Source organism: Brachyhypopomus gauderio, unplaced genomic scaffold (assembly GCF_052324685.1).
Source record: "Brachyhypopomus gauderio isolate BG-103 unplaced genomic scaffold, BGAUD_0.2 sc93, whole genome shotgun sequence".
Taxonomy (NCBI): Eukaryota; Metazoa; Chordata; class Actinopteri; order Gymnotiformes; family Hypopomidae; genus Brachyhypopomus; species Brachyhypopomus gauderio.
Window position 1 is genome coordinate 240,682 of NW_027506914.1, and position 117,014 is coordinate 357,695.

Genomic DNA, 117,014 nt, shown 5'->3' on the forward strand with positions numbered 1-117,014 from the left:
ATTATTCATTTTATTGGATTTTTTTAACAGGAGTATTCTACATTAAATTGGAACAGGCATAGTAAATGTATTAAACACTGCACAATAAAATTATCAACAGTGCAGTATGTTGTAAGAAAATATTTTATAACTATGAAACCAACATTTAGTAATAACCATTTAATAACCATTTAGAGAGGTTAACAGGCTTTTTAGATTCTATAAAATCCTGCACCACATTTGATTGCTGTTGCTATGTTTTCTTTAAATTCACAGTATTGCACAAAGTGTGCAGTAGGAAATGTGATTGTGTGTGTACATGCACTAACAAGTGGATAACAAATGGTGTGGCTTTGCATGCGTTCTATGCAAGTGTGATCAAAGTGCACTACAATCTTAAAGTTCTCTCTTTCTGAAAGTAGTAGGTGCCTGTGTCACTGCCCAGTTAGTCACTGCAGCACTTGTGGTACAGAAAGTGGATCTTCATCTTCAGTAGTTCCATCTAGACAAATAAAAAACGAGAATGTCATAATAGCTGAGCAGAAATACGAAATTAATTTAAGACCTGGTTTTGAGCCTGCCAAATTCCAAGATACTGTGCACTCATTTAAAATTATTAAATTGGCATAATTAAAAAATCTAGTTTAGGACCAGCTTCTGCTAGTACCTGGTGTCAAGTGATTTTTTAAAAGCAGGATAGTAATGCAAGTTCTCTCATCTAATACTGAAATAAGATTGAGCTTTCTCTTCTGTTCATAGCTTAAATTGGCATGTACAGATTGATTCTAGCCCTTGTTACTTTTGTGAAAATTACTGACAAAACTGATTGCACATCTTGCATGTAGCAATATGAATGTTCATCATTCATCATCAAACCTGCTTAATCCATCAGTCACAGGAAGGCTGGAGCCTATCCCAGCCATCATCGGGCAGAAGGCAAAATACACCCTGGAATGGCCGCCAATCCATTACAGGGCGGACAGTCACACAGACATATTCACACACTCACAACTAGGGGCAATTTCATTCTCCAATTCACCTGAACATACCATCTTTGGACTGTGGGAGGAAACCCACACAGAGCACATACATGCTCCACACAGAAAGACCTGGATCACCCCAGCCAGGAATGCAATACGAATATAATCATTCTTTAAAGACATTGTAATTAAATGGATCAAATGATGTACAGTGGAATATCATACATACAACAGATAGTATATGGTTTTGAACATGTTTAATTACCGCAAAACATGATTAATGTATTTTAAATATAACGGTAGATAGATAGATAGATAGATAGATAGATAGATAGATAGATAGATAGATAGATAGATAGCAATCATGATAATTAGCTAACTAGCAATCATGATAGATGTCTACTTAGGTCATTATTTTAAAGCGAACACAGAGCATATCTTACGTATAATTCAAACTTAACAAAACAATATGTCTGGTACAGCAGATACAACGAACACAGATCAATACTTACACACTAATAAAGTTCCATACACCTGATGCTTCCTCGTAAGTTTTAAAATGATTAAGTACACACTGCATTTCTTCATTGCTTTTCACAAAGACAGTAATATCATTGGCATAAGCAGTAATTTTAACAATCCTATCACCGACTTTAACCCCTTTTATTTCATCGTCATTTTCAATTTTTTTTTATTAAAGGGCTGATTGCTAGAATATAAAGAGCCGCACTGAGGGGACACCCTTGCTTCATAAGTTCTAGAGACATAATCTAATGCTTTTTTTTCATCCAAAGCTACAATAAAAAAACTTTCATTACTTTCATACAGTGCCTCTCTGAGTGTGCAGAGGTTGTCCCATAACAGTTGCCCTTTTATGGCACATGTCTGTTCTTTGATAATCACTGAATCCAAAACCTTACTTAATCTGTTCATTAAAATTTTAGCAAAAATCTTATAATCCATATTCGTCATAGTGAGATGTCTATAATTATTTAATAGCCGCACGTCACCCTTTTTATATAATAAGGATAGAACACCATCATAAAAAGTGTCATGCATACACCCTTTTTTTATACCTTCATTATACACCCGTTGTAACGTGGCTCGCGCCACAGAGCGAGGGGATGGACACAAACGCTGAGAAGAGCAAGATTTATTGCAGGACATACCATAATCGTCGTCATAGTAACAGGCAGGGGTCGCAACGGGAGAGCCATCAAGGTTAGACAGATACAAGGGCATTACGAACAGAGAGTACACGAACCAAGGCAGGGCAACACAAAACAGAGAACATCCAAACAATCAAAATACCAGAACATCCAAACATCCAAAACTACCGACCAGGGACAAGGGACACTCAGGGATTATATATACACAGAACACCAAACATGGATCAGGTGCAAACAATGACGACAGGGGCGTGGTAACAAACGAGGAATCAGAGACAACGAGCTGGGCGGGATAAACAGGCAGGGAATAACAAAACCAGGAGGAACAGAGACGTTGGAGTGACAGCGGGGAGAGGGGGCGTAGCCATACGTGACACCCATGTTAAAATTTCACACAATTCCCCCTCACACACCTGATAAAACTCAGATGGCAAACCATCTTTACCAGGAGCTCTTTTTTTTACTTAAACCTGTAATTGTGGCCCTTACCTCACATACCATGATATCACTTGCGAAATGATCATAAGAATCTTATAACGCTGCACGCGGAGCGGAGCGAGAGGACGGACACAATTGCTTAGAAGAGCGAGATTTATTAAAGGGCATACCATCATCGTCGTCGCTAAACCAGTCCGGGTTCATAATAAGAGGGCAGTCCGAAAAGCAGGCATATATAGGCATGACGAAAGGGAAACACGATAACCAGACAATGAATCAAAACAGGAAGATGCTATGGGTAAACACAGCAAACAAACATCCAAAACAACCGACGAGGGACAAGGGACACTCAGGGACTTAAATACACAGGACTGAAACAAGGAACAGGTGGGAATGATAACACAGGGGCGTGGTAACAAACGAGGAATCACTGAGACAACGAGCAGGGCGGGATAAACAGGCAAGGAGCACAGACATGAGGGAACCCGGAGTGACAGCTAAGGGAGGGGGCGAGGCCATACGTGACAAATCTGAATGTTTATCAGTTAGAAAACTAGCCATGCTTTCGTTATCTATATCAATACTTTTATACATATTCTCGCATACTGCTTTAATGATTTCATTTATTTCATTCATGTCATTAACAACTATACCATCATTATTTAAAATACTACTACTAAGAGTTTTATGTTTTTTATCAACAAGCTCTGCCACATGCTGCGGATTTAAATCAACATCAAGGTCCATTCCAAGCTGCACTTTCAGATTCACTAATGAGTCATTATTATATTTATCAATAACTTTCTTATGTGTCTTCAATTCCATTATCTCAAGATCACTTAGTTGTTTATTATTTTTCAATGCTATAAACTTAATTATACTATTTTTATATTCATTATTAATGTCTTTGTTTATTTCTAAACTTTTAATTTTACACAACGCCCTGCTACGTTTCTTTAAGACTTCCCACAAGGTGAGTGGTTCCACAAATTCACTCATTGATGTGATTTTCAATAAGTCACCTTTAAGATCCTCAACCACAGATGTAGATTGTAAAATTCTAGTGTTTAATTTCCAATATGACTTCGTTAAAGAACCACTTAAGTGAACCTTACACATGACTGCTAAGTAATCAGAATCCACAAGCATTTTAGTACAATAAAATTTAACATCTAAATTATTACTAATATAAATTCGATCTATTCTGGATTTAAATTTAGAATCACTCCGAGTAAAGTCAGAGCCATTAGTGAATAACACCCTATAGGTGTCTTGCATGTTACCCTGGATCATTATTTGTTTTAACACTTTGCCTGCTAGTCCTAGTTAAAGGAAAAACATCGTTTCTATCCGTTACTGTATTAGAATCTCCACAAACAATAACATAAAACCCTACCGTCAATAATACTTTTATTTTATGAAATAAAGCTACCTTTCTTACTTTATCCTGTGCTGTATAAACATTAATCATTCTTATTTTATGATTATTTAAAATTACATCAGCGAACATTAATCTCCCAGGAATACATTCACGTACTTTGATTATATTAACTCTTTGATTTAATTTTCCCAAGTTAATTTAATTTTCCTCCTTTCCCAAGACCTTTACCACCCTTTCTTTTTTTTTTTTTTATTGAAGAAAAATATCAGATACAAAAACAATACACAATATACTCAACCATACATAACATTACAAAATTATTATATCACCACATATCATCACTTGTACAGCAAATTATTATTATTTTATAGCAACAGGGAATTCCACAATGTAGGGTTTTTAAATATAATATTTAAAGATATTGTCCTTTTTAAGTAACATATAATATTTTTAAAAACTTGCTTACCTGGTACAAATTGCTGATCGATCGTCATGCGAGTTCCAGTGTTCCACAATTGATATTTAGTGACACAAACAATGAACCAATAAAATTCATGAAATGTAACGGGTACAGATTGATCAAAAAGTCCATATGCCACAGATTTTAAATTAATATCAATTTTTAGACCAATGTCCTTCATGTCCCACACTTCACAAGATCGATAACATTCCATCAAAAAATGATCTAAAGTTTCTTCTTCATTACAGTTTAACATTGGACATTGTACAGTTTTAACAAAACAACTCCATCGAACTACAGCTCTAACAGGTAATTAGCAATTACCAGGCATTATCTCTCATCTTTTCTTCTCTTCCAATACTTGATTTTTTTTATTGAGCTTTTATCTTTTATATCTGTCACTGCATTAAAATCACCACATTTAATTATATGAAAAATGAAAATAGTAATGTTCTAACTTTATTAAATATTTTTATTTTCCCTGTTCTATCTTGTGGTGCATATATATTAATAATTCTTATTTTTTTATTTGCTAAATAAAAGTCAATATACATGATTCGTCCGGGGACGGGTTCTCTTATTTTAATAATATTGATCTTCTTAGTATAAAAGAATTAACCAATCCCATCAGCAGTGTTCTGACCTATTGATAAAAAACATTTCCCGATTTCCCATGATTCATATATATTATTGATATCATTAAGTGTTTTTAATCTGGTTTCTTGAACACATAATATATCAAAATTTTGCTGTAATAAAATATTTATCTTTATCCTTCTATTTTTGTCAGATTGTATACCTCTTAAATTACACGAGGCAACAGTAAGATAAGATGATGTTAACATGATAATTATTTTGTAAAAATTTGTTTTATATCAATTTGAATTTAATAAGAGTCTAGACATTTTCTTCATAACTAACGTTATGCTGGGATTAGAGCTTGCTGTTCTTGAGTCTGAGTTGTCTGTAGTTCTGAAGTGATGATCTCTTCAGAAGTTGAGAGCGGCGCTGAGTCAGTGCTAGGGACTCCGGGGTCACTTACTGCAGGTTGTTCAATAGTCAGGACAGATTCCCTCGGGTCTCTCCTTCGCTCACCGTCGCTGCCTCCGCTCTCCGTAAGTAGACGTGTGGCTTCCTGCAAATCCGTTTCTTCTTCTTGGTTCCCTGGGAAGGTGTTAACATCGGGCTGCTCCTTCGTCCTCTGCGCTTTCACCCGGTTACTGAAGGAACTGGGGCAGGTGAAATAGTTATGGCCCTTTAAGCCACACAGGTTGCACAGTTCTTCGTTTGTACAGTCTTTTCCCCGGTGGCCAAAGTTGCCACATTTCCAGCAACGCTGGAGTTCACAGTCCTTCACCTGGTGGTCTGCAGAGTGACAGATGTAACATCCTTGAGACTGACCTTGGTAAGATACCTTCCCATTATAGGGTCCAAGGGAGATGGAATTAGGGATATGGCACAGAGCTCCATTGGATGACATGTCAGGTTTCACTTTATAGTGTCGAACTCCGTACCACATTCCAAACTGATCTACAAGTTTGAAAACTGGTTGCAGGATAACACAATATCTTCTGAGATATTGCTCCACATCGGCATCAGCGACTCTCCCGGTCCAGAATTTGATGTAAATGGTTTTGATGTCTTGTGGAGCTGAAGTTTGTAACTCCCAGTCCTTCCAAAAATGGCCACTATTAAAAATTTGAGCAAACATGCTCAAACCTCTTTCAGTGAAAAACATAACTTCAAACATTTTGTTATTAGGGAGAGCAATGAAGGAGTAAATGTCTTTCACCGAGAGCTACTGACTAGACAGCAAGTTCGATCCGATTTCAGTGCGGCTGGGCGTTTCACCTGGACCAGTGTATTTAATTTTGGCCCAGTGTTTCCCCACTGCGTGAGGTGAAGCCGCCATTGCGGCTGTATTGTCACACCAAGCTTAAAGTCTTTAAGGTGTACGACAGCTTATATATAAAGCGTAGTTAGCAGTACAAAATGGCTTCAAGACCAAACAAGACAACACGATTACCACCCTTCCCTCTTCCAGACATCGCCAAACGCTTCTTTAACTACTCACAGAAAAGTGAAACTAAAGCTGCAACAACCAGTGCGCCTCTGTTATACTTCTCTACAGGACCTGCTTGAAGACACTGGAGCACTGGAGGAGGCGGAGCTAAATGCCACGTTCCTCCAAAGCCTCCAGCACCACATTTAGACCAACTGGAACAAGGACTCCACGCTAAGTCACAAAAAGTACAATTTTACAATTTGAGATAGTTTAGGCAAGCACAACAAGCAGCAAATAAAAGGGAAAAGAGAAAGCAAAGAAAGACAGCAACAGTTTAAGAGCAACAAATGCGGGCCTAGAAATCTTACTGTTACTACTACTGCTAATAACAAGAATAAGAAGACTTGGCATAGAAGTACACTATATTGCCAAAAGTATTCGCTCACCCATCCAAATGATCAGGATGAGGTATTTCAATCACTTCCTTGGCCACAGGGGTATAAAATTAAGCACCTTTGCATGCAGACTGTTTTTACAAAGCATTTGTGAAATAATGGGTTGCTCAATGAATCCAGCATGAAACGGTGATAGGATGCCACCTGTGCAACAAATCCAGTCTTGAAATGTCCTTGCTCCAAAATATTCCACAGTCAACTGTCAGCTGTATTATAAGAAAATTGAAGTGTTTGGGAACGACAGCAACTCAGCCACTAAGTAGTAGGCCAGGTAAACTGATGGCGCAGGTTCAGCGGATGCTGAAGCACATTGTGTAAAGAGGACATCCAAAATTCATGTGGCCTTCAGATTAACTCAAGAACAGTGTGCAGAGAGCTTCATGGAATGGGGTTCCATGGCCGAGCAGCTGCATCCAAGCTATATATCACCAAGTGCAATGCAAAGCATCAGATGCAGTGGTGTAAAGCACTCCACCTCTGTACTCTAGAGCAGTCGAGGCGTGTTCTCTGGAGTGACAAATCACGTTTCTCTATCACGTTTCTGAAAATTTGATGGACCAGGCCTTCTCCTCCAACATCAGTATGTGACCTCACAAGTGCGCTTCTGGAAGAATGATCAAAATCTCCATGAACACACTCCTAAACCTTGTGCACAGCCTTCCCAGAAGAGTTGAAGCTGTTCTAGATGCAAAGAGTGGACCAACGTCAAATTGAACCCTATGGATTAGGAATGAGATGTCACTTAAGCTCATATGTGAGTCAAGGAAGGTGAGTGAATACTTTTGACAATATAGTGTAGATCCTCAGCACTGGGAACTAGAGTTTCAAACATCTACGTTAGAGGAGTCCTGCTGTAAAATGGAGAAATATGCACTCTTTCTTTAAAATGAGAAGTCTGAAACCTGTTCCTCAGGGCAACCTGAACACAGCTCAGGAATTTTTTTTTAATAATAATAAATATTATTATTGTTAGAGGGCTTGAAAAGCCCACTATTGTTATCCCACTGCTTCTTCTTATTATAGAGCTTGAAAAGTCTTATTTTGTTATGCCTCATACTTCTTCTTATTATAGGGCTTGTGCTATTTTTTTTTTTTTTTTTTTTTTTGAGTTGACAGGATTTGTAATTGTTTATGAATTTAAACATTCTAAAAGCCCCATAGAAATTAATGGCAAAATTTTCAGAATTAAAAATTATATTTGCCAGTTAGTGTGCTGTCGTGAAAAATGATCAAAAATCTCCTGGATAAACTGCTGTAAAATCCTTAAACATTTACCTAGAAGCTCCATTTAAATTTTACATAGGAGATAAACTTGTCCTTTCCGGCGGTCCTAAATATCTAAATCATTTGAATAATTACTTTTTAAGTTATGACCATTTGTTTGGCCCTATGCACCACAAATTGCCCCATGGGCTCTCATGTAAACTTATCAAAATCAAAGTTAGGCTTTTTCTCAATTTGCCTCAGTGTTTTAACTTGTCATAAATCAGACAATACATACATACATCTCTCTCATACACACTCCACACAGACACACACATACCTACATCTCTCTCATACCCACGCCACGTACACAGACAGATACATAGCAAAGGAGGTGGTCATACACAATACACCTTCATACACACAACATATGCATCATATATGCCATAAACATACACACCACATACAGTCCCATGAACCATAACCAGACAAGACTCTACACACATTGCACTCTAATCCTGTCACAACAGGTAGCTCCCCCCACACACCCACACACATACATCTGTCTCTTACCCATTCCACACACACACACACCACAGAGACACATACATACATATATCTCTCTCATACCCACAGCACACATACATACAGCACACTGTGCACCTTCATACACATCACACTATACACACTATTCACCTTCATGAACTACACGCATCTGGGCTTTAGAAAGTCCTAGAGAGTCAGTAGCACCTAGTGTAGCAGGCCCGGTTTGCACAGCCGTAGCCAGCGAGCCCTCAGCTCCGATATTAGAGCCCTCGCAGCAGGGAGAATGGGTGACGTCTCGGCAGCATAGCTGGAGGGCTGAGCACCGTTAGACTCAGGTTCCTGTGTCAAACAGGTTTGCCCCACTCAGTAATACACTGACTGAGCTGGTTATTGGAGACTCACAACTCTGACACGTGAATGTAGCAAATCCTTTAGAGACACCAGCGGCCATAGTCAAATGTATCCCGGGGGCTAGAGCACCTTACATCAGGGCTAATTTGAAGGTGCTGGCTAGACGTAAATATTCCAAGATAGTTATACTCATCGGCACCAATGATGTGGGATTGAGACAGTCTGAGATCACTAAGGATAACGTTAAAGAGGTGTGTGAGTTAGCGTGGACGATGTCACATGCCGTAATATGCTCTGGTCCCATTCCAGTTCGGCGTGGTGCCGAGACCTACAGCAGGTTATGGGCGCTACACTGCTTGATGTCTAAATGGTGCTCAGGAATCAAAGTGGGTTATATACATAATTGGACATGTTTTGAGGGCAGGCCTGGCCTTTTGAAGCGAGACAGCATCCTTGGGAAGGTGCTGCTTTCATTTCCAGTAGCATATCTGCTAGGCTTAATAGTGGTAGTGTAGGAGTAGTTAATGGGGATTGACAAACCAGAGCTGAGGCCAGGCAACAGACACACAGGCTAAGCTGACTGTCTGCGAGCTGCAGGCAGATGTCGCTTAACTATGTCACACCGAATTGAAACTGTGTCTGTTCTAGTGTTGTGTCGTTCGCGAATGATTCGTTCAAATGAACGAATCATTTGAGTGAACGAACTGAATCGAATTACTTCCTCAGCTGATTCGTTCCTTTTTCAGTTCAGTAGTTGAGCTCAGCAGCGACCGTGCAGGCCAGCAGGGGAACTGCTGTGTGGCCTGTGAATTACCGAATCACCCGCGAATCTGGAGGCGGAGACATTCATTGTGAGGGAACTGCACATGCTCAGTGATTCGTTCACTGTACTGATGGATCTCGTTCACTCTGATTCGTTCACTGAACTGAGAGGTCTCGTTAACTCTCTGATTCGTTCACTGAACTGAGAGCTCTCATTCACTCTCTGATTCGTTCACTGAACTGAGGACTCTCATTCATTCTCTGATTCGTTCACTGAACTGAGAGGTCTCGTTCACTCTCTGATTCGTTCACTGTACTGTGGGCTCTCATTCATTCTCTGATTCGTTCACTGAACATACTGTCACCCAGAGAACTGTTGCTAAGGATGTGATTTACGTTTGCACTGCCATTCACTCACATTTTCTTTTTGATTGCACATTTAAGTTGATATTTTCTTCTGAATGTACAGTTTTTATCTTAATGTTGCTCTTAATTTAATATTTATTTTGCACTCAGTTGTAGGTTAGTTCATACTTATTTTTTTGTATTAAGTTACAGTGATCCTGCGCCACTTCACCCTTCAGCTTTTGCGAATTCACTCTTTCACGGGTTTTTATAAGATATTAATGTGACGCGCGGCTGGGCAGCGATGAGACACGAATCCTTGGCGGCGATCCACGTCACTTTTATTTTAATACAAATAAACGCTTAAAGCGCACATAAAACATGAAACACACACGGAGACGTGCAACTGTAGACAACGACGAGCACAGGACATTGCGCGTGCGCACATTAAATAGACAAACCACATTAGCCCCATGTGATTACGAGACGAGTCACAGGTGAGACGGATTATCACATGACATAACCATAACCACGTAGGTCCACAGACACAGACGATGCACGTGGACAACGTAAACACACGCCCAAAAAGGAGGGGCCGGAGTCCTCAATGTGACAATTTATGGGTAAAAATAATTTGCAGGTCTTCACTTTTTCGCCGGTTGTCTGCGGAATTCGATCGGCAGACAAAAAATATATTTTATCATTTTTTACATGACAAAATCCCAAAATGTATAAAAATATATTATAAGTATTAATTCTTACAATTAACAAGGAATGTTATAAATAATAAAATAGTACGAATTACAGTAAATAGTGCATATTTACTCTCAGAAACGAGAACCAGCATCGCTTGCCTGAGACTCTACTCGCCTACATGAGATTGTATACAACACGACTGCTCGCTGGACAAGCACACATGCACAGAACAGTGTGGGAATGGTTATTAAGTGAATGGGAAAGGTTTATGTAAAGGTGTGGGGAGGGTTTATAAAGCCTTATTATAGTGTATAAAAACTTAAATAAATATACCATTTCTACTTCGTGGATTGCAGGTAGTTCTGGAATCTCCAGAATGTGATAAATTTACCGGGAGTGCAGTATGCTGTGCTTTTCTGAGACCTGGCTGTGTACTGACTGTCCGTACTCTAATGTGTCCATGCCCGGCTTTCAGATCGTGAGGGCCGACATGAAAAATGGTGCCATCCGCAACATCTTACTGTTAAGGAGAGTCATTGTTGCTCAAATGCTGAACTTTTAGCGATCAGTTCACGTCCGTACTACCTGCCGAGGGAATTCACCGCCATCATCTTTGTTACTGTTTACATTCCACCAACTGCGGACACGGAGGTAGCGTGTGACATTATACTCTCATGTATTACGAGACTTCAGACTCTGTATCCAAATGCTCTTCAATCATGACTTCAATCACGTCACACTCTCCACCACCTTACCAAAGTTTTACCAGTTTGTTAAGTGTGCAACAAGGGAGAATAAAGTCCTGGATCCTGGATAAAGTCCTGGATCTTCTGTATGCAAATGTAAAAAATGCATACAACTCATCTGCACTTCCCCCACTTGGTAGGTCCGATCACAACTTGGTCCTGCTGACCCCCACATACCGACCAGTGGTCTTAAGACAGCCTGTGACAGTGAAGACCATCAGGAGGTGGACTCCAGAGGCAGAGGAGGCTGGAAGGCCAACTACAGCAGAACAATGCCAAGGAAGTCTGGTCAGGAATGAAGATGATCATGGGCTTCAGTTCACAACAACAAGCTGCTGGGGGTAGTCTGGACACGGCCAATGAGCTAAATGCTTTCTTCAATAGATTTAGCACACCCATCATCAGCAGCACCCTGTTCACACCCTTGTCACCTTAACATCTTTCTCATTCCTTTTCACACCCCACCACTTCACAGCCATTGTCTGCAGATACATATCCACCTCCACCTTTGGAGGTGACCGCCTACCAGGTGAAGAGGCAGTTGAAGAAGCTGAAGCCAGGAAAAGCTGCAGGCCCTCATGGAATTGTTCCAAGAGTCCTGAAGGTCTGTGCCTCTCAGCTGTGTGAGATCCTCCAGCAGGTGTTGGGGAAATCATCATGTCTGGTTCCTGTTGCAAAAAAAGTCTCAGACTTCCACTCTCAATGACTACAGACCAGTGGCTCTCACATCTCATGTCATGAAGGTCCTTGAAAGACTTGTTCTGACACATCTCAGACCTCAGGTTGGAGTGTATCATGCTGTGATCAGGCTCACTATCATCTTGACCAGGCCAACACATCTGTGAGAGCCGCCTTTTTGACTTTTTCGTCTCAAGTGCTTTTAAGATATCTAAAATGACGTCACTGGATTCGTCATTTTATGAGTCACACATCCGTAATTCTTATTCAAGATATCTCGAACGTAATTATGACTAGTCAAAATTACATTTTTAGATATCTGAATTAAAGAAGTGCGTGCATTACGCCCCTTTTGCGATGTCGCCGAGTCGTCGAAACTGCTGCCTGCGGAATTTTGGGTGGGTAAAATGGCGTTAGCTGTTCTTGAAAAAATTGACAGAAAATGCCACAATCTTGAAAGAGCTCAACGGTATGGATTATGCGGCACTAAAAATAGTGTTAAAAATGCGAGAATGCGAGTTCGACTGTCCTGACATCGCATACAGACCACTGATTAGCTAGAGTGACCAGATGTCCTCTTTTTCCCGGACATGTCCTACTTTTGAGACCTAAATAAATGTCCGGGGGGAATTTCAAAATCGTCCAGGGTTTTGTTCGACTGACTCAATCATAATACATGTACAGTGCATTGTGATTAGAATTGCCACTCCGTTCCATTCCACTTAATTCCAGGTTTTTCTGTATCGCAAATTAGTCACGTATTTCTCCTCAAATCTATCTACTTTATATTGTGTGTGTGTGTGTGAAGAAGAAAGTGTGGGCCTGTCAGTCTACCCCCGAGTGTTTACAAGCGAAAGCACGTGTGTCCGCCGGTTCTACGGCAATGCCGAAACTAAAGTGAACGTTTACGGAGGAGTTAAAGAAAAAAATTCCTGTGCTTCCGCCAGGGTCGTGAACCAAATGAGGCAGAGTGCTTGATGTGTACGGCAGGTACTATGTTGTTTTGTGGTGTTCAATAAATGCAATTTTTACACAGACACCATGTCATTTGTGTCATATCAAACACAGATACACCGATGACCCCGGCAAAAAAGGTGTCCTCCTTTTCAGAAACCCAAATCTGGTCACCCTAGATTAGCAAATACAAAGAGTGCCAAGTTTGGCGCCAAAATGCTACGTAAATCTGGGACGTATTGACTAGACAAAATGATTATTGAAGATATCTACAAACACATTCCGACTAGTCAGAATAATTATTCAAGATAACAGGAATAAAAAAAAAACATCTAGATAAAAAATATTCAAGATATCTGCAATTTATTTGTATACATTTTTAAATGACTTTTGACTAGACCAGGGGTGGCCAACCCGTCATAGACCAAGAGCCACTTTTCTTACTGTGTTACGGCAAAGAGCCACATCGTACATGGGCGAGTGTAATCTGTTGAGCCGGGGGGGGTGTGGCGAGTGTGAATTATTAGCTGTGAAGACAGTCAAATGCGTGTTTTCCACTACGCCAGTTTTAAAAGTATTAGCGGCTCGCTAGGCTTGTAAACTAACCACGAAAATGTAGCAGTGTGTCGCCCCGTTTGTGCAGTTGAGCCTGCGGACCGGCTGGGGAGCCGCATGAAACCAGGCAAAGAGCCGCATGCGGCTCGCGAGCCGCGGGTTGGCCACCCCTGGACTAGTCAAAAATACAGTTCTGGATATCTCTAACTTTGTTATGCCTAGTCATTACTTACTTTCAAGATATCTGATATTTAATTTGCACTAGTCAAATCTTAGTTTAAGATATCTAAAAATATGTTTAAGATATCTTAAATAATGAGTATGTTTAAGATATCTTTAATTAGAATAATGAGTCAGAACAAAAAACGAGATATCTGTAATTGACTTTTTGACTAGTCATAATTTAATTGACTAGTCAGTAATTAATTGCAGATATCTTGAACTTGAGCCTCCATACAAATCAACGGTGAATATGACGTAATTTAGTCAGAATGTAATTGGAGATATCTCAAATTGACATTTTGCCTAGTTAAAATATAATTGGAGATATCTTAGATTAAATATACAGATATCTGTAATGTAGTTACAGATATCTCGAATGTAAGTGGGGTGAAGCCCATTTTATGTTAAAACGGCCTTCGATACATACAGGACAGAAATACAGTGTGAGTCAGGCCTTATGTGACATCACAAACGACAGAACTACAGTGTGTCAGGCCTTATGTGACATCAAAAACGGGACAGAACTACAGTGCGTCAGGCCTTATGTGACATCACAAACGGGACAGAACTACAGTGTGAGTCAGGCCTTATGTGACATCACAAACAGGACAGAACTACAGTGTGAGTCAGGCCTTACGTGACATCACAAACGGGACAGAACTACAGTGTGAGTCAGGCATTATGTGACATGACAAACGGGACAAAACTACAGTGTGAGTTAGGCCTTATGTGACATGACAAACGGGACAAAACTACAGTGTGAGTCAGGCCTTATGTGACATCACAAACGGGAAAAAACTACAGTGTGAGTCAGGCCTTATATGACATCACAAACAGGACATAACTACATTATATATATATATATATATATGTGTGTGTGTGTGTGTGTGTGTGTGTGTGTGTGGGTATTACGTGAAGGGACCTTTCTGGACTTTAATAGCACAAAAAACATTTATTGTTTGAAGTTACAGACCTATGTATGTTTTATTTAACTGCAGTAAATTTACAAAAAATTATTATTATTAAAATTATAATAATTATTATTATTGTTTGTATTAAATGCAAAAATTGTATTTGATGTCTGGAAATTTATTTATTTGAGTGGTAGTTAAGGAGGCTTATATTTTATGTTGGTAGAATTAAAAGAAATTAGTTCTGACAACTTAAATTTGAGTGACTAAACTTTGAATTTATTTAGTTGTGTTTATTAAAAAAACTAAGTATGTTCAACTTAATTTCCAGCCCTCCGTCAACTCAAAATATTTAAGTTAACTCAACATATTGATTTTAGTTATACTGTGATAATTTATTTAAGTGTATTTAAGTGACTTAGATGGGTTACATACTACAGCAAGTTAATTCAACTCAAAAAGATCCATGCAAACATTTGCCTTAATTTTTTTAAGTAATTTTAACACTTCATTTTTTACAGTGTAGGCAGGACAGTATCTCCGCCAGAGACCGTATCTCCGCCCCGACATTCGTTAGGATACGCCCACCAGTAACCTATAGACACTTGACGTTTTACAAAATAAACAAAGGTAAAAGGTTTTAATACTGCTGTCGAGAGTTTTGCTGTTGAGAGTTTTGCTGTTGAGCGCCTTCACGTTTGAGCGTCTGGTATTAGATGTCAACCAACATCTAGGTCAATCACCTTATCGCCACACCCCTTTAAATAACACTTAATAACTTCTATAAAATCTGTTTATCATAGAGAAAAACACTGGGAGAGATACTAACGCAATGGGGTCTTATAGAATTGACAAAATATAATTGCTCAAAAGACTTATTTTACGTGTAATAAAAATTCAAAGTTTCTCATCCGGCCCGTTCACTTACATGGGAATGGGCGGGGTTAAAAGTTGTACTGCAGCCAGCCACTAGAGGGCAGCTGACACACGGAGGCTTCACTTTTCACTCGTGTCGTCCAGTCCACTTATATATACGGTCTCTGTTATGAACGTATGTAGAACTGTATTTTAAACACTAATTTGTCATTGTATGGTTTGGTAATGATACATATTGTGATGAGGTCAGAAGAACCTGTCTCATCCCCATTACTGCAAATACTCTATGATGTGTTTAATTAATGTTATCACATGTTTTATGAATCATGTTGTGTGCTGGGAAATGTATACTTACCTGTGTTGGAAATGCAAGGGAGTGCGGGCGCCTGTGTTGTGTATGTGTTATTATTTGTCATATGTGTGTTTTTATGTTAAAGCCATTTTATTGCATACCCCTATGAACGCACCCCAGTCGGTAATTGGTTTGGTCCAATTAAGCAGATGGTGGGGTTATGGGTATATAGGGACAGAGTGCAGTGAGAAGAGAGGATTGGTTTTGTAGAGGTTGGTTTGGTTTCCTGAGTGTGTCCGTACTGGCTGCAGTAAGTCAGTGAGAAAGAGGTTGCTTTAACGTGCTATGGTGCAGTTTAAAAATCTGATGATAACCTCAAGATTTTAACATTCGTTTGTTTTCTTTTTGTGTACAAGTTTTTCATTTCTTTTTGTCCATGGGTGCTGTGAATAAACTTACCCTTTGGGATTAGAAACATATCCTTCAAGCTTGTCTAAATCTCTCTGCATCCAGTGATGGCTTAGTTACCTTGAAAAAGTAATCCGATTACTGACTACTGATTACTCCTTTTAAAAGTAACTTAGTTACGTTACTGATTACTTGATTTTAAAAGTAACTACGTTAGATTACAAGTTACTTTAGTAGTTACATTCAGCAGCAAAATTAATTTTTCCAATACTCACTTTATTGGAAGTGCATTTTTAACAGTAACAATGTATTGAAGCAGGTTCGGTAACTGAGGCAGAAACTGCTTAACAGATAACAGGAGGGAAACTTTATTGATAACGCACCCCTGGCGCGCGCAGGCCCCGCCCCCCCAGTGTTACTTAAAAGGCTAATTCGCTAGTTGCACGGGATGTCGTGTTACTACTTCCGGTTTTTCGAGGGTGCGCTTGAATAGTTCCGCTCCGGCACACAGGACAGACGCGCAGAAGCGAAGATGGCTGTGTTTTACACTAGGTGCCTCCAAGATCTACCAAAGATTACCATCACCGATGTGCATCGGATAGTCCAAGCGGCCAGCTCAACCCCGAGGAGCAAAAGGGAAAAAGGATATAAGATTATACATATCCAGTTACATCGACAACTATGAAGGTATGTCACACCATTACACAGCTAGCTAGGCAGCCTAGTTAGTTACACACCCACCCTGTGATTTAGCTGAGCTTATTGTCTAACTAGGACTCTAACGACGGTTGTATCCAGTGTCAGATGTTTTAATGACATTCAGTGTAACTTTTATGTATATTGTAAATGATGTCCTGTTTAAATGCCCACAGTTTCAAACAGAGATTCGCAGAGGTGGGGACTCGAGTCACATGACTTGGACTCGAGTCAGACTCGAGTCATTAATATTAAGACTTTTGACTTGACTTGAAAAAATATTCAGAGACTTAGACTTGACTTGGACTTTTACACCAATAACTTGGGACTTGAATTGGACTTGAACCTGTTTACTTGCAAAGACTTCATTTTTTTACCCCAAATCTAAATTTTAAAACGCATATTAATATTTATAAAGTGCGCCCCATTAATTTCATTTCCGTCCTTCTGATGCAGACCTCCCCCCTCGACCAGTCCTCTGCTTTTCCACACTCTGTACGTGTGTGTGTGTGCATGAGCTGCAGCACAACCAATCAAATGGGGGGTTGGCGAACATACATTTTTACCGGGCGGGGTGTAAAATGGACACAAATTAAGTATTATATCGCGATCGATCGATCGCCAGTGGTTGGTGCCAGAGCGAACTAGTAACTCATTGAATCATAGATGTGGATCAGAGGTAAATAAACTAGATTTTTTTCCGGCGTGAGAAATCGGATGTGTGGCGTGAGAGCGTGTGAAGACGGTCAAATGCGTGTGTCTCACGCTCAATGCGTGAGAGTTGGCAACCCTGGGTTCTGTATCTGAACTCGGGGAAGAGAGCCTCTCTCTGTCACCATCATAATATCCAGTTCTATCTCAGCATGGATTGTGTATTTGAAGACATCTACGTCGAGAAAAAAATATATTGACAAAAGTGGAGCGAGTTTTCAGCTATGGGGACATCATTCATCGTGCACAAATGACATACAGACTTTTGGCCAGAAATGCAATGCAGAATAGTTTACTGAAATGTCTAAAGTTGCAGATTCCTGTTAATTGTTCAGTTCTTATATTTGTTTGTCTTGTGTCACTCACACATGTTCTCCAAGAAACCAGATAAGAGAAGAGAGGGAAAATGCTGTTATGGTTCGTTGTATTGTACTGTGAAAATATCAGCACTTTTTATTTGAACGTGGAGTTCTACTTATGACTTTTTCACATAATATTTATTTCTGGAAAATTGAATATTTTTGCAGCTAAGTTTAACAAATTGAACTGTGCAATAAAGAGGTGTAATTTTAATTTTTTTATACTTCGTGTTTTCAGTTGCACGTTTTATCAAGATTTGAGGAGAATACAGATTTAAAACGCATGTCTATTATTTACATTTAAAATATACCTGCAACATTGGTTAAAAAAAAAAAAAGACTCGAAAGGACTTGAAATTCCAAGTTTCAGACTTGGGACTTGACTTGACTGTTGCCTGTCTTGACTCGAGACTTGACTTGACTTGAGTGTCTTTGCTTGAGACTTGACTCGGGACTTGAGGTATAAAGACTTGGACTTACTTGAGACTTGCAAAACACTGACTTGGTCCCACCTCTGGAGATTCGTCAGGGAGAGTGAGCATCAGGGCTACCTGTTACAGGTCGATGAGGAAGAGTGAAAAACCTCACGACCTCAGAGTAGGGAGGAAAAACAGTGTTTGTTGGTTCACAGCCTCAGTTGTTATTTACTGTATATTTAGTATAATACATGCAGGGTCCAAATATCTTAATGACTTGGCAGTGGTAAGTATTTTGTACCCTGCGCCTGTTCCTTTGTTTTACTAACACTGTTTTACTAACACAGTTCAGTGATTCACTAACTTTAAAATATTTGAAGAAAATTGAGACAAGGGATATGATAAAAGGTAGATAAGTTTATCGTTATTTCTTATATTGCAGCAAGAGGGAGTAAACTTATATTGCTTATACTCTTGGTGATACAATTGATAACCTGCCGTGATTAAGCCCAGGGGTGTCCCGACTTGTGTGTAAAGGTCTGGGTTGGAAGCAGGTATTTGCTACATAATGAGCAGCAAAAAACATATAATTAAACAAGTGTAATCAGTTGTTTAAGCATCTATTGTTATATATTTGGCTGGAATAAAAACCTGCAGCCACACCATTCCTTTGCATATAAAATTGGACACCACTCATTTAGCCTGAGATTTTGACTGGTTTTTTTTTTTATGTTTAGATTGTCTTTGAAGACCGTGTACCGGTGGACATTGCAGTGGCCGAGTGCTCCTGTGTGGCTGGGACAGCACTCTGCAACCACAATGTTGCACTACTGTTTCAGACTGCACACTACTCCACACTGAACCTGGCTGCTGTACCCCCAGTCCTAAGCTGCACAGAAACAGAACAACGCTGGCACAAGCCAAGAACCATGGTGAGTATGTGTTCCCAACCATACCAAAGTTAAATTATTTCTTCAACAAGCTACATTATGAGCTGATGTACTATGTCACATCAACAAACATTTAAAGTAGTGTGATCATTCTTTTATGTAATTAATAGGGTGTGAAACCAGGCAGAGTAAGTGACATGGTATTTTTGTCCTCCAAGCTAGAGGTCTGCACTCCCGCGGTAATCCCGCGGGTCCCGCGGGACCCGACAGAATATCTTGCGGCGCGGGACAGAATTTAATTGTTATTGGCGGGAGCGGGAGTTGAATTAGTCCAGGCGATGCGGGAGCGGGACCACATATACATGTAGAAAAATCCCGCAAATTAATAGTCTAGAAAATTATAATAATAACAACGCAATGATTTCCATGCATAAGGAACAGGACGAAAACAACTAATCATTCAGTAAGTAAGCAATAAACTAATTCAAAATATTGGCTAAGCAACTGATCACGTGAACATGAAGTGTGCGTCATTTTGTCATTTTGATACAGAAATGGCAGAGACTGTAGACCAGGGGTCGGCAACCTTTGAGACATGGAGTGCCAACTTTAACATGTCCAGTCAATGAGTGCCACTATGGCGGCGAATTTAAATTGTTGACCGAGGAGGGGGGGAGGTGTAAATCGACACAAAAAGTATTATATCGCGATCGATCGCCAAGTTTAAACGCCTCCGCCGTTCGTGCGAGGTGTGCGTGCGGAGTCGCGCGCTACGGTCACTCGCGAAAGTATAATCCATTAATATAATAATTTATATTAAATTATATATATTTTTGCTGATGCTGGTCCAGCGTGCCAGTGACTATGCCTCGGTGTGCCAATGGTGGCACGCGTGCCATAGGTTGCCGACCCCTGCTGTAGACGGTCAACCAGTTTCAGCTGTGGAAAATTCTATTAAAACAGGCGAATACACCACAATTAAGCCAACTACAGGAAAGTCTGATGTATGGAAGTCATGTCATATTCCATTGTAATTAATGGAGATGGAAATCGGCTTGTTGTGATACATGTCAGAAAGTGTTGGTGTACGTCACCTAACGGGATGTGTTTGGACTGTGATAAGAAATGGGACAGCGCGATCCATCGCTATATTGCTGTTTTAATAAATACATAAGAAAATTTCAAGTACTAAATCTAATTAATTCAATTCATATTAGGATTGCGGGCGGGGGCGACAGAAATGTGTATGTGGTGGGCGGGTGCGGGATTAAAACAAGCGATTTTTTGGCCGGTGCGGGCGGGAGCGGGATTAAAACAAGCAGGTGCGGGCGGGAGCGGGATTAAAACAAGTGATTTTTTGGCGGGAGCGGGCGGGAGCGGGTCTAAAACAAGCGGGAGCGGGCGGGAGCGGGATTAAAAAAGCAGTCCCGCGCAGACCTCTACTCCAAGCCGAAGCAGTTTACAGTTGCTGATGGTGTAAGGTAAAATTAATTTTCCTATGTATGCTTTGCTTACTGTATAACCTTTGTTGTATGAGTGTACAAAGTCCTTACGGTGGAATTCGATTTTTCAAAGGAGTAAACGTTACAAGGCAGTGCGAGGGGAGCTGCCAGATCCAGATGTCCTCAAAGTTGATGAGCAGTACAAGGACTTCACTGCAGACATTGCTCCACTCATCACCACCATGGCCATAAGTGCTGACGTCCCGCTGGTTGATTCAGCTTTTGGGAAAGTCCAGGCGGGTAGTCCCATATCCTACCAGCATCCAGTACCAGTGAGTCGGGTTGTAGTACACCATCCAGATGCCCCTCTGCCACCACCTCTACCTGTAGACGGCTATAGGCTTGAGCCTACTAACTGCCAGTTCGTGTGCAGTCACCAACAACACCTCCATCTGCAGTCACTTGTCACTACATTTGACATGGCAAGGAAGATAGAGGTTGCCATCAGAGAGCAGAGCAACTCTGTGGAGTGGCACAGAGTCAGGGGGCCAAGAATAACTTCCTCCCGATTCAGGGAAATATGCCATGTTAGAGGTCAGAGTTCTGCAGAAATCCTGTCACAAAGGATTCGAAAGGGAGTGAATCAAACTGCTGCAATGAAGAGGGGATTGGCACTGGAACCGGTTGCCATACAGGAGTACTGCAGAATAAAAAACACCAATTACTGGCCTTGTGGGTTTGTCATCCACCCTGATGCCCTCTGGTTAGGGGCTTCTCCTGATGGTCTGGTGTTTGACCCGACTGAGAGCCCACCCTTTGGACTGGTGGAAATTAAATGCCCCAATGCAAAAAGCTATGTGGACTGTAGCTACCTGAAAATGCAGAGTGGCACACTGAAATTGAAGCAGACTCACAGTTACTACTGGCAGGTACAAGGCCAGCTCCTACTTACAGGTATGGAGTGGTGTGATTTTGTTGTATTTGCAGAGGATGATATTCTCATTCAGCGCATATACAGAGACTGTGAAGTGGCTAAAACCATTAGAGAGAAGGGAGATTTTTAATTTTTTTATTTTTACATGTCAGTGTAATGACTTCTCATCACGTTTGGCAGTTATCTATTTAAAATGCAGTAAATTTATGAACTAATGATATTTTAATGATTGATTCTTAATAAATCTTAAATGTGTTGACATTGAGTCCTTTTCTTTATGCTACCATGCTTTCCCATATGTGTAAAACAATGCCGAAACCAGACTGAGCAGAATCTTATACAGAGAGACAGAAGAACTACAAGATGTAAATATAGAACTGCCCTATATTTGTAGAGCTGATAAAATAAATTAAGGTGGCATTAAAGTTGTACTCATTTAGTGTATAATAAAAAAAAAGATGTAATACAGAAACTGAATAATGGTTGTTTAACACTAGAATGACTAAAGAATACTTGGTTGACTTGGTTGTTTCCAAGCATGAAATATGCATATATAAACTGCCATAACCCTCACTGAAATAATGAAATTGAATTGAGCTCTCTTCTTTTCTGTATATCTCTACTAAATTGGTAAGTTACAGTGTTACTAGTAGTAAGTACTAGTGTTACAGAGAGAAAAGGAAGAGACTGAGATGTTACACTAACAACAATCAATAATGTAGTGTATACAGTGTGGATGTCTATATGTAACTATAACGTGTGTGTGTTTGTGTGTGTGTGTATATATATATATATGAGACAGAGAAAGGGAGTGAAAGAGAGATGTTATACTAGGGGGCTTTCTGAATGTACCACAGAGTTGCTGCCTGAGTGTTTCTCTATGAATTAACATAATAAAGGCTGACTTATGGCTCTCTTAATTACTGGGAAGAAAGAGGGGTGATGTCCTCAGGATCTTGAAATTTCAGTCATTCTAGTGTTAATCAATTATGGTCAAGGAGTTATTATAACATTCATAAAAAAAACTATTTACAAGCACCAAATAAGCAAACATTATATAAAAAAACAATAACAATGTATATATATAACAATATACAAAACTATATAACTATAATAAGTATATAACTATATATATATATATATATATATATATATATATATATAACTATAATATAATAAGGCCAGTCTTCTCTCTTTAACCCTGAATGCACTCATTATTTCCAACTAGCTCGCTATCTCTTCGTGTTGATATTAATACTAAAACCACGGAAGTGCTCAGACCGGAACTTCTCATGCACACCCTCAAATGCCGGAAACAGAATGGACGCCATCTTGTGCACGGAGCCAATTTAGTATTAATTTGGCCCAATTCAGAAATACATGAATGAGGATTATGATAATGCTCATTCATGTATTTCTGAGGGCCAAATAAATACTAAATAGTGCGTTATTGTATATAAAGTGGGCATAAAATAATATTAATCAACGATATTGTTGATAATTATTTTATGCCCACTATAAAATTAAATTTTGGAGATTTCTTTCTCTAGGTTATATTTGACAGCACTAGGCAGGTTATCATTTTTTCCCGTTTGTTGTCGTAAATCGGTTACGTGATTGGTTTAGCGCGGTCACGCGGTGTCTTTTGACGTCAAAATCGTCATTCAGCGCGAGGAAAATAGTTCTTCAGAAAACGTCTCGGTTCAAACAAAGTACAGGATTCTGTGACGCGAAACTTTTTTGGTAAGTGCAATATAACTTGATCATTTTTATCAGCGGGCATGTAGTTCGGAGATCGCGGAGCGGATCAGAACGAAAATGGGGTTCACCTTACGGCCTATCTGGGCCCTTCCATATATGTAATGCTGCAGCCCGGAGCCCCGGTGGGCGTGGGTAAAGGGCGTATCATGTGTCAATCATTTTCGAATGCAGCCAATCAGATACTAGACTTTCGTTGTCAATCAATTTTTATTAAGCCAATTATCAGCCAGAGTTAGCTGTCAATCATTTTTTAATGCAGCCAATCATCTTAACAGATCTGCCAAAAGAAGGCGGAAACTGCACGGAGAAGCTCTTTAAACAGAAGTATATGCCGCTCTTACACAAAAGTAGCTGAATAAAAACATTAGAAGAGCCATGACTTTAGACATTTTTAAATCAAAGTTTAAAATACTTCTCACTTATTTTTCTGGAACGGCACTTTAATGTTTTTTTCCCTTTATTGCACGTATTGCATCATTTACATCATACATATATGTGGCGAGTGTAAATTGTTAGCGGAGGGGAGGTGTAAATGGACACAAATTAAGTATTATATCGCGATCGATCGCAAAGTATAAACGCCTCCGCCGAGCAGAGTGTTGAGGAGCGATTTCGATTGGAGGATCGTGCTCTATTTTTTATTATTAATTTTTAACTGATGCTGGTCCAGCGTGTCGCGTGCCACTGATTATGCCTCGGCGTGCCAACGGTGGCCCGCGTGCCATAGGTTTCCGACCCCTGCTGTAGAGCCTTTGAATATTATAACCATTGTCGAAATTAAGCTCAGATGTGACCAGTAATGTAGCGCAAGTAAAAGAAGAACACGATCACACAGTCTCATTGAAAATGTAGGAGTTAATGAATAAAGTGCTCCAACGCAAAACCCGTGAAATAATCCAAATAAAGTTTGAAGACCAGTATTGTTTTGAAGGCCTACCTTATGACTCCCTATTCAGATCCTGCACCTGGACCACAGTCCCGCTACAATCAGGCCCACAGCAAAACCAGGGCAAGAATTTAAATGACCCTATGAATCCTCGAGGCCAGGTTCCAGTGCCTGAAGGAGGTCAGAGTTACCCCTGATAGGGTGTGCCACATAATAAAGGCATATGTGGTATTACACAACATTGCAACCATCCAGGAAGAGCGACAGCCTACCATCTCTGACATGCCCACAGACGAGGAACCTTACATGCACGTGGGTGACAACAGAGATGGTGGAGTTGTCAGAGACTCCATCCGCAATCACTGCTTTCCACATTAAATCATGCACCACCACCCACCCCACCATCCACCCTGTAACCTTTTAATATACATTACAGTCAAATTCACTGTTATGTTTCATTATTTCATTTTTCCTGTAAATAAATATATTTTATATTTTAAGAATAAGATATAGTTATGTACAGCCATACCTTTGTACAATATTCTTATACTTCATTTTTATCTGATGCCATGTGTGTTTCACACCACTCAGATTAGACCTGGAATTAGTAAGTGTTCAATAAAAAATATTTAAAAACTCAATACAGTATTATAAAGTTGGAGAAAATAATAATATAATCGCACCCTTCTGCTAAATATAAAAATATCATTTTCACTCACGCATTAACTCTGTTGGCAATTTTTTGACATGCTGACTGCCTTTCTCTAGCAGCTACCGCAGTATTACATTTACGTTTAATAATATCTAAATATTCTGCATACGCAGTCATTAATACTTCAAGCTACAGTGGTGTGAAATACGATGTTCGGCTGATTTTCGCGTTTAAGTCCATGATAAATCCTATTTATCTGCGTTCCATTAAGAAGGCCTTTCATAGTTACGCATGAACGCGCTTCTGTCTGGGTCAACCTACTCAGAGTTGAGCGACCCTGATTACTTTAACTCTGAACCGCCGTTTTGGAACCGAAAACTCTGAGTATGTCAGATCGGGGTAAGACAACTCCGAGTTCAGGGTTAAGTTTAGAGTTTGTTAACCCCGCTTCTTGGAATCGGATGTGTGGCGTGTAAGCGTGTGAAGACAGTCAAATGCGTGTGTCTTACGCTCAATGCGTGAGAGTTTGCAACCTTATATATATTTTGCTGATGCTGGTCCAGCGTGTTGCATGCCAGTGATTATGCCTCGGCGTGCCAACGGTGGCACGCGTGCCATAGGTTGCCGACCCCTGTTACAGAGCATCCAAGACACCTTATGGAGATAAGGATAATTTAGGGATATTGTCACTGGCAGTTCTAGGGGTGGGGGCACAGGGGCATTGACCCCATCTGACGTCAGATTGACCCCCTGAAGTTTCCCTGTCCTGTCACTCACTTGTTCTTTGGCCGTGTAGTGATATATTGATTGATTATGAATAAATTATAAGTGGCACCACCCTGAAATTTCAGGAAAATATGTATTTGATAACTGGAATAGATGAAATGATATAATATCAGTCTCATCCAAAGGTGAAGCTCAGAGTCTGCGCAGTGATCCAATACCACTGGTTGAAATATATTTACCACTTTGGTAAATTACCAATATATTTACCAGTAGTTGGTTTAATGCTATGGGGATTGTACCATTGGCCTGCTTGTTTTCTGAATGAAACAATCTTCTTAGATATATGTTTGTTTTAAATCCATCAAAATCCTGTTCCATGATCATGATGACATATTTATGTGAGCCATTCCTTCAGGGTATATGAACTGATTCATATACATATTCACATACTGTACATATTCATATACATATTCACATACATATTCATATACTGTTCACGGACATTGTTGTAGATTGTCTGAATTATATTACTCTGTCTTTCTAGACTATATTTTACGTAACTTTGTTTTAATGTATTTTCCCAAATTTATGTTGTAAAATTAGACACAAGATGGCAGTACAACTATGGTTTACTTAAAATAGGGCCCTTCGTTACATTAAAAATATTTATAAGATGATTGAAAATAAACAGCGATAAGGATCAACGATATGCGTTAGACATATTAGACATTTTAGAATTCATAGCAATGTATATCGTACATACCATATATTTTGGTAAGAAAAATATTATTTGTCTCAATGTAGAAACTACTCACATTTTCAGAACATCAGCATATGCACCGTGAATGAGCTTTTTATTATATATTTTGGCAAACTTGATATTAAATGAATAAAACGTAATGATAGATGATGACAATTTGATAACAACAAAAACATTAATAATATAATAAGCACTATATTTTAGGGTTATATTATTATTATTTAAATATAATTATAAAATATTGTTATGATATAATAATAATGGTGTTAGAGAATGTCTTCCTAAAAAGTTTTTACAAAAAAGTTGTGAAGTTGTGAGCTTTTACACTTTAAATCTTAACTTTTTCTTCAAGCTTAAAAAAAACCCCAAGCGGTGTCGGGTGTATTGGGGAGCAGAGCCAATCAAGTGGTGGTCTTCTCTAAGAGCCGCCTGTGTAGTGTGGGTGAGAGGTAGAGTTGGGACGCGCCCCGCACTCATGACCAATATCACGAAGCGCTGACCTGCGGCGGATTACTGGCTTACTTCAATGTTAAACGGCTGCTGATAAAGTGAACGATGTGGCACAAACTAGGAGTATTCTTCATCGGCGTTTCATGGACAGTCATTTATGTCACGGCGATTCAAAGGAAAGACCTTTTCCCATATGGGACACTTAACGGAGATTTGCGTCTTCAAGACGGAGACGATGAGACCTCCAAAGTGATGACTCTGAGAAAGCCCATGTACTTCTATGAGACGTCTTTCAGTAACCTATATGTGAGTTTACCAAATGTCTTTTTGTCATTTATGAGATACACAGGCATATATTTTCGTACTTCATAAAACGTGACAACATAAACAAACGGTTAGCAGCTCTATGTACGAAATCAAACGAAACTACGACGATGTGCTTCTCGCTTCAATGTAACGTACCGTTTCCCGGAAAAGTTTTGCACCACTTCACGCTTAACATATTTTGGTCAGTGGGACAGTCATTCATTTGGGAGGGTCCATGATTCAGGAAGTCTGTGTTCTCTGTCGGGTCTAAAAGTCTTCATTCAGCGTTGCAGAGTGGTACAACAGTCTAATTTACAAAAATACACGTGGGGCATTTTCAATACTTCCCAGTTTTGAAACACAACACTGTTACAGTGTCCAAAACACATTAGCACTGTCCTGGATGGCTGTGACCCCAGTTTAAACTAAATCACATCCCTGTTGACGTTTAACCTGTGCATATCCTCCCATTATAGGTGGCCACAAACGGAATCATCTCCACTCAGGATCTGCCCATGGAGAAGCAGTATGTTGATGATGGCTTCCCCACCGAATTCCCTGTCATCGCTCCCTTCCTTGCTGACATTGACACCAGTAATGGAAGAGGAGCCGTCTACTATGGTCAGACGGAGTCTCCTGGGGTGCTGAACCGGGTGGCAGCGGAGGTCCAGAGGGGCTTTCCCTCCACTCTTTTCACCCCCACCCATGCGGTCATCGCCACCTGGGAGAACGTAGCCGCCTATGAGGAGCGCAGCTCTGAGTTGTCAAGCCGGGTAAGAATTCTCTGGGAGCGGTGACCTTTGACCGTCAAGCCCTGTGTCTCCTGTGTTCCCTAGAGACAAAGGTTATCAGGACCGCACATCAGCTGACCTCCTCACCTCAACCTCTCTGTGTTTTGCTGGAATTGTAAGCCCACAGGGCACCTGTGCACACAGTGCTGCTCCTCGCAACTTCTGATCCATCCCAGAAGCTCTCTTGCCTCTAATTGCCCTATGCAGTTCACAGGAAAGAGTGGTGAGAAAGAGCAGGAACTTGTTGCTGTTGGCAACTAAAGGTTATGAGGTTTCTTCTTTCCCGATATGAGAAAGAAAGAATGACACGATGTTTAAGTGTGTGAATATTGTATAATATTCAGATAGGGGGTTTATTTTTTAAAGTTTAAGAGTCTTAAGTAATGGAAAAAATCGTGCCATTTTATTAAAATTAATTCCGTTTTCATGCTGTACATTCTGAGCTCTTTGGCCAAAGTCAGTTTAGTTTCAGGTCCACATGTTGAGGTCTGTGGCTTCTGGCCAGGAGGCCCAGTGTTTAAATGGATTGATTTCAGCTCCAGCTGATGAGGAAAAACATGTCATGCAGCATATCGAGTGTTGCCGGTTTATTCCAGAGAGCTGGAATGAATGAGCGATTGTGTTGTTCATGCCTGTGGTGTGTGTTTGGCTCCCTCCCACAAGCAATGGGGAAAGACAGCTGCACAGAGCGTTAGATGAAATCTTTTGTTATTTATTGGTTAAGCCAGCAGTGTGACTGTGGTCCTCGTGAGGATATACTCAAATTTATGTCCACAGCGCACATGTCATTATGAGCCCTGCTAGACTCCGGACAGCACATAAACTGAACCTGAGTAAATACTCACAGACATGTGGGTCTTGCTGGTTTGGGAGATTCTCACACAGCCTACATTGCCCTGAGATATGCAGTAATGGCTTGTAATCTATCAGATCTGAGGGCAACTTTGTCTTTGCAAGGAGCCAGATAAGAAACTCATAGATAATTACATTGACAAACAGGCAAACATTTGAGTCTACATGGGAAAAGATGATCTTGTCTCTTCGCTGGCTAGCTTTGAAGTGCAAACAGGTGAGAGCACTAACCCTGAGGTATAGTTACAGGTGAGAGAAATAACCCTGAGGTATAGTTACAGGTGAGCGCACTAACCCCGAGGTATAGTTACAGGTGAGCGCACTAACCCTGAGGTATAGTTACAGGCTTGGCCGCCCTGCTGTTCTGTGCTCACTCAGACTTGTTTACTATCATTGACAGTGTTTGTTTACCAGGCTCCAATTGATCACAGCTGAAGTACCTTGAGCTGTGGGGGATGTTGGAAAAAAAGCACATCCAGCAGATCATTCGGCATGTTTCTGTTTGCCCAAGCTTTCATGTGGCCTTAATATGTGTGGGTGGGGGGGTTGGTTTTGGATGGTCCCTCATGTTTTCCTATGGGACTGAATCAGTTTTATCATGGCTGTGGTCTCCAGACCCCAGAGGTCTGTCTGTCAGCTGCCACGGTGAAGATGGATGGGGTCGTCTGTGCAGAGGTACACCTTGAGCAATTAAGCTATGGACGTCCGGATCAAGTCCAGCATGTCGTCCGTCATCCCGATACAGTCCCACGAGCGCTGATGCCGTTACAAGCTGACAGACCAAGCCTGCCTCAGCCTTGCCACAAGTGGGAGCCTAATTATTTACAATAACATCTTTAAACAATCTTGTTTATGGGTGTGTTCCTGCAGTGCTCGGAGGCAGTGTGGTCTTGTAATTAGGAGTTTGAGTTGGGGGTAGGGGGTGATGTGGGGGGGAGTGAGGGGATGGGGTGGAATTAGACAGCCTGGGGTTCTCTCCAAGCCAGATGCAGTGTTGTCACTCTTTGATGGGGGTTGCAGGAGGCGTTGTTTTGTGATGGTGGTGATGGAGGCGATAGTTCCATGGCAGCTTGGATTACTGGAAGGAATTTCACCCAGACCCCCATGCATGTGAGACATGGAGCAGGCAGGGTGTGTGGGGGGTAAAGGAGATGTTGGACGTCATTTTAATATCTATGTTGAGACATTTTGCTATCAATTTTGCTGGCAGTCCAGCGGAGGTAGTGGGTGGTCTTGAAACACTGTTTGGGGCCACAGTTCACAATGACCTCTCTCTGATCTTAGACGTTGCAGCATTTAACGGCATGGACTAGGGAATGAAACAGTAACAGACAACAGTAAGCCAGACATCATAGAACAAGACATCCAGGTTTACAGCACTACAGATAGTGGCTTCAGTGGTCTACCAAGCCATTGTTAAGAGGGTGTGTAACGAAAGAAAAGAATGGGTGAACCCGGGATAGTTGTGGTGGGGGGTACACTGGGTGACATACTACACCATATTAAATCTATGGTGCAACTGTAAACATGTATGAATCGGCAAATAAAGATAAATTCATAGTACAAGGTAGCATCAAGAGATTTATGGGACACCTTTAAACAAGTAACAAATGAAAACACTTGCAAAACACTAGGTAATGACATTGACTCTTGTAGTTTAGTAGTAGTCTGACTCAATGGTATCTTGAATTCTGGCCTATCCGTACTATTATCTAGGATGAATTCTGTGATCAGATGCAAAGCATTTTGTAAGTCTGGATAAGAGCGTCTGCTAAATGCCGTAAATTTAAATGTAAATGTAAGGAAAAGAAACACAGACAACTGGCAACTGTTTGAGGCTCATTGAAATGTTTGTTTGTACTATTCATTAGAGTAGAGAAGTGTAAACCATGCGAGTGCTGAATGACTTTTGTTCCTCAAGCAAACACACGCCGCCCTCCGGAACAGATAAGGCAGTAACAGCTTACATTTGAATAATGAATTGATGCCTATCACCCCACACCCCTCCTCTCTCTTTTCTGTAGGTTAACACATTCCAGGCAGTGGTGGCTTACGATGAGGCCAACACCTACGCCCTGTTTCTCTACCCTGAAGACGGCCTGCAGTTCTTCGGGACACGGCCCAAAGAGACATTCAACGTGGAGATTGAGCTGCCAGCTCGGGTCGGCTTCACCAGGGGGGAGATTCCCTACTTCATCTTTGCCCGGGCAGAAGGACCTCACTACAGTGTCACCAGCAGCGAGCAGACTGTGAAGAACCTGTACCAGTAAGCACCTCCATCTGTTCATTTACAAAATGATTTGCAAATTGCACATTGTCTAACTCTAAATTACTTCCAAATAATGTACATTTTTAATATGCATAACAGCTTATACAACAAATCAAGTTCAGAGTTTCCACATTCTCACTTCACTTGTTTTGTTCTGTGCCCTCAGGAGAGGCAATAGTGGAGTGCCAGGGCTTTGGCTCTTCCACATTGGAAGTGCGTACTCCTTTGAGAACGTAAATCCAGCCAAAGCTGGAAGCCAGTTGCCCACAGCTCTCCCTATGAAGCAACTGGAGCAATTCCGCACCACCCCCGTGTACTCAGATGAGTACTCTGAAACCGACGATCCCTTTGAAGACTTGCACGACTACAATATCGATCCAGACTTTGAGAATCCCACTGTGTTTACAGAATCAGAACAGGCTGCTCCCCCATTGGGTGGTGTCGACCAGACCAGCCCAGACTCCCCTCCTCTGCACCCTTATAACGGCGATATCACTCTTACTTCTAACACCCAGACACATGACACTGCTTCGGTAGCAGCTGCTCCTGGGCCATACCCTGCGCCCGAACTCCAAAAGCTGCCGCCAGAGGTGGTGATGGAAGCCCAGCCCCCCATTCCGGAGTATACGCTGGAGGTGTACCCCGCCCATCCAGAGGGTGGTGTTCCCCACGCCCCTAACGCCCATGTGGTTAACGTGGAAGAAGATGTTAACTTTGAGTCTGGAGGTGAGACATCCAGTCCTGGAAAGTCTTCTTCACTCTTTCCTGCTTCTCGGCCTCTTGTTCCTGCTGCCCCTCTGAATTCCAAATGTCCTTCACCACTCCCCCTGTCTGTCCCTTCACCACTCCCCCTGTCTGTCCTTTCACCACTCCCTCTATCTCTCCCTTCACCACTCCCCCTGTCTCTCCCTTCACCACTCCCCCTCTCTTTCCTTCATTCAAATACACCTCAAAGAGAAAGGAAAACATTCTTTCTCGCACTCAAGGCCAGTGCAATGAGTGCCTGAGTTGCCTTCAGGTGTTCAGCCTTAGTAGAACCGGTAATTGAAACAATTCATCCTCTCATGCATGTTCCAGCTTTATTATTACGTTCAAGACTGGGCTGAGAGTGTGTCATTATCTCCACTTCACCAGGTTATGGGGTTGGTGCTTTTTGCATTTTTGAGTGAAAGCAGGATCTCCAAGCCCAGACTGACCAGTGCCCAGTCTGCAGGGCAAAAGATGTGCAGGTGTACAGTATGACATGAGCCTCATATTTGGGAGCTGCCAGCACTCCTCTCTCCTGGATGAAGATGCCCTCTCTGTCTGCTGCTCTGTCGTGCTTTTTTCTGTTAATGTTCAGATAACATTTACACTGGAGCTTTTACAACTTACACTCAGTGCTCCAAGAGAAAAATGACTGACCTTGATATGTGTTCTTTTTGACCCAAACCCTGATGCATATACATGTTTAAGTTTGATATTGAGTGCTCTCGCTCTCTGTCTCTGCATCTCCTTCTCTCTCTTGTTCTATCTTGCAGTTTTCCAGTACTCGTCTGAAAATAAGGAAACCTGTAGTCGTTTTCAGCAGTACTGCAGCCAGAGTGCGTACTGCACTGACTACCCATCAGGCTATTGCTGTCACTGTCTCTCCGGTTTCTACGGCAATGGCCGCCACTGCCTGCCAAACGGTAAGCTTGGGTAAAAGGTTATGCGAACGGCTCAGTGTAGCGTCAACGTCCAAAATGTTCCATCACTGCATTTTTCATGAGTGAAATATAGATGTAATTACTGTACAGGTTCAAACATATTGCCTCGTGTGTATTTCCACAATGTACACGCTGTTGTCTGGATGGATGCACTTTGGACAGTCATACCTGCTTAGACAAGGGCATTTCGTCTCCAGTTACTTCCTGTCACTTCCACTATTGCTTCAGATCTGAACACAAAGCCGTTACATCAAAGGCTAGTTTGTTTTGGGCAGATCATCCACGCATGTGTCAAACAAATATACACATGTACAGCTGTCAATATGTGAGTGTTTGTTTTTTATTATGATCCAAATGAATGTTGTCGATGTCCAAATGAATTGATTCTGTTTTAAGAGCTTAAATGAAGCGTGCTTGTGAATCAGTCCTCAGGCAGAGCTTGAATAACATCCTCCTAAACACAATGGCATCAACATGCTTCCAAGAGGCTTGTCTACACCTGAGGATTATATATAAACAGCCCAGTTTTGACAGTGGACTTAAACCCCATTTAGAAGCTCCATTCTGAGGTTTAGGCTGCACTGAATGATGTTTCTGCAGGGGAGAGAGCACTGCAGGTTGAGCCTTCCATGGCTGTGGAATATGTGCATGTGTGTGTGTGTTTGTATGTGAGAGTACAGTAGAGGCTTTGTGTGAAAAGAACTGAGGGGAGTAACAGAGAAAAGGCTACAGCACATTAATGTCACCAAACACAGTCCTGCTGCTCCCTCTGGGATTTATACGGGTTTAGGATTAAAAAGAAAAAGTTTTGGAATTATTTTCAATCATCCAGCTGAATTCCCTTATTTTACCTATTGGCATGAGCTGTTGGGCACTTGGAGTTAAATCCCAATGAACATTTTTCTTTGTGAACTTGAAGGAAATCCTCAATGATGAATCAGCACTTTTGCCCATTCAGTCAAAAAAGAAAAGGCGGACGAATGTTGTACCTGCTCACCAAAGCTAAATTCAATAATCAACTAATTAAACCTTTTTTTTGTTTTTGTCTGTGTTTTCAGGTGCTCCCCAGCGCGTGAACGGAAAGGTCAGCGGAACTGTGTCTGTTGGCTTGAGCCCGGTGAGGCTGAACAACATTGACCTCCATGCTTATGTGGTGGTGGGCGATGGTCGCGCGTATACAGCCGTCAGCGAGGTTCCGGAGCCCCTGGGCTGGGCCCTGATGCCCGTCGCCCCCATCGGTGGCCTGTTCGGCTGGCTGTTTGCCCTGAAGCTCCCCGACAGCCATAACGGCTTCAATATCACCGGTGAGGCAGCCATGCTGATGCTCCCAGCCGTTTTTCCTGTGCTGTGTTTGTTTAACATATGCCCTCCTGCTGGGGCTCGCTTAAAGTCCAGAGCATTTTTCTCGTAGTAATATAAACTCACAGCCTCACAGCTGGGGTCTCTCTAGAGCTTTTTTGCTGGGTTGATATTAAAGACCCAAGCAATATGTACTCCACCCTCTGCTTAATTTAAGTCAGGTGCTCCATGCCTGTGTGTTTTCAGTATGTGTGAAAAAAAGACTGGCTCTAACTACCACTGAGGTTTCCATCAAGCAACATTACATAGGTCATAACCCTCATCTGGGCTTGATTATGCAACATAAAAATTTGTTTGTACCAATATGAGAGTGTACTTTACGACTCAGAGAAAGAGAGTACTGCCCAGGCAAGCAGAGAAGCAACCAGTCAGGTTGAAAATTATTCCTCTCTCTCTCTCTCTCTCTCTCTCTCTCTCTCTCTCTCTCTCTCTCTCTCTCTCTCTCTCACACCCTCCCCCCCGTCCCTTTCTCTTTCAGGTGCTGAGTTTACTCGTCACGTTGACATAGTCTTTTACCCTGGTAATCAGCATCTAAGCTTTGTCCAGACTGCCAAGGGATTGGACAGCCAGAACTACCTAATAGTGGACACTCATCTGGAGGGCAGTGTGCCGTTCATGCCCCCAGGGGCCACCGTTCAGATGGAGCCGTATAAGGAGACGTATCAGTACTACCCTTCACGTAAGAGCCCACACTCATGCACACAGAGCTTCCCAAATAGACCCTCAAACACCTGCAGATGTTGTCCTGAAGACTCTGGGTGGCTTTGTGTGTCTCTCTTTCTCTTAAAAACATTTTTGTGATTTTTGTTTCAGTCTGTTAAAGTGTAGCATGTAATGTTTTTGTTTGTTTGTTTGTTTTGGTTTAAGTTCAGTAAGAATATGCAAAGGAGTGGTCAGTGTCTCAGTAATGAAGCTATTAGCAAGGCTGAGCAATGCAGGCTTACAAGGAGTAACATACATTTTAATAAGGCATGATTTGAAAACAGCCCAAACAGAGAGTTCTTCACTCTGTTTAATCAGTTTACTGCCTCAGAGCTCACTGAAGGCCGTTTGAATCATGAGATAAAAGTTGTCTCCTGCTTCTTGGAGCTTGTTTGCTGGGGGTCATGGGAGCAGAGATGGTTCTAGCTGTAAGAAGCACAGGCCTTTTGCCTTCCTTTCAGAGGAAGTGGAGTCAGATATGGGCCTCCAACATAAACTGTTTTTCACACCAGCTGCACAGCTTGAGGATGTCGGAGCTTCACCCTCTTCTGGCAATTAGGGTCCGGAGGTCAAGCAAAGGAAGTGATTTTGACTTAGGCTCACGAGCCAGTTGTGGTGAATCCTCCCTCTTGTGTGCTTCTGCAGTGATCACGTCTAGCTCGGTGAGGGAATTCACCGTGGTGACGGCTGAAAGTGGAACAGAGACCTTTACCCTCCAGGTCCGTCAGAACATCACGTACAAGGACTGTGGTCACGGACCACGCACCAGCCCCGAGACCCTGCAGCTGACCGTGGAGCGAATCTTCGTCATGTACATCAAGGAGGAACGCATCCTCAGATATGCCATAACCAACAAGATTGGCCATGTTGGAGGTCGGTTCAAGTTACTCTTCTTATCACCACTGTGTGGGGATTGTGGTCATTGTGTTTCCAAAATCTTGGTATTATTGGTTGATTAATGTACATTTGTTATATTATACTCACATTCTAATTATTCTAGTTATATTTTGCTCATACGTTCAGTCAAACTCTCTCCTTGCTGGACAACAACATTAAATGAGAAGAAACCTTGGTAAGCAACCTGTGGTTGTTCAGCTCAAACGAGACCTCCTCCAGCCTCACCTCCAAATCTGGGGTGTTTGCTTTATTAACTTGTTGACAGAAGAGACTGGGAGGAATTGGTCTCTAGATGGGGGCAGGGACAAAAGTTTCTCACCCTCTCCTGTCCCACGATCTGGATCAAACTGCTTGTTTCTACTGGATCCCAGGATTCCTAACCATTCTATTTTATGACTCGCTATTACTTGAATTGTTTTGTGAGTTCTTTGCTAGTTTTATGTGTCTTATCGTGGTATTGTGAATATCTCTTTTGGCCTGGATCTGAGGTTGGTTTGGATGTGTTGGGATGTGTTGAGAGGGAACTATCGCTGCCTGAATGGAATCTGTGTGCAACACATTACTTCTGTGTGAAGACTCGTGCTCATAACAAATCACTGGATTCAGGAAGTTCACCCTGTTGTGAATCCAGCCTGCTGTCCTAGATGCAGACATCCTTGTTAAAGTGCTTTACTCCATGGAGTTTTGTGTGGACCGTACCTCCTCTGATTTTAACTTTCTGAGCTGCATGTTGAAACGCTCAAGTGTGCTTGGGCTCAGAAAGAGATCTACATCTCTCTCGCTACCATTACAAAAGCAGGAAGGACCAACCCATCTCACACTTGGTCTTCACACTTCACACAGGCCAAGTGAGCACAGATGTTCTACCCTAGACGTTATACCCTAGACGTTATACCCTAGATGTTCTACCCTAGGTGTTCTACCCTAGATGTTCTACCCTAGACGTTCTACCCTAGACGTTCTGCCCTAGACGTTATACCCTAGATGTTCTACCCTAGACGTTCTACCCTAGACGTTCTGCCCTAGACGTTATACCCTAGACGTTCTACCCTAGACGTTCTACCCTAGACGTTATGCCCTAGACGTTATGCCCGAGACGTTATACCCTAGACGTTATACCCTAGACGTTATGCCCTAGACGTTATGCCCTATACGTTATGCCCTATACGTTATACCCTAGATGTTCTACCCTAGATGTTCTACCCTAGACGTTCTACCCTAGACGTTATACCCTAGACGTTATACCCTAGATGTTATACCCTAGACCAATCAATCAATCAATCAAATTTTATTTATATAGCGCTTTTTACAACAGTTGTTGTCACAAAGCAGCTTTACAAGTGCCGAGTCCTAGCCCCCAGTGAGCAAGCCAAAGGCGACAGTGGCAAGGAAAAACTCCCTAGTTTTTTGCATGAGGAAGAAACCTTGAGAGGAACCAAGACTCAGGGGGGGAACCCATCCTCCTCTGGCCGACACCGGTCACCATGACAACAACAATAATATAGACAGAATGTAGACAGAATGTAAAAGATGCAATAATGTCCATTTAGACCGAAAAATATGTAATAATGTCCATCATGGTGTAGGCATCCGGTCAGGCAGGAGGTGGCCGGCCAGGATGGATCGCTTGTCTCTCCTCATCTCATTATTCCTCAAGCAGGCGGGCAGCCATGTGGAGAAATGAAACAGGGAAAATTAGCTCTGTATGAGGACATATACAGGACAGGTAAAATTATAAACATTTCTGGAGTGTGGCAGCAACTCCGGCACTAAGTTAAATTATTACAGCCTAGCTAAAAAAAAGGCAGAACCAGAAGGTAACATAGGCTTGGGGGCATTCTGAGACAATGGCATCCGTCCACTGCACTGTCAACAAACTTGAGTGACCACGAGCAGTGACAGGATGACAGCACCAGCACCCCAGTCTACCATAAAACCCTTCGTCTATGAACCCCTGGATCTGTACCTTTATCTAAGGGGGATATTAATTATCAAACGCTAGACTAAATAAGTGGGTTTTCAACCTAGATTTAAAGATTGTGACTGTGTCAGAGTCCCGGACACATTTAGGAATATTATTCCAAAGCTGGGGGGCCTTATAAGAAAAGGCTCTTCCCCCTGCTGTTACCTTGTTAATTTGTGGAACTAATAACAGACCAGCACCCTGTGATCTTAGTTGACGTGGGGGTTCATAATAGGAAATAAGTTCCTGGAGGTATTCAGGAGCAAGCCCGTGTAGTGCTTTATATGCTAATAATAGAATTTTAAAATCAATACGAAATTTAACTGGGAGCCAATGCAGGGCTGATAGGACTGGTCTAATATGCTGAAATTTTCTAGTTCTGGTCAGAACTCTAGCTGCGGCATTTTGAACTACTTGAAGTTTATTTAGATTCCTATTTGAACATCCTGACAGTAGTGAATTGCAGTAGTCTAGTCTAGAGCTAACAAAGGCGTGCACCAATTTTTCTGCATCATCCTGTGATAATGCATTTCTTAATTTGGCAATGTTGCGGAGATGTAGAAAAGCTATCCTAGTAGTATGATCTATATATTTATCAAATATATATAGACGTTCTACCCTAGATGTTCTACCCTAGATGTTATACCCTAGACGTTCTACCCTAGACGTTCTACCCTATACGTTATACCCTAGACGTTATACCCTAGATGTTCTACCCTAGACGTTCTACCCTAGATGTTCTACCCTAGATGTTCTACCCTAGACGTTATACCCTAGACGTTCTACCCTAGACGTTATACCCTAGATGTTATACCCTAGATGTTCTACCCTAGACGTTATACCCTAGACGTTATACCCTAGATGTTCTACCCTAGACGTTATACCCTAGACGTTATGCCCTTACACATTTTATGTCACTGACTGGTGTAAGCAGTAGGGGGAGATTCTTCCACAGCAGATGGTGATGTTACATGGCTGAGGTATTTGGCACTTGCTTCCACACACATTGCTTTCTCGCATTCTTTTGCTAATATGATCGGGAGTCATGCAGAATGAACAGTGACACTGTTCTCCTGTTGTCCTGGGGTCATGTGGGGTGGTGGTCCGGCTGGGGGTGGGGGGTAGTTTCAGCACGGGACAGGAAGAGCCTCTCCACCAGCTGGGAGACTCTTCTAGTGTGAGTGCTGTAGATGTGAGTGTGTTGTTATTATGGTGCTCCAGAAACACTATCCCTCAGTGACCGATTTACACACCAGGGGGGGTTGGGGGAATAGCTGCAAAGTGATGTAATGTGAACAGGGAGATACTAGCAAGTGTCTAAGCCAGGACTTTGTGCCCTGGAGACACGGGTCTTCGCTCCTTCACCGTCCTCTTCCTCTGTTGGAACACATAGCTCACTCTGCTCTGCCTTTCCAGACCAGGTACCGTGCACATGACTCAGCGCTGACTGCTGCGTTTGTCATTCAGCGTGTGCTCACACATTCACTTCTGCTCCTGCTCTTTGTTCTCCTCCAGATTGCCTTCTCAGCCTCTGCTGTGTGTGGCCGTCTGCGTGCAGCTCTTACAACATAGAGGTCATGGTGTTGCTGGGAGACCTGAGGGTGCTGGGGGCAGTGTTCACATGAAGACATTGCTCATGGGAAAATGCTTCCTAATTAGTCACGCCCAAACAAGCGTGGTCCCCATCCTCCGTAAGCTTAAACTCATCAGGCATGGAAAGACATTTCCAAGTAAAGCAATGTGTTAGTGTTTGTGGAAGGGTCTCCCCACCTGGCGTATGAGTCCCTCCTCCCTCCCTCTATCTCACGGAGAGCCTCCTGCCGTTCCACCCTGTTGCTCCGTCACGTCCCTTTAATTAACGGCCAGTTAAAAAGAACCAGTGCCACCCCCCTCCTCATTCTGAACGGCTCTTCCTTTAGTGTCTGTCTCTGTCTCTCTTTTTATCTCTCTATCTCTCTCTCTCCCTCTCTTTTATCTCTCCCCCTCTTATCCCCCTTCTCTCTCTCCACTTTTCTCCCTCCCCTGTGGAGCTGCTTTGAAAGGGGGACTGTCTCTGTCTCTCACTTCAAACAAAAGTCTTCCTGTGTGCCTTTGATAATTGACCAAATTGGTCCTTGGCCTCAGGTGCGGAAACCTAACCAGTTTTATGCCACGGAGGCGTTTAGCTGGGCAAAAGGGAAGTCACTGCTTCGACCCACAATGCCGCGTGTCGGGCCTGGCCACACTTTGAGGGTGCACTTACGTCAGAATGCTGTTATGCTTTCGGTGTTTGGTTGTGTTCTGTGGTAGATGCTGTGTCCCAAAGCATATGTGGGGGTCTTCTGCGCTCTAAAGTGTTGCTCTTTCCAGGTCAACTGACCTTGAGGAGTCACAGAAGGACGGGATCACAAACTTGTGGCTTGGGAAGTGGAGTGTGAAAGTGTGGAGTGTGACCATCCCTTGATTATAGGATGGTCACACATTGTTGTTTAGGCAGGAAAAACCTTTATCTTTAGCTTCGCCATTTCCTTTTTAAAGCACAATTTCCTTTGTTGCCTCTCTGAAACCATTAGACATTTCCTAAATGAAGCCCTTACGGACTGGTGTTTACTCTGATGGTCTAGTTAATATTTAAACCTTTTTTTCCTAAACTGTCTACAGCTAACCTGCTGGACCCGGAGCGAGTTAATCCCTGCTACTCGGGGAACCACGACTGTGACACTACCGCACAGTGTCTGCCCGGTGCAGGTCAGATCTACACCTGTCAGTGTGCCACTGGCTACACAGGGGATGGGCGTAACTGCTATGGTAAGGGAGAGTTTTGATTGAGTATATTCTGTCTATCTGTTTCTGGTGTCCTATACATGCAGTTCCTGTGTGAGCGAGTCAGGCCTTGACACTGTGGAGTGTCTGGAGAGTTCTTCTCATGCTTCTTATAAGCCTCAGTTCAGAGGGCTCCATCTGCATTGTGTTAAGATCACTCTCCATTTAACAGAAAATTCATTACCACTGCTAAACTGTCGGTTTGAATGTTAAACACTACAGTGGCAATGAAACATGCTGTGGGGTGGGATGGGGGGGGGTCTAAATAAACCTTTACTGGTGTGTTATTTGTCTCTCTTCATGGGGGAGGAAGAGGAGGGTATCTCTGTAGCTGTGATCCCCTGGGAGTGCCACATTGGATTCGTTTGTTTGAAGCTGCCCAAGAGCTGAAGCTTCACACCTCCCCTCTAAATAGCATCGGACACAGATGTCGGCATCTCCTCTTCCGCCCCCTCTCTCAGCCCCGCCCCCTCTCTCAGCCCCGCCCTCTCTTTGAACCCCACCTTCAGGCATCAACTCGTTCTCTTTTCTCATGATTACTGAGGGTGGAGTTCCAGCTTCAGCACATTCTCTGTGTGGATGTTTGTGTGTTAGAAGGGAGTAGCCTCCCACTACCAACGCCACAGGTTGGGTTGACCGGGAACAAGAGACAGACAGGAAGGGGTCCTCACTCCCCCTGCTATTAACAGTCATCAAAACCAGGCCTTGTGCGGAGTCTCCAGTTTTTTCCCATAGGAACGGACTCCTCTGCTGGCCTCCTGTCATCACAAACAGCATGATTGCAAGCTGTGTATCTCCCCACCCCGGGACACACAGGCTGAGCTTATAGCCCAGCAGCCCTAACCATTGCAATCCTAACAGCTTTTAACATACCCGCTGTCCAGAAAAATGAATGATGGTATTAGAGCAAAACTAATCTTCCTCCTTTTGCAAAAGGTTAAGTGTAAGTTATGGTTGTATTAGTGTGTTTAAACACAGTTTCCTCTTTTCTGCTTCATGTATGAGCATAAGTTACAGCTCCCTTTCTATGATTGAGTAAACACAGTCCTCTCTGCTTTCTCTCTGTCTCTATCAATCTCTCACTCTCTTCTAGACGTGGATGAGTGTGCCGGGGCACCAAGCTCCTGTGGACCCCACTCAGAGTGTGTGAACCTGGCGGGAAGTCACAGCTGCAGGTGCCAGAGTGGCTTCCAGTTTGGGTACGATGGCCGTACCTGTACAGGTAACCCTCCAGTCTTCTGCCAGTCCTCCACAGTAGTCTCATTAGCGCATGGCCATCGTCCTCCACAGGCTCGTGAGGGTAAGAAAGCATTCTGAGATGAGACAAGGCAGTTTCTCAGTTTACGCTCTGGTTCTCAAACATCAGTTTTTTTTTTACATCATTTTACACAAGGATTAAAAAGAGATTGTTTGGACCACGTCATCTCTGCTGGCTTCACCCTTTGGGATTTTTGGGAAAAACTTTGCTAATTTTTTTGTTGCTGTTGCTATTTTGCCTTTTTTTGGTCTGTTCCTCGAAATCTTGTCTTCAGCGCTGTTGTTGGTACACTAATGAAAGAGCGATTACGGTCCCTGTAAGTCCGGAGGCCCTGTGGGTTTTAAATGTGTGACTGTGTAAACTCTTTGAGAATTGAGTCATTGAATGGATCCCTAATAAGGGGTAGTGCATGTGTCGGCATGCGTGAAATTCAAGCTTGAGCAGAATTTTTCACAGTGCTCAGTGTTTATTGAAGCATACACACACGCGCGCACACACACACACATACACTTTGACTGGACCAAAGTCATTTGCAGAATGAAGGTCTGTAGGTGAGAGGGTCTGTAGGTGAGAGGGTCTGTGGTGGAGGGTCTGTGGTGGAGGGTCTGTGGTGGAGGGTCTGTGGTGGAGCCCGAGGCAAGGGCACCAGAGAAGAGGGGAGGGGACTTCAAACAATGGCCCAATGTCCAGGCCAAGGGAATGTGCGTAGGAGACCCTGAGGAACATGAAACAGTGAGAGGATGGTTAACTCTTCTTATGCTTGTCTCTAGTCCCACATGAATAAAGGGCTTCTAAGTCATGGCTCCGCCCACATTCTGTCTAATGCCCCCCCCCCCTCCAGTACACGGCATTGAAGGGGGGGGGGCGGGGTTTGGGGGCTTTTGACTGTGCGTGGGGTGTTGGGGCTGGCGTGCTGACCGTGCTGTGTGTTCTGGGGACGCAGATATTGACGAGTGCAGGAACCAGCCGTGCCACCATCAGGCCTCCTGCTCCAACACACCGGGCTCCTTCCACTGCCTCTGCCAGCCGGGGTCCCATGGAGATGGCTTCCAGTGCCACACAGAGCATGGTTGGTGTTTACCTAGTTTTAAGTTTAAAAAAGTATAACAATTTTAGGAAATAATATAAGACCGTAAGCTACATGCTAAAAACTTTAGAAGAAGCCATTTTGAAACCATACATTAGTTCATATTTTTGTGTCCATTTGCACTGTCTAGTTGAAAAGTTAAACAACACATTTCAGGGCAAGTGCATTTGATATAAATTCAAATTAGCAGAAGAGCAGTTGCTAAGATAAACAGTCACTGTACCAAGAGATGCCATGCTTTACTATTAGCAGTATTATTAGCACCAGTGTGGGGGAGGGGCAAACAGGACTGGGGTCTGAACCCCTTCAGTTTAGTCGTCCACCGCAGAGGTACATTGAAAGGAATAATAACATAAATGCCTCCACCCTGCCTCTGGGCCCCAGAATCCTTCATCTCATTATCTCTTCATTTCCACCTGTCTTTTACATTTGTAGTTTGTTCACTTTGAGATTTGTCCTCTCTTTTCTCCTTATGTGGTTCAGAGCGTCCCAGGACTCAGTGTGAGCAGCACAGGGACAGTTTGAGGACTGGAGAGGACGGCTTGCCCCTCGTAGGAGCCTTCATCCCTCAGTGTGATGAGGAGGGTCATTACAGGCCTCTGCAGTGCCACGGCTCCACAGGACACTGCTGGTGTGTGGACAGTAGGGGGCAGGAGAGAGCAGGCACCCGCACCCCACCTGGTACCTCACCTACCAACTGTGAAGCTCCAGGTAAACAGGCTGGCAAACCACAAGTAATGCGATTTGAAGCTTTGAGTTTGTAGTAAACAGGAATCAACACTTTTCCCTGTGAATTTGCTTATTAAAAGGCGAGTAATAGGATTACTGAAGGATAGATTTGCTGTTTCAGTTTCAGTTATTCTACTCTATTATGTATAATTATGCATGCGACATTTCTGCTTGGTGATGAAGAACATCAGACGTTTACCTTTCGTCTGAAAATTTTTACTAGGCAGAAACACAACCCAGCAAAGCAGTTGTTTAAATATTTGAAAGTCCAGATTAATCTCCTTCTGTTAACAGTACTGACAATTTAGTCTTTATGTATTATGCACAGTTTACTGCATGTAAACAAGGTCTTAAGGAAAAATGTAGGAGTACAACTTCCTGTCTTCTTCCAGATGTGGCCAACAGAATGGATTTGCCGAGCTGTAAAATAATTTGAAATATTTTTGTGGTTGGTAGAACATCTGAGGACATGGCTGACCACACTCAGAGATTTGTGTTTTTTCTGAAAGGAGAGTTACAGAGATTGTAAATCTTTAAAGGACAGAAGGTAGTGAACATGGAGTCATTCTACATGCTCACCTCTCATACCTGCTGGACTGGTCAGATCATCTCCTACAGGAGAGCAGCTCTCTGCCTCCGCACCGTCGTTTGGCAAGGCCAACAAAACTGAAGTTCCTGACCAGTTTACTTTTGAGTTCTCTGTACCCCTGACACTATACACCCTGGAGTCAAGGAACACAGCTGGTTTACAACTCAAATTAAAGCAAGGTTATTTTATTCCAGTAAATCACTGTTACTTTTATCATTTTACAAAATATCAAATTGTTTCTCAGAAATGACTCATGCCTGCCTACATTGTTTTTGAACCTGTCAAGGACGATGTGAATCTAATATTGTCACTTTTCTCTCCCCTTTTACCCTGTCAGAGCGTCCCAGGACTCAGTGTGAGCAGCACAGGGACAGTTTGAGGACTGGAGAGGACGGCTTGCCCCGCGTAGGAGCCTTCATCCCTCAGTGTGATGAGGAGGGTCACTACAGGCCTCTGCAGTGCCACAGCTCCACAGGACACTGCTGGTGTGTGGACAGTAGGGGGCAGGAGAGAGCAGGCACCCGCACCCCACCTGGTACCTCACCTACCAACTGTGAAGCTCCAGGTAAACAGGCTGCATAGCAATAGAAGCTAATATGAGTGCTTTAACTATATCTTGTGACTCCCAAAACCTGACAGTAGGTCTGCATCTCTGTATCTTTCTGATTAGTGCTGGGTGGTATACCGGTTCGCACCGAAAACCGGTGTTTATTTTTGTTATCATAAGAATTTTTCATATACCAGCCACACCAGTTTAAATAACCTTCACGTGTCTGGAACGCAGCACGCTCGTTAATTGTTTCTCAAGGGACGCTTTTTATTACTGCACAGCTAAGCACACATGGAACAAAGCACAAATCTAGCTTGCTGAAAACGAGGGACATTCTGAACCACAAATTCCACCAAACATTGAAGTAAAAGATGATGCCACAAAGGAACTTTTGCCAAAGAAAGGAGCCGTGTCTGTTGTCAGGAAGTACATAGGGTTTTAAAGGTCGGACGTGGACCAAACATTCACTTACTGCAAAAGTTGTTGCAGCTGGTGGTAACAAGAGCAATCTGCTGCACAACCCATAAAGCTGCTTATACTTGACCCGTCGCGACTGGCATGAGGGTCCGCGTGGTAAAAATAACACAATAGTGGGGGCTCCGCTGTGGCGTCGCAAACTCGTGCACCTCTCGATGTCTAAATACCTCTTATTTGTTATTAACAAACTGGTGTGTAATTTATAATATTACGTGCAGCTGTTTCACATAAGTTGTACAAACCTACAGTTTTGATGTTGACTTCTATTTTTTTGTCTTTATCTTTTTATCTTTGCATTCTGTGTGTTGACATAACCATGGCAACAAAGACACATATATGTTGGGCAGATGTTGAGTTCAAATATCATATCAAATATCAAATGCAATCCTGGAAATATTAAAAACTGCTCAGATCTACAAATATAGTTCATGGGTCTATCAGAGAGTTTGAAACTGTGCTATCATATCTTACTCTCTCTGTGTTTCGACCTGTATCTCTCTATCAGAGCGTCCCAGGACTCAGTGTGAGCAGCACAGGGACAGTTTGAGGACTGGAGAGGACGGCTTGCCCCGCGTAGGAGCCTTCATCCCTCAGTGTGATGAGGAGGGTCATTACAGGCCTCTGCAGTGCCACGGCTCCACAGGACACTGCTGGTGTGTGGACAGTAGGGGGCAGGAGAGAGCAGGCACCCGCACCCCACCTGGTACCTCACCTACCAACTGTGAAGCACCAGGTAAACAGGCTGGCAAACCACAAGTAATGCGATTTGAAGCTTTGAGTTTGTAGTAAACAGGAATCAACACTTTTCCCTGTGAATTTGCTTATTAAAAGGCGAGCAATAGGATTACTGAAGGATAGATTTGCTGTTTCAGTTTCAGTTATTCTAATCTAATCAGTTATTCTAATTGATTATCTATGGCCCCCTGGATGATATTTAGTTACTACTAGAACCGGCCTGCAGGCCACAGCCGCCCGATGGTGTTTTGCACGCACAAACACTACATTTCCCACAATGCAACGGTAGCCCACGAAGTCACTGCAGCGCACACAAGCAGCGAGGGTCTGCGCAGCGAAAATGACGTAATCGCAGTGGCTCCGCCCATGGGCGAGGGCGTCGCACGCTGTCTATTCGCGAGGTCGTGCACCTCTTGAATTTTGTAACTGTGCGCACCAGTTAAACTTAATTAAGTTAAATATTTATACATATAGTCTAAATGATTTGAAATAATTCGCTTTTTTATTCACATTATTTAATGGTTGTTTATTTTCAAAACGCCCAATCTTAACGTATTCACGTTCTCTAATGTTTCGCCCGGAATTACAAGAGGCTTGTATTTGTTAACGTAATACAAGAGAAGTGTTCAGTCAGATAGCTGTTTGTTGTGAAACAAAGTCGTTACAATTTCAAGCATTTTCAAGTACTTTAGCCTGAATTCCAGCACTTTTCAAACCTTTATTACTTTATTCATTTAATGTACAGGACATGTTTTCTTTGAAGGAAGTTTGTTTTTATCTGTTTGCTTGTTGAAAAATGTTTTCACTTGAAATTACTGACAGATCCATAAGAAAATATTGCTTTATTCATTTAAGCATTAAATAATATACACTTTGTTAGGTCTTGGTTCAATAGGCTATGTGCAATCATTTCAATATGTCTTAATAAACATTGAACCAGTCCGGCCCTCGGCTTGTAGCAAATTTGGTTTTTTGGCCCTCTGTGTATTTGACTTTGACGTCCCTGTTCTAATCTATTATGTATAATTGTGCATGGGACATTTCTGCTTGGTGATGAAGAACATCAGACGTTTACCTTTCGTCTGAAATTTTTTACTAGGCAGAAACACCACCCAGCAAAGCAGTTGTTTAAATATTTGAAAGTCCAGATTAATCTCCTTCTGTTAACAGTACTGACAATTTAGTCTTTATGTATTATGCACAGTTTACTGCATGTAAACAAGGTCTTAAGGAAAAATGTAGGAGTACAACTTCCTGTCTCCTTCCAGATGTGGCCAACAGAATGGATTTGCCAAACTGTAAAATAATTTGAAAAATTTTTTGTGGTTGGTAGAACATCTGAGGACATGGCTGACCACACTCAGAGATTTGTGTTTTTTTCTGAAAGGAGAGTTACAGAGATTGTAAATCTTTAAAGGACAGAAGGTAGTGAACATGGAGTCATTCTACATGCTCACCTCTCATACCTGCTGGACTGGTCAGATCATCTCCTACAGGAGAGCAGCTCTCTGCCTCCGCACCGTCGTTTGGCAAGGCCAACAAAACTGAAGTTCCTGACCAGTTTACTTTTGAGTTCTCTGTACCCCTGACACTATACACCCTGGAGTCAAGGAACACAGTTGGTTTACAACTCAAATTAAAGCAAGGTTATTTTATTCCAGTAAATCACTGTTACTTTTATCATTTTACAAAATATCAAATTGTTTCTCAGAAATGACTCATGCCTGCCTACATTGTTTGTGAACCTGTCAAGGACGATGTGAATCTAATATGGTCACTTTTCTCTCCCCTTTTACCCTATCAGAGCGTCCCAGGACTCAGTGTGAGCAGCACAGGGACAGTTTGAGGACTGGAGAGGACGGCTTGCCCCGCGTAGGAGCCTTCATCCCTCAGTGTGATGAGGAGGGTCATTACAGGCCTCTGCAGTGCCACGGCTCCACAGGACACTGCTGGTGTGTGGACAGTAGGGGGCAGGAGAGAGCAGGCACCCGCACCCCACCTGGTACCTCACCTACCAACTGTGAAGCTCCAGGTAATCAGGCTGTTTAAGCACAAATAATGCGATTTGAAGCTTTGAGTTTTTGTACTAAACAGGAATCAACACTTTTGATACATCTGCATAGCAATATAAGCTAATACGATACCTACGAATTATTGTGCCTAATGGTAGAATTATATGTACGTGCGATGTTGCAAAGACGTGTCAGCCAGGAGTGCAGTGCAGTGCTTCTGGACTGGCAAACTGACAAACACCGGGGGGTGTGCTCCAACTATGGGGGGATCACACTCCTCAACCTCCCCGGTAAGGTCTATGCAGGGGTTCTGGAGAAGAGAGTGCGGCCCATAGTAGAATCTCAGTTACAAGAGGAATGTGGGTTATAATCTCTCTTCACTGGAGAGATTATATCTCTCGGCCGTCCTGGAAACACCTCGGTGTCCCCAGAAGAGCTAGAAGAGGTGGCTGGGGAGAGGGAAACCTGGGCCTCTTTGATTAGGCTACTGCCCCTGCGACCCGGATCCGGATAAGTGGATGAGAATGGATGGATGGATCAGAATGTAATGAGGGGCTTGAAAAAGATGCTGAGAGCAAGCCGTAGTTTGAATACACAAATACATTTTATTTAACTAGCATGTTGAGTTAGTTTGAATAGAGATTGGCCCATACTGGGACATACTGGGATTAAGACCAGGTTTTACAGTAGGGTTTAATAACAGCAAGTTTAAATGATTTGGTGGTGTTGCCTAGGCTCAGAGAAGATATTATACAATTTTAGTGGGCAAAGGTTCAATATTACTATGCAGTAGTTCTTTTATTTCTAGTAGATCATGATCCCTAGGTAGACTTGATACAGTTTTAAATAGGAATCTTGGGTTGTTTTTTGTTTTTCTATTATGCGAGAAGATTTTGCCGTATGAAGGGTGTTGTTATATTTGTTGTGTTTGGAAAATGTTTGTAATGCCAGTAGATCACTTTGAGGTCATTCTGTCTTTTACTCTATTGTACCAGTACCTCTTCTAGACACACACAACCTTTCTTAACCTCTACAGCGTTTGTCAATATTGGGCTTTTGGAGGAGAAAAGACTGCTTGGTTATCAGTTTTATTTTCATATTACTGCCATTACCATTCATACAGACCCTGAAGGCAAGTCTTACAGTTCCTAAATATCTCCTCCTTCAAGCCTTACAGTTAAATATCTGCTGCTTGCAAGCAGTCCTGCTTTGGATCCTAAACACAAGTAATGTTTCTTTTACATTCATCTGTTTTAGCTAAAAGAAATGACTAATTTTTGACAACAAGCACATAATTTTCATGACTGTCTATGTCAATGCAAAGTTCTGCGTTGTTAAGCAATATAGCCTGAAGATGGTCTACTTGCTCCAGGTTAGGTGTTCTGCCAACAAAATCCTCAGTTGTTTGCTGCAAATTATACCAGTACTTATGTTTTGCTGGATTGTTTTACTTGATTATGTTTTGCTGGATTATGTTCTTTCTTGCTCGTCAAAGAACCTTTGCTGGACGCAAACTACAATTATCTGTCTGTGCCAGTTAAAATTTGTCCAGCGTTCATTCTACAACTAGACTATTCCTGAGTCCTAACTACAGATGGTAGACGGAGTGTGACCAACTGTTCAGTTACCCCGTGGTTATGTGTGGAGATTTGTCCTACACGTTCCCTCTCACTGCCATAGCCCACCACAGCTGACTCAACATTCAGTAATGTGATCTGGGTTTCACTGACTTGTTGTAAGAGGTAACTTTCAGACCCTGGAGTGATGCACACAGACGTAGATACCTCACAGTTATCACCACCCCATTGTGCACAGTGATCATCAGGACATTTCTATTCAGCACAGTCAACAGGCTGTAGAGTACTTTGTTATAGTCTCATTGGTTTCATTAGTGAGACATATTTACTCACAAATTGCTCTCTAGATCCTGGTAGATCATTCTGCGTTGCTCACTTTGCAGCATGTAATACTCAAATGTGTTGTGTGACCCATGCTCCCATGTTCATCTGGACCAGGAGATTACAGCTCAACATGCTTTGAATTATTTTGCCATCAAAGCCCAATCAATGACAGTTGTGCTGTCACACCTGTTATCATTCTTCACTCTCTTCATGTCTCACGACTCTGATGGTTTGATTGTGCCTGTCTAAAGACCACAACTCCATCTATGAGATTAAGTTGTCTCAGCTTTAACATTAAACCTTTCTGCATTCCCCATGCTTCTTGTTAAAATCACCACCATTTTCACTGAACAGTCTTTGACATGAACTGTGAATGCTTGTGTAATGCAGCGTAGGAGTGAGGAGGAGGAGTCAGGAGACGGACACAAATGCTGAGGGGAGCCAGATTTATTAAAGGGAAGTACAAACTCTGGGTTGAATAGGATAGCACAGGTCAGATCTTCTAGGGAGTCAGAACATGAAACAAGTAGCGACATACTAACACAAGGAGTACTCACAAAACCAGGCAGGGAAACGGAACAGGCAGGAAGAAACGCTAGAACGGACAATAGAACAAACGAATAACCTCACAGGGATCACAATTCACAAATCACCAGAGGTCGTAAACTTAACAAAACTTCACAAAATACTCGACAAGGGACAAAGGAAACACTGGGACTATAAATACACAGAACTAACAAGACACAGATGGAAACACTGATGACACGGGTGTGGCAGACGGTGGGAAACCATGGAAACAGACAAGCAGGAAATACAGACACGAAGAACAGGGAAGTGGAGTGACAGCTAGCAGAGGGGGGCGTAGCCCTACGTGACAGCATATTAGTTCATGCTATTTATTTATTGTGAATTGAGGCCATAGACAACCAAACAAGATTACTATACCTGACATTACTATACCTGATATGTTTCACAGTTGTTGCACTTCAGTCATCATCATCACCATCACTGTTATCATCAGAACCATAATTGTTACTACCACAATCACCACTATAATCACCATCACCACCATAATCACTATCACCACCACCATCATAATCATCACCACTGTAATCACTATTATCATCACCATTATCACCATCATCATCATCATCATCATCATCATCATCATCATCATCACCATAATCAGCCTTATCACTAAGGATGAACTGAAAGGAAAATTTTGGGCTGAAACCAAACAAGAAGAAACATTTGGCCAAATAGCCGAATTTACACCATTGCATAAACTGAATGGGCTAAATGTATTTTTATATTGGTTTAAAAAAAAAAAAAAAACAATGAACTGCAGTTTTAAATGATTTATTGAACTACTGTATATACTGTATATACACTGTATATATGTACTGTATATACACTACCAGTCAAAGGTTTGGACACATTGTGTTTATTTTCATAATTTTCGCCATAAGAAACAGGGAGGTTGCCAATCCAATGAAAGAAAAAAATGTATTATACTCTAATAAACAAATATCCGATTCATTGAAGTAACTGTCCAATATTTTGAGGACAGCTTTGCACCCTCTTAGTGTTCTGTTAACCAGCTTCATGAAGCAGCAGCTGTGATGGGTTTCCATCCATCCTGAAGACATTCACACATATGGAGAGAACTTGAAGAATGAAGAACTAAAGTTCTGAAATGAAACTGTTAGCCTAGGATGCATTTAAAAGTGTGTGTGTGTGTGTGTGTGTGTGTGTGTGTGTGTGTGTGTGTGTGTGTGTGTGTGTGTGTGTGTGTGTGTGTTCATGTTCGTTCATGTGTGTGTGTGTGTGTGTGTTCATGTTCGTTCATGTGTGCGTGTGTGTTCATGTTCGTTCATGTGTGTGTGTGTGTGTGTGTGTGTGTGTGTGTGTTCATGTTCGTTCGTTCGTGTGTGTGTGTGTGCGTGTGTGAAGGAGAGAGAGATTCTGCTAAGCAGTAATGATTGAGAACAGCAGCTCTGTTCTGTTTTCTTTACTTTCTATTTAGTTACGTTTGGCTCAACAGTTTGAAATGAATAATATCTGGGAAACTTTGGCTGCTTGGGCTACTCGATGTGTAAAAATAGCATGTTAATGTGTGTGTGTGTTAGAACAGTTAAACCAACTTCAGCCCTGGAACTAAGGAGTAACACCCGCTCTGGTTCACATCTACTGTATGGCATCATTAAAAACACCATTGTTTGGTATCAGTTATTCGGCCTATTCACTTATTGGCCTGCCACCAAAAATCATTTCCAAATAATTTCAGTTGCTGCACATCCCTTATCTCCATTATCACTGTCATCTCTTCTATCACCACCATCATCACCATTATAATCACCACCATGACCATCATCAGCAACATGAACATCATCACTGGTATAGTCATCATCATCATCATTAACAACACCACAATCACAGTGTTGGGCAAGCTATCAGTTACTCAACAATAAATTAAGCTTCACTACACAAACTACCACCCATAAAAACATAGCAAACTAAGTTACACAAATATGTCAAAAGTACTACTCAGAAGCTACTTCTCATTGTACCAACATAATGCCAGATCAGTGCAAAATGACAGTAAGATACACTGGTTAAACATTAATTGAAGAAGACTGTAGTCATTGCATCTCTGATGAGAGCTGGCGTTAGAGGTCCTCATCAGGTGTGACGACTATGGAAAAAGGTGCCAAAAAATTATATCTAAATATTTTTCTCTGTATGTATATGCTAATGTAATTTCACATCTAAGCTTTAAAAACACTTTGACTAGAGATGGTGGATAAACGACACTATATTTCAAAAAGTATTCGCTCACCTTCCTTGACTCACATATGAGCTTAAGTGACATTCCGTTCCTAATCCATAGGGTTCAATATGGCGCTGGTTCACCCTTTGCATCTACAGTTGTGATCAAATTTATTCAACCCCCACTGAAATAAAGTGTTTTGGCCAGTTTGACATTGATTTTGATCATTTCAGTCATCTTATTTACAATTATATCAAAGAGGCACTTATAAATTAGACAAACATAACATAATATTTATGATGGAATAACCACAAATGTCTTTACTGTGCTCACATCATTATCAGTTTTATTCAACCCCCTAGTGACATTATTTTTTAGTACTTAGTACAACATCCTTTTCCAGTTATGACAGCTTTCAAGCGTGAAGCATAGCTTGACACAAGTGTCTTGCAGCGACCTATGGGTATCTTAGCCCATTCTTCATGGGCAAAAGCCTCCAGTTCAGTCACATTCTTAGGCTTGCGCACTGCAACTGCCTTCTTTAGGTCCCACCAGAGGTTCTCAATTGGATTTAAGTCTGGTGATTGCGATGGCCACTCTAGAATGTTCCAGCCTTTCATGTTCAACCATGCTCTAGTGGACTTGGATGTGTGCTTCGGATCATTGTCCTGTTGGAAGGTCCAACGTCTCCCAAGCCGCAGGTTTGTGACTGACTCCATCACATTTTCCTCCAAGATCTCCTGGTACTGAAGGGAATTCATGGTACCCTGCACACGTTGAAGCTTTCCTGTACCATTAGAAGCAAAACAGCCCCAAAGCATAATTGACCCCCCGCCATGCTTCACAGTAGGCAAGGTGTTCTTTTGTTCATAAGCCTGGTTCTTCCTTCTCCAAACATAGCGCTGGTCCATTGTCCCAAACAGTTCTAATTTAGTTTCATCTGACCACAGTACACTGTCCCAAAACCTTTGTGGCTTGTCCACATGACTTTTGGCATACTGCAGTCGACTTTTCTGGTTCTTTGGAGTCAGCAAGGGGGTGCGTCTGGGCGTTCTGGCATGGAGGTCTTCGTTATGCAGTGCGCGCCTTATTGTCTGAGCTGAAACTTCAGTGCCCACATCTGACAGGTCTTTTTTCAGTTCCTTAGCAGTCACGCGGGGATTTTTCTCCACATTACGCTTCAGGTAGCGCACAGCAGTCGCGGTCAGGATCTTCTTTCTGCCACGACCAGGTAACGTTTCCACTGTGCCCTTTAACTTGAACTTGCGAATGATACTTCCGATAGTGTCTCTTGGAATATTTAACAACTTCGCAATCTTTTTATATCCATTGCCATTCTTGTGAAGAGCAATAACCTCTTCTCTTGTCTTCTGGGACCATTCTCTTGCCTTCACCATGCTTGGAAACACACCAGTAGATGTCTAGAAGGAGCTGAGTATCACAGTCCTTTTAAATCTGCCTAATTGGTGCTTATCATGCTTGATTGCTGCTCGTTGACATCCACAGATGTTTTCAATACCTGATGGAAAACACTGGAATGAACCTCTGTTCTTAGGAGTGGTAGTCGTAAAGGGGTTGAATAATTGTGTCAATGAAGAAATCACAAAAAGGCCATTTAATACTTTATGACAAAAAAAATTGATGCTATTAGTTGCATTTAGTTCTTTAACAAGTCCTTGTAAGATTTCATTATGAACACAATTACAAATGTGCACTGAATTCCATAAAACCCTTCGCAGCATTGGGGGTTGAATAAATTTGATCACAACTGTAGAACAGCTTCAACTCTTCTGGGAAGGCTGTCCACAAGGTTTAGGAGTGTGTTCATAGGGATTTTTGACCATTCTTCCAGAAGCGCGTTTGTGAGGTCACATACTGATGATTGGATGAGAAGGCCTGGCTCTCAGTCTCCGCTCTAATTCATCCCAAAGGTGTTCTATCGAGTTGAGGTCAGGACCCTGTGCAGGCCAGTCAAGTTTATCTACACCAGACTCTGCCATCCATGTCTTTATGGACCTTGCTTTGTGCACTGATGCACAGTCATGTTGGAAGAGGAAGGGGCCAGCTCCAAACTGTTCCCACAAAGTTGGGAGTATGGAATTGTCTTGGTATGCTGAAGCATTCAGAGTTCCTTTCTGAATGCTAAGGGGACTAAGGGGCCAAGCCCAGTTCCTGGAAAACATCCCCACACCATAATCCCCCTCCACCAAACTAAACAACCCCACACCATAATCCCCTCTCCACCAAACTAAACAATCCCACACCATAATCCCCCCTCCACCAAACTTTACACTTGCCACAATGCAGTCAGACAAGTACTGTTCTCCTGGCAACCTCCAAACCCAAACTCGTCCATCAGATTGCCAGATGGAGAAGCGTGATTCATCACTGCAGAGAACACACCTCCACTGCTCTAGAGTCCAGTGGCAGCGTGTTTTACACCACTGCATCTGACGCTTTGCATTGCACTTGGTGATGTATGGCTTGGATGCAGCAGCTCGACCATGGAAGCCCATTCCATGAAGTTCTCTGTACACTGTTCTTGAGTTAATCTGAAGGACACATGAAGTTTAGATGTCTGTAGTAATCGACTGCAGAAAGGTGGTGACCTCTTCACACTATACACTTCCGCATCCGCTGACCTGCTCCATCAGTGTACGTGGCCTACCACTTCATGGCTGAGTTGCTGTCATTCCCAAATACTTCAATGTTCTTATAATACAGCTGACAGTTGACTGTGGATGCACAGGTGGCATCCTATCACAGTTCCACGCTGGATTTCACTGAGTTCTTGAGAGTGACCCATTCTTTCACAAATGTTTGTCAAAACACCTGAAGTCTGCACCTGTTGCCATGAAGCGATTACCAGATTCTGATAATTTAATGGATGAGCGAATACTTTTGACCAGGGGTGCCCACAAGTTTTCAGCTTGCGAGCTACTTATAAGATGGCCAAGTCAGAAAGATCTACCTATTTATTTTTTAGTGGTGTGTGTCGATCGTTTGGGGGGGGGAGGGGGGGGGGGGTTGTGTGTGTCAAACCCTAGTGTAGTCAGCCCCGGTTCTGGACTGCTTTGCTTGGGGGGGCAGTAAAACATAATGAGGGGGCATGTTGATAGTCATGTTTATGAAGCCAGAAATATATTCAAGGCTTGATTTGTGCATGAATGATGACTATTGATACTGGCTTAAAGTGATGTATTAGGTAAAGAAATAAAAATGCACATTTTTGAACTTAAAACTTAAAACACAATGATTAAAAAATACATGTTGATTATGTAAATGGAGAACAAAGATTATCTAATTGTATTTCATTTCAATACTGCCATTACTAATAGAACAACTCTATTTCTTGAAAGGCTGACAAATGTACCTATACACAGACTGAGAATATTCAAACATGGAAATAGGAATGAGTGAGAATATTTATATTACTGGGAAATTAAAATATAAAGAAATCAAAAGAATACAAATTCTGTTATAAAAGGGAGTATTCGTCACATTTCTATTTTGAAAAAGAAAAAAATATGAAAGTACATAAAATATGAAATCTACTGCACTTTAATGGTAAAAAATCTGGTAAAGTATTGAAGTTTTTATTGATGTTATGAAACGTACTGGTACAATGCGGTATTTATGCACAGTATAACAATACTGGCTGTGATGGCAAGGAATCGTTTAAACCAGGGATGTCAAAGTCAAAAACACAGAGGGCCAAAAAAACAAATTTGCTACAAGCCGAGGGCCGGACTGGTTCAATGTTTATTAAAACATATTGAAATGATTGCACATAGCCTATTGAACCAAGACCTAACACAGTGTATATTATTTAATGTTTAAATGAATAAAGCACTATTTTCTTATGGATCTGTCAGTAATTTCAAGTGAAAACATTTTTCAACAGGCAAACAGATAAAAGCAAACTTCCTTCAAAGAAAAATCACATGAAGACACACAGAAGACACACAGGTTTACCTTTTACCTCCGTAAACATGTACTCTGCCTCCCACCTGGCTTGAAACCCGTTCTCAGTGTCCACCTTACGTTTAGTCATTTTTGAGAAGGGGGATAGCTGAACGTTGATGTCTGCTCTGACTGCTGATTTAGGTTTATACTTTCGCGAGTGACCATAGTGCGCGACTCCGAATTTTAATGTTGCTTTGTGTTGCAGGTTTGAAAAGTGCTGCAATTTAGGCTAAAGTACTTGAAAATGTTTTAAATTGTAACTACTTCGTTTCACAACAAATATCTGTCTGACTGAACAGTTCTCTTGTATTACGTTAACAAATACGAGCCTCTTGTAATTCCAGGATGAAACATGAGAGAACGTGAAGACGTTAAGATTGGGGAAAATAAACAACCATTAAATAATGTGAATAAAAAGCGAATTATTTCGAGTATATGTATAAATATTTAACATATTTAAGTTTAACGTGCTGGAAAATATTGAAATGGACCTTTAAAGTGACGTACAAGTGCTTGAATTCCACCTTATAAAGGTGTATGAACCCTGCAGACATGACTTTGTTCATTGCGCTGGCGGAGCCACTGCGATTACGTCATTTTCAGTGACTTCGCGGGCTACCGTTGCATTGTGGGGAATGTAGTGTTTGTGCGTACAAAACACCATCGGGCGGCTGTAGCCTGCGGGCCGGTTCTAATAGTAATTCAATATCATCCAGGAGGCCATAGATAATCAATTCGCGGGCCGGATCTGGCTCGCGAGCTTTGACTTTGACATATGTGGTTTAAACCATGAGCCGCGACGGCTTGCACGGGGGAAAGAGCAGCCTCGCGCGCTGTCGTGCACCTCTCGAATTTTGTAACTTCGCGCGCGCCGCGCCTCAGCGCAATGAACAATGTCATGTTTGCCGGGTTCATACACCTATACAAGGTGGAATTAAAGCACTTGTACCTCACTTTAAAGGTCCAGTTCAATATTTCTCAGCACGTTAAACTTAATTAAGTTAAATATTTATACATATACTCAAAATAATTCGCTTTTTTAATCACACTATCAAAACGCCCAATCTTAACGTCTTCACGTTCTCTCATGTTTCGTCCTGGAATTACAAGAGGCTCGTATTTGTTAACCTAAGACAAGAGAACTGTTCATTCAGACAGATATTTGTTGTGAAACGAAGTAGTTACAATTTCAACATTTTCAAGTACTTTAGCCTAAATTCCAGCACTTTTCAAATCTGAAAAAGCAACATTAAAATTCGTCAGGTAAATGTTCATTCCCCTGTTTTTTATTACCACATATCGTTTCGGACAACACTGCGCGGCAAGTATTTAAACGCTTCCGCCGTTCGCGCAGGTTTAAGAGAACCAAGTTAGCCTAACCGCTAACGGCTAATAAAATAATTTAAGCAACACCTATGTAAGAGGTGAGTAACATTAAAGCAACGAAAAACCACAGTTAAGCAAATATTACCATGTGGAAGTCAGTTTAAACTCAGAAGAGTGTTTACCAGTATACCTGTCTTTCACTCACACTAACAGAACATATCTACTGCCGAACTGAACCGTTTGGGGCGGTCTGCCGATTTTTATATGACTCAAAGAGCCAATCAGGAATAAGCAAGGAAATATCTTCACGCTGTAAAGCAAAATGCATTTTTGTGATTGGTTCAGAGATAATAAAAAAAAGCCGTTGCTTGCATTGTGCTTGGGGGGGCAAAGACACAATTTGGGGGGGGCAATGCCCCCCTCTGCCCCCCCCTAGCGCCGGCCCTGAGTGTAGTGCAGATGGACGATAGTCATTCATTCACTACTTTTTAATGTCATGCGATCTACCCACGCTTCCTTCGATCGCGATCGACGTAATAGGCATCCCTGCTTTTGACAGTATAGTGCATCTTAGACAGGCTAGTACTGCCACTTTAGTAGGCCGGCCTCCCCCTGCTAATCAGCATGAGTTTACATTAATTACATGATGTCATTCCCTTGTTTTCACTCATTTCTAACACGTTAAAGTGTCTGCTGGTTCCATACGCCATGCACATGTTGTGAAAGACAGACAAGCCAAGTAGAAGCTGGCGCATGAACATGCTTTAATTTTGTCTTATTGTTGCGTTTCAAAATGATACTACAGAGCAAACCTCCGCTTTTCTCAGACATGTCCTGGAAGTTGTAGCTTTTATGGACACTATGTCACTACTTGATAATAAATAAATAAATAATGTGACTATTGGAAAGTTATTTGATTCAGAATTCAGTAACACTACTGCCAAGCTGCAGGAACATGTAGTTAAACTAACAGCTTCACTTAATCATAATCATCATCGCCGTCATAATCAGTCATCATCAATATCACCATCATCATCATCAAAATAAATCCAAAGTAAAGGCCAACACTCACAACACAAACTGCAATCACTATATATAGCAATTTAAAAATATTTTAAATTCAATTTCATCTCTCTCTCTCTCTCTCTCTCTCTCTCTCACACACACACACACACACACACACACACACACACACACACACACACACACACACACACACAGTCTCTCTATCAGAGCGTCCCAGGACTCAGTGTGAGCAGCACAGGGACAGTTTGAGGACTGGAGAGGACGGCTTGCCCCGCGTAGGAGCCTTCATCCCACAGTGTGATGAGGAGGGTCATTACAGGCCTCTGCAGTGCCACAGCTCCACAGGACACTGCTGGTGTGTGGACAGTAGGGGGCAGGAGAGAGCAGGCACACGCACCCCACCTGGTACCTCACCTACCAACTGTGAAGCTCCAGGTAATCAGGCTGCATAGCAATGGAAGCTAATATGAGTGCTTTAACTATATCTTGTGACTCCCCAAACCTGACAGTAGGTCTGCATCTCTGTATCTTTCTGATGTTCCTCTATTGTATCTGAATGGTTTCCCATCTCAGAGTAGTAATTATTCCATTTAGTGTAGTATAACGTCTACACCTCCATGTGTCCCTGTCCATTAGAAAGTTATTTTGGTAACAATGCTGATCAAACCTTTACCACATTACATAGAGGGTTCACAAATCTGTTTCAGTATTTGGCAAGGCATTTTGAAATCATAATAACTAGTGATTAAATCACAATGTAGCATTTCTGTCCATATCATGAAGCCCTACTTCTAAAGGGAAAACAGGGAGGGGAGATGGGGTCTCTGACCCAGACAGAGAGGAGTGGAGCTGGACTCACTCCACATGTTCACCTCATACAGCCATCAGAGTGTGATGAGATCCTCCTCACACACCAACAGGCCCAGATCAGCTCTCTCCACCAACTTCTATTTTTTTGTCTTTATCTTTTTATCTTCGAATTATGTGTGTTGACATAACCATGGCAACAAAGACATATACATGTTGGGCAGATGTTGAGTTCAAATATCATATCAAATATCAAATGCAATCCCAGAAATATTAAAAACTGCTCAGATCTACAAATATAGTTCATGGGTCTATCAGAGAGTTTGAAACTGTGCTATCATATCTTACTCTCTCTGTGTTTCGACCTGTATCCCTCCATCAGAGCGTCCCAGGACTCAGTGTGAGCAGCACAGGGACAGTTTGAGGACTGGAGAGGACGGCTTGCCCCTCGTAGGAGCCTTCATCCCTCAGTGTGATGAGGAGGGTCATTACAGGCCTCTGCAGTGCCACGGCTCCACAGGACACTGCTGGTGTGTGGACAGTAGGGGGCAGGAGAGAGCAGGCACCCGCACCCCACCTGGTACCTCACCTACCAACTGTGAAGCTCCAGGTAAACAAACTTGTACAGTGGCACAAAAATTCTAAGCAAACGATGACGTTTGAGGCCAGTTTCATGTAGTACATAAGAAATTGAGTATTTTTGTCAGTTTTTGTAGTAATCAAGAACCAACACAACTTTCTCAGTGAATTTTCTTATTTCTAAGGAACACAGACTAAGGTTTGGACCAGTTGGGATTTCACATGCTGTTTTGCCATATCTGAATTAATCTGGGGTCTGATTTCAGCTGTGAAGTTTCTTTTACAGTTTTAATGTCTCCATAAAAAGTTTCTCCAGTTCATTAAAATAATTGTTTTACTTTACAATGAGATGGTGATGTAAACTTGTTAAAAAGGCTTACTATTAAAATTGTTATTATCCATTATGTATAAACATGCATGGGACATCCTTTCTGGTGTATTTGGTGATTAAAACCTTCACAAACATACCCATTCCTCTGATAAACAGAACACAGTGAAGCAGTTGTTTAAATGTTAAAAAGTCCAACTTAATCTCCCTCTCAAACCTGTATAGTGGCAATGTAGTCACACATGTCTTTGTGTATTATGCACAGTTTACTGCATGTAAACAAGGTCTTAAGGAAAAATTTGGAAGTACAACTTCCTGTCTCCTTCCAGATGTGGCGAACAGAATGGATTTGCCGAGCTGTAAAATAATTTGAAATATTTTTTGTGGTTGGTAGAACATCTGAGGACATGGCTGACCACACTCAGAGATTTGTGTTTTTTTCTGAAAGGAGAGTTACAGAGTTTTTGAATCTTTGAAGCACTGCTCTGTTGAACTGTGTTAAAACCCAGCACAGACTCGCAAAACATTTGAATTATACATTTTTAAATCAAATCTCCATTATCATGCTGTAATAAAAGTATATTTGGCTTTCTTTATAAGTGCTCAAATTTACTGTTGTGACCTACCAAACCCATCCACCCAAGTATTTGTCCAGCACTCTTTCTGTAGATGCTTATCTAAGAGTAATCACTCCATTTGGTGTTATGCAGCCTACTACATCTGTACAACTTCCAGATGCCTCTTCACTGTAGGTCCTTTTTGGGCTGTTGGAGGTTGGGGGTGGGGGTCTCTGACCCAGATAGAAGGGAGTGAGCATGGAATAATACTACATACTCATGTAGAAGGGAGTGAGCATGGAATAATACTACATACTCATGTAGAAGGGAGTGAGCATGGAATAATACTACATACTCATGTAGAAGGGAGTGAGCATGGAATAATACTACATACTCATGTAGAAGGGAGTGAGCATGGAATAATACTACATACTCATGTAGAAGGGAGTGAGCATGGAATAATACTACATACTCATGTAGAAGGGAGTGAGCATGGAATAATACTACATACTCATGTAGAAGGGAGTGAGCATGGAATAATACTACATACTCATGTAGAAGGGAGTGAGCATGGAATAATACTACATACTCATGTAGAAGGGAGTGAGCATGGAATAATACTACATACTCATGTAGAAGGGAGTGAGCATGGAATAATACTACATACTCATGTAGAAGGGAGTGAGCATGGAATAATACTACATACTCATGTAGAAGGGAGTGAGCATGGAATAATACTACATACTCATGTAGAAGGGAGTGAGTATGGAATAATACTACATACTCATGTAGAAGGGAGTGAGCATGGAATAATACTACATACTCATGTAGAAGGGAGTGAGTATGGAATAATACTACATACTCATGTAGAAGGGAGTGAGTATGGAATAATACTACATACTCATGTAGAAGGGAGTGAGTATGGAATAATACTACATACTCATGCCAAGGAAGACCAGTTCTGCTTTTGGGATGCAAGCGTAGTTTGTGGCCAGTGTAAATCTAATACATGATTTTCTCTTCTCTTATACCCCTTCCCCCACTCAGAGCATCCTAGGACTCAGTGTGAGCAGCACAGGGACAGTTTGAGGACTGGAGAGGACGGCTTGCCCCTCGTAGGAGCCTTCATCCCTCAGTGTGATGAGGAGGGTCATTACAGGCCTCTGCAGTGCCACGGCTCCACAGGACACTGCTGGTGTGTGGACAGTAGGGGGCAGGAGAGAGCAGGCACCCGCACCCCACCTGGTACCTCACCTACCAACTGTGAAGCTCCAGGTAAACACACAGCTTTGGTCCATTTAAAACCAGTTTTCCTGGTTTCCTGGGCCTTGGGGAGACTGGGAGGAGAGGGAGCTGTGGCCCTACTTACTGTGGAAATGTGGCCCAACTTACCAATGTGTACACTTCAGTCACTGTGTGCTCTTCACACCACCATTCTTAATTCAATCTGCTAGACCCAGCGCAAAAAACACTAGAATACATCCTTCAGATGCCAGAGGGTTGACAATTGTGATGTATGACTACCAGCATCTTGTATATGAGTCTTTAAGAGTCATACAGGACCAAAGAAGGGTGCTGAGGACTTCTATAAACAGAATAACAATGTACCATGAGACTGAGAATTAGTATATGCTTAACAAATAGCATGCTTAACTAATAATAATAATAATACATTTTATTTCAAGCGCCTTTCAGGACACCCAAGGACACTTTCCAGGAGAATAGAAAACATGCAACACATACAGTAACAAAACAACACATACATAAACAAAAACAAACAGACAAAAAAAGTCATTGGGAGTAAGCGATATTGAACAGGTGAGTTTTAAGTCGTGTTTTGAAAAGAGGGAGTGAATCTATATTGCGGATGTCTGGCGGGAGAGTGTTCCAGAGTTTGGGAGCAGAGCGGCTGAAAGCTCTGTACCCCATAGTACTTAAACGAGCAGGTGGCACAGATAGATGAGTGGAGGAGGAGGATCTGAGGGAGCGGGAGGAAGATGTGATAGTGAGGAGGTTTGAGAGATACGGTGGAGCCAGATTGTGGAGTGCCTTGAATGTATATAAGAGGATTTTAAAATGTATTCTGAATCTAACCGGTAGCCAGTGGAGTTGTTTTAGGATAGGTGAGATGTGGTGAGATGAGGGCGTTCTAAAGATAATATGAGCGGCTGCATTCTGAACCAGTTAAAGTTTATTGAGGGACTTTTGAGGAAGGCCATAAAGGAGAGAGTTGCAATAATCAATACGGGAGGTAACGAGGCTGTGAACAAGAATAGAGGCAGTGTGTGGGGTGAGGGAGGGACGTAGACGATTGATGTTGCGGAGATGAAAGTACGCAGTCCGGGATATTGCTAATGTGGGAGTGAAATGAAAGAGTGCTATCTAAGATGACACCCAGACTCTTAAACTGTGGTGAGGGGAAGACTATGGAGCTGTCAATCAGGATAGAGGAACTGTGAACTTTGGATAGTGTGCATTTTGTACCGCAGAGCAATATTTCTGTTTTATCAGAGTTTAGTTTAAGGAAATTAGAGGAGAACCAGGTTTTTATTTCAGACAGACAATTGGAGAGGGATAAGGGAAGGAATGGAGAGCTAGGTTTACTGGCTATGTAGAGCTGGGTGTCATCCGCATAGCAGTGGAAATCAATGTTAAATGTGCGAAATATATTTCCATGGGGTAGAAGATGGAAGATGATGAAGATGATGAAAAGGAGGGGCCCCAGGACAGACCCCCGGGGCACACCAAAAGAAACCGGAGAGGACTGAGACCTGAAGGATTTAAGTTGTATGAACTGTGTGCGGCCAGAGAGATAAGAGAGAAACCAGTTTAGTGTGATATGGTTAATGCCTATGGAAGATAATCTATTTAAAAGGATCGAGTGGGAAATGGTGTCAAAAGCTGCAGTCAGATCAAGGAGAATCAATATGGAGAAAGAATTAGAGTCAGCTGTCATAAGGAGGTCATTTGTGATTTTAATAAGGGCAGTTTCAGTGCTGTGGAGGGGCGAAAACCAGACTGGAATTTTTCATATAGGTGATTTAGGGACAGATAAGAGTTGAGTTGGGTTGCAACAATTTTTTCCAATATTTTGGAGAGGAAGGGGAGGTTAGAAATGGGGCGGAGGTTATTAAAGTTATTGGGATCTAAGCCGGGTTTTTTTTTTTATTGGAGTAATTATTGCTATTTTGAAAAGTGAGGGGACAATACCAGATTTTAGTGAGGAATGGATAATAGCAGTAATGAGGGGGAGCAGAGAGGAGATACAGGACTTGACTAAGACTGTGGGGAGGGGATCCAGCTGGGACGAGGACGGTTTAGAATTAATAATAGTATCGGAAATATAGCCTGAGTCAGGGAGTTGAAAACAGGAAAGAGAGTGACTGTGAGAGTGGTGTAGGGAGTGGAGGTGGAGGAGATAGAGGATTAATGATGTGGTGGATTTTACAAATTTTTTCATGAAAAAATGTCATTAGTGAATTACAGGTGGCTGTTGAATAAAAGTGTGGGGGTAGGGGGGCTGTAGGTTGGAGAAATGTGCTAGCTTAACTTGTAGTATGCTAAAATAAAATATTAGCGTAACTTCTAGTATGCTTAACTACTATAGGCTTAAGTCTCTCTGTTGGGCCTCCATGGCCCTCATTTCATTTGGCAAACGAAGCTTTGTGCACTGCCAGCTTCAGGAAGGCCCTGTTTAACCCCACTGCAAAGTCTACCCGAGAGCAAAAGCTACGGACACAGAGATGCCAAAGCATGCTCAGCGTGGCTCCAATGTCTGATGTTCACGCATCTTCCAGAAACCGTGAACTCTGACCCCAGAGCTGACACAGACCCCAAATAAAACAAATCCCAGTCTAAGCCAGTGATGGGCACTCGAGTCAACAACTCCACTGGAACTTACGCTTAAGTCGCCTAGAAAAAGACTTTACACTTGACTTGAAAATGACTCTTGACTCGGACTCATCTAAAATAACTCGTGAACAATAAGAGTCAGTCCATTATCTAGGTACTGTGTGCGAACATTATACATAAAAATACTTTTGTTGTGTTTTTATGTTGCCATTATTTCAGACTTTTGTTTCGGTGATTTGGGTTGCAGCCCCTTTTCTCGAGGGTGTCATGGCTTCGGCTGGATTACCATATACAGTAGCCTTGGGCTATAGGGAGTTTAAAATCCTTGGATATATTACTAAAGGACAGAAACATGTAAAGAATGTGGGAAACAAATTAACGACACTGAAACGACCACATCTGGCCACACAAGCGACTTGAAAACATACCCGGATATGTTTGTTTATGCTAGCCACTTAGCTATCAATACAGCTAATATATAACATTTTCCTGTCCCTAAGCTTATCCTGGTAAGGACTTCTTGAATATCTCTAGTCTAAAGACACACTGATTATTTGCATTCTAACATCATGGTGCTGGTTAGAAGGCAACTGGTGTTAATTAATGAAGAGGAACTTTTGTTGAGATGGGCTGATGGGGAGATGATGGCACAGCACCAACCAGATGTTGAGGACACTGAGGGACCTACTGATGCTGCTTCACATACTTCTCACAACTATCCTTTAGAAGCGATGGATGGCGAAACTCATGCTAATCTGAAAATGAAGCTAACATCTGACCTGCTAACATCTGACCTGCTAATATCTGACCTGCTAAAATCTACTGAAACAGACTGCAGTTAATTGCAATATCTCTTTTCAAAGAATGGAGACTTGTGAAAGAACAGGTCAGGCAACTGATCCCCTCGTCCTCCGATGTTTTCTTCCTATCATACAGTGGTGCCGGTGCCCACAGCGCGTGTGGACACGGTGTGTGAGCGCTGGAGGGCGAGTCTGATGGAGCACTACGGTGGCCGGCCGGGGCCACACCACTACCTGCCCCAGTGCGACCCGGAGGGCGAGTTTAACCCTGTCCAGTGCTATGGAGACAGTAGCTATTGCTGGTGTGTAGACCGCGATGGCAGAGAAGTGCCTGGTACTCGGTCCCATGATGACGTCAAACCTGCATGTGAGTGGTGCTCTGACATATCTATTTTTTATCTACATGTTTACAACATAGAAATTATGCAGTGGAATTCAGAAATATAATTCTTTTTGCCAAAAAGAAAAAATAAATTTACCTGTCGCTCACATAGGTATACCAACAGTGGCCCCTCCCACAATGCGTCCATTGCCCCGCCCTGATGTAACTCCGCCTCCCTCTGGCACCAGCCTTCTCTACGCTCAAGGCCAACAGATTGGAGTGCTCCCCCTTAATGGCACTCGCATTGACAAGGAGAGGTCCTCAATACTTCTAGCCCTGCACGTATGAGAACATTAGTTCATGCATTAGACGGTGATATGTACAGGCAATACTAGTTCTTAGACTCACTGGAGTTTTGACTCTACTGATCACATGCTGACTCACATTCATCATAGGGTTCCATTGTGGTTGGTATTGACTACGACTGCAGAGAGAAGAAGGTCTACTGGACGGATCTGGCAGGAAGAACGATCAACAGAGCAGCTCTGGAACCTGGAGCAGAACCTGAGATCCTCATCAACACTGGTACCGCTGCTCCTCCACAGCACACAGCTACCACAGAACACACTACAGCTACCACAGCACGAGCAAATGCAGAGCCTACACTGGACCTCCCAGTTCAGAACATCAGGCTTACTGGTTTCATACAGAACCAAAACATTCATCAAAACATCAGCTTAGCTTCATTCCATCAACCATTGCTTTTGCAATGCTAAGATTTTTAGAACAATTTTATTAAACTGACAGGATTATCTCTAAATGACTTAAATGAGTCTCTTGCGTTTCAGGCCTCATGAGTCCAGAAGGTCTTGCTGTGGACGCAGCTCGTCGGAAGCTCTTCTGGGTGGACAGCACACCGGACAAGATCGAATCAGCCAACCTGGATGGGAGTGACCGTCGTGTCCTGTTTCACGTGGACCTGGTGAACCCGAGGGCGATTGTTGTGGACTCCCTCTCAGGGTTTGTGCATCAGAACTCTCTTCCCCTCTATGTCTTGGCTTCACGAATGCATGCTAAGGCTAATGAAACAAATCGCCATCACTAATGTTAACTTTTACAGTGATACAATTGCAGTGTGACATTTCAAATGTCGTTCCTGGTCATGTGAGTTCGAGTTCACAGTTCCTTAAATGCACACGGATGTCTGTACATGTTACAGTTTTTGACGACTGCTAACATGCGTTTCCCAATACTTGTGATTAGGGCTGCCACAAACGATTATTTTTATAGTCGACTAATCACCGATTAATTTTTATGATTAGTCGACTAATCGGATCGTGCGTTAATTGAATATAAAACATACAGCTTATCACACTAGAATGCAACTGCTATTATATAATCATTAGATTTCAGCTAAAAATAAAAACAATTAAGATCATAGTTCATTAAACCTATTAATGAAATATGCAACTTGTTGCAACAATTATTAAAATAAGTATAAGGCACTGGCTTAAACAACGCAAAAATAAATCCAATAATAAAGTAATTTTTTTTTTTAGGTTTTTCTTTTTCATTTGTCTCTGGCATCAAACGTAGCTACATATAAATCAAATTAGGTAGGTACCTGAAACTAAAGAATTATTCACAAAAATAAAGTTTTGGTCTCACTGACGTTACAGAAAACACACGAATGCGTGCTAAGGCTAATGAAACAAATCACCATCACTAATGTTATCTTTTACAGTTACCACGATAAGTAAGTACAAAGTTAGCGCTCTGTTTACGGTAACGTTAGCAGCTAACTAGCGATTTAGATTACAGAGATGACGGTCCCTTTTCATCATTGTCATAATAAGCCACAACATGCTTCAGGTGCTCGTACATCGCGGTTGTGCTGCCGTGGAAGGAAAGTTCTGCCTTGCAGATATTGCACGCCTTTTGGAACCCACACAAGTGATCCTACACTTTTGAGTTCCGTAGCCGGGTAGCCATGATACCAGTCTGTATAATGTCCTAGGATATCGTCCACTGTCTACCTCGGTTTCCACTACTGCACATGTGCGTTAGGGACAGAAAGGCAGACGCGACCGCAGCAGTATGGAGAGAAAAAAAAAAAACACGACGCATCGACTATTAAATTAGTCGTCGACTATTTTAATAGTCGACATAATCGTGACTAGTCGACTAATCGTGGCAGCCCTACTTGTGATACATTGTCAAAACTCTAAACACATTGACCTAACATAAATAGCCAAATAGATAATATTGTGTTCAAAAGTGTGTTTTCTTAACTAAATTACAACTCTGCATTTCACAACGCAAACAAAGTTTTCTCTTTATACACCAACTTTGTTAAAACATAGCAAACCTGGTTCAGTATCCAATCATTCTTTCAAACACTAGCACAGATTCTCTATTCGAGATGAACATAGTCAATCACTGCACAACCACTGTAAAAAAATCTAACTTTTGATGGCAGTACAGAAACACCATTACATGTAATATTTTACTCTCTCTCCCAGCAAACAACAGATATTTTACAGTATCATCTGTTGTTTTCTTAGTCAGTTAATTTTTACTGTAATCTGCTTCATTAATTTGGACTTTTTTTCAAATGTGTGCATTTTTGGCAACATACTGTCTACACAATGAGTGATATTTACTGTAAGGTACTATATGGAATGTAGATTAGACAAAAAAGGAGTCAGTAACAGTTTTGCAGTAAAGGTTATATTTTACTGTATTAGTGGCATTACTGTAAATTGTGGCCTAACCCAAAAAATAATTACCGTAATTGTAAACATAATTAGCCATGGTCCCATATGTGTAAAAATACACATATACAAATAAAGCCACACAAGGGGGAAAAAACACAATACAAAACTGGACAGTCTTGTTATGTGTAATGTAAGTGGTCTTTAGCAGTTGGCCACATGTTTTCATCCTCATTACATCTGATGTTGGCCCTTGCCATGCACCTGAGATAGAAAAGCTTGGTATGCCTTATTCACCCCGGCAGTCTTCAGCTGAAATGTCTCTGCAGCCGGGATCCATTGCATCCAGGAGGGACATTTGGTCATGGGGCCGATGATCATACACCTTCAACCTCCAGACTGAAAAAGTTCCTTAGTAGGGTTGAGGAAAGTCGAGATGGACGGGAGGAAAAGGGACATCACTCTTGGATGGTCTATAAACCAGTTTGTGATGATATGAGAATGACAGAATGCTACACTGTCCCATCACAAATGTCCTCGTGTTTCCTCCCACCTGTTCCATTTCTGCTTCTGGAACCAGTTGTTGGTAGAGTTCATTCAAAAAATTAAAGAAGGAGCTCTCTGTTAAAGGGACCAATCTGGCATTTCTGAAGGACCAAACCAGCACTTGAGATTACAGGACAAATTGTTATATTTGCTCCTCTCTGACCCGGTACATTACTGTAATTCATTTTATTTCATTGATCTATATGTGCAAAAAATATGTATTACAGTAATAGCTTTTCAGCTGCCTTTGTTTTTGCAGAACTTTGCATTTTATACAGTATTTAAGGTTTTGAACCTTAGGTTTTCATTTTTGACATGCTGTGTGCAAGCAATTGTAAATAAGGCAAAAATTATCCAGAATTTTGTTACTGGATAACCCTGTGTGTATAGAAAATGTATGCATTATACAAACATGTAAAATGACAGCATTTTGTGCCATAACAACATGAACTGAACTAATAGTATAGCCACTGAAGACTGATGTTGTGTTCAATGAGTTTTGAAAATGTGACTACAGATTGGACAAACACACGTCGTTAGCAGTCGTCAAAAACTGTAAACTGTAGCAGGCTTCTGATTTTTTTTTTATTGGTTTGTGTAATTGAAAACCAATTAGCTGAAAATGACCTGATCATGGCCAAAAGATGAATGGATTGAAGCAAACACACAGGGAAATGTGTGAACCTGGGCTAGTTGGTTAGACTACAGACTCTAATAGAAGTAGTAGAATGGATTAAATATGAAATATTGACATATAACTCAGTTAGTTTATGAATGCACATAAGTCTTAAGTAATGGTGGTTGTTTATTCAGCATGGTAATGTTACTATTACTACAGAAAAATGCAACACTAGCATGTGTAGACCAATGACAGCCAGAGATAACGATGTAAGCAGAGGAACTACACAGCCAGTGTGACCCTCAGTGCACACATCTCCTCCTAATTAATGCTTAATTGGCCGCTTTGATTAAGCTTCATTTCCTGTCCTTCAGTAGCTTCCTGCTTGTGATGATAGGCTGCCGACATTGCGAGAGCTATTCTTCCCACTTCATGCAGTCAGCAGGGAGAGAGATTGTGTGTGTGTGTGTGTGTGTGTGTGTGTGTGTGTGTGTGTGTGTGTGTGTGTGTGTGTGTGTGTGTGTGTGTATGTGTGTGTGTGTGTATGTGTGTGTGTGTGTATTATGTGTGTGTGTGTGTGTGTGTGTGTGTGTGTGTGTGTGTGTGTGTGTGTGTGTGTGTGTATGTGGGTGTGGGTGTGTGTGTGTGTATGTATGTGTGTGTGTGTGTATGTATGTGGGTGTGGGTGTGTGTGTATGTATGTGGGTGTGGGTGTGCGCGTGTGGGTGTGTGTGTATGTGTGTGTGTATGTGTTTATGTGTGTGTGTGTGTGTATGTGTGTGTGTGTGTGTGTGTGTGTGTGTGTGTGTGTGTGTGTGTGTGTGTGTGTGTGTGTGGGAGAGACAGTAAACATTACTGAGAGTAGAATGGATAGTGAGTGGGAGGAGAGGGCAGGAAGTGGAGACAGAGGAAGTTGAGATGAGAGGCTGAGAAAATAGGGACATGGGGACGGGTGTGGACATGGGGAGGGGTCTGCACATATGGACGGGTGTGGACATGGGGAGGGGTCTGGACATGGGGAGGGGTCTGCACATGTGGACGGGTGTGGACATGGGGAGGGGTCTGGACATGGGGAGGGGTCTGCACATGGGGACGGGTGTGGACATGGGGAGGGGTCTGGCTGGGCCCCCGCAGGCTCACGGGAAGTGCAGGCGGCGTGTGGGCCAGACACCACACATGCAAACCCCTCTGCACATCTGGAGGAACCTCACCACAAAGAGCTCGCCATGTAATTCAAACTGCATGCAATCAGAATGGTTGCAAATGTCTGTGTTCCTTTGTGTGTGTGTGTGTGTGTGTGTGTGTGTGTGTGGTGGTAGTTCATATTAACAGTACATCTAAATTTATGTCTGGTGCATGGACTGTGTGTGTAAACCTCAAACTTTGTGAAAGCAGTGTTTAATCATATGCGCAGTCATGCAAAGCTAACGTTAGATCAAACATCAGCCTTGGAGCTACTCGGTCTAACAGATGCATGCTGACCTGAAGTGCTTCTCAACATTAAAGTGAGCCATCCATAACCACTTTTATCCCAAGAAGACATCATAACACAACACAAAATCACGTAGCAAATCTTTAATTCACTGCAGTCTTGTTGTCCCCCAGTTGTAATTCATTACAATTATTATAATTCTTCTGATCCACAGAGACCAAATCAGTGCTGAGCGGATATTGCTAGGAAAAGCTTTGATGAAATCTAATAAAGGTGCTGGTTCACATGGTGGCTGAATCAAACTGAGAAGATAACCGAGTCACGTTTGCCCCGCCCCCTCAGGACTCTCTACTGGACTGACTGGAACAGGGAGGCTCCTAAAATCGAGAGCTCTGGTGTGGATGGCCGCAACAGACGGGTGCTCGTTCGGGATGGCATCGGGCTGCCCAACGCCCTGACCTTTGACCCCGCCGCACGTCGCGTCTGCTGGGCCGACGCAGGTACGTTACACTGAAGCTAAATAAACAGCACTCAAAGCTGCTAGCCGTTTACACGCTAGCTCCCAGTCTGATAAATACGTCTGGCTTTTGTGATAAGGAACCAAGCGTCTGGAGTGCATTTCACCCGATGGGACAGGCAGACGTGTGATTCACAGCAACCTGAACTACCCCTTCAGCATGGTGTTCTACGCCAACCACTTCTACTACACAGACTGGAGGAGGTGAGGGACAAACACAGCAGGAACTGTCTTACACTCCCAGTTTTAGATTTCAGTTTCAGAGTGTGTAGCCAAGTGTGACATCCGTGACGGCAGGCTTGTTATTTTCAGTTGTACTTGGAAAATAGCAGTTTGTGAGATATCAGAGCAGTAACGCATGATCAAAGGTGTAGGACATTCTGTCTTGACCATGTCCCCATGGTGCAGGGATGGAGTTATTGCTGTGAGTCAAGACTCCAGCCACTTCATGGAGGAGTACGTACCAGACCAGCGCTCTCATCTGTACGGGATCACTGTGGCACCAACCAGTTGTTTATAAGGTACAGTCTACTTATCATCTTATTTCTGCCTTCACAGATAATGCATAATAGTTTAATGCCCTGTATATATTTAAAATCATTCTCCAATATATTCAAATATTTTGTAATGCGTTTTTTTTCCTTCTTGGTTCTCAATTGGTTATGGTACGATGTGAAATAGTTTATGTGGAACTGCAGTCATTCCCCTACATGTAAACTCGTATAAAGACGCTGCCATAAGAAGTGTTACTTAGTGTCATCGCGTGTGCAGACACATGAGTACAGGAGAGTGAACGAAAATGACAGACTAAACAAGAGGCTCTTGTTCGAAAAGTAGAAGGTACCTGGAACAAAACTGCTGTTTTTGTGACGGAGGTGATGAAAGATCAACACCCCACAGACTTCAAAGCGTTTGGAAGAGAAGTACTCAAAGAAGCGTGCGTGCGTGCGCGAGGCTATGGCGGACCAAAAATAAAATGTTTGCATTAGCCAAGTGATCTGGTTCTGAAAGGGATTTCCGATGTCGGGCTTGACCTAACGTGGCCATTATCTGTTGCAGGGAGCCATAATGACAGAGCCAACATTACATGGTGCTATTTTGGGGAAGTCTTGGTTCTCTTGCTCGGAGAAAACCAGCAGTAATGTGACACAGGAACCTGCTCACGTACCGAGCACCGTCGCCACAGCAACCACTGCACGTTTAGAAAGACCAACAACTCCCAGTTTAGATTTGTACATTTGTGTTATACCTCATTTTTCTACTGTATTTTTGTAAGTTTTTTATACAAAATAAAAAACAAGCCAAATAGATCCAAATGATGTTTGTGCTGCAGGTCCTGTGAGTTTATGTGTAAATACACAGCAACGCAGTATTTGTGTATGCAGCGCATTAATAAGAATGACATATAAAATCACTTTGAACATAGCCAATGTTTTTCTATTACCACATTTTTTATCTTTTCTATTCTTTCTTATTTATAATAAAATGTGATTCACAATTTTGACTAGACTTTTCATTTACAACATTTTGGCATGGAAGGACGCTGTTTACTTAGACGGCTCGAGTTGTTTGTCACAGCAGAATGGAGGTTGAGAAAGGTGCAGCTTCAGTGACGAGACCCATCACTGCTGAGCCATAACCACACGTTTGCAAAGCATTAACGCATGAAGCATGCAAAAGGCACAAAAACAAGTGACACATTAATCCACTTAGTGAATTATTTTATATGCACACGCACATCATTGCTGTTGTTCCCCCATTTTGATCAAACCAAAGCCAAAAAGATTTATATAGGCCTTTTGTGACTATAAAAACAACAAAAATTCACCAATTTCAAGGGAACAGTTCTGGTAGTTTCACACTGCAATGAGACATATTTGACAATTCTTCCCATACACTGCATGTCTAAAGAACAAAAACAAACCAACCCACCCACAATCTTGTCAGTTTCAATTTCATATATCCACACTGCCATGTCATCAAAAATTGACACCATGTCCAAATACACCAATCAGCATGGAGCATTCCAGAAAGCTGGGCGTGTGCCTGCCACACTTCTGCTGGCGGATTGGCTAGAGATCCCGTGAGCCGGCAAGCCGATCATCTGCCCACCTTCCCGAGTCGGTGGTCTGTCTTGGGGTCGGCGATGATGGCCTGCACGGCCACGATGGCCTCGTTGATCTTGGTCTGAAGCTCACGGAGATCCTCTATGTGGAGGAGACGAAGGATCCGAGCTGCTTCGTTAAGAGTGGCGTCTACAAGAGGGAGTCGTAGGGAAACAATCACCTGTCTGCAATCAGGCAGTGAGTTCAGTTTGTAGCAGCACCAATCCGGATATGACTCTTTGGATACATGTCAGCTGTAACAAGTTCAGAGACACGGCTGCAGGGATGGGTAATGAACTGCTGAGTTGAATCAAGGTGTTAAATTGGGGAAAGACACTAAACACTTCAAGCCAGTTTAGAAGACGAATGGCTAGATATGCATGCAGATATGTTCGTATGAAAATAATACAAAATGTGACCCAATATATGCCTATTCTCCTAAATGGAAAACATGCTAGACATACCTCCTGTGTCAAATCCTAGAATGTGTTTATCTAAATCAACCGGTAAACCCTAAAAGAAAAAAAAAACAGACAAAGCACCTGTAGAAGAACTGGTGATACTCATCAAATCCACGTGATACCCATGGGTCATTCCATATCAACTCAACCAATGGTCCCCACCTGACCATCTCAGAATCCCTTCAAACTTTCCCCATTTGTAGGCAGATATGTTTCATGGAAAAATCCAAAGCATTTCTGTTCCATGTTCAATATTTCAAGAGTTACAGCCGTTTTTGTAACCCCACCCTCATACGCATCTTTTGCGAAAGTGGCTAAATAGCAATATTTGAATGTGAATATCTCTAAAACTATTACAGCTAGAAGGCTGAATTTTTTTTGTATGTTTAGAAACTTGTATACTTGTAAATTATGGAAAAATAACATTCAAAAAAGAGAAGCAAAACAAAATTTATGTTGTGCTAAAATGCAGTATTTACACAAAAAATTCATTTACACAAATTTACACAACTTCTTGGTGATTTGACATGGAATGACACAATAAATATAAAACCTGACGCTGAGTTATCAGATGTTCAAGTACTTGATAGTCAACTGGCGCCATCTGGTGGAGCAATCATAGTTTTTCAGCTTCTCTTTTTTGAATGGTATTTTTCCATGATATTGGTGATTTTCAGTGGTGAATAAAAGCACTATATCAAAAAAGGCCATTCCAATTTTTCTACCATATAATCAGCACATATCAAAATATATAACAGAACAAAAAAATTGAAAAAATAAATATAGGTATTTTGGGAATCAGTGTCCAAACAAGGGTACCGTACGAGTGAAATCGGATATTTGACAGCAAATTGTACAAAAACTGGACCACATACAGGCAACTTAATTATTACTTCAACATTGCCATTGGAAGTACTTTGAAACATAAAACAGAGATCAGCCTTCTTCTACTCCATCCATGAGATAAAGACAGGTGAAAATGACTTAGTTGATTTTTTTTCCAACTTTGGGAATTTTTTTCTATTGACATCACAACTTACAGCACCAATACATAAGTACATTAATTACAAGTATACAAGTTTCTAAACATACAAAAAACATTTTCAGCCTTCTAGCTGTAATAGTTTTAGAGACATTCACATTAAAATATTGCTATTTAGCCACTTTCGCAAAAGATGTGTCTGAGGGTGGGGTTACAAAAATGGCTGTAACTCTTGAAATATTGAACAGGGAACTGAAATACTTTGGATTTTTCCATGAAACATATCTGCCTACAAATGTGGGAAGTTTGAATGCATTCTGAGGTGGTCAATCGGGGACCATTCCAAATTTTGGTTGATTTGACATGGAATGACCCCCATTCAATTATACAAATAACACTAAGCACTTGTGTTCAGTTTACTGACCTCTTTTCTCTGACCAGCTTTTGAAATAGCTTCAGGAGTCAGACGTTCTTGGATAAGTATCCTAATGGCCTAACAGATGAGGAGACCAGTTCAGAACTGGAGTAAAGGCAATGATTGTGTGCTTTCTAATCTTGAAAAAAACACCTGGAAAAGAGAGACATTACTCACCTTGAGCATGACCAGGTAGTCATCGTGTCTCTGGATTTTAAGAAGATTTGCAAGGGCCATGACACCAGCTTTAAAATCAGGATTGTTGCCTGGTTTAAGCACAAACATCCAGTTATTTGAAAAGTATGCAAAAAAAAAAAAGAACACCAGTATTTGTAAAGAAAAGCCAAAGATGACTCACTGTCCAGGTTGATTAGAGGGTCAACTGGCTTCTGGGTATTACTGGTCTCTGTTACAGGTGTGCAGTTTCTGTACTTGTCCACTGTGGAGATACAGTGTGCATACAGCAGTCGTGTAAACAAAACACAAAGCTGAAAGTTAATGCTATGGTGTGTAAGGAGTGAGATGGTTGCTTCATAATTAAATTCACACCGTTTTAAACATGAATGTTTAGATCAGTAAGTCTGTTCACGAAATCTCTACGCTCTAAACATCTGGCCTTCAATTCTGTAATGACTGAAGGACAGTAGTCAATCATGCATCATAAAACACTGCCATGTAGTGGTTAGTACGTGTACAGGTAAAGCACAGCACCATGGACCCCGACACTGGGCATGACACGGTGCAGCAATCTTGAGCTTTTCTGAACCAGGACAGGACTAGTGATGTAAAACCCAAGTACACCAGAAAGGTGAAGAATGCGTGAGTCGTACCGTTATCACCATATTCAAAACGCACAGCAAGCCCCAGCAGCCAGTCCACGGTCTCCTGCCGGTCCTGAGCACTGAACGGGCAGTTCAGGTCCTGGAGGTACTAAACACACACACACACACACACACACACACACGAACCAGACGGGTTTATAGCGCTGAACACAAATAACTGGACGAACCAGGCGGGTTTATAGCGCTGAACACAAATAACTGGACGAACCAGGCGGGTTTATAGCGCTGAACACAAATAACTGGACAAACCAGGCGGGTTTATAGCGCCGAACCCTCCGCCTCCGTGTGGTTACCTGATCAAAACACGCCGGCCACTGCGAGCTGGGGATGTTCCTCAGCTGGCCGCGGTCCTCGATTTTATAATGTCTGATTTTTTGATCCTCCAGCCAAACAACGAAATTTCTGAATTCAGTTTCATCTACGTTAAAACGAAATAAAACAACAGATGTTTAATCAAACGGTGATTCTCATGGTTATCTAGCTGAGGTGCCCACACACAAGTCAACTAAAGTGTTCAGACCTGTTTCATGAGCATTACTGCGTTAACTGCTCATCATCTCATCATTTCATCATTTCATCTCACATTTATTTATGGTGTTCTGACCAGAGGCCTCGGACACACCTCACTAGTCTTCATTAAAATACCTTTACCTTTGCAGTCAAACCCTGCAGGGTTGTGATAGTCTAAGGCCGTCAGCTTCCTGCGAAACATTCTGCTCCGCTCCTAAATAATACGACAGTATTTTACAATATCACAGTATTTTACAGTAATGATCACAAACGTGTACAGCCAGCAAGCGCAGAGCCGGAGACGGAAGCGGAGGGTTTTGTAGCAGAACTCTTACTTCCGGTATGAGCGGAATACCATTCTATCAAAATAAAAGCTTGAGCTTTAAGTTTATCGAGCAGGTGTACATGATGACTACAAAATTATTGTTGAAATTTAGGATGTTCAAACCCTACGTATAACTTTAGAATTTTCAAAATTTTCAATAACTGAATCATTGGCATACCTCCTGTCTTCTTGTTTTTATAGAGCAGTGAATTAAATATTCTAACAGGAACAAAAGCACACATTTTATCCATCAAAACGTTACTTTCAAAGAACTGTTCTCAGATAACTCTACTAACTGAATAGCAGAACCATCCCAACAATTATAGCTTTACATGAGCTGGCTGATTAAAAAATATATCTATTTGGACATGCTCTTCTAAAAAAATGTTTATTATTTCCAAATACATATGAGTACACATGAGGTATACCCAGTGCACAGACTAGACTAAAACTCTAGGTTTCTGGGATTTAATGACTTCTATCAGGATGCAAAAATAAGTCACCTAAAGGTGCTTTTAAAGCTGTAAATACACATGCTGTTAAAATATGTTAAAATACTGGTTTAAAATGTAATTTCACCAAGACCCCAACATTACTTACATGGATCATATGAACACCATGATGTAGCTTTTTGTAATGTCGTTTTGTGAGGTCAGTACTACAAAGGTGAATACTGTGGTGAAAATTTACAAATGTTGCAGTCCTAGTCCTATATATATATTCACCCCACATACTGTACTGTCTTTTCTCTCTGCTCTTCCTCTGGTCTACAGTCTTCTCTCTCTCTCTCTCTTTGAAATGTGCCATATTTGTCATTTTTAACCACAATCGAAATTTGTCCTCCGCATTTACCCATCTGCAATTAGAACAAACACACATACTATTTATTACTAGGGGGCTGTGGATCACACATGCCCAGAGCGGTGGGCAGCCCTAGCCCGGCACCCAGGGAGCATTTGGCATTAGGTGCCTTGCTCAAGGGCACCTCAGTAATGGCCTCAGGCCTGGGAATCGAACCCACGACCCTCCGGTCCAAGACCAGTTCCCTACCACAGGACCATAACTGCTCTTCTGCTGGTCTATAGTCTTTTCTCTTTCCACTCTTTTTCTGGTCTACAGTCTTCTCTCTCTCTCTCTCTGCTCTTCCTCTGGTCTACAGTCTTCTCTCTCTACTCTTCCTCTGGTCTACAGTCTTCTCTCTCTCTCTCTCTGGTCTTCCTCTGGTTTACTGTTGTCTCTCTCTCTGCTCATTTTCAGTGGCTGGCTGACACTCTTTTGACCAAAAGCTGCAGAAGTCCCGTCTGAGAACGACCCTTTCTTTTCATATTATCTATCATTGCCAAACAAAGTTAATGTTAATACACTAATGGAAATGACAAAATACAAGAATTAGCATTGCATTTATTAGTTAAATGCTAACATTAATGTCTAAACACAAGAAGGGCATAAGTTAACATTACTATTAAGTAATGTTAGCTGTGCTCCTTAACTTAATGTTTGTCAGACTTAAGGTACGTGACAGCTTTGAATACATTGGAATTTATGACTCACCAACCAACTCCTGAAAAACTGCCATTGGTTGTCAGTAGTTAAGCAGATGCTATGGTTAGATGCAAATGCTCTTCTTCCTGAAGCTTAATTCCTGCTGGATTTTCCCATTTGGCTCATTAGCACCATTGGCTCATTAGTGATTGGGCATGGAATTGGATCTACTTGATTTTGCATCTGATTTTTCATTCCCTTGCTCTGAGGGCCTACCGTCACAATCACAGGAAGTGCATTGCCTCACAAAGTTTGAAAGTAACCGTCTCTGGCCCTTTAAAGTTTCTGCAGCATGAAGCAAGAATTAAGAAAGGTTTATTTCAGCCCCTCCACTGGGGACCCAAAGTTCACGACCACAGGACTGAGGAAATCTTCTTATCAGATTCACCAGGATCTTGTGTGATGAATTATGGCTTTCACCAAGGAAGAGGGCCTCATTTATGGCCACCTTTGTTTACCTAAGCACACAGCATCACCTTTGGAATTTGCAAACAGACATTTTATACCAGAATGCCAGAATTAACCATGATAACTCTATATTCTGGGATGGGTACTGGGTTCTAACTCCTTTTAAGGGAATCAGCTTGTGAGCGTGGGTGTATGAGCGGGTGATTATGGAGGTGGGTTCACTACAGAGAGTGAGTCGAATACAGACATTGGAGTTCCAAATCCAGGTATATTTTAATTGTGGATCCCAGCCAGTGCGAGTAAATCCTCAAACATTCAGGATCAAAAGAAAAACTGTTTAAAAAGAAAACAAACATACTTAAGTCTGCAAAGACTTGTAAGCAGTACTTCCAGTCAGGAACTGGCAATCAGCAGCCAGTCTAGCCCCTAGGTTATCTTGGGCTCAACACAGTAACATTCATTTACACCAATACCAACCAACCTCCCTTTGCCTCTGAGAGGAAGCCCTCTTATACCAGAAGCCCCTCCCCTTCATTAAGCTGGGACGCACCACTACTACTGGTCAGGGTTACCTAAAACTGCAGTAACGAACAATACATACACAACATATTTTATATTTAGTGCACTAGTCTGACAAGATTAATTAAATGTCCATTTATTGCGTACAACTCCCGTCCTCAGGTATTCCAGGAACTGTAACCCCCCTCCCCTCCTTTAGTAGACCGAGGGCCCTTCGGCCACTATAAGAGCAGGAGCTGGCTGGGCCGCCAGTCCCCCTGAGAATCTCACAGGAACAGGTAAGTACAACATCTTAAATCATTTAAATGTCTTTAGAGCCTTTGGTGATGGGCCAGAGCTACTGGCATAAGTGATGGGCAAATGAAGCCTCATGAAGCAATGAAGCTTTACAACCATTTGCTTTGCAAAAAGGTTCATTACTCGAGGCTTCATTCATCACTCACTAGTGACATCTGCTGGTGAAACTGTAACAGCCTCGTCATTCAGTTGGATCATACTTTTTACAAGATTTGTAAATGCAACATTGTCACAAAGTTTCTATCAAACTCATGTTTAGTAACAGGAGAATCAATTAAATCATACTGAATTGTCATGTTTTAATTATTAAAATGATTTGTAGCCAATCTAATCCTTGACCATCAGTGGTTGTGTTGGGTTTTCTTGTATGTCATGGACTTATTTGACAATGAAGATATGTTGTACTTTACTATATTGGGAATTGAGTGAGTGTTGAGGCAGACTGAATATTTTGTTAAAAATTTTTGTTAAAAAACAGAATGTGTTTAAAATAATCGCTTCTTGGGGGTTCTAGATATGGTTTTTAACATTACAAATAAGGTTTGCCTCTTCCAATGGTTTTTAGTCTGTTTTTGATGTGTGAGTCTGATGTACATCCTGATCAAACAAAAATAATTTAGAACGTTCCAGATTTTCTACTACATACTGGATAATGCATACTGGACTCAGTATATACTGGATACTGCATACTGGTCCTCGTAGTAGTATGCAGTACAGTTTCCAGTATGCGACAAAAGCAAAGCACACTACGGGGTCACGTGAACATAGCGTTGCATGATGGGATGCAGTACACCACGAAGATAGCTCTGTTCGCGTACTGGAATATTTTGCGGAAGTAGTAGGTCATCCGGGTATGTTTCGCGTACTGGAAATTTTCATTTTGGTCACATACTGCATACGACATACTGATTTGGGGCTCGATCAGTATGCCAGTAGTATGTAGTAGACTATTTCGAACACAGCCATCGTTTGTTGCTGATCACGTAATTTTGCTCAATGACACAAGCTCCGAAGTGGGGCTTCATCGGACATGCCCCCTTTTTACTAGGTAGACGCCTCGAAGCCTCGCTTCAGATGTCCCATCACTAACTGGCATCATCACACAGCTCGTCAGGCCTATTCCAAAGACAGCAAACTTGGATTCATTCTAATGAAGAAAAGGATCGAATTATAGCTGAAGAATACAGGACTATCTAATCATGAAGCCAGCAATATTCAGTTTCTAGGACATAACTAGACAATTCTACACTGTGCTATCACTGATGTTTGAACATAAAGATTAAATCCTGTCTCGTTATTATTGAGATGATTATGTGAACTGTGTGTTCCATATTAATGCATAAATATTATTGATCATATTTACCCTGTTTACTATGTCAAAGTCAAATTTATTTATATAGCTCTTTTCACAACACACATTGTCACAAAGCAGCTTTACAATCGTATGGGTCCAGAATAACTATGTTATACACTTATAAGACTAATACCACATCTCTTTTATTATCATTAGTATAATGTAACGTAATGTAATTTGGTTATTGTTACTATTAAGTTTATTACCTCCTCAGCTCCAGTATGGTGAGTTAAGGAAGCCTGTTAAGTCATAGATGGCTTTGGAAGTGTGAATATTTTTGAAATGCCTTAACTAATATATCCTGACAAACCAACTCTTCCTTATTCCTATGTTCCTGTAGGAACTTTTCCATGTCTGTTGATTTGTAATTTAACTTTTTCTATCTTTGCCATGGTTCTGTGTTTTAGTTGTTGCATTGCTTTTGTTTCCAACTGGAGGAAAATGCCTGAACCGAATATTCATAGTCATGACAGCTAGTCCCTCCTTTCTCACACCGCCCTTGGATCAATACAAAAACTACGTAACCTATTAAGAAAAGGAGTCTGTCACGCTACTGCCCCGGACCCCTCCCCTTGGGGTGTGTGTCTCCGTAGTCCGTGTCCACGTTTGTACCTGTGGGGGTGTGGTTGGGTGTGTGTGTGTTCTCTTGTGTCGTTAGTCTAATGTGTTCCACGCGGTACTTGTTAGTCAACGTGTATAAAGTGTGTGTGTGTGTAACATCCTGTGCTCGTCTTTGTTTGAGTCTCACATTTGTACAATAAAAAGTAACGTCATCGTTGCATCCTTAATCAGCCTCGTCCTTCAGCCTGCACCCCCGCGTTACAGAGTTGAATTGGAAGTTGTGATTAGTCGTGGCCAAAAGTGTTGGCACCCCTATTTCTCCCAGAAAATTATTGCAATTACACATGTTTTGTTATACACGTGTAACGTTTTAACAGGGAAGGGGTGACGCAATAGCGGGTTTTTCAATATTTAATAAAAGATACGCAACCAAAACCAAACAGAAGCAGAACAATGGAAGGAGGACACAAACAATGACAGGGGGTATACACTACCAGCAATAATTAAGAGGGTCAATGAAGCACGTACATACACAAGCAAAGAAACATCAACCAACCAAAGAATACAAAACACAGGAAAACCAACAGCGACACTAACAGCACAGGCGTGAGCCACAATCTAAACAGAGAGACAGCGAACTAAACACAAACGCTACTATAAGGAATCTAAACAGAGAGACAGCGATCTAGACACACACTACTAAACACGTGGGGAGGGGAAGAACGGAGAGTAAAAGCAGATGAGAACAAAATGAACTTTAGAGAACAAGACAGACGTAGAACACGAGCCGAAGACTAACCTGGACCGGACAGCAACACACTCAAAGAACACAGGGCAACTCTACCTACAAACCAGAATCATACAGCAAGAGGGAAAAGGAGAGCACGGGGCAAGGCGAAAGGGAAACAGAACAAACAATGACCGACACGGAACAAAAACACTAGGGGGGTTTTATACAATGGAAACAAGACGGTGAAATGAGACTCAGGTGTGTGTGACAAACGACGAGGGCGTGACAGACAGGGGGAGGAACGAATCGGAGCGGGAAGCTAGGCGGGACCAGGGACGAGGGAGGGGCTGGACGTAACAACACGTGTTTATTTCCTTTGTGTGTATTGGAACAAAACAAAAAACAGAGGACAAAAAGGCAAATTTGACAATTTCACACAAAGCTCCAAAAATGGGCCCGACAAAATTATTGGCACCTTCACCTTAATATTTAGTTGCACACCCTTGGGAAAAAATAACTGAAAAAATGAATCGCTTCCTATAACCATCAACAAGCTTCTTACACCTCTCAACTGAAATTTTGGACCACTCTTTAGCAAACTGCTCCAAGTCTCTCATATTTGAAGGGTGCCTTCTCCCAACAGCAGTTTTAAGATCTCTCCACAGGTGTTCAATGGGATTTAGATCCGGACTCATTGCTGGCCACTTTAGAACTCTCCAGTGCTTTTTCCATCCATTTCTGGGTGCTTTTTGAAGTATGTTTGGGGTCATTGTCCTGCTGAAAGACCCATGACCTAGGACGCAAACCCAGCTTTCTGACACTGGGCCATACATTGGGACCCAAAATCCTTTGGTAATCTTCAGATTTCATAATACAGCACACAGTCAAAAGGCACCCAGATCCAGAGGCAGCACATATTTGTGCCACCATATGTGACTGTAGGTATGTGTTCTTTTCTTTGTAGGCCTCATTCCAGTAGAATGTAGAATTATGTACTTTACCAAAAAGCTCTATCTTGGTCTCATCTGGCTACAAGATGTTTTCCCAGAAGGATTTTGGCTTACTTACATTCTGGAAAACTGCAGTCTTGCTTTTTTATGTCTCTGTGTCAGCAGTGGGGTCCTTCTGGGTCTCCTGCCATAGCGTTTCATTTAACGGTAATTCAAATGTCGACAGATAGTTCGAGCTGTAACTGATGCACCCTGTGCCTGCAGGACAGCTTAAATTTCTTTGGAACTAGATTGGGGCTGCTTATCCACCATCCGGACTATCCTATGTTGCAACCTTTTATCAATTTTTCTCCTCCATCCATGTCCAGGGAGATTAGCTGGATTGCCATGGGTTGTAAACGTTTTGATTATGTTGCACACCATGGACAAAGGAACACCAAGATCTCTGGAGATGGACTTGTAACCCTGAGATTGTTGATATTTTCCCACAATTTTGGTTCTCAAGTCCTCAGACAATTTTCTTCTCCTCTTTCTGTTCTCCATGCTTAGTGTGGCACACACAGAGATACAATGCAAAGATCGAGTCAACTTTTTTATCTGGTTTCAGGGGTGATTTTTAAATTGCCCACACCTGTTACTTATCCGTTTTTTGTGTTGTTCCAATACATGCAAAGGAAATAAACATATGTATAACAAAACATGTGTAATTGCAATAATTTTCTGGGAGAAACACTTTTGGCCATGACTGTCGGAGTTGGAAAGAAGCCAAAACATTGCTACAAGAAATGTGCCTGGATTTCTATACTCGAGCACGGGGGTGGAGGTAGGATGTATGTGTGGGTGTGCCACCCAGGGTAGGGAGAGGGTAGCTCAAGCTTTGTAACTCTGATAGAGCTCTTCAAAGGGTGACTGTTTTCATTTGATCACCTACAAAAGAAGATAAATCTACCACTTTTTTCACAATGTGGCAAATTTCACGTTTTTTCTGTCATGGTTTAAAGAACATGGGGTCTAACTATAGGAAATAAGTAGGTAGATTACTAGGTAAGTAAACTAGGAAATTACAATGATATTTTCGGTAAGGAAGTGCAGTACTGTTATTATTTAATTGTTGGACAGAAAATTATCAATCCAATTAGTCAACATTTGTATGCATATTGCCATCTGCCACAGACATGTGACCAGCAGGTCTGTGTTTTGTATGAGTTTGTCACATGTTTAGTAGATTAATGAACAAGGAGCAGTCTATGTATTGTCATTTTTTTTTATTTTAAAATTTAAGTTGGTGATTTTCCTCGCCTCCCACAGATCCTTGAGAAAGCGTAGGCAAGTCTGCTAAACACAGACTTTCTCCTGGTCTTAGAGGTGGTCTTGTTAGGGGTGGATGTTGCCTCAACACTAGGAGATTGTACATCTGTAAAATAAAAGAAATGCTGTTTAAAGGCCACAGGACTGTGAAAGAGGGGTTTGGGTGTAATAAAGGTTTTTATCTTTCATGCTGCACAACTAAAATAGGGTTTGACAAAACATGGTCCCCTACTTATTTACTCCTTTAGACCATCTCACATAAACCTGTTAGTAGCTCATGCTTACACTACAACATTGCACAAGTTAGAACAGTAAAATATTAACAAGTACCATCTGGAATACGTGTGTCCGCTGTCTGGTCCTCCGTCTGAACACACAGATCGTTTGTCCGTTTCTTAATAGAGAGGAGACAATTAGATTATAACCATTCATCATATGATTCAGACACTAACATATAAATGTACAATTGAACATTCAAAAGAGCAAAATCTACAGCTAACAGTGTGACTGGGAATAAATGTAAGACATTTTAAAGAATAAAACAGATACCTTGGATCTGAGCTTAAGACACCATGGTGACTTGAACCGCAGGCGAGATTTCTTCTGCTCTGACTGACTAGTGCATCTGAATGCATCGATCAGTTTATTTAAAAATGAGAATTTTGATTTTACTTTGGTGATCTTGAAACCCTCAATCTGGAAATCCTCACAGGACACCCTGAAGAGGCGCTGTATAGTCACCTGATCAGGGTGTTTTTTCATGAGCCGTTTCTTTTTTGCACTGCAGAGAACTAGTGTCGCCGGGACCCTTTCATAATGTGGTTTTGGCATCCTAAACTCTTGAAGCAGCAACGACTGGTAAAGCAGGGATGAATTTAACCCCTTGTATTTGGTGGCAATGATTGACAGCAGGTTGGTGGGAAGGTCCTGAATGAAGTTTCCCTTCTTATATACACCATTCTTCCAAAAGGTTAGCACACCTTCTTGTGGAGACCAGCTGCTCTGTGAATATTTGGGAGACTCGTGGCTTGGTGTCTCCAAGGAGTCTCTCCCGGCATGTGCAGAGCACAGCTCGATCAAACTTTCAAAAGTTATGCTGCTGTCCGAGTCACCAATTGGCACAACCTCACGGCGTCTTCGCTTTATAATCTCCAGGGAGTCGTCAATCGGGAATGATGTTTTCCCTTTGATTCTGATAGCCAATGATGAGATCTGTTTGGTGGGAAGGTGTGGAACACTGTCCCTCTCCTCATCTTCTCTATTCACCTCATCGAATGGCAAATCTGATTTGATCAATTACAGAAAATGATCAATTATAAAAAAATATACTGAGAGCAATGAATAACTAACACATTATGTCTTTGGTAACAAATTACCACATTAAATCTCACCTGAAAACCCGGTACTTTGGGCTTCCTCTGTCTTTGAGTTTTTCATGCTTGGGGTAGACATATCAGAGACCTCAGCAGGAAGCTCATCTATTGGCCCAACTTTAGTCTGTAGTAGAGAAAATGAAGACATGCAACTGATTAATCAAGTGCTTGTAAACCATGTTATCCCAAGATGTTTTAGATGTTGAACAAAGTGCTGTCCAGCAATTAAAAGACAAGACACATAAAACATACAAATACACAAAACACAATAACTTAGTTTCATTAAAAAGCCAAAGAAAAAAAAGACTTAAGCAGAGATTTAAAAACCAACAATGTAGGGGCACTTCTAACATGTAATGGCAATGGATTCCATAATTTGGGAGCTAAAACTGCAAAGGCACGATCGCCCCTGTGCTTCAGTCTAGATTTAGGGACCACCAGAAGAAGCTGATCAGCAGATCTGAGTGACCTAGATGGAATATATGACTGCAAAAGCTCAGAGAGGTAAGTAGGAGCTAAACCATTCAATGACTTACACAAAAAGCAAGATCTTAAACTCAATTCTAAAATGGACAGGAAGCCAATAAAGAGAAGCTAATATAGGTGAAATATGTTCTTGTTTTCGTGTTTTTGTTAAAAGCCGAGCAGCAGCATTCTGAACCAACTGTAGCTGTGAGATAGAACCTTGGCCAACACCAGCATAAAGCCCATTACAGTAATAAAGTCTGGATGAAATAAACATGAAAATGGTTTAACCTTAGTTAAAAGCCTCAGTTGAAAAAAACTGGATTTGATAACAGAATTAATCTGTTTATCCAATTTAAAATGACTATCCATTATCACGCCAAGATTTTTAACATGGGGTCTTACATAGGTGTCCAAAGAACCCAGGTCATTATAAGGGGACTGAGTGACACTACTGGGTCTAAAAATCTATTTCAGTTTTATTTTCATTGAAATGTAAAAAAGTTAAAGCCATCCAAGCTTTGATGTCTTCAAGACAATCTAGCAACAGTTTTAAGGAATCTGGTTCTCCTTGTCGTAACAGCAAATAAATTTGGGTATCGGCTGCATACATGTGAAAAGAGATACCATATTTCCTAAGAATGGATCCCAATGGAAGCATATACAATGAAAATAAAACTGGTCCAAGAATGGAACCCTGGGGAACCCCACATGTAAGACGTGCTGAGGAGGATACAAAATCACCAAGGCTGAAAAACATCTGTCAGACAGATAAGATTTAAACCATTCTAAAGCAGCGCCTTGTATACCAACACGTTGCTCCAATCGAGACAAAAGGATACCATGATCCACGGTGTCAAAAGCAGCTGTAAGATCCAAAAGCATAAGAATAGCACATTCCCCCGAGTCAGTAACTAATAAAAGATCATTAAAAACTCTTAACAGTGCAGTCTCAGTACAATGAAGAGGTTTAAAACCAGATTGAATCATCTCTAGGATACCATTTTTATCCAAGAAATCTTGCAGCTACAAAAATACAACTTTCTCCAATACTTTTGACAGAAACGGGAGCCTAGAGATTGGTCTGAAACTTGAGAGCACAGAATGATCTAAAGTTGACTTTTTAATTAAGGGTTGCACCACTGCATGCTTAAATTCAGATGGCAGGATTGCTGAGGCAAGACTGCTGTTCACAATTGCATGGATGTTTGGCCCAATAATGTCAAAAATATCTTTAAAAAAGCGAGGAGGAACGACATTTGTAGGAGAAGCTGAAGGTTTTAAGTGAATAATAATTTCCTTTAAATAAGAGAAACAGACTGAAACTGGTTAAAAACAGCAGAGCAAGTAACCATAATGGATGGATCATAAGAAGGAAATATAACAGAAGATCTAATATTATTAACTTTATCTACAAAAAAGTGTAAAAACCTTTCACAGTTCTCCAAGGAAACATCAGGGTAATGAGATCTAGGGGCATTAAGAACAGCACTAATGAAATATTAAAAATAACTTGAGGCTTGTGACTATTATTTGCTACCAAAGCCGAAAAATATTTCACCTTTTACAATTGTCTGATATTTCTTACAGCTGTTCTTTAAAATCTCAAACGACACCTGCAACCTGTCTTTCTTCCACTTACGTTCTGCTCGTCTACATTCTCGTCTAGCTAAACGAGTAGCATCATTTATCCAGGGTTCAGATTTCTGTTTACAATGCATAGTTATAACTAGAGCAACTTTGTCCAAAATACTTTGACATGAGGAATAAAACAGAGGTCAGTTCCTGCGTATTTAGACCTAAATTTGATCCCAAACTTGTCTGCACATCATTAAAAGCAGCAGAAAACTGCACAGCAGTAGTAGGATTGGAAACACGACGGCAACGACCCGGAGCGCAGGGTTTGGTTACATTGGAAAGGGACATTTCAAATAAGATAGGTATATAGTCAGAAAATATAGCATCACATCTCAATATTAAAAACCGACAGACCATATGATAAAACAAGATCTAATGTGTGTCCTTGCAATTGCGTGGAGCCAGCCACTGACTGTACAAAATTAAAAGAATCAATAATATTTAACAACTCTTTGACCAGCGGCTTAGTGGGACAGCAAACATGAATATTAAAGTCTCCGACAATTTAAACACGGTCATATTTTGGCACAATTCCAGCCAAATCTCTGAGAAGTCATTGATAAATTCCTTATTATATGTAGGTGGTCGATAGATCACTGCACATAATACTGGACAAGATCTGCCCAACTCGAACATGTTCAATTCAAAACTGGAGTAGATTTCTGCCGACAGATAAAAGTTTCTTTAAAACCAGTTGCTACTCCACCTCCACGTCCAGTCATCCTCGGGGAATTTAAGTACGTACAGCCTGCTGGTACAAGTTGTGAAAAAAAGCACTAAAATCTCCAGCATTTACCCACGTTTCAGTGACACATAGCAAATCCAGCCGATAAAAAGTGAATAAATCCTTTAAAAAGAAGGTAGCCACAAAACAAACCCAAACCAAACTAACAGCGGCAGACGGCACGACACACACACTGGCGCCATCTCGAACTTGGAATCAGACTTGAGCTTTAAGACTTGAAATCCTTATTTTACCATAATAAATAAGTATAATATAGAATCACATACCTGCCTCATGTTGTATTAAAGGGTAAAATGTGAACCGCTCAGCTTATATAGTTTATCCGTAACCTAGCAACTAGCAACTAGCAACCGAGGGGGAGGGGGGAGGGGGGAGGGGGAGGGAGGGGCGTTTCTCTCTCGCAGGTACACGCGCAGCGTTCGGAGTCGCAAAAGTAGAACTGAGCCAAGAAGAAAGCAAATATATATATTTTTACTATAAGTAACTTTAATCTGTTATACAGCCTAAATGTTAGGATTGTGTACAAGCTGTTTGTAATGGTAATTACTTGACGTTTTACTTAACTTTAGCTGTTAGGTTTTTTAATATTATTTACAACAATATTGGGTCATTTTCAGTGGCTGACTTAGCAATTTGGGGGCTCAAGGCGAATTTAGCTAGGGGGCCCATCAACATTAATATGCGAGAAATAAGTTCGCTCGTCAGGGGGCCCATAGCTACAGTGTGCTGCAGTTGGAGGGGCCCAAGGCAATTGCCTAGCAATGCCTCTATGTAAAGACCGCCTCTGGTCATTTTACAACCTAATATTCCAATTTGTTTCAGTCAGGACGAGAGAGGCAGGCTGTGTTGTCAGGGCCAGGTCATTTCAGTCCTTCAGAAAAAATGACACCCCTTACAGTTTACAGGTAGTAGGTTAGAAAACTGTGTTCATGTTCAAGTTCAAGTTTGTTCTGTTCAATTTATCACTTAATCATGGAAGGAGCTTACACATCTAGGTATATTTTACTAGATCAACTAAATTATTAATTGTCTAACTATTAACTATTAGCCTAGTTGAAAAGAGAACACTTCCATGATGTGGATCTGTATTTAATAAAGACGTGTTATGGTTTGTATTCTGTCAAGACAGAGAATGTTGTATGATGAAGTTGAGTTATTAGCTGAGTTATAACTAACTTCTGTAACTATATAAATATCCTTCTTGAATCATTAATTTTTTCTACATTATAAAGCTTAAGTATGTATCCAAATAAACTTTGTATAGCTTGTTTACTATTTGTTTCTTTTGTTATTTCAGGTGGAGTTTCCATCTGATGGCTCCTTTATTGGACAATCAAAGTGCAACTGCAAAGCTAATCAGGGTCACTGCAATCACTGTTGTACACTCTTGGACACTTTTTGAAGCTAGACTGCAAATCTGTCCCTCCTATTGTTGATAAAACCTCACTGCCACAGACTTGGCACATTCCACCACGTGCATTAGGTTTAAGACCAAAACCTATTAATACAGTGACAGTGTCAAAATTAAAGCCATCCACAGCAACTCAACATCCGAAGAAATATAAAAGATGCTGTGATGGTATCATTCCTAACCTCTGTTGCCCCATTCCAGCCCCTCTTCCAAGTGATCAGTTTGCTCATGACCTTACAGAGATCCTTTCTGCTATTGGAAGCACGTGTCAAATGGTCCAGCTACTTCAAGCATCAGCCAGACATCCAGTGGATAAAGTTGCAACAGAGTAAGACCTGCCCTGTGGATCACTGTTTACTTCCCAAACCCACAACCTGCCCACCACTACAATCACTGACCCTCACCCACTGTTTCCTCTGCCGCCACAGCCATGTAATTACACCACAGCTTCAAATGAAAATGAGAGTAACTACTACTGTGGCATGACTGTCACCCTCTCTGATGCAGTAGATGGAAATGAGGGACCAGAGCACAAACTAGACCTGGCACAGTGTCTGCTTCTAGGATTGTTTCTAGAATTGCAGACTTTGACTGCTTTTTGACTAACACTTTGATGTGTTAGCCTGCGATCTACTGAGAATTATAAATACTTGTCTTGATACAGCTACTATCCCTGAGTCGTTTAAGCATGCTATAGTTCAGCCACTATTAAAGAATCACAGTTTAGATCCAAATAATTTTAGCAATTATCGTCCGATATCAAAACTACCATTTTTATCTAAAGTTCTAGAAAAGGTAGTTTATAATCAGCTCACAGCTTTTTTAAACGAAAATCACATATATGAAATATTCCAGTCTGGTTTTAGAGCATTGCATAGTACGGAGACTGCATTACTTAAAGTGACAAATGATTTATTATTGGCTGGTGATCAGGGATATTGTTCTGTGCTGATTTTATTGGATTTATCTTCTGCTTTTGATACTGTCGATCATGCAATTTTAATTGAGAGATTGGAGAATTGCGTAGGTATAAAGGAAAAGGCGCTGAACTGGTTCGTGTCATACCTTACTGATAGAACATTTTCAGTAAATCTGTCTAGTTATTTTTCTTCCTCATCAGTTTTAAACTGGGGTGTTCCTCAGGGGTCAATCCTAGGGCCATTATTATTCTCCTTATATCTTCTGCCTTTGGGTCAAATTATTCGTAAACATGGTATTGCTTTCCATTGTTATGCAGATGACCTACAGTTATATATTCCCTTACAAATTGGAAAACTGGGTTCTTTAGCAAGACTAATAGATTGTGTCTCTGATATAAAAAAATGGATGGCAATTAATTTTTTACAAATAAATGATAGTAAAACAGAGGTTATCTTGTTTGGTCCACCCAAGTTAACACAGGCCTTTGCATCAGACCTGGGAATTTTTAAACATTATGTAAAATCCCATGTAAAAAATCTAGGTGTTATTTTTGATCCTGAACTAAAATTCGACAAGCAAATTAGTGCCGTTGTCAGGGGGAGCTATTTCCAGCTGAGGGCAATTGCTAAAGCTAAATCATTTCTTACATTTTCTGATTTAGAGAAGCTTATTCATGCTTTTATTTCCTCCCGGCTTGATTATTGTAACGCTTTATATTTGGGTTTAAGTCACAAATCTGTTGGCCATCTGCAAATGGTTCAGAATGCTGCTGCGCGTCTCCTTGTGGGTGCTAAGAAAAGAGATCACATTTCTCCAATATTAGCATCTTTACATTGGTTGCCTGTCCAACTTAGGATACAGTACAAGGTTTTATTGTTGGTTTTTAAAGGCTTAAACGACCTGGCTCCCTCTTACATTAAAGATATGCTCTGTTATTACGAGACCCCTAGAGCTCTAAGATCATCGTCACAGTTGCTGCTGTCTGTTCCTCGGTCTAGACTTAAGCGGAAAGGGGATCGAGCCTTTTCTATTGCAGCACCAAAATTGTGGAACAGTCTGCCAGTTGATATTAGAGGAGCATCATCAGTCACTTGTTTTAAAACTAAATTAAAGACATATTTTTACTCTGTGGCTTATGATTGTAGCTGAACTGTCTAAATTGTTATGTTGTGTGGATGTGATATGGTATTTTTTACTTTATTATTGTTAGATACATGTGTGTGTGTATGTGTGTATATGTGTATGTGTATATGTGTGTGTATATGTATGTGTATATGTGTATGTGTATATATGTATATATATATATATATGTGTGTGTATGTATGTATGTATATATATATATATATATATATATATATATATATATATATATGTGCACGCACACTGTCTATTTTATTCTGTTTTATTAGTTCTTTTTATTGATGTTTAATGTGAAGCACTTTGGGTAACACTTGTGTTTTAAAGTGCTATATAAATTAAATAAACTTGAAACTTGAAACTTGCTTAGCGACAAATATGCAAAGACAGAAAAAGCCTGTGCAGACCCTGGCAATGAAAAGGGGCCTAGAGATGGAACCCATTGCAGCTTCAGAGTATAGCCAAGTAACAGGTTATCACACATGACCTTGTGGCTTCATCATAAATCCTCATGCCCCCCATTTAGGTGCCTCACCTGAACGTAAGTTGGTTGACAATTCTGGGCTTCTTCAGGGGCTTCTGGAGATAAAGTGTCCAAATGTGGACACTTTTGTTGAGTGCAGTTACCTGTCTGCAGGCCCAGATGGCTCTTTTGCTCTTAAATGCAACCATGACTACTATTACCAGGTAATTGGACAGATGGACATCACTGGAATGAAGGGGTGTGATCTTTTTGTTCACTGTACCAAAGACAATCACCTGGAGCGGATCCACTTTGATGCCAAGAAATGGGAGTCTATGAAAACTAAACTGGATATATTTTCTGCCTGGCCTGTGCCAGGAATAAAGGAAGCACACATACATTTGGCATTGTTCCTTAAGAAAACTACTGTTAATAAGTAAACATTTCTGTAATATGAGAGTTTTAAGAATTGATTTTAATAAGTGAGAGAATGTCACATGACCATAAAAAATGAACTGAGAATGATTTTTTACAAAATTAGTACATTGTTTTTATTGGTTCACAATGAGCAAAATGTGTCACATTAATTTCATTTTAAAAAAATGCACATCAATAAAAGTTGAGCTGAATAAATGTTTGAATGTTTGTTACTCAGTGGAAGAATAATTTCCCAGCAATTCAAAGTCCAGTATGGCTAGTAAAAATAATGCTGAATTTGAATATAGTTCATGGTTGTACTATGCATGTTACCATTTGATAATCCACTTTGAATATGTGACCTCATAATTAAAAAAGAGGTCACTGAAAATTGGTAAGTAGAGCACAAACAGTCCATAGCTGGTTAACTGAACCACACAGGGAAAGGGGCAGAACATAATATATGGTATTCTTTAATGTGTCTGATTGCTCGCACAACATGGATCCTCAAGCGAGCAATTTCTTGCATGCATGTAATTTCTTCTTTACTAAACTGCCCACATGGCCCCAAGAATGTAGGAATTACAAGTTTCACACGAATGTTACTGAGGAGGTATTTGATAAGAAACCCTTTATCTACAATTACTTCATCTCCTGGTTCAAGTAGGCTCAGAATGGTAGACTCTTTGGTAATTTCTTTATTTGAGATAAAGATTACCAGACCTTACTTCATGCACTGCACAAATTCGTCTCATCTGGCTACAAGATGTTTTCCCAGAAGGATTTTGGCTTACTTACATACATTCTGGAAAACTGCACTCTTGCTTTTTTATGTCTCTGTGTCAGCAGTGGGGTCCTTCTGGGTCTCCTGCCATAGCGTTTCATTTAACGGTAATTCAAATGTCGACAGATAGTTCGAGCTGTAACTGATGCACCCTGTGCCTGCAGGACAGCTTAAATTTTTTTGGAACTAGATTGGGGCTGCTTATCCACCATCCGGACTATCCTATGTTGCAACCTTTTATCAATTTTTCTCCTCCATCCATGTCCAGGGAGATTAGCTGGATTGCCATGGGTTGTAAACGTTTTGATTATGTTGCACACCATGGACAAAGGAACACCAAGATCTCTGGAGATGGACTTGTAACCCTGAGATTGTTGATATTTTCCCACAATTTTGGTTCTCAAGTCCTCAGACAATTTTCTTCTCCTCTTTCTGTTCTCCATGCTTAGTGTGGCACACACAGAGATACAATGCAAAGATCGAGTCAACTTTTTTATCTGGTTTCAGGGGTGATTTTTAAATTGCCCACACCTGTTACTTATCCGTTTTTTGTGTTGTTCCAATACATGCAAAGGAAATAAACATATGTATAACAAAACATGTGTAATTGCAATAATTTTCTGGGAGAAACACTTTTGGCCATGACTGTCGGAGTTGGAAAGAAGCCAAAACATTGCTACAAGAAATGTGCCTGGATTTCTATACTCGAGCACGGGGGTGGAGGTAGGATGTATGTGTGGGTGTGCCACCCAGGGTAGGGAGAGGGTAGCTCAAGCTTTGTAACTCTGATAGAGCTCTTCAAAGGGTGACTGTTTTCATTTGATCACCTACAAAAGAAGATAAATCTACCACTTTTTTCACAATGTGGCAAATTTCATGTTTTTTCTGTCATGGTTTAAAGAACATGGGGTCTAACTATAGGAAATAAGTAGGTAGATTACTAGGTAAGTAAACTAGGAAATTACAATGATATTTTCGGTAAGGAAGTGCAGTACTGTTATTATTTAATTGTTGGACAGAAAATTATCTATCCAATTAGTCAACATTTGTATGCATATTGCCATCTGCCACAGACATGTGACCAGCAGGTCTGTGTTTTGTATGAGTTTGTCACATGTTTAGTAGATTAATGAACAAGGAGCAGTCTATGTATTGTCATTTTTTTTTATTTTAAAATTTAAGTTGGTGATTTTCCTCGCCTCCCACAGATCCTTGAGAAAGCGTAGGCAAGTCTGCTAAACACAGACTTTCTCCTGGTCTTAGAGGTGGTCTTGTTAGGGGTGGATGTTGCCTCAACACTAGGAGATTGTACATCTGTAAAATAAAAGAAATGCTGTTTAAAGGCCACAGGATTGTGAAAGAGGGGTTTGGGTGTAATAAAGGTTTTTATCTTTCATGCTGCACAACTAAAATAGGGTTTGACAAAACATGGTCCCCTACTTATTTACTCCTTTAGACCATCTCACATAAACCTGTTAGTAGCTCATGCTTACACTACAACATTGCACAAGTTAGAACAGTAAAATATTAACAAGTACCATCTGGAATACGTGTGTCCGCTGTCTGGTCCTCCGTCTGAACACACAGATCGTTTGTCCGTTTCTTAATAGAGAGGAGACAATTAGATTATAACCATTCATCATATGATTCAGACACTAACATATAAATGTACAATTGAACATTCAAAAGAGCAAAATCTACAGCTAACAGTGTGACTGGGAATAAATGTAAGACATTTTAAAGAATAAAACAGATACCTTGGATCTGAGCTTAAGACACCATGGTGACTTGAACCGCAGGCGAGATTTCTTCTGCTCTGACTGACTAGTACATCTGAATGCATCGATCAGTTTATTTAAAAATGAGAATTTTGATTTTACTTTGGTGATCTTGAAACCCTCAATCTGGAAATCCTCACAGGACACCCTGAAGAGGCGCTGTATAGTCACCTGATCAGGGTGTTTTTTCATGAGCCGTTTCTTTTTTGCACTGCAGAGAACTAGTGTCGCCGGGACCCTTTCATAATGTGGTTTTGGCATCCTAAACTCTTGAAGCAGCAACGACTGGTAAAGCAGGGATGAATTTAACCCCTTGTATTTGGTGGCAATGATTGACAGCAGGTTGATGGGAAGGTCCTGAATGAAGTTTCCCTTCTTATATACACCATTCTTCCAAAAGGTTAGCACACCTTCTTGTGGAGACCAGCTGCTCTGTGAATATTTGGGAGACTCGTGGCTTGGTGTCTCCAAGGAGTCTCTCCCGGCATGTGCAGAGCACAGCTCGATCAAACTTTCAAAAGTTATGCTGCTGTCCGAGTCACCAATTGGCACAACCTCACGGCGTCTTCGCTTTATAATCTCCAGGGAGTCGTCAATCGGGAATGATGTTTTCCCTTTGATTCTGATAGCCAATGATGAGATCTGTTTGGTGGGAAGGTGTGGAACACTGTCCCTCTCCTCATCTTCTCTATTCACCTCATCAAATGGCAAATCTGATTTGATCAATTACAGAAAATGATCAATTATAAAAAAATATACTGAGAGCAATGAATAACTAACACATTATGTCTTTGGTAACAAATTACCACATTAAATCTCACCTGAAAACCCGGTACTTTGGGCTTCCTCTGTCTTTGAGTTTTTCATGCTTGGGGTAGACATATCAGAGACCTCAGCAGGAAGCTCATCTATTGGCCCAACTTTAGTCTGTAGTAGAGAAAATGAAGACATGCAACTGATTAATCAAGTGCTTGTAAACCATGTTATCCCAAGATGTTTTAGATGTTGAACAAAGTGCTGTCCAGCAATTAAAAGACAAGACACATAAAACATACAAATACACAAAACACAATAACTTAGTTTCATTAAAAAGCCAAAGAAAAAAAAGACTTAAGCAGAGATTTAAAAACCAACAATGTAGGGGCACTTCTAACATGTAATGGCAATGGATTCCATAATTTGGGAGCTAAAACTGCAAAGGCACGATCGCCCCTGTGCTTCAGTCTAGATTTAGGGACCACCAGAAGAAGCTGATCAGCAGATCTGAGTGACCTAGATGGAATATATGACTGCAAAAGCTCAGAAAGGTAAGTAGGAGCTAAACCATTCAATGACTTACACAAAAAGCAAGATCTTAAACTCAATTCTAAAATGGACAGGAAGCCAATAAAGAGAAGCTAATATAGGTGAAATATGTTCTTGTTTTCGTGTTTTTGTTAAAAGCCGAGCAGCAGCATTCTGAACCAACTGTAGCTGTGAGATAGAACCTTGGCCAACACCAGCATAAAGCCCATTACAGTAATAAAGTCTGGATGAAATAAACATGAAAATGGTTTAACCTTAGTTAAAAGCCTCAGTTGAAAAAAACTGGATTTGATAACAGAATTAATCTGTTTATCCAATTTAAAATGACTATCCATTATCACGCCAAGATTTTTAACATGGGGTCTTACATAGGTGTCCAAAGAACCCAGGTCATTATAAGGGGACTGAGTGACACTACTGGGTCTAAAAATCTATTTCAGTTTTATTTTCATTGAAATGTAAAAAAGTTAAAGCCATCCAAGCTTTGATGTCTTCAAGACAATCTAGCAACAGTTTTAAGGAATCTGGTTCTCCTTGTCGTAACAGCAAATAAATTTGGGTATCGGCTGCATACATGTGAAAAGAGATACCATATTTCCTAAGAATGGATCCCAATGGAAGCATATACAATGAAAATAAAACTGGTCCAAGAATGGCACCCTGGGGAACCCCACATGTAAGACGTGCTGAGGAGGATACAAAATCACCAAGGCTGAAAAACATCTGTCAGACAGATAAGATTTAAACCATTCTAAAGCAGCGCCTTGTATACCAACACATTGCTCCAATCGAGACAAAAGGATACCATGATCCACGGTGTCAAAAGCAGCTGTAAGATCCAAAAGCATAAGAATAGCACATTCTCCCGAGTCAGTAACTAATAAAAGATCATTAAAAACTCTTAACAGTGCAGTCTCAGTACAATGAAGAGGTTTAAAACCAGATTGAATCATCTCTAGGATACCATTTTTATCCAAGAAATCTTGCAGCTACAAAAATACAACTTTCTCCAATACTTTTGACAGAAACGGGAGCCTAGAGATTGGTCTGAAATTTGAGAGCACAGAATGATGTAAAGTTTACTTTTTAATTAAGGGTTGCACCACTGCATGCTTAAATTCAGATGGCATGATTGCTGAGGCAAGACTGCTGTTCACAATTGCATGGATGTTTGGCCCAATAATGTCAAAAATATCTTTAAAAAAGCGAGGAGGAACGACATTTGTAGGAGAAGCTGAAGGTTTTAAGTGAATAATAATTTCCTTTAAATAAGAGAAACAGACTGGTTAAAAACAGCAGAGCAAGTAACCATAATGGATGGATCATAAGAAGGAAATATAACAGAAGATCTAATATTATTAACTTTATCTACAAAAAAGTGTAAAAACCTTTCACAGTTCTCCAAGGAAACATCAGGGTAATGAGATCTAGGGGCATTAAGAACAGCACTAATGAAATATTAAAAATAACTTGAGGCTTGTGACTATTATTTGCTACCAAAGCCGAAAAATATTTCACCTTTTACAATCTGTCTGATATTGTCTGATAATGTCTGATATTTCTTACAGCTGTTCTTTAAAATCTCAAACGACACCTGCAACCTGTCTTTCTTCCACTTACGTTCTGCTCGTCTACATTCTCGTCTAGCTAAACGAGTAGCATCATTTATCCAGGGTTCAGATTTCTGTTTACAATGCATAGTCCTTACTGGAGCAACTTTGTCCAAAATAGTTTGACATGAGGAATAAAACAGAGGTCAGTTCCTGCGTATTTAGACCTAAATTTGATCCCAAACTTGTCTGCACATCATTAAAAGCAGCAGAAAACTGCACAGCAGTAGTAGGATTGGAAACACGACGGCAACGACCCGGAGCGCAGGGTTTGGTTACATTGGAAAGGGACATTTCAAATAAGATAGGTATATAGTCAGAAAATATAGCATCACATCTCAATATTAAAAACCGACAGACCATATGATAAAACAAGATCTAATGTGTGTCCTTGCAATTGCGTGGAGCCAGCCACTGACTGTACAAAATTAAAAGAATCAATAATATTTAACAACTCTTTGACCAGCGGCTTAGTGGGACAGCAAACATGAATATTAAAGTCTCCGACAATTTAAACACGGTCATATTTTGGCACAATTCCAGCCAAAAACTCTGAGAAGTCATTGATAAATTCCTTATTATATTTAGGTGGTCGATCGATCACTGCACATAATACTGGACAAGATCTGCCCAACTCGAACATGTTCAATTCAAAACTGGAGTAGATTTCTGCCGACAGATAAAAGTTTCTTTAAAACCAGTTGCTACTCCACCTCCACGTCCAGTCATCCTCGGGGAATTTAAGTACGTACAGCCTGCTGGTACAAGTTGTGAAAAAAACACTAAAATCTCCAGCATTTACCCACGTTTCAGTGACACATAGCAAATCCAGCCGATAAAAAGTGAATAAATCCTTTAAAAAGAAGGTAGCCACAAAACAAACCCAAACCAAACTAACAGCGGCAGACGGCACGACACACACACTGGCGCCATCTCGAACTTGGAATCAGACTTGAGCTTTAAGACTTGAAATCCTTATTTTACCATAATAAATAAGTATAATATAGAATCACATACCTGCCTCATGTTGTATTAAAGGGTAAAATGTGAACCGCTCAGCTTATATAGTTTATCCGTAACCTAGCAACTAGCAACTAGCAACCGAGGGGGAGGGGGGAGAGGGAGGGGGGAGGGGCGTTTCTCTCTCGCAGGTTCGCGCGCAGCGTGCGGAGTCGAGCACTACGGTCAGAAGCAAAAGTAGAACTGAGCCAAGAAGAAAGCAAATATATATATTTTTACTATAAGTAACTTTAATCTGTTATACAGCCTAAATGTTAGGATTGTGTACAAGCTGTTTGTAATGGTAATTACTTGACGTTTTACTTAACTTTAGCTGTTAGGTTTTTTAATATTATTTACAACAATATTGGGTCATTTTCAGTGGCGGACTTAGCAATTTGGGGGCTCAAGGCGAATTTAGCTAGGGGGCCCATCAACATTAATATGCGAGAAATAAGTTAGCTCGTCAGGGGGCCCGTACAGTGTGCTGCAGTTAGAGGGGCCCAAGGCAATTGCCTAGCAATGCCTCTATGTAAAGACAGCCTCTGGTCATTTTACAACCTAATATTCCAGTTTGTTTCAGTCAGGACGAGAGAGGCAGGCTGTGTTGTCAGGGCCAGGTCATTCCAGTCCTTCAGAAAAAATGACACCCCTTACAGTTTACAGGTAGTAGGTTAGAAAACTGTGTTCATGTTCAAGTTCAAGTTTGTTCTGTTCAATTTATCACTTAATCATGGAAGGAGCTTACACATCTAGGTATATTTTACTAGATCAACTAAATTATTAATTGTCTAACTATTAACTATTAGCCTAGTTGAAAAGAGAACACTTCCATGATGTGGATCTGTATTTAATAAAGACGTGTTATGGTTTGTATTCTGTCAAGATAGAGAATGTTGTATGATGAAGTTGAGTTATTAGCTGAGTTATAACTAACTTCTGTAACTATATAAATATCCTTCTTGAATCATTATTTTTTCTACATTATAAAGCTTAAGTATGTATCCAAATAAACTTTGTATAGCTTGTTTACTATTTGTTTCTTTTGTTATTTCAGGTGGAGTTTCCATCTGATGGCTCCTTTATTGGACAATCAAAGTGCAACTGCAAAGCTAATCAGGGTCACTGCAATCACTGTTGTACACTCTTGGACACTTTTTGAAGCTAGACTGCAAATCTGTCCCTCCTATTGTTGATAAACCCTCACTGCCACAGACTTGGCACATTCCACCACGTGCATTAGGTTTAAGCCCAAAACCTATTAATACAGTGACGGTGTCAAAATTAAAGCCATCCACAGCAACTCAACATCTGAAGAAATATAAAAAGATGCTGTGATGGTATCATTCCTAACCTCTGTTGCCCCATTCCAGCCCCTCTTCCAAGTGATCAGTTTGCTCATGACCTTACAGAGATCCTTTCTGCTATTGGAAGCACGTGTCAAATGGTCCAGCTACTTCAAGCATCAGCCAGACATCCAGTGGATAAAGTTGCAACAGAGTAAGACCTGCCCTGTGGATCACTGTTTACTTCCCAAACCCACAACCTGCCCACCACTACAATCACTGACCCTCACCCACTGTTTCCTCTGCCGCCACAGCCATGTAATTACACCACAGCTTCAAATGAAAATGAGAGTAACTACTACTGTGGCATGACTGTCACCCTCTCTGATGCAGTAGATGGAAATGAGGGACCAGAGCACAAACGAGACCTGGCACAGTGTCTGCTCCCAGCGTCTGACCTCATCTGTTTTCAAAAGGATTGTTTCTAGAATTGCAGACTTTGACTGCTTTTTGACTAACACTTTGATGTGTTAGCCTGCGATCTACTGAGAATTATAAATACTTGTCTTGATACAGCTACTATCCCTGAGTCGTTTAAGCATGCTATAGTTCAGCCACTATTAAAGAATCACAGTTTAGATCCAAATAATTTTAGCAATTATTGTCCGATATCAAAACTACCATTTTTATCTAAAGTTCTAGAAAAGGTAGTTTATAATCAGCTCACAGCTTTTTTAAACGAAAATCACATATATGAAATATTCCAGTCTGGTTTTAGAGCATTGCATAGTACGGAGACTGCATTACTTAAAGTGACAAATGATTTATTATTGGCTGGCGATCAGGGATATTGTTCTGTGCTGATTTTATTGGATTTATCTTCTGCTTTTGATACTGTCGATCATGCAATTTTAATTGAGAGATTGGAGAATTGCGTAGGTATAAAGGAAAAGGCGCTGAACTGGTTCGTGTCATACCTTACTGATAGAACATTTTCAGTAAATCTGTCTAGTTATTTTTCTTCCTCATCAGTTTTAAACTGGGGTGTTCCTCAGGGGTCAATCCTAGGGCCATTATTATTCTCCTTATATCTTCTGCCTTTGGGTCAAATTATTCGTAAACATGGTATTGCTTTCCATTGTTATGCAGATGACCTACAGTTATATATTCCCTTACAAATTGGAAAACTGGGTTCTTTAGCAAGACTAATAGATTGTGTCTCTGATATAAAAAAATGGATGGCAATTAATTTTTTACAAATAAATGATAGTAAAACAGAGGTTATCTTGTTTGGTCCACCCAAGTTAACACAGGCCTTTGCATCAGACCTGGGAATTTTTAAACATTATGTAAAATCCCATGTAAAAACTCTAGGTGTTATTTTTGATCCTGAACTAAAATTCGACAAGCAAATTAGTGCTGTTGTCAGGGGGAGCTATTTCCAGCTGAGGGCAATTGCTAAAGCTAAATCATTTCTTACATTTTCTGATTTAGAGAAGCTTATTCATGCTTTTATTTCCTCCCGGCTTGATTATTGTAACGCTTTATATTTGGGTTTAAGTCACAAATCTGTTGGCCATCTGCAAATGGTTCAGAATGCTGCTGCATGTCTCCTTGTGGGTGCTAAGAAAAGAGATCACATTTCTCCAATATTAGCATCTTTACATTGGTTGCCTGTCCAACTTAGGATACAGTACAAGGTTTTATTGTTGGTTTTTAAAGGCTTAAACGACCTGGCTCCCTCTTACATTAAAGATATGCTCTGTTATTACGAGACCCCTAGAGCTCTAAGATCATCGTCACAGTTGCTGCTGTCTGTTCCTCGGTCTAGACTTAAGCGGAAAGGGGATCGAGCCTTTTCTATTGCAGCACCAAAATTGTGGAACAGTCTGCCAGTTGATATTAGAGGAGCATCATCAGTCACTTGTTTTAAAACTAAATTAAAGACATATTTTTACTCTGTGGCTTATGATTGTAGCTGAACTGTCTAAATTGTTATGTTGTGTGGATGTGATATGGTATTTTTTACTTTATTATTGTTAGATACATGTGTGTGTGTATGTGTGTATATGTGTATGTGTATATGTGTGTGTATATGTATGTGTATATGTGTATGTGTATATATGTATATATATATATATATATATGTGTGTATGTGTCACGTTGTGGGGGGGCCCCCTACCGGTCGCCCCCGGTTACAGCGGCAGCGGTCCTGTTTTTGGTCACGTGATGTTCGTTCCTCAGGTGGGCGGGACCCGTGATCCGTCTCACCTGAGGGTCGTTTGTTCGTCTATATACGTCTTGTCTTTGTACCAGTTGACTGCTGGTTATTATTTCCTTCATTTGGAACAATGCACGGGTTTTTGGTTTGCACACTTTCTATTAAACCATCCTCTTTCCCTGAGACTTGGCGTGATCGCTTCCTTTTTGAGTTGCTCACCCTGCCCGTCACAGAATAACCAGCCACCTTCGGAAGCCGCCAGTCTCCTTTGCTTTCTCCTTCGTTCGTGGTCATGTCTCGTGGTAAGTGTTTGTCTACGTGCTGTGTGTTTGTCGTGTATTGTCTGAGAGAGTGTTGAGTCTGTCCCCACTCGTCCCGCCGTGTTTAAATGTTGTTTGTGTTTAAACCCGTAATTCACACGGCGGTGACTAGAGCTGGGGACCGGTAGACTCCGCTCTCGCCCAGCGAAACTACCGGTGCCTCATTGCGCACGTCCGTTGTCCGTTATCGTCTCTGTGTGTGTGTGTATGTACGTTGTAGTGTTTTGTTTTAATAACGACGCGGACGTGAGCGAGTGTGTGAGTGTGCCGTGGTGTGTGTTTCGCTGGTGGTGTTCGTGTGTGTATGTAGTCGGGTCCACCGGTGCGTGCCGCACGCTAGACCGCGTTAGACGCGAGGGTCTCTCGGTGCCTTTTGCCTCGCTCACCCGATATCCCGCGGTGACGGGGGTGAGCGACTGCGCCCGAGAGACGCGTCGCTGTGGGCGTGACGCGCAAGCCGCTCGCGTATAGCTCTCTCTCTCTCCAAAGATCTGCGGATCCCGTGGGAGAACGGTGAGAGAAAGAGAGAGCTGGAGTAGGCGCGTCACGCTCCGCAGAGCGCGCGCATCGGTGGGTCCTGTCCGTTTGTTTGTGTTCTGTCTTTGCGTGTTCATTTTGTCCTAGAGTGTAGCGTGCTTTGTTTTATGTAATTCCTCTCTTGCACCCCTCTTCACTGTGTGTGGGGAGGGGTCCATTTGAGGTCCCGTGCCACTGGATGTGGCACGGAGGGCACCTTGGGTGCGTATATGTTAAATGTTGTGTCTGTGTTTTTTGTTTTGTTATTCCCCAGAGGGGCCCCCCCTAAATATGTTTTTGGGGGGGAGCTATGGGGTTCCTGAGCCACGGCATGTGGCTCAGAAGGCACTGCTCCATCAGAAGACCTGACCGTTTGGGAGGGACCCCTGAGCAAAGAGGAGCCCCTGTACCCCTTTGTAGGCGGAGGACGCCTGGGGTGTAAGGACAGGGTGTCTCCTCATGCCAAGAAGGGGTCCCTTCCCCCCTGTGTAAAAGGGGGGTCAGTGGTCGGAGCAGTGCGCGTTTGTGTTATGTGTCGTCTGTGTGCGTGTGTGTGTGTGATGTGTTGCAGGTCGCTCCTGGAGGTGGACTGCGGCACTCCCGGACCTAGTGGGGTCTCCAGGCGGAGACCCTCCCCTTCAAGCTCGGGGTGACCAGCGTGTCCCTGATGCGGATTGCCAGGGCCCTGGTCTCTGGCGCTCCTGGGTTGGGTGGAGGAGTCCACCTTGAGATGAGGGGCCCCGGGAGGGGTTCACTCCCCAGGAGTCTGGGGTGACCCCTAGCGAAAAGGGCAGGGGTCAGCTCCGAGCAGGGAGGTAGGTTCGGGAGGTGTTTGTGGAAGCCGTGGCCGCACCCCAGTGTGGCGGCCTGCACACATCCACACCTGTGAAGTGTGTTGGGCCATGTGCTCCCGGTCCGCGCACAGCGGTGGGGCTTAAGCGGCCTAAGGCCGGTTAGGGCGCGAGGGCCCTGTGACCGACCGGGGCGTGGTTATCGTCTTGTTGACGGCCCAGTCGGTCCAGGGTCCCGCCCAGGAGGCGAGCTAACTTATGTGTTTTTATGTTTCAGCTCCAGGACTGCAGGGAACGGGTCCCTGCCTGGTCTGCGTCCTGTGACGAGGAGCTTTTGTGTTTTGTGTTTCAGCTCTAGGACGGCAGGGAACGGGTCCCTGTCTTGTCCCCGCCCTCCCGCCCCTTTGTTGTGTTTTGTGTGCTGCCGCTGTAAGCCGCACATCCGGAGGGGAGTGCGGCTTTGGTGGGGGGGTCTGTCACGTTGTGGGGGGGCCCCCTACCGGTCGCCCCCGGTTACAGCGGCAGCGGTCCTGTTTTTGGTCACGTGATGTTCGTTCCTCAGGTGGGCGGGACCCGTGATCCGTCTCACCTGAGGGTCGTTTGTTCGTCTATATACGTCTTGTCTTTGTACCAGTTGACTGCTGGTTATTATTTCCTTCATTTGGAACAATGCACGGGTTTTTGGTTTGCACACTTTCTATTAAACCATCCTCTTTCCCTGAGACTTGGCGTGATCGCTTCCTTTTTGAGTTGCTCACCCTGCCCGTCACAGTATGTATGTATGTGTATATATATATATATATATATATATATATATATATATATATATATATATATATATATATATATATGTGCACGCACACTGTCTATTTTATTCTGTTTTATTAGTTCTTTTTATTGATGTTTAATGTGAAGCACTTTGGGTAACACTTGTGTTTTAAAGTGCTATATAAATTAAATAAACTTGAAACTTGAAACTTGCTTAGCGACAAATATGCAAAGACAGAAAAAGCCTGTGCAGACCCTGGCAATGAAAAGGGGCCTAGAGATGGAACCCATTGCAGCTTCAGAGTATAGCCAAGTAACAGGTTATCACACATGACCTTGTAGCTTCATCATAAATCCTCATGCCCCCCATTTAGGTGCCTCACCTGAACGTAAGTTGGTTGACAATTCTGGGCTTCTTCAGGGGCTTCTGGAGATAAAGTGTCCAAATGTGGACACTTTTGTTGAGTGCAGTTACCTGTCTGCAGGCCCAGATGGCTCTTTTGCTCTTAAATGCAACCATGACTACTATTACCAGGTAATTGGACAGATGGACATCACTGGAATGAAGGGGTGTGATCTTTTTGTTCACTGTACCAAAGACAATCACCTGGAGCGGATCCACTTTGATGCCAAGAAATGGGAGTCTATGAAAACTAAACTGGATATATTTTCTGCCTGGCCTGTGCCAGGAATAAAGGAAGCACACATACATTTGGCATTGTTCCTTAAGAAAACTACTGTTAATAAGTAAACATTTCTGTAATATGAGAGTTTTAAGAATTGATTTTAATAAGTGAGAGAATGTCACATGACCATAAAAAATGAACTGAGAATGATTTTTTACAAAATTAGTACATTGTTTTTATTGGTTCACAATGAGCAAAATGTGTTACATTAATTTCATTATAAAAAATGCACATCAATAAAAGTTGAGCTGAATAAATGTTTGAATGTTTGTTACTCAGTGGAAGAATAATTTCCCAGCAATTCAAAGTCCAGTATGGCTAGTAAAAATAATGCTGAATTTGAATATAGTTCATGGTTGTACTATGCATGTTACCATTTGATAATCCACTTTGAATATGTTACCTCATAATTAAAAAAGAGGTCACTGAAAATTGGTAAGTAGAGCACAAACAGTCCATAGCTGGTTAACTAAACCACACAGGGAAAGGGGCAGAACATAATATATGGTATTCTTTAATGTGTCTGATTGCTCGCACAACATGGATCCTCAAGCGAGCAATTTCTTGCATGCATGTAATTTCTTCTTTACTAAACTGCCCACATGGCCCCAAGAACGTAGGAATTACAAGTTTCACACGAATGTTACTGAGGAGGTATTTGATAAGAAACCCTTTATCTGCAATTACTTCATCTCCTGGTTCAAGTAGGCTCAGAATGCTAGACTCTTTGGTAATTTCTTTATTTGAGATAAAGATTACCAGACCTTACTTCATGCACTGCACAAATTCGTCTCATCTGGCTACAAGATGTTTTCCCAGAAGGATTTTGGCTTACTTACATACATTCTGGAAAACTGCACTCTTGCTTTTTTATGTCTCTGTGTCAGCAGTGGGGTCCTTCTGGGTCTCCTGTCATAGCGTTTCATTTAACGGTAATTCAAATGTCGACAGATAGTTCGAGCTGTAACTGATGCACCCTGTGCCTGCAGGACAGCTTAAATTTCTTTGGAACTAGATTGGGGCTGCTTATCCACCATCCGGACTATCCTTTGTTGCAACCTTTTATCAATTTTTCTCCTCCATCCATGTCCAGGGAGATTAGCTGGATTGCCATGGGTTGTAAACGTTTTGATTATGTTGCACACCATGGACAAAGGAACACCAAGATCTCTGGAGATGGACTTGTAACCCTGAGATTGTTGATATTTTCCCACAATTTTGGTTCTCAAGTCCTCAGACAATTTTCTTCTCCTCTTTCTGTTCTCCATGCTTAGTGTGGCACACACAGAGATACAATGCAAAGATCGAGTCAACTTTTTTATCTGGTTTCAGGGGTGATTTTTAAATTGCCCACACCTGTTACTTATCCGTTTTTTGTGTTGTTCCAATACATGCAAAGGAAATAAACATATGTATAACAAAACATGTGTAATTGCAATAATTTTCTGGGAGAAACACTTTTGGCCATGACTGTCGGAGTTGGAAAGAAGCCAAAACATTGCTACAAGAAATGTGCCTGGATTTCTATACTCGAGCACGGGGGTGGAGGTAGGATGTATGTGTGGGTGTGCCACCCAGGGTAGGGAGAGGGTAACTCAAGCTTTGTAACTCTGATAGAGCTCTTCAAAGGGTGACTGTTTTCATTTGATCACCTACAAAAGAAGATAAATCTACCACTTTTTTCACAATGTGGCAAATTTCATGTTTTTTCTGTCATGGTTTAAAGAACATGGGGTCTAACTATAGGAAATAAGTAGGTAGATTACTAGGTAAGTAAACTAGGAAATTACAATGATATTTTCGGTAAGGAAGTGCAGTACTGTTATTATTTAATTGTTGGACAGACAATTATCTATCCAATTAGTCAACATTTGTATGCATATTGCCATCTGCCACAGACATGTGACCAGCAGGTCTGTGTTTTGTATGAGTTTGTCACATGTTTAGTAGATTAATGAACAAGGAGCAGTCTATGTATTGTCATTTTTTTTTATTTTAAAATTTAAGTTGGTGATTTTCCTCGCCTCCCACAGATCCTTGAGAAAGCGTAGGCAAGTCTGCTAAACACAGACTTTCTCCTGGTCTTAGAGGTGGTCTTGTTAGGGGTGGATGTTGCCTCAACACTAGGAGATTGTACATCTGTAAAATAAAAGAAATGCTGTTTAAAGGCCACAGGACTGTGAAAGAGGGGTTTGGGTGTAATAAAGGTTTTTATCTTTCATGCTGCACAACTAAAATAGGGTTTGACAAAACATGGTCCCCTACTTATTTACTCCTTTAGACCATCTCACATAAACCTGTTAGTAGCTCATGCTTACACTACAACATTGCACAAGTTAGAACAGTAAAATATTAACAAGTACCATCTGGAATACGTGTGTCCGCTGTCTGGTCCTCCGTCTGAACACACAGATCGTTTGTCCGTTTCTTAATAGAGAGGAGACAATTAGATTATAACCATTCATCATATGATTCAGACACTAACATATAAATGTACAATTGAACATTCAAAAGAGCAAAATCTACAGCTAACAGTGTGACTGGGAATAAATGTAAGACATTTTAAAGAATAAAACAGATACCTTGGATCTGAGCTTAAGACACCATGGTGACTTGAACCGCAGGCGAGATTTCTTCTGCTCTGACTGACTAGTGCATCTGAATGCATCGATCAGTTTATTTAAAAATGAGAATTTTGATTTTACTTTGGTGATCTTGAAACCCTCAATCTGGAAATCCTCACAGGACACCCTGAAGAGGCGCTGTATAGTCACCTGATCAGGGTGTTTTTTCATGAGCCGTTTCTTTTTTGCACTGCAGAGAACTAGTGTCGCCGGGACCCTTTCATAATGTGGTTTTGGCATCCTAAACTCTTGAAGCAGCAACGACTGGTAAAGCAGGGATGAATTTAACCCCTTGTATTTGGTGGCAATGATTGACAGCAGGTTGGTGGGAAGGTCCTGAATGAAGTTTCCCTTCTTATATACACCATTCTTCCAAAAGGTTAGCACACCTTCTTGTGGAGACCAGCTGCTCTGTGAATATTTGGGAGACTCGTGGCTTGGTGTCTCCAAGGAGTCTCTCCCGGCATGTGCAGAGCACAGCTCGATCAAACTTTCAAAAGTTATGCTGCTGTCCGAGTCACCAATTGGCACAACCTCACGGCGTCTTCGCTTTATAATCTCCAGGGAGTCGTCAATCGGGAATGATGTTTTCCCTTTGATTCTGATAGCCAATGATGAGATCTGTTTGGTGGGAAGGTGTGGAACACTGTCCCTCTCCTCATCTTCTCTATTCACCTCATCGAATGGCAAATCTGATTTGATCAATTACAGAAAATGATCAATTATAAAAAAATATACTGAGAGCAATGAATAACTAACCCATTATGTCTTTGGTAACAAATTACCACATTAAATCTCACCTGAAAACCCGGTACTTTGGGCTTCCTCTGTCTTTGAGTTTTTCATGCTTGGGGTAGACATATCAGAGACCTCAGCAGGAAGCTCATCTATTGGCCCAACTTTAGTCTGTAGTAGAGAAAATGAAGACATGCAACTGATTAATCAAGTGCTTGTAAACCATGTTATCCCAAGATGTTTTAGATGTTGAACAAAGTGCTGTCCAGCAATTAAAAGACAAGACACATAAAACATACAAATACACAAAACACAATAACTTAGTTTCATTAAAAAGCCAAAGAAAAAAAAGACTTAAGCAGAGATTTAAAAACCAACAATGTAGGGGCACTTCTAACATGTAATGGCAATGGATTCCATAATTTGGGAGCTAAAACTGCAAAGGCACGATCGCCCCTGTGCTTCAGTCTAGATTTAGGGACCACCAGAAGAAGCTGATCAGCAGATCTGAGTGACCTAGATGGAATATATGACTGCAAAAGCTCAGAAAGGTAAGTAGGAGCTAAACCATTCAATGACTTACACAAAAAGCAAGATCTTAAACTCAATTCTAAAATGGACAGGAAGCCAATAAAGAGAAGCTAATATAGGTGAAATATGTTCTTGTTTTCGTGTTTTTGTTAAAAGCCGAGCAGCAGCATTCTGAACCAACTGTAGCTGTGAGATAGAACCTTGGCCAACACCAGCATAAAGCCCATTACAGTAATAAAGTCTGGATGAAATAAACATGAAAATGGTTTAACCTTAGTTAAAAGCCTCAGTTGAAAAAAACTGGATTTGATAACAGAATTAATCTGTTTATCCAATTTAAAATGACTATCCATTATCACGCCAAGATTTTTAACATGGGGTCTTACATAGGTGTCCAAAGAACCCAGGTCATTATAAGGGGACTGAGTGACACTACTGGGTCTAAAAATCTATTTCAGTTTTATTTTCATTGAAATGTAAAAAAGTTAAAGCCATCCAAGCTTTGATGTCTTCAAGACAATCTAGCAACAGTTTTAAGGAATCTGGTTCTCCTTGTCGTAACAGCAAATAAATTTGGGTATCGGCTGCATACATGTGAAAAGAGATACCATATTTCCTAAGAATGGATCCCAATGGAAGCATATACAATGAAAATAAAACTGGTCCAAGAATGGCACCCTGGGGAACCCCACATGTAAGACGTGCTGAGGAGGATACAAAATCACCAAGGCTGAAAAACATCTGTCAGACAGATAAGATTTAAACCATTCTAAAGCAGCGCCTTGTATACCAACACGTTGCTCCAATCGAGACAAAAGGATACCATGATCCACGGTGTCAAAAGCAGCTGTAAGATCCAAAAGCATAAGAATAGCACATTCCCCCGAGTCAGTAACTAATAAAAGATCATTAAAAACTCTTAACAGTGCAGTCTCAGTACAATGAAGAGGTTTAAAACCAGATTGAATCATCTCTAGGATACCATTTTTATCCAAGAAATCTTGCAGCTACAAAAATACAACTTTCTCCAATACTTTTGACAGAAACGGGAGCCTAGAGATTGGTCTGAAATTTGAGAGCACAGAATGATCTAAAGTTGACTTTTTAATTAAGGGTTGCACCACTGCATGCTTAAATTCAGATGGCATGATTGCTGAGGCAAGACTGCTGTTCACAATTGCATGGTCGTTTGGCCCAATAATGTCAAAAATATCTTAAAAAAAGCGAGGAGGAACGGCATTTGTAGGAGAAGCTGAAGGTTTTAAGTGAATAATAATTTCCTTTAAATAAGAGAAACAGACTGGTTAAAAACAGCAGAGCAAGTAACCATAATGGATGGATCATAAGAAGGAAATATAACAGAAGATCTAATATTATTAACTTTATCTACAAAAAAGTGTAAAAACCTTTCACAGTTCTCCAAGGAAACATCAGGGTAATGAGATCTAGGGGCATTAAGAACAGCACTAATGAAATATTAAAAATAACTTGAGGCTTGTGACTATTATTTGCTACCAAAGCCGAAAAATATTTAACCTTTTCAGCTTTTACAATTGTCTGATATTTTTTACAGCTGTTCTTTAAAATCTCAAACGACACCTGCAACCTGTCTTTCTTCCACTTGTCTTTCTTCCACTACATTCTCGTCTAGCTAAACGAGTAGCATCATTTATCCAGGGTTCAGATTTCTGTTTACAATGCATAGTCCTTACTGGAGCAACTTTGTCCAAAATAGTTTGACATGAGGAATAAAACAGAGGTCAGTTCCTGCGTATTTAGACCTAAATTTGATCCCAAACTTGTCTGCACATCATTAAAAGCAGCAGAAAACTGCACAGCAGTAGTAGGATTGGAAACACGACGGCAACGACCCGGAGCGCAGGGTTTGGTTACATTGGAAAGGGACATTTCAAATAAGATAGGTATATAGTCAGAAAATATAGCATCACATCTCAATATTAAAAACCGACAGACCATATGATAAAACAAGATCTAATGTGTGTCCTTGCAATTGCGTGGAGCCAGCCACTGACTGTACAAAATTAAAAGAATCAATAATATTTAACAACTCTTTGACCAGCGGCTTAGTGGGACAGCAAACATGAATATTAAAGTCTCCGACAATTTAAACACGGTCATATTTTGGCACAATTCCAGCCAAAAACTCTGAGAAGTCATTGATAAATTCCTTATTATATTTAGGTGGTCGATCGATCACTGCACATAATACTGGACAAGATCTGCCCAACTCGAACATGTTCAATTCAAAACTGGAGTAGATTTCTGCCGACAGATAAAAGTTTCTTTAAAACCAGTTGCTACTCCACCTCCACGTCCAGTCATCCTCGGGGAATTTAAGTACGTACAGCCTGCTGGTACAAGTTGTGAAAAAAACACTAAAATCTCCAGCATTTACCCACGTTTCAGTGACACATAGCAAATCCAGCCGATAAAAAGTGAATAAATCCTTTAAAAAGAAGGTAGCCACAAAACAAACCCAAACCAAACTAACAGCGGCAGACGGCACGACACACACACTGGCGCCATCTCGAACTTGGAATCAGACTTGAGCTTTAAGACTTGAAATCCTTATTTTACCATAATAAATAAGTATAATATAGAATCACATACCTGCCTCATGTTGTATTAAAGGGTAAAATGTGAACCGCTCAGCTTATATAGTTTATCCGTAACCTAGCAACTAGCAACTAGCAACCGAGGGGGAGGGGGGAGAGGGAGGGGGGAGGGGCGTTTCTCTCTCGCAGGTTCGCGCGCAGCGTGCGGAGTCGAGCACTACGGTCAGAAGCAAAAGTAGAACTGAGCCAAGAAGAAAGCAAATATATATATTTTTACTATAAGTAACTTTAATCTGTTATACAGCCTAAATGTTAGGATTGTGTACAAGCTGTTTGTAATGGTAATTACTTGACGTTTTACTTAACTTTAGCTGTTAGGTTTTTTAATATTATTTACAACAATATTGGGTCATTTTCAGTGGCGGACTTAGCAATTTGGGGGCTCAAGGCGAATTTAGCTAGGGGGCCCATCAACATTAATATGCGAGAAATAAGTTAGCTCGTCAGGGGGCCCGTACAGTGTGCTGCAGTTAGAGGGGCCCAAGGCAATTGCCTAGCAATGCCTCTATGTAAAGACAGCCTCTGGTCATTTTACAACCTAATATTCCAGTTTGTTTCAGTCAGGACGAGAGAGGCAGGCTGTGTTGTCAGGGCCAGGTCATTCCAGTCCTTCAGAAAAAATGACACCCCTTACAGTTTACAGGTAGTAGGTTAGAAAACTGTGTTCATGTTCAAGTTCAAGTTTGTTCTGTTCAATTTATCACTTAATCATGGAAGGAGCTTACACATCTAGGTATATTTTACTAGATCAACTAAATTATTAATTGTCTAACTATTAACTATTAGCCTAGTTGAAAAGAGAACACTTCCATGATGTGGATCTGTATTTAATAAAGACGTGTTATGGTTTGTATTCTGTCAAGATAGAGAATGTTGTATGATGAAGTTGAGTTATTAGCTGAGTTATAACTAACTTCTGTAACTATATAAATATCCTTCTTGAATCATTATTTTTTCTACATTATAAAGCTTAAGTATGTATCCAAATAAACTTTGTATAGCTTGTTTACTATTTGTTTCTTTTGTTATTTCAGGTGGAGTTTCCATCTGATGGCTCCTTTATTGGACAATCAAAGTGCAACTGCAAAGCTAATCAGGGTCACTGCAATCACTGTTGTACACTCTTGGACACTTTTTGAAGCTAGACTGCAAATCTGTCCCTCCTATTGTTGATAAACCCTCACTGCCACAGACTTGGCACATTCCACCACGTGCATTAGGTTTAAGCCCAAAACCTATTAATACAGTGACGGTGTCAAAATTAAAGCCATCCACAGCAACTCAACATCTGAAGAAATATAAAAAGATGCTGTGATGGTATCATTCCTAACCTCTGTTGCCCCATTCCAGCCCCTCTTCCAAGTGATCAGTTTGCTCATGACCTTACAGAGATCCTTTCTGCTATTGGAAGCACGTGTCAAATGGTCCAGCTACTTCAAGCATCAGCCAGACATCCAGTGGATAAAGTTGCAACAGAGTAAGACCTGCCCTGTGGATCACTGTTTACTTCCCAAACCCACAACCTGCCCACCACTACAATCACTGACCCTCACCCACTGTTTCCTCTGCCGCCACAGCCATGTAATTACACCACAGCTTCAAATGAAAATGAGAGTAACTACTACTGTGGCATGACTGTCACCCTCTCTGATGCAGTAGATGGAAATGAGGGACCAGAGCACAAACGAGACCTGGCACAGTGTCTGCTCCCAGCGTCTGACCTCATCTGTTTTCAAAAGGATTGTTTCTAGAATTGCAGACTTTGACTGCTTAGCGACAAATATGCAAAGACAGAAAAAGCCTGTGCAGACCCTGGCAATGAAAAGGGGCCTAGAGATGGAACCCATTGCAGCTTCAGAGTATAGCCAAGTAACAGGTTATCACACATGACCTTGTGGCTTCATCATAAATCCTCATGCCCCCCATTTAGGTGCCTCACCTGAACGTAAGGTGGTTGACAATTCTGGGCTTCTTCAGGGGCTTCTGGAGATAAAGTGTCCAAATGTGGACACTTTTGTTGAGTGCAGTTACCTGTCTGCAGGCCCAGATGGCTCTTTTGCTCTTAAATGCAACCATGACTACTATTACCAGGTAATTGGACAGATGGACATCACTGGAATGAAGGGGTGTGATCTTTTTGTTCACTGTACCAAAGACAATCACCTGGAGCGGATCCACTTTGATGCCAAGAAATGGGAGTCTATGAAAACTAAACTGGATATATTTTCTGCCTGGCCTGTGCCAGGAATAAAGGAAGCACACATACATTTGGCATTGTTCCTTAAGAAAACTACTGTTAATAAGTAAGCATTTCTGTAATATGAGAGTTTTAAGAATTGATTTTAATAAGTGAGAGAATGTCACATGACCGTAAAAACGTCAGAACCATAAAAAATGAACTGAGAATGATTTTTACAAAATTAGTACATTGTTTTTATTGGTTCACAATGAGCAAAATGTGTTACATTAATTTCATTATAAAAAAATGCACATCAATAAAAGTTGAGCTGAATAAATGTTTGAATGTTTGTTACTCAGTGGAAGAATAATTTCCCAGCAATTCAAAGTCCAGTATGGCTAGTAAAAATAATGCTGAATTTGAATATAGTTCATGGTTGTACTATGCATGTTACCATTTGATAATCCACTTTGAATATGTTACCTCATAATTAAAAAAGAGGTCACTGAAAATTGGTAAGTAGAGCACAAACAGTCCATAGCTGGTTAACTGAACCACACAGGGAAAGGGGCAGAACATAATATATGGTATTCTTTAATGTGTCTGATTGCCCGCACAACATGGATCCTCAAGCGAGCAATTTCTTGCATGCATGTAATTTCTTCTTTACTAAACTGCCCACATGGCCCCAAGAATGTAGGAATTACAAGTTTCACACGAATGTTACTGAGGAGGTCTTTGATAAGAAACCCTTTATCTGCAATTACTTCATCTCCTGGTTCAAGTAGGCTCAGAATGCTAGACTCTTTGGTAATTTCTTTATTTGAGATAAAGATTACCAGACCTTACTTCATGCACTGCACAAATTCGTTATGGGCTTGGATCATTATTTTGTTTACATAATAAAGATAAAATGTTTCAAATATTTCCATAACCTTTGAAATCAAATATTGTAATGTGTAATACATTCATTGACAAATTAATTCATCATTTGCAGCTCTGTACGTTTCTGGTAACTCAGGTTAAACAAGCACGAAACAACAAACAGTAATATACTTTTTAAATATTTTGTTTAAGGAACTAATGCACTAGTATAATGAACTACACAATGATGAACAAGCATCCACCATAAAAGAATAGTAA

The 117,014-nt window shown here is 41.4% G+C and overlaps 7 protein-coding genes across 12 annotated transcripts; 3 read left to right on the forward strand and 4 right to left on the reverse strand.

Annotated features, from left to right (window-relative positions):
• Positions 1–16,924: 16,924 nt before the first annotated feature.
• On the forward strand, positions 16,925–20,825 carry LOC143495168 (uncharacterized). Its single transcript, XM_076992461.1, has 3 exons — positions 16,925–17,099; positions 19,332–19,526; positions 19,655–20,825. The coding sequence occupies exons 1-3, from the start codon at positions 17,094–17,096 to the stop codon at positions 19,781–19,783; spliced, it is 330 nt and encodes a 109-aa protein (XP_076848576.1). The 5' UTR covers positions 16,925–17,093; the 3' UTR covers positions 19,784–20,825.
• Positions 20,826–20,932: 107 nt separating this feature from the next.
• Positions 20,933–22,119, forward strand: LOC143495167 (uncharacterized). Its single transcript, XM_076992460.1, has 2 exons — positions 20,933–20,965; positions 21,060–22,119. Exon 2 carries the CDS (start codon positions 21,169–21,171, stop codon positions 21,988–21,990), a length of 822 nt encoding a protein of 273 aa, XP_076848575.1. The 5' UTR covers positions 20,933–20,965; positions 21,060–21,168; the 3' UTR covers positions 21,991–22,119.
• Positions 22,120–27,092: 4,973 nt separating this feature from the next.
• Positions 27,093–73,721, forward strand: nid2a (nidogen 2a (osteonidogen)). Of its 3 annotated transcripts, XM_076992412.1 has the most exons (27): positions 27,093–27,401; positions 27,878–28,174; positions 31,069–31,310; positions 31,480–31,801; positions 31,832–32,039; positions 32,834–32,983; positions 34,060–34,305; positions 34,839–35,039; positions 35,708–35,935; positions 40,563–40,709; positions 41,818–41,946; positions 42,926–43,051; positions 43,553–43,780; positions 44,725–44,952; positions 45,920–46,147; positions 47,954–48,181; positions 59,346–59,585; positions 60,340–60,567; positions 62,469–62,696; positions 66,210–66,440; positions 66,568–66,737; positions 66,851–66,980; positions 67,244–67,415; positions 72,049–72,206; positions 72,304–72,427; positions 72,632–72,744; positions 73,283–73,721. In XM_076992412.1, exons 1-26 carry the CDS (start codon positions 27,201–27,203, stop codon positions 72,741–72,743), a joined length of 5,202 nt encoding a protein of 1,733 aa, XP_076848527.1. In that variant the 5' UTR covers positions 27,093–27,200; the 3' UTR covers position 72,744; positions 73,283–73,721. The 3 variants fall into 3 exon arrangements, with proteins under 3 accessions (XP_076848527.1, XP_076848525.1, XP_076848526.1); XM_076992410.1 differs by having other exon boundaries at positions 31,480–32,039; XM_076992411.1 differs by having other exon boundaries at positions 31,480–32,039; positions 59,358–59,585.
• A 206-nt stretch (positions 73,722–73,927) lies between these two features.
• rtraf (RNA transcription, translation and transport factor) lies at positions 73,928–77,870 on the reverse strand. The gene is made up of 8 exons (XM_076992413.1): positions 77,680–77,870; positions 77,322–77,446; positions 77,017–77,116; positions 76,545–76,625; positions 76,364–76,452; positions 76,196–76,264; positions 74,793–74,841; positions 73,928–74,478 (listed from the first exon to the last, which is right to left on the reverse strand). Exons 1-8 carry the CDS (start codon positions 77,738–77,740, stop codon positions 74,324–74,326), a joined length of 729 nt encoding a protein of 242 aa, XP_076848528.1. The 5' UTR covers positions 77,741–77,870; the 3' UTR covers positions 73,928–74,323.
• A 7,524-nt stretch (positions 77,871–85,394) lies between these two features.
• LOC143495154 (uncharacterized) lies at positions 85,395–90,115 on the reverse strand. 2 transcript variants are annotated; one of them, XM_076992445.1, is made up of 5 exons: positions 90,020–90,115; positions 86,924–87,029; positions 86,082–86,815; positions 85,863–85,926; positions 85,395–85,638 (listed from the first exon to the last, which is right to left on the reverse strand). In XM_076992445.1, exons 1-5 carry the CDS (start codon positions 90,026–90,028, stop codon positions 85,502–85,504), a joined length of 1,050 nt encoding a protein of 349 aa, XP_076848560.1. In that variant the 5' UTR covers positions 90,029–90,115; the 3' UTR covers positions 85,395–85,501. The 2 variants fall into 2 exon arrangements, with proteins under 2 accessions (XP_076848560.1, XP_076848559.1); XM_076992444.1 differs by lacking the exon at positions 90,020–90,115 and having other exon boundaries at positions 86,924–88,379.
• Positions 90,116–95,082: 4,967 nt separating this feature from the next.
• On the reverse strand, positions 95,083–100,700 carry LOC143495153 (uncharacterized). Of its 2 annotated transcripts, XM_076992442.1 has the most exons (5): positions 100,597–100,700; positions 97,486–97,591; positions 96,644–97,377; positions 96,425–96,488; positions 95,083–96,200 (listed from the first exon to the last, which is right to left on the reverse strand). In XM_076992442.1, the coding sequence occupies exons 1-5, from the start codon at positions 100,603–100,605 to the stop codon at positions 96,064–96,066; spliced, it is 1,050 nt and encodes a 349-aa protein (XP_076848557.1). In that variant the 5' UTR covers positions 100,606–100,700; the 3' UTR covers positions 95,083–96,063. The 2 variants fall into 2 exon arrangements, with proteins under 2 accessions (XP_076848557.1, XP_076848556.1); XM_076992441.1 differs by lacking the exon at positions 100,597–100,700 and having other exon boundaries at positions 97,486–99,036.
• A 6,703-nt stretch (positions 100,701–107,403) lies between these two features.
• On the reverse strand, positions 107,404–113,792 carry LOC143495149 (uncharacterized). Of its 2 annotated transcripts, XM_076992437.1 has the most exons (5): positions 113,688–113,792; positions 110,591–110,696; positions 109,749–110,482; positions 109,530–109,593; positions 107,404–109,305 (listed from the first exon to the last, which is right to left on the reverse strand). In XM_076992437.1, the coding sequence occupies exons 1-5, from the start codon at positions 113,694–113,696 to the stop codon at positions 109,169–109,171; spliced, it is 1,050 nt and encodes a 349-aa protein (XP_076848552.1). In that variant the 5' UTR covers positions 113,697–113,792; the 3' UTR covers positions 107,404–109,168. The 2 variants fall into 2 exon arrangements, with proteins under 2 accessions (XP_076848552.1, XP_076848551.1); XM_076992436.1 differs by lacking the exon at positions 113,688–113,792 and having other exon boundaries at positions 110,591–112,095.
• Positions 113,793–117,014: the final 3,222 nt, after the last annotated feature.

What these genes read in the sequence shown, in the direction of transcription:
- LOC143495168 (XM_076992461.1), top strand. An exon ending in GGCACAAGCCAAGAACCATG is followed by an intron (nt 19,527 to 19,654) that starts GTGAGTATGTGT and finishes TGTAATTAATAG; the next exon opens with GGTGTGAAACCAGGCAGAGT.
- LOC143495167 (XM_076992460.1), top strand. Translation starts at nt 21,169, where the DNA reads ATGGCCATAAGTGCTGACGTCCCGCTGGTTGATTCAGCTTTTGGGAAA.
- nid2a (XM_076992410.1), top strand. Translation starts at nt 27,201, where the DNA reads ATGTGGCACAAACTAGGAGTATTCTTCATCGGCGTTTCATGGACAGTC. An exon ending in TGATGACGTCAAACCTGCAT is followed by an intron (nt 66,441 to 66,567) that starts GTGAGTGGTGCT and finishes TCGCTCACATAG; the next exon opens with GTATACCAACAGTGGCCCCT. An exon ending in TACTACACAGACTGGAGGAG is followed by an intron (nt 72,428 to 72,631) that starts GTGAGGGACAAA and finishes CCCATGGTGCAG; the next exon opens with GGATGGAGTTATTGCTGTGA.
- rtraf (XM_076992413.1), bottom strand. Translation starts at nt 77,740, where the DNA reads ATGTTTCGCAGGAAGCTGACGGCCTTAGACTATCACAACCCTGCAGGG. An exon ending in TTTTGAATATGGTGATAACG is followed by an intron (nt 76,626 to 77,016) that starts GTACGACTCACG and finishes GTATCTCCACAG; the next exon opens with TGGACAAGTACAGAAACTGC. An exon ending in AAGCTGGTCAGAGAAAAGAG is followed by an intron (nt 74,842 to 76,195) that starts GTCAGTAAACTG and finishes TTTTTCTTTTAG; the next exon opens with GGTTTACCGGTTGATTTAGA.
- LOC143495154 (XM_076992444.1), bottom strand. Translation starts at nt 87,053, where the DNA reads ATGTCTTCATTTTCTCTACTACAGACTAAAGTTGGGCCAATAGATGAG. An exon ending in CCAAAGTACCGGGTTTTCAG is followed by an intron (nt 86,816 to 86,923) that starts GTGAGATTTAAT and finishes TGATCAAATCAG; the next exon opens with ATTTGCCATTCGATGAGGTG. An exon ending in GGACACACGTATTCCAGATG is followed by an intron (nt 85,639 to 85,862) that starts GTACTTGTTAAT and finishes TTTATTTTACAG; the next exon opens with ATGTACAATCTCCTAGTGTT.
- LOC143495153 (XM_076992441.1), bottom strand. Translation starts at nt 97,615, where the DNA reads ATGTCTTCATTTTCTCTACTACAGACTAAAGTTGGGCCAATAGATGAG. An exon ending in GTCTTAAGCTCAGATCCAAG is followed by an intron (nt 96,489 to 96,643) that starts GTATCTGTTTTA and finishes CTCTCTATTAAG; the next exon opens with AAACGGACAAACGATCTGTG. An exon ending in GGACACACGTATTCCAGATG is followed by an intron (nt 96,201 to 96,424) that starts GTACTTGTTAAT and finishes TTTATTTTACAG; the next exon opens with ATGTACAATCTCCTAGTGTT.
- LOC143495149 (XM_076992436.1), bottom strand. Translation starts at nt 110,720, where the DNA reads ATGTCTTCATTTTCTCTACTACAGACTAAAGTTGGGCCAATAGATGAG. An exon ending in CCAAAGTACCGGGTTTTCAG is followed by an intron (nt 110,483 to 110,590) that starts GTGAGATTTAAT and finishes TGATCAAATCAG; the next exon opens with ATTTGCCATTCGATGAGGTG. An exon ending in GTCTTAAGCTCAGATCCAAG is followed by an intron (nt 109,594 to 109,748) that starts GTATCTGTTTTA and finishes CTCTCTATTAAG; the next exon opens with AAACGGACAAACGATCTGTG.